The following is a 144,179-nucleotide window of genomic DNA, read 5'->3' as shown; positions in this document are numbered from 1 at the left end:
TGGGAAGACATGGACTGATTTTTTTAGAAAAATCATCCATGGATCAGAGTGATGTATGAACTGGAGAGGGGAGAGACAAGAGGCAAAGAAGCCAGCAAACAGAAAGATGCAATAGTCAAGGCAGGATATAATAAGTACTTGTATTAGCAGAGTAGCACTTTGGATGGAGAGGAAAGGGCAGATTTTAACAATATTGTGAAGTAATAATTTGATAAAAACTATGGTATTTGTTAAGCGCTTACTATGTGTCAAGCACTGTTCTAAGCGCCAGGGTAGATACAAGGTAATCAGGTTGTCCCACATGAGGCTCACACTTTTAATCCCCATTTTGCAGATGAGGTAAATGAGGCACAGAGAAGTTAAGTGACTTTCCCAACGTCACACAGCAAACAAGTGACGGAGCCAGGATTAGAACCTATGTCCTCTGACTCCAAAACCTGGGCTCTTTCCACTAAGCCATGCTGCTTCTAGTAGAACTGACATTTGGTGACAGATAGATTAAATAATAGAGATGAGTCAAGGACAGTGCCAAGGTTATGAGCTTGTGAGACAGGGAGGTTAATTGTATTATCAACATGATGGGAAAGACAGTTGGAGGATAGGGTTTGGGTGGGAAATGAGGAGTTCTGTTTTTGACATGTTTAATTTGAGGAGCCAGCAGGACATACAGGTAGAGATGCACAGAAGGCAGAAGGAAATGGGAGACTGTAGAGAAGAAGAGAGTTCAGGGCTGGAGATGTAGAGTTGGGAATCATCTGCAAAGAGACAGTGGGTCAGTCGGGATGGGGTGGGTGGTGGGCGGAAGACAGGAAGTTTGCAGAGGGAGCAAAATGTCTGGAACGGCTGGCATGAGCAATGAGTATGGGAGTGAATTGGGAAGATGAAGTATTGTTGTCGGGCATAAGAGAGGGCCAGATGGAAGCAAGTTAGAATGAATTTAAAGTCAACAAGGACAAATAGATGTATGGATTTCCACCAGCGATGCTCGGCAGCTCAAGCACAGGAGCAGAGGAAGTGTACATAAGTGCCGTGGGGCTGGGATGAGAAACCCAGGGCTTAGGGGTTACTGACCTAAGGGCATAGGTGATGCAGAATGAAGGGTGAACAGGGTGGGAAAATGAGAATTTAGTCAGGAAGGCTTGTGGGAGGAGATGTTACTGTAGTAGGATGTAGATAAGCAGCACAGCCTAGTGGATAGAGCACGGGCCTGAGAGTCAAAAGGATGTGGGTTCTCATCTCAGCTCTGCCACTTGTCTGCTGCGTGACCTTGAGCGGGAGGGGAAAGGAGAGTTGGACTTAAAGAAAAATTATTGCCTCAATTATTGCCAGTTCATATCGAAACACAGCTCAAAGCAGGGCTGCTATTAAACCAGGGTGTCACCCTCCTATTTCTTTTGTAATTAAGGTGCTCCCTGGTAGTTGATAAAGGAAAATATGATAGCAAAACCTCCCTCATCTCACTGCAAGGTCCCCACTCATTCTGGGGAATAAAACTGTAGGACAAAAAGCCCATGGCATCTTGCTTACCTTGATTAGGAAGAAGGCCCAAGGATTCCCAGTATGCTCTATTCATTCAATTCATTCATTCAATCATATTTATTGAGCACTTACTGTGTGCAGAGTACTGTACTAAGCTCTTGGGAGAGTGTAATACAACAATAAACGGACACATTTCCTGCCCACAACGAGTCTGTTCTGGTAGTAGGCCCTGGATACCACTGTCCACTATCCTGCCAGCAAGAACCCTTCTCCCTCTTATACCCAATAGCTCTGCCCAGACCTGAACTACAAACCTTGGTTTGCCTCAATCTCCAGGAAATATTCTGGAGTCCTGGGGGATACAGTTCCACTTGAAAAAGGTCACTGGGGGAAATTTCAGGGAGAAACAAATTCGGTGATTTCCAAATTCTCTCCCCACTAATATCGCCTGTCCATCTGAACCCTCATCTTCCAGGGGCCCTTACTTAAAGATGCAGCAAACAGGGTCTTCCTCGGGTAGGACCAACTGCATCAAAGTCATGCCTACATGCTAGAAGAGTCCCATCCCGCCCAATGAGGAGCAGAAATAGCTCTAGGGCTTGGTCCGAGAATAGAGGGAGGGATTTAAGTGAGAGACTACCATATCAAAAACTGGTTCTGCTGGTTAACTTCTACAGTAAATTTTAAGCGCTTACTATGTACCAGGCCCTGTACGAAGTCCTGGGGAAGGTACAACCTAATCAGGTCAGATGTAATCCTTGTCCCATATGGCACTCACAACCTAAGGAGGAGGGAGCAGATTTTGTAGATATGGGAATTGAGGCACAGAAAAAGCTAAGCGATCTGTCCCTTGCAGGCAAGTGGCAGAACCGGGATTAGAACCCAGGTCTTCTGAAACCCAGGACCATGCTCTTGCCATAGGCCATGCTCCTTCTCCTAGAAATAGAAGAAAGTTCTATTTCTTCTATTACAAGGAGAGAGGCTTGCAAGTGGCTTTTAAAATTGCATTTCTGAATCTGGCTCAAATCATTCTGTAGAGATGAGTGTTTATTGGTTTTAGCAGGGAATGTGTCTACCAACTCTCTTATGCCGTACTCTTCCATGGTGTAGTGGATAGAGCATGGGCCTGGGAGTCAGAAAGTCTAAATAATGATAATAATAATATAATGATAGTAATAATAATAATTATGATATTTGTTAAGCGTTTACTATGTGCCAAGCTCGGTTCTAAGCACTGAGGTAGATAAAAGGTAATCAGATTGTCCTACGTGGGGCTCACAGTCTTAATCCCCATTTTACAGATTAGGTAACTGAGGCACAAAGAAGTGAAGTGATTTGCCCAAGGTTACATACCAGACAAGTGGCGAAGCTGGAATTAGAACCCATGTCCTCTGACTCTTAAACCCATGATTTTTCCACTAAGCCATGTTGCTTAATCCCAGCTCCACCACTTGTCTGCTGTGTGGCCTTGGGTAAGTCACTTCACTTCTCTGTGCCTCAGTTTCCTCACCCGTAAAATGGGTATTAAGACTGTGAACCCCATGTGGGAGTTGGACTGTGTCCAACCTGATTTGCTTGCATCCACCCCAGTGCTTAGTACAGTGCATGGCTCATAGCAAATGATTAACAAATACCATAATAATAATTATTATTAATACTACTGCTATTATTATTGTTGTTGTTTTGGTACTTGTTAAGCACTTACTATGTGACAAGCAGTGTTCTAAGGGCTGGGGTAGATACAAGCAAATCGGGTTGGACACAGTCCCAGTCCCACACGGGACTTACCCTCTTAATTCCCATTTTACAGGTGAGGTAACTGAGGCACAGAGACCTGAAGTGACTTGCCTAAGGTCATCCATCAGACAGGTGACAAGCAGCGCATAGAACCCAGGTCCTTCTGACTCTCAGGCCAGAGCTCTATCCACTACACCTTGTTGCTTTTCACTTATTACAGAGTTCTGCACACAATAAGTGCCCAATAAATGTGATTGATTGATTGACAAATTCATTTGAAAGGCCTCTATTTAAAGATCTCAGCATACTGCATGCCTTTTCAACAATACAGCATGGTAGTTCGTATTCAGTTTGGGGTTCACTATGAACTTGGATTTTAAAAATCAGTTGTTTCTTGAGTGTTCTATCATATACATTTCTCCAGTCAATGTCAGACTCCCTGACAACTCAGGTGACTGCTTCCATGTAAGCTTGTGTGGGTTATTTAGATGTTTTCATGTCTCTGTCATGTCATAGAGGGTAGATCAACTGAACCTGGGGAACCCAGTTGTCTGCTTATCTGAAATGAAGCCAGTCTGGAAATGTGAAGAAAGTCCAAATAGCTGAACCAAATTGGGCATTTGACTGTTTTAAGCACTTGGTCAGAGGCTACTTCATGGGGTTTGCTCATTGCGTTTCTATGATACTGACTTGGGCTGTTAATCAATAAGTGGCATTTACTGACCACTCACTGTGTGCAAAGCACTTTACTAAGCACTTGGGAGAGTACACTATAACAATATAGCAGAGTTGGGAGTCACATTCCCCGCCCAGAAGGAACTTACAGTCTAAAGGCTGCTCTGTACATATTTGAAACCACACTGAGCTGACTCTGCTGGAGGTTCACACAGTAAATGGAAACATTTCTTTATCCAATGGGTGCAGGGTGACCAGTTGTCCAGTCTTGACGGGTTTGGGTGAATTCATGCCCGGTGGGGAAGTGAAAAGCCTCAGTAGGTGCTCAATAAACAACAACCTTAAGGAAAGCATGAGAAGAGGGAAGAGGGTTTTAAAGTTCCCTCTGTCTTAGCCCACACCAAACAACCAGACAGTACCATCCAGCTTCAGATGACTAAGCTAATAATACTAATAATAATCATAATATTTGTTAAGTGTTTACTATGTGCTAAGCTCTGGAGTGGTTACAAGCAAATCAGTGAGGACACAGTCCTGTCCCACATGGGGCTCATAGTCTTAATCACCATTTTCCAGATTAGGTAACTGAGGTACAGAAGAGTGAAGTGACTTGCCCAAAGTCACTCAACAGACGAATGAGGGAGCAGGAATTAGAAGCCAGGTCCTTCTGACTCCCAGGCCCATGCTCTATCCACTGGGCATACTGCTTCTTTGAAACCAACGAAGTCCTCCCCCTTTCCCCAGACTTGGAATGGGAATTGTACCACCTCAAATAGCAAGCTCATGGGAGTATGGACTGGATAATCCTCAATCAATCAATCAATCAATCATATATTTTAAGTGCTTACTGAGTCAGCACTTAGAACAGTGCTCAGCAATTAGAACAGTGCTTGGTATATAGTAAGCGCTTAACAAATACCATCATTATTATTATTATTATTATTATTACTAACGGGGAATCTTATTATTATTATCTCCGCCTTTCCTCTGCCTTTTTTTTTTTACAGGGCTTTACACACAGAGGGTGTTCAGAAAATGAGGTGAGCTAGGGTTACTTGACTGCCTGATAACTGACTCAAATCCTCCTGAGCCAAGGTCACCTTGAATTTGGATCCACACCTCCCCAGACTGGCCACACCTCGTGCTTGGTGTTATCTACACTTTTGATAAGCCAGTTCCCCCATTCCAGTAGCTGGAGAAGCAATGAAAATGTCAACTGACACCCACCTTTCCCCCGACATATCGGTACAGTTTGTTTTTCCTCCCTGTGGACTATTCTACACTTGCCCTATTGGACTGCATTTTGTTTGTTTCTGTAATGGTGCCAGAGAAAGGGGCAGCAGTTATTTTGGAGTTTCCTCCTCCAGAGAAAACCGGACTCTATCTGTGGAGATGCTGGCCTCATTCCTCCAAAGTCCTTATTCATCATTTCTCTATGCTTTCATTTATTTTTATTGAACAAGGATAATTTCAATGGCTTAGTTTTTGATGGGCAGTTTTCATGGGGAGTGTTGCTATCCACATTCCTGGCATTACCCCAGATCTATAAGGAAGTTATTTTATTCCTCAATCTCTAATGCGATTAGATATCTGAACCCTATGGGAGTGGTATTTTCAGAGGTTTGGGGGAAAGTGTTGACTGAGCCTATACTCGCAAATTATGTAGGTAATTCAGACGTTTATGGGAATCACATTGAAATGTCTTTACTGCGTCAGATTAAATGTTCATCAGCCTCCCAAAATGGAAAGAGACTGCTTACACAAGCCGAATGATAGTTGTCTTTCTTGACATTCATCCTGTTTTGTCCCAGCATTTCTAACTCTTCATTTAAATCCCTCTCTTTCCCTCTAAATTTCCTATTGAGTTCTCAGGTATGAATTGTCCAAACTCCTCTTGCATCTTCTGATTTTTGTGACTGAGTGCTCACCCCATGCTCGTGAAGAAATATTTCTTTTTGAACCTGCCACTTTCAAACTCCAGCTCTGGGGTTGTGAGCTGTGGTGACCCACTCTTCCACATTTGTCCTTCATTTACCTTGTATGATTTTGTAAACACCAATCCTGTCCTTTTTCACTCTGCATCTTTTCAGCCTAAAAAGTCCTGAGAACTACTCTCTAATCATCTTGGTTCATTTTTATAATCTAGACATTCAAGACCTCCCCTTCAAACGAGTTTTGCCTGTATATCTAGATTATCAAAGCCAAAACGTAGGTTTGAACCCTGAATTAATTGGGCAATTAGGTTAAGGCCCATCAAAAGATGGGAGGTGGCTGTTCAGGGAGAGGAAGTAATGAAGGAAGAGCCGAAGAAATTTGTCGGTCCCACCTTCTCAACATCACTAAAATCCACCCTTTCCTCTCTACCCAAACATCTACCATGTTAATACAATCATTCACCCTATCCCACCTGGATTACTATATCAGCCTTCTTGCTGACCTCCCAGCCTCCTGTCTCTCCCCAATCCAGTCCATATTTCACTTTGCTGCCCAGATCATTTTTCTACAAAAACATTCAGCGTGGCGCAGTGGAAAGAGCACAGGCTTTGGAGTCAGGGCTCATGAGTTTGAATCCCAGCTCTGCCACTTGTCAGCTGTGTGACTGTGGGCGAGTCACTTAACTTCTCTGTGCCTCAGTTCCCTCATCTGTAAAATGGGGATTAAGACTGTGAGCCCCACGTGGGACAACCTGATTCTCCTGTGTCTCCCCCAGCGCTTAGAACAGTGCTCTGCACATAGTAAGCGCTTAACAAATACCAACATTATGTCACCCGCTCCTCAAAAAACTCCAGTAGATGCTCATCCACCACTGAATCAAAAAAAACCTCCTCACCATTGGCTTTAAAGCACTCCATCACTTGGACCTTACCTCGCTTCTCTCCTTCTACAACTCAGCCCCCACACTTTGCTCCTCTGGTTCTAACCTCCTCCCTGTGCCTCTATCTCGCCTATCTCCCCGCCGACCTCTCATCCACGGTCTGCCTCTGGCCTGAAACGTCCTCCCTCCTCAAATCCGACGATGACTCTCCCCACCTTCAAAGTCTTATTGAAGGCACATCTCCTCCAAGCGGCCTTCCCAGACTAGGTCTCAATTTTCCTCATGTCCCACTCCTTTCTGCATTGCTCTGACTTGTTCCCTTTACACTTTTCGACTCCCATCCCCAAATGATTTGCGTACACATCTCCTGGCCCAGTGAAAAGAGGCCAGGCTTGGGAGTCGGAGGTCACGGGTTCGAATTCCAGTTCCGCCACTTGTCAGCTGTGGGACTGTGGGCAAATCACTTCACTTCTCGGGGCCTCAGTGAACTCATCTGGAAAATGGGGATGAAGACTGTGAGCCTCATGTGGGATGATCTGATTACCCTATATCTACCCTAGCGCTTAGAACAGTGCTCGGCACATATTAAGCGCTTAACGAAAACCAACATTATTATTATTATTAATTTTATTTATTAGTATTGATGTCTGTCTGTTTCTCCCTCTCTAAACTCTAAGCTTGTTGTGGGAAGGAAATGTCACTGTTAATTGTTACATTGTTCTTTCCCAGTCAGTACACTGCACACAGGAAGCGCTCAATAAATACAACTGAATGAATGAATGAAAGCAATAGTAGGGATTATCCACTTGTGGAAAGGGATGGAGGTTTTTGAGGAGTCAGAGATATGGTCACAAGTCTCTAAGGAAATGATCTGGGCTGCAGATTGAAACATAGACTGGAGAGGAAAGGGGCTGGCCAACTTCACTGGAGAATCTTACTAATGCCATCGTCTCTACTACTACTCCACTTCCAAGCCTTATACCACTCACATGACTGAAGTGGGACCCAGGAGTTTACAATCCAGAGAACTTTGTAGGAAAAAAAAAGAACCAATAATCCATCATGATTGCCCTGAGGGCTTTTACACTGTGGGGATAATTATCCATCAGAATGTCTCTGGTGCCAAGACTCACCTTAAATTGCCTCAATCACACCATGATAGGTCTGCATCCGTAAAATCCAGGCTATTCAGATCATAATTTTTCATGGTGATTGGGATTCAATGGGCACCTGAAAGGAGAGAAATGGAGAAAATACTTTAAATGCTCGATACCATCAATAGACTGGAGTTCTGCCTGCCCACGGAGGTTCATCAAGATCCCGTATTACCCCTCAATGATATGGATGGTGTGAAGACTGACTTGACCAAACTCTCCAAAACCAATAGGATAAAGAAGAGCTTCATGGTGAGTCTGGTCTCCTTCTACTCATTCTATACAGATCTAAGCTAACTAAATTGGACACAGAAGCCCTCTGTTCCCATTCTTTAACTGCCTTCTGCTTCACCCTGATTTGCTCCCTTTCTTCATCCCCCCCTGTCAGCCCCCCAGAATTTATGTACATATCTGTAATTTTTTCATTAACATTAATGTTCACCTCCCATTCTAGACTTTAAGCTCATTGTGGGTGGGAAATGTTTCTGTTATATTGTTATACTGTACTCTCCCAAGTGCTTAGTACAGTGCTCTGTATATAGTAAACACTCAATAAATTTATTGATTGACTGACGGACACAGCGACTGTTCCATCCTCTTTATCATTTTAGTTGACCTTCTCTGAACCTTCTTTGGCTCTGTTACATGCTTCCTGAGATGGGGTGAACAGGACTGCTACAGAGAAGCAGTGTGGCTCAGTGGAAAGAGCCCAGGTTTAGGAGTCAGAGGTCATGGGTTCTAATCCCACTCTACCACCTGTCAGCTGTGTGACTTTGGGCAAGTCCCTTAAGTTCTCAGTGCCTCAGTTACCTCACAATTACCTCAGGATTAGAACCCACGTCCTCTGACTCACAGGCTCAGACTCTTTTCACTAGACCATGGATTTTACATACACAATCACATACAAGGACAAAATTCTATGCTGTCATGTTTAATATGATACAAGTATACATCTACATACATATGAACATCATCATTAACAGTACTGATAAAACTCTCTCTTCTGTCCAGAGTACTGTTCTCACAGTGAAGTATAAGTGACAATCCCCACCTGTCTAATGCCCAATTATATGTTATAATTAATAATATATGTATAATATCTCTTCCCACTCTATCTGCTTTTCTCCTTATGTGGTCTGTCAAGTAAAATCATTCATTCAATCATAATTATTGAGCATTTACCATGTGCAGAGCACTGTACTAAGCTCCTGGGAAAGTACAATACAATACACAGTGACATTTCCTGACCACAACTCAGCCTCTAATAGGGATTAGCAAATTAGGCAATTGCTAATTCAAAGGCTGGAAAGTAATTTAATCACAACTATACAGTGCTATAAAAGCATTAATACTGTTCACCTTCCCTGGGTTTCCCAAATTGGCTACCTACAAACTGAAGCTGCATGATTTTGTTTCAAAATACACAGTTACCTTAAAATGGTAAAGTATTTTTCAGGGCTCATTTATGAAAAGCTTGGTGTCAAGAAGCTAATTTGTTACCTTGGAGTGGTAACTGGCCTAAAATTGCTTTATTCATTTTGACTTATCATCATCATCAACCTCATCATCATCATCATCACCACCAAAGCTATTATTGAGTATTTGCTGAGTGCAGAGGACTGTATGTGGCCTAGTGAATAGAGCACGGGCCTGGGAGTCAGAAGGATCTGGGTTCTAATCCCAGCTCTGCCACTTGTCTGCTATGTAACCTTGGGCAAGTCACTTCAGCTCTCTGTGCCTCAGTTACCCCATCTGTAAAAGAGAGATTAAAACTGTGAGCCCCATTTAGGACAGGGACTGTGTCCAACTCGATTTGTTTGTACCTATCCCAGCACTTAGTACAGTGGCTGCACATAGTAAGCACTTAATACCACAATTGTTATCATTATTATTATAAGAGCTTGGGAGAGTACAATTCAACAGAGTTGGTAGACACGTTCCCTGCCCACAACAAGCTTACAGTCTAGAAAGGGAGATAGTCATTAATATAAATAAGTATAAATGAATGTGCACGTGCGTATGTGTGTATGTGCGTGTGTTTGTGTGGGTTCAATAATGACTATTAGCTTCTTTAGGTCACTGATTGATTAATAAAATTGGCCAGGTGTGTCTGGGTGATGGAAAGCAGCAAACCCAACCAGTAGTCTGTTTCTCACGGTGAGCTTGAAAAAATGCTCTTTCGCTCTAAACTGTAGATTGTAGGCTCTGAACTGTAACTCCTTGTGGGTAGGGGACTTGTCTACCAAATCTTTTGCATGTACTTTCCCTAGAACATCGTACAGTGCTTGGCACACAGTAAGCGCTCAATAAATACCGATCAATTTAGGGTATTTGCCAAAAATGATGCCTGCCATGTTTTTGGATTCTTCCTTTTAGGATTACTATCTTCCTGAAGTCTCTGCTCATGAAGAGCTTCTTCTTGTCCTGGGATCACCTGCCAGGCTCACCTGTCTTTCACTGTTGTCTCCCAGAAATTAACTGTGTCCACTCCATCAAATAAGGAGGGACCTCTCTGTGTCTTTGAAATACCAATTCTCTCCTTCCTGTATGTGATAATAGTAATCTTAATAATTATATTTGTTAAGCGCTTACTATGTGCCAGGCACTGTACAAAGTGCTGGAATGGATACAAGCAAATTGGGTTGGACACAGTCCCTGTCCCATATGGGGCTCGCAGTCTTGATCCCCATTTTACAGAAGAGGTAACTGAGGCCCAGAGAAGTTAAGTGACTTGCCCAAGATCACAAAGCAGACAGGCAGTGGAACTAGGATTAGAACCCAAGACCTTCTGACTCCCAGGCCCATGCTCTAACCACTATGCCATGATAATAGAAATAGTGTTTATTAAGCATCTACCATGTGCACGGGTTCCCGCTCTAGGAATCAACTAGCTGGGGGAGGCAACTAGTGACAGACAAATAAGGAAAGCTGAAACTGTGCAACCCAAAATGACATAAATGAAAAGGACAAAATGGAAATTTTTAAATGATCACAAAAGGAACAATTATGGTCCTGTGTCTAGAGGAGTAGAATTTGAGAGTCTTCCCGTCTTGGAGTCCAACAATCACAACAGCCTCAGCCACAGCTACTGTAGCCACCACCATGGCCTTTCCAATGCCCCAAATCGTATAGAGCTGCTGCTGCTTTTTTGTTTATTTGTAAACTCAGGGGTTAAGCACTTACTATGTGCCAGGCACTGTTCTAAGCACTGGGAAAGATACAAGTTAATCAGGTTGGACACAGGCCCTGTCCTCCATGAGACTCATAGTCTTAATCCCCCATTCAGGGTGGTTTAGTGGAAAGAGCCCAGGCTTGGGAGTCAGAGGACATGGGTTCTAGTCCCGGCTCTACCACTTGTCAGCTGTGTGACTTTGGGCAAATCACTTCACTTCTCTGTGCCTCAGTTACCTCATCTGTAAAATGGGGAATAAATCCGTGAGCCCCATAAGGGACAACCTGATTACCTTGTATCTTCTAGACTATGAGCCCGCTGTTGGATAAGGATTGTCTCTATCTGATGCCGAATTGTACTTTCCAAGTGCTTAGTACAGAGCTCTGCACACAGGAAGTGCTCAATAAATACGATCGAATGAACGAATGAATACCCCAGCGCTTTAGAACAGTGCTTGGCACATAGTAAGTGCCTAACAAATACCATCATCATCATAGCAGATGAGCAGCAGACCAGGGATTAGGGACCAGGTCCTTTTGACTCCCCGGCCTGTGGTCTTTCCACTAGGCCACGTTGCTTCTTAAGCAGTGTGATTCCTTACTGTTGGTGCAGGTGGGTCAGGGCTGAGGTTTCAGGGTGGCCTGGAGGAGATGCTGTAACTCAGCCGTCCAGTAGGTCGGGCTGGCCACCTGTGTCCTTCATTTCATCAGCTTTTTCTGCAGCTGCATGATCTACGGGAAAGAGCACAGGCCTGAGAGTCAGGAGACCCTAGTTCTAATCCTGAATCCACCACTTGTCTGCTCTGTGACCTTGACTAATCACTTCTCTGTGCCTCAATTTCCTCACATTTCCTTAAATAGTTAATAATAATAATTATGGTATTCATTAAGTGCTTCCTATATGCCAAGCACTGTTCTAATGTTAAGTGCTTACTATATGCCAAGCATTGTTCTAAGCGCAGGGGTAGATACAAGGTAATCGGGTTGTCCAATATGGGGCTCACAGTCAATCTCCATTTTACAGATTAGGTCACTGTGGCACAGAGAAGTTAAGTGACTTGCCTGAGGTCACACAGCAGTCAAGTGGCAGAGTCAGGATTAGAATAGAGGTTCCTCTGACTCCCAGGCCCTTGTTTTTTCCACTAGGCCATGCTGCTTCTCAAGAGAAAGACATTGGGAATGCTACTTCTGAAGACATCTACGAACACTGTTTTCGGTAAGGGAGGATGTTTCAGGGAAGGTACTTTTTCTTTCAATGAACAAAGTCGATCAGCTAAAAATACAAGATGGGAAAATTTTCCATTCAGAGGGTGGAGGCTTTAACCACCAATTTAACCACTAACTCTTTCCCACTTAGACTGTATGACCCATGTGGGATAGGGACTGTGTCTGATCAAATTGTATCTACCCCAGCACTTAGTACAGTGTTTGGGATATAGTAAGCATTTAGTAAATGCCACTGTTAGTATTATTATTATTAGCAGCTCCTGTGATATTCTATCTAATGTGTCTTGACCAGCATTCTCTACTGGGATGAGTAGCAGATGGATGGAGAAGTGTGGGCTAGTGGAAAGAGCACAGGGCTGGGAGTCCAAGGACCTGGGTTCTAATTCCAACTCTGCCAATTGTTTGCTATGTGACCATAAATACTTGCTCATCTCTTCACACTTAACGCTTAACATCTCTGTGCCTCAACTGTAAAATGGGGATTAAATACCTGTTTTCCCTCCTACTAAGGACGGAGCTCCAAGTGGAACAGGGACTGTATCCACCCTGATTAACTTGTATCTACCCCAGCACTTAGGGCTTAGAACAGTGCTTGTCACTAAGTATTTAAGACATATAATCATAGTGTTAATTTGATATTGATAGGCCACATCTGGGTGAGGTAGTGTTTGAATTATGTGTAATACTATACCTTAAATTGGTATAACACTTCTAGGGTTCCAAAGCACTTTCACATGAGTTATACCTCATTTTATCTTTGCAACAACCGTGTGAGACAGGGAGAGTAGGTATTCATACCTCTTTACGGTTGAGGATACTTAGGCACAGAGGTTATGTGACTTGTCCAAGGTCACAACAGAGGCCAGGGCAGAGTCAAAACTAGAAACCTGGTTTTCTGATTCCCACCCCCATGTTCTTTCCACCAGGTAATTCCTCTCTCCTCTTACTATATAAACAAATACGGCAAGAGTGAGATGGAGTGTGAGAAATAGAGAGGAAGATGCCATGCATACATTTGAAACCAAAGACCTTTCTTTAGTTTTTCGAGGCTATATTCCAGAATTGCCATCCCACTTTACCAATTCTTTTTTTTTACCTATTTGTTAAGTGTTTACTGTGTGCCAGGTCCTTTTCTAAGCAGTACAAGTGTGTTTGGTTGGACACAGCCCCTGTCCCACATCAGGCTAACAGCCTTAAACCCCCTTTTACAGATGCGATCACTGAGTGACAGAGACATTAAGTGACTTGCCCAAGGTCACACAGCAGTCAAGTGGCAGAGTCAGGATTAGAACCCAGGTTCCTCTGACTCCCAGACCCATGTTCTTTCCACTAGGCCATGCTGCTTCTCAAGACAACGACACTGGGAATGGTATTTCTGAAGACATCTATGAACACTGTTTTCAGAAGGGGAGGACGCCTTGGTGAAGATATTTTTTCTTTCAATGAACAAAGCCGATCAGCTGAAAATACAAGATGGGAAAATTTTCCATTCGGGGGTGGAGGCTTTAACCACCAATTGGGATTGTGGATGCTCAACTGAGATCAATACTTGTTACTGAACAACCACTTTGCTAACAGTTGAGGTGAAGCTGGGTCTCTTTCACAATCATTTGCAAAACCTTTACTCTGCAGGTTTCTCTGTTCACTTGAGAAACATTTATGCAAGTCACTGCTCTCCTCTGCATGTTTGCATGAGGTAATTAAAATGAGATAAAGTACTTTGGTTTGTCCTAATGCTGTATGTGATCATACGATTTGAATGTCAGTTTATAACTTGACCGAAGTCTATGTCACCATTATTAGAAATACATTGCTTTATGGATTCCAGTAGGCAGTGCCTAGTAGTAGCAGAAGTAATAAGAATAGTTTCTAGACTGTGAGCCTGTGGTAGGTTAGGGATTGTCTCTATTTGTGGCTGAATTCTACTTTCCAAGCACTTAGTACAGTGTCTGCACACAGTAAGTGCTCAATAAATATGATTGATTGAATGAATGAATACTAAAAGTCCTCATTTTCACACCCAAACCCAGTGGTTGCTGGGACTTTCCTATCACGGTAGACAACACCACCATCCTCCTGGTCTCATAAGCATATAATCTTGACATTATCCTCAATTCATCTCTTTCTTTCAAATCTGTGCATTAAATCTGAGTGCTTAATGAACACTTAATCAATCATATTTATTGACCACTTACTGGGTGCTGAGCACCGTATTAAGCACTTGGAAGAGTATAATAACAATGTAACAGGCACATTCCCTGCCCACAGTGGGCTTACAGTATATTAATTCATATCAATAAAACATAATTACTACTAATTATTAATAAATCAGTCATCAATTAGTAATAATTATGTTTTATTGATATGAATAAATAAAATTACAGGTATGTACATAAGTGTTGTGGGGCTGAGGGGAAGTGAATAAAGGCAGAAAATCAGTATGTGGCAGAAGGTAGTGGGAGAAAAGGAAATGAAGAACTTTTGGAGTAATAATAATAATAATAATAATAATGATATTTGTTAAGCTTTTAGTATGTGCCAGGCACTGTACTAAGCACTGGAGTGGATACAAGCCAATCAGGCTGGACACAGTCCCTGTCCCACAAAGGGCTCACAGTCTCAATCCTCAATTTGCATTTAAGGGAACTGAGGGCCAGAGAAGTGAAGCACCTTGCCCAAGGTCACACAGCAGTCAAGTGGCAGAGCTGGAATTAGAACCCATGGCCTTCTGACTCCCAGGCCCATGCCCCGTCCACTAAGCCACACTGTTTCTACCATAATTTAATGTGAATGTTAGATAACTTTAACATCCACAGTGTGGGAATATAAGGCATTTCAAAGGTCCTTGCTGTCTTTTAGCCCGAGACAGGTGGGTGGGAGCAGCCCTCCTGCCCCAACACAATCGTATGGAGGGCGATAGGCCGGGATGTTGTGGAAGAGCAGCGGTACACAATGTGCTACAATGCCACCCTTGGTCTGTTCTGGTATGATGGGACCTTGCAGAAAAACATGTTTTAAAAGTTGGTTTAAGGCAGGAAGAGAAGTGCTTTCAATGAGGTTTTGAAGGTGGGGTGAGTAATTCTCTGTTCGATATGAAGAGGGAAGGCGAGCTAGACCAGAGGCAGGATGTGGGAGAGAGGTCAGTAATGAGATAGACGAGATCGAGGTACAGTGACTAGGTCGGCATTAGAGGAACGAAGTGTGTGGGCTGAGTTGTAGTAGGAGAATGGTGAAGTGAGAGAGGAGGGGGCAAGGTGATTGAGTGCTTTAAAGCCAATGGTAAGGAGTTTCTGTTTGATGTGGAGGTGGATGGGCAATCACTGAAGGTTCTTGAGGACTGGAGAAACGTGAACTGAAGGTTTTTGTAGCAAAATTGATCTGGGCAGCAGAGTGAAGTGTGGATTAGGAGTAGGGAGAGAGAGGAGGCAGAGAGGTCAGCAAGGAGGCTGTTACAGTAACAAAGGCAGGATAGGATAAGTGCTTAGATTAAAAAGATATCAGTTTGGATGGAGACGAAAGGGTTGATTTTAGCAATGCTGTGAAGGCTGATGGGATTTAGTAATCGATTGAATATGTGGGTTGAATGAGAGAAAAGTCAAGGCTAACTCCAAGATTATGAGCTTGAGATACAGGAAGGATGGTGGTGCTGTCTACAGTGATGGAAAAGTAACGGGGAGTGCAGGGTGTGGGTGGGAAGATAAGGAGTTCTGTTTTGGACATGCTAAATTTGAGGTGATGGCAGGACATCCAAGTCAACATGCCGTGAATGCAGGAGGAAATACAAGACAGCAGGAAGGGAGAGAAATAAGGGCTGGAGTTCTAGACTCTGACTGTAGGCTGTGAGCTCATTATGGGCAGGGAATGTGTTTTTTGTTATACTCTCCCAAGGAATTAGTATAGTGCTTCTCACACAGAAAGTGCTCAATAAATACTATTGAATGAATGAATGAATGAATGAATGAGATGTAGATTTGGGAATCATCTGCATAGAGGTGGTAAAATTGAAGCCATGGGAGCAAATGAGTTCTCCAAGGGAGTGGGTGTAGATGAAGATTAGAAGGACACTCAGGACTGAATCTTGAGGGACACCCCCAGTTAGGGGGTGGGAGGCAGAGGAGGTGCCCATGAAAGAGAATGAGAATGAGAGGGCAGAGAGATAGGAGGAGAAGCAGGAGAGGACAGTGTCAGTGAAGCCGAGGTTGGATAATATTTCCAGGAGAAGGGGGTAGTCAACAGTGTCGAAGGCAGCTGAGAGATTGAGGAGGACTAGGATGGATTTGGCAAGAAGGATGCCATTTGTGACCTTTGAGAGTGTGGTTTCTGTAGAGTGAAGGGGAAGGAAGCCAGGTTGGATGGAGTCAAGGAGAGAAGTGAAAGAGAGGAACTTCAGACAGCTGGTTTAGACAGCTTTCTCAAGGAATTTGGAGAGGAATGGTAGAGAGGAGATGGAGTGATAATTGGAAGGAGCCATGGGGTCAAGGAAGGGGTGTTTTTTAGGCTTAGGGAGAAATGTGCATGTTTGAAAGCAGAGGGGAAGAAGTCACTGGAGAATGAACATTTGAAGATGGTGTCAGAGAGGGGAGAAGGGAGGGGTAAAGTGGTTTGATAAGGTGAGGTAGGGATTGTCTCTGTTGCTGAATTGTACTTTCCAAGCTGTTAATACAGTGCTGTGCATCCAGTAAGCGCTCAATAAATATGATCAAATGAATGAATAAAGTGTAAAGGAATGGGGTTAGATGAGCAGGTGTGGGGGGATAGATTTTGAGAGAAAGCAGGAGATCTCCTCTAGAGATACTACTGGGAAAGATGGGAGAGTTTAAGTAGATGCAGGAGGGGGGCGGGGCCGGAGAGGAGCAGGAGAGAATTTAGGGATATCATGCCTGATAGTTTCAATTTTCTTAATAAGGTAGGTGGCCAGGTCATTGGGGGCAAGGGATGGGGGAGGCGAGGGGACTGGGAATTTGAGGAGGGAGTTAAATGTCTGAGACAACTGGTGAGGGCAGTGAACACAGGTGTCAATAAGGTTGGAGACACAATTTTGCAGGGCAGAGGAAAGGTTAATAGTAATGATGGGACTTGTTAAGTGCTTACTATGTGCCAAGCACTGTTCTAGTTACTGGGATAGTTACAAGGCATTCAGGTTGGGCATAACCCTGTCCCACATGAGGCTCACAATCTTAATCCCCATTTTACCGATGAGGTAACTGAGGCACAGAGAAGTTAAGTGACTTGCCCAAAGTCACACAGTAAGCTCCTCATGGGCAGGGAGTGTGTTACACTGTACTTTCCCAAGAGCTTAGGACAGTGATCTGCACCCAGTAAGCACCCAATAAATGCCATTGCTTAATTGATTGGTAGTAATAGTATACATTAAGAGTTTATTGTGTAATGATGATGATGGTATTTGTTAAGTGCTTATTATGTGCCAAGCACTGTTCTAAGCACTGGGATAGATACAAGGCTATCAGGTTTTCCCCTGTGGGGCTCACAGTATTAATCTGCATTTGACAGATGAGGGAACTGAGGCCCAGAGAAGTAAAGTGACTTTCCCAACGTCACACAGCAGACAAGTGATGGAGGCGAGAATAGAACCCACGGCCTTTTGACTCCCAGGCCAGTGCTCTAGCCACTACACCATACTGCTTCTCCATAGTGTAGAGATAGCCACACTCACTGTAATCATAAAGATAAACCAAGGAGGTCAGATAAGACTTTGCAAGCAATTCAGCGGATGGGACAATGAGTCGACTTTACAGTTGGAAAATTTATTGTACTGGGTGAAATGATAGCCAATGAAAACCAGGACCTAAAAGGGGAACTACACTTTGCCTGCACCTAGGTAAAGTACTCAGGTAAGTGAAAACGTACATTTTCGATTCTTCAAATCTTCTAATGAAACAATCAAGCACATTTCCTGCAGTAGGTCAGTTTCCTAAAGCTACTCAGGATTGGAGTCTTGGTTCTGGGGAAGGGTGCAGTTCCTTGGAGCACTTTTCTTGGTGCCTAATTCCTATTAAGGAATGCTGTGCTTGCTCTGATAGAGCAGGAGCTCAGAAAAGCTTCCCAATTTCCTGTGCACTTATAAAATGAGGAAGAGTGCTTATGTGCTTAACCCTTGGTTTAACTATGGAATTTGATATTTACTTCTGTTTCTATCTTTACCAATTGTATGTTTGACAGTTTACATCTTTTTGTCAGAAGCAGGAGCTGTCTTTTACTTCTGTTCAAACAATGGTAATTATTGAGCACTTACTGTGTGCCGAGTACTCTATTAAGCACTTGGGAAAGTACAACAGAGTTGGTAGATGCAATTCCTGCCCATAGGGAGTTTATAATCTAACAGAGGGAGACAGACATAAAAAAGACTAAGGATAGTCAGTTGCATTTATTGAAAACTTATTGTTTGCAGAGCACTGTAATAAGCCTTGGGAAAGTACAATATAACAGGCATATTCCCTGCCCACTAGTTTACAGTTTAGATATGTACATAAGTACTGTGGGGCTGGGAGGGGGGATGAATAAAGGGAGCAAGTCAGGGTGATGTAGAAGGGTGCTGAAGAAAATGAAAATGGTGATAGGAGAAATAATCGAGTATGTTGTACGTTCTCAGCGCTGGGTCAAGCCCTCTCATTGACCTAGGTCAAAGGAAGGGAAATGACAGTGGTGAACCATGACACTAGAAGGGGAAGTCAGAAAGAAGCATGAGGTTTTACTAGCTGAAGAGTGCTAGAGGCACTAAGATCATTTGCCTGAAGGGAAGAGCCGGCCCTCTGGGCTCCCAACTGCCTAGTGCAGAACCTCTGCACACAGTAGGCACTCATTAATAAGCTACATTTAGTGATTTTGATATGAGGAACTGAACATAATGTGGAAAAGAGTTTTGATAATAATTATATTTGTCTAGTGCTTTCCTTGAGCTAAGTTCTGTTCTAAGTACTGGGGTAGATACAAGGTTAATCGGGTTGGATACCATCACTGTCCTTCATGGAGTTCACAGTCTAGGGAGCAGTGAATAGGCTTTAATCCCCATTTCATAGATGAGGGAATTGAGTCACAGAAGTTAAGTGACTTGCTCAAGGTCTCTCTTCCGATTAGGGTCAGGGTCAGGATTAGAATTAGGTCCTCTGTCTTCTAGGCCTATCCTCTTTCCACTAAGTCACATTCTTCTCAAGTTAGTAATACTGTCTCCCAAGCCTATAACCTTGGTTTTATCCTTGACCCCTCTCTCTTATTCAACCCACATATTCAATCTGTCACTAAATCCTATCAGTTCGACCTTCACAACCTCGCTAAAATCCACCCTTTCCTCTCCATCTGAACTGCTACCATGTTATTCCAAGCACTTACCCTTCCCTGCCTTGATTACTACTGTATCAGCCTCTTTGCTGACCTCTCTGCCTCCTATCTCTCTCCACTTCAGTTCATACTTGACTCTGCTGCCTGAATCATTTTTCTACAAAACCATTCAGGACACGTTTCCCCAGTCCTCAAGAACCTCCAGTGGTTGCCCATCCAACACCACATGAAAAGGAAACTCCTTATCCTCAGCTTTAAAGCTCCCAATCACCTTGTCCACTCCTACTTCAGCTCACTACTCTCCTACTACAAACCAGTCCTCACATTTCACTCCTCTAATGTCAACCTTCCCCCTGTACCTCAGTGTCGTCTATCTTGCGACCGACCTCTTGACCACGACCTGCCTCTGGCTTGGAACATCGTCCCTTTTCATAATTCGACAGACAATTATTCTCCCCACCTTTAAAACCTTATTGAAGGTACATCTTCTCCAAGAGGCCTATCCTGAAGAGGCCTTCTTCTCCCACTCCCTTTTGTGCTATCTTGACTTGCTCCTTTTTTTCATCCCTTTCCCAGTCCCACAGCACTTATGTATGCATCTGTCATTTTATTCATTTATATTAATGTCTGTCCCTCTGCACTGTAAACTCATTGTGAGCAGGGAATGTGCCTTTTATATTATACTCTCCTAAACACTTAGTACAGTGCTCTGCACACAGTAAGCACTCATTGAATACACTTGACTGACGATTGATTAATCCTAGCTTCCTGTGGACACCAAAAGACCATTAAAGTCATGCGTGGTCTGCTCTTAATCTCACCTGCACATACAACTTAAGATCTCTCAGTCAGTAGCATTTATATATAAAACCAAAAGACAACTCTCCTAACCAATCATTGTTAATTTTCTGGCAATCATGGCCAGTACAGACTTGAGTAATTACAGTTTTCTTTGGCTGTGCATTGTACATCTGTGGCAGGTAGTTCAACCAAATTGTGCTTTGTGCCATTACTTTGTCCCTTCTTTAACATTATTATTGTAATGAGGAGTTTAAAATTATTGCTATAACATTTAACAGTGGACTTGTTATTTCCCCCTTTTAACTTTAGTAATATTATAGCAAACAGTATTTTAAGGTAAGTGAAATTACTTTCACATACTGGTGCTCCTTTATTATATTTATTGTCCTTGATGCTATTTACAATATACCTGGTTCTTCAAAACACATGTTTTTACTTCACCTTTGAGATAGAATAATAATTATGGTACTTGTTAAGTGCTCACTGTGTGCCAAGCACTGCAGTGATAATTGGGTAGATACAAGATAATCAGGCTGGACACAGTCCCTGTTCTACTTGGGACTCATGGTCTAAGTAGAAGGGAATAGGATCTCTTCTTAATAATGATGGTATTGGCTAAGTGCTTACTATGTGCTGAGCACATTCTAAGCACTGGGGGACGTACAAGCAGTGTGGTTCAATGGAAAGAGCCCGGGCTTGGGAGTCAGAGGTCATGGGTTCCAATCCAGACTCTGCCACTTGTCAGCTGTGTGACTGTGGGCGAGTCACTTCACTTCTCTGTGCCTCAGTTACCTCATCTGTAAAATGGGGATTAAGACTGTGAGCCTCATGTGAGACAACCTGATTACCCTGCATCTACCCCATCACTTAGAACAGTGCTCTGCACATAGTAAGTGCTTAACAAATACCAACATTATTATTATACAAGGTTATCAGGTTACAAGGTTAACATAAATATATTATGGGTATGTACATAAGTGCTATGGGGCTGAAGGGGGAGACAAGAAAGGATAGAAATCCAAGCTCAAGGATGATACGGTAGGGAGTGGGAGAAGAGGAAATGAGGAGTTAGTTGGAGAAGGCCTAGGAAGAGATGTGCTATTAAAGTCTTTGAAAGTGGGGAGAGTGATCATCTTTTGAATATGAAGAGGGAGGGCATTCCAGGCGGGGCAAGATGTGGAGGTCGGCAGTGAGATAGATGAGATAGAGGTACAGTGGGTAGGTTGGTATTAAAAAAACAAAGTGTGCAGGCTGGGTTGTAGTAGGAAATCAGGGAGTCAGTAGATATACATGGTCTGAGCTGATGTCAGCTAAATTCATTCATTCATTCAAAAGTATTTATTGAGAGCTTACTATGTGCAGAGGACTGTACTTAGCGCTTGGAATGTACAATTTGGCGACAGATAGAGGCAATCCTGCCCAATAATGGCTCACAATCTTTCCTCTCAGAAATAAGAGTTTCAGTATGCATGTGTTTGCATGGTATGCATGGGCACCAATGATCCACATAAATGAGATTTTTCTATATATAATAATAATAATGTTGGTATTTGTTAAGTGCTTACTATGCACAGAGCACTGTTCTAAGCGCTGGGGTAGACACAAGGGAATCAGGTTGTCCCACGTGGGGCAAGACTCGGGAGAAGAAATGGCTAAAATCTAAACCTCTCCACTACCCTACATTTAAATTCAGGGATGATCAAATTACTTTTTAACATCAGAATGTCTGTGATTCTCCCTATAGCAAATTAAATAGACCACCTCTGTTTTCTCTTAGTTATGAGATCTCAGTTAAAAATGTTTCTCAAAAACAAGCATGAACCATTTTTAAGAAGCATAGAAATGTTTACTATAGTTAGCTCCATCTAGCCATAAAACCTTTGTTTTCTGACAGAAAAGTTGGTTTCCATTGAAAAGATTTGAGGTTTTTATCCTTTCTGAAAAGTCTCTACTTCCTGAATACTAGCTTAAAGAAACAGAACCTTTTCTCTCCTGTTCTTTTTTTCCTTAACACCTCCATTCTATTTGTCTCTTGGAAAATCATTATATTGTTTGCATCCAGATCCATTACAGTTCTGTTTCACTGAAAGCACTGATTCTACTATGTCCAGAATAGCTGAAAACTTTCTTAGTTGAATAGAAGAAAGAAATTAGACCCAAAGAGGCAGAAATGAGTCCCTTATTTTTTCTAACATAATCACTGCTCAACTACTGAATGGATTTTCAAAAGATGATTTGTGGAAAAACTTACTCCAAGATTGGGAGTTTTTACCACTTTTTTTTTGCAGATTAAAGTTTTTGATATATGAGATATAATCCTGAGAGACCAAATGATTTGAATAAAGAATGACAACCTGGCATAAGGCTTCCAACATTTTTTCCCCTTCTGGTTCTACTTAGAGTGCTAGATTTTTATAAACTTTTCTTCAGAATACAGTTTGGGCAATTTATAGACATACCATGGCTTATTTGGACGTTTGGGAATATCTAAAATGTTTAAAAATGTAAGACAGATAAAAGAGACCCTGTTGGAAAACACAAATATTCTAAGGTGTTTCAATTTCTCTTTAGTGTGCTCAGTCATTCCCGGGAATTACTGACTTTACACAAGCCAATCAGCAATGCCGTTTGCTGTAAGCACCCTGCGGGCAGTGATCATCCATACTAACTTTATTATACTCTACCAAGGGCTTAGTGCAGTGCTTTGCACAGAGTCAATGTTCCATAAATATTATGGATTGAGTGATTACTGGGTCGGACCAGTGGTCTATCCAATCCAGAATTCCATCTCTGTCAATGGCATTAGGAAGCTCAGAGGAATAAATTGGGTGTCTGCCTTAGCAATTATCTTAGTAACTATAAACGTACCATCTAAGTTTCTCAACTTTCCTTCCAAAAACCCATCATGATCCCCAAATGTTTCCCAAGCCTTCTTGAATTTATTACACAATCCAGGTCTCTTTTGAAAATTCATTTCATCTTGCAAGGGAAATTCCATTCTGAGTCACCTCTCAAGGGCAAACATAAAGGGCATATGTCCCTTATAATTGATATTTTCAAAGTGCTTTTACATGGCATTTGTTGAGCGCCTACTAGGTCTGACACCTACTAAGTGCTGAGGGAGGCACAAGTTAATCAGGTTGGACACAGTACATAATCCACATGGGGGTCACGGTAATAATAATAACGATAATGTTGGTATTTGCTAAGCGCTTACTATGTACAGAGCACTGTTCTAAGCTCTGGGGTAGATACAGGGTAATCAGGTTGTCCCACGTGAGGCTCACAGTCTTAATCCCCATTTTACAGATGAGGTAACTAAGGCACAGAAAAGTGAAGTGACTTGCCCACAGTGACACAGTTGACAAGTGACAGATCCGGGATTGGAACCCATGACCTCTGACTCCCAAGCCCAGGGTCTTTCCACTGAGACATGCTGCTTCTCAGTATTAATCCCCATTTTACAGATGAGGTAACTGAGGCACAGAGAAGTTAAGTGACTTGCCCAAGGTCACACAACAGACAAGCAGAGGAGTCAGGATTGGAACCCAGGTGATGTTGATGAATATGGTATTTCTGAAGTGCTTACTATGTCCCAGACACTCTACGAAGTGCTGGAGTAATTGCAACCAAATCAGGCTGGACATAGTCACTGCCCCACATGGGACTCACAGTCTTAACCCCATTTTACAGATGTGGTAGCTGAGGCACAGAGAAGTGAAGTGACTTGCCCAGGGTCACACAGCAGACAGTGGTGGAGGTGGGATTAGAACCCAAGTCCTTTTGACTCCCAGGCCAGTGCTCTACCCATTAGGCCATGTGGCTTACTTTGTGTCAAGGACTGTCCTAAAGTGCTGGGGCAGATAGAAAGTAATCAATCAGATTGGAGATAGTCCTTGTCCCACATGAGACTTTAGTAAGAGGGAGAACAGGTACTAAATCTCCATTTTACAGATGAGGAAACTGAAGAATAGAGAAGGTACATAACTTGACCAGAGTTACACAGGAGGCAAATGGCAGAGCCAGGATTAGAAACCAGGTTGTCTGACCTCTAGGTCCATGCCCTTTCCATTAGGCCACATTTCTTCCCTCTCTGCTGTGATAATAGTAATAATAATAATGGCATTTGTTAAGTGCTTACTATGTGCCGAGCACTGTTTTAAGCACTGGGGGAGATATAAAGTAATCAAATTGTCCCACGTGAGGCTCACAGTCTTAATCCCCATTTTACAGATAAGGTAACTGAGGCACAGAGAAGTGAAGTGACTTGCCCAAAGTCACACAGCTGACAAGTGATAGAGCTGGGATTAGAACTCACAACCTCTGACTCCCAAGCCAGGGTTCTTTCCACTGAGCCACGCTGCTTCCCAGAGTCATTATACCTCTCCATGACTCTGTAATGTAGCACCAAGAATAGCCTAATAAACTTTTAGAAAATGGATTTCTCCTGCCCTTACTTCTCCTTTCCACTGAACTCAGTGTCCAATGCAAGTTGCATGTGCCTTTCTTACATCTCTATGCTATCACTGTAGACCACTGTTAGGAATGACCCAGCTGAGATCAGGGCCAATAAGTGTAGGATCAAAATCAGAACTCAGAATACTGATTATCCCCCTATCTCTTCCTCAGGCAGACTCAGGGAGCTTGAGGCCTACAAGGGGCAGAAGTAGCCAATAAAAATGATTGCCAAAAAAGACGTCTTCACCTTCTCTTTTCTCCCGATCCTTTCCACCCTTGATTCTTTTCTGGTGCCCAAGAGAAGAAATCCAACGCAGCTTCCCAAGGGCTAATGTGAAGCAGTGTGGCCTAGTGTATAGAGCACAGGCCTGGGAGTCAGAAGGACCTGGGTTCTAATCCCTGCTCCACAACTTGTCTGCTGTGTGACCTTGGGCAAGTCACTTAACTTCTCTTTGCCTTAGTTCCCTTATCTGTAAAATGGGGATTAAGACTGTGAACCCCATTAGGTACAGGGACTTTGTCTAACCTGATTAGCTTTTTATCTTCCCTAGGACTCAGAACAGTGAATGGCACATAGTAAGCGCTTAATGAATACCACAATTGTTGTCATTATCATTATTCTCACGGTGACTTTATTATTATTATTTATCATTATTATTATCACACTGACTGCACTATCTGGGCATCCTGTATCATTATTATTAAGAACTAAACAACTCTTTCTATGAAATAATTTTCCAAACACTATTCAATTATTGTTCAAGACCCCAGGAAGATATCTGAAGAGTTAGCTCTATGCTGCTGCTTAATAAAGAAATAAAAATTACCTGTAACAACATTTTATTTAAATGCGAGTAGATTCATTTGGAAGGAAAAATTGATAAAAAATTGCCTATAAGTCATGTCAGCTAGAAAATGTCAAAAAAAAAAATACGTTTGAAGCTTTTGGTCTGCATCCATGAGGTCTTTTATTCTGACCTGCTCCCTCATCTTTGTTTCTTGATTAGATGGAGGTTGGATCTGCTAAAACTCGGGGAAGAGGAGGATTGAGAAATGATTTTCTTCAAATGCTACGTTATCATCATCACTGATATTTATTGAGTGCTTATTATGTGCGGAACACTACATGTAATAAGTAGTAGCAGTAGTAGTAGTATTGTACATTCATTCACTACTATTTATTGAGCACTTACTATGTGCAGAGCACTGTACTAAGCGCTTGGATTGCGCAATTTGGCAACAGTGCTCTGCACATAGTAAGCGCTCAATAAATACTGTTGAATGAAGTAGTAGCAATAGTTATAGAAATATTAGTATAAGTAGCAGCAGCAAATATTGAACATCTATTTGATGCAGTGCACAGTACTAGATACTTGGGAAGTGCACAATAATAACTGTGACATTTGTTAAGCACTCATTATGTGCCATGCACTGTACTAAGCGCTGGGGTGGATACAAGAAAATTGCAGTGGACGTGGTCCCTGAACCACATGGGGCTCACAGTCTTAATCCCTATTTTACAGATGAGGTCACTGAGGCACAGAGAAGTGAAGTGATTAGCCCAAGGTCACACAGCAGACAGGTGGTGGAGCTGGGATTAGAACCCAGGTCCTTCTGAGTCACAGGCCCGTGCTCCATCCCCTAGGCCATGCTACTTCTCTAACTAAGTGATGCATTCTCTGCCCACAAGCAGCTAGCACCCTTAAAGGGGGAGACCAACGTAAGCAAACTAGATTGGTCAAAAATAAATAAATAGAGCAGACATATTCCAGCTCCAAACCAAGTGCCACTTTTAGCCCCAAATCCTATACTGGTTAGGTTATAGGTTTTCCTACTGAGGGCAATTGAAATCAGTTAGGTCATTATCATGTGCCCTCATTACAAGCTAAAAATACTAGACAAGACTCTTTGTCAAAGAGAACCAGCATCTCTAAAACTCACCCACCTCATAGCTGGCAATATCTGAATGGATTTACACTCAATTATCCTATTACATGGGATATGTGCACCTAATGGATGCCACACACATAATAATAATAATAATGTTGGTATTTGCTAAGCGCTTACTATGTGCAGAGCCCTGTTCCAAGCGCTGGGGTAGATACAGTGTAATCAGGTTGTCCCTCGTGAGGCTCACACTCTTAATCCCCATTTTACATATGAGGTAACTGAGACACAGAGAAGTTAAGTGACTTGCCCACAGTCACATAGCTGACAAGTGGCAGAGCCAGGATTTGAACCCATGACCTCTGACTCCCAAGCCCATGCTCTTTCCACTGAGCCACGCTGCTTCTCTGTGTCATGTGCATGACCTTTTCTTTAGACACCAGAATTTTGTTCTATCCAGATAGAAAGAGCATCAGTTAGTGAGTAGTTATGTGGCCTAGTGGAAAGAGCAAAGGTCTGGGAGTCAGATGACTCCGTTGACCTCTCTCTGACCTTGGGGAAGTCAAAACTCCTCTGGGCCCCAGTTTTCTCATCTTTAAAATGGGGATTCAGTACCTGTTCTACCTCCGTGGTGGATTGGGGCTATGTCCAACCTGATTATCTTGTACCTACCCCAGCACTTAGTACTGTACTTTTTACATAGTGCTTGGAGAAGCAGCATAGCCTAGTGGAAAGAGCATGGTTCAGGGAGTCAGGTGATCTGGATTCTAATCCCAGATCCATCACTTGTCTGCTTTGTGTCCTTGGGCAAGTCACTTAACTTTTCTGGGTCTCAGTTACCTCATCTGTAGAAAGGGGATTAAGAAGGTGAGCCCCAAGTGGGACAAGGACTGTATCCAACCTGATTAGCTTGTATCTATCCCAGCATTTAGTACAGTGCCTGGCATATAGTAAATGCTTAGTAAGCACTATTAAAAAACCCCACCATTATTGAGGCATGTGTTTTAATTCTCCAATAGTATCCTATCCCAAACCATAGTGACATTATAGGCAGGGAACATAATTCTGTTAATTCTGTTGTATTTTATCTTTCCAAGCCTTAATATTCATTCAATAGTATTTATTGAGCGCTTACTATGTGCAGAGCACTCTACTAAGCGCTTGGAATGTACAAATCGGTAACGCATTGAGACAGTCCCTGCCCTTTGATGGGTTTACAGTCTAATCAGGGGAGACGGACAGACAAGAATTTATATTCTTCATATAGTAAGTGCTAAATAAATACAACTGATTGATTGATCGTGGAAGAACCTTGTGTACTTTAATCTTCTGAGAAAATGAACATTTTCTCCTTTGCCTTTCATTTTTAGGGGACAAGGTGCATTTTTTATTGTAGATCCAGAGATTGGGTTTTCTTGCTCTCTCCAAAAAAAAAATGGTTTTACTTAGTTTTGGACATTTGGCATATGGTTCCAAAGTCTAATTAAATAGATCGCCATAGGAAAGAATCATCCCAAACCTCAAACCTGGCTTGGTGCATCTGTGGGTCTGGGTGGGGTATGGTGAGGCATTCAGAGAACTTTCCGGATTGTGTGGTTCTGCGTCAGGACTCTGAATTCTTTAGCCGTTTGCTTCATTAGGATGCCCAGGATTGCTACATGTAGCAGGATGTTGCTAAAGGGCTGTCCTTCTCAGGGTGACAGAGGAACTACTAATTAACCACATATATCATGTCCAGGGGAAACTCCCTCACCCTCCAGTAGGTTCCCCCTGACCCCCCAAACCTCTCCAGGGTGGGGCCTCCAGAGCCAGAGTTGTCCTTAGCTGGATTCCATCCTCCAGGATTAGATTAATTTATTGAGCACTTTAAAGTGTGCAAAGCAGTGTATTAAGTGCTTGGAAGAGTACGATATAACAGTAAACAGACCTATTCCTTGCTCACAACAAGCTTACAGTCTAGATGGGGAGACAGACATTAATATGAGTGGCTAAATAACTAAATTACAGATACATTCCAGGACAGGGAATAAAAAATAGATAAGTAAATAAATTAGATACATTTGAAGACTGGGAATAACTTCCAGGACCGGGAAGGGGCCACACCACATGACCCAAGTCCTTTTTGTCTTGTCAAGTAGAGACCAGAGTATCCATCTTCTGATTGATTGCTCAGTCACTCAGCAGAGCCAAAGGATATCTAACATATCAGCATAGGCGGACACAGGAGGTGGACAAACAACCACTCACAGTCGCAGGCACAGGCAGAGACTTAGACACAGACTCAGAAATAGATGTCAGAGATCCGCTGTTCAGAGATGCACAGAGTCCTACAAAAACATGAAATCACAGACTCACAGAATGGCAGAGACCCTTGTAGCCACCGAGGCTGAGACCATCACATGCTCAGTTGATACAGATACAGTTTAGGGGACAAGGAGACACAAAGAAACACACCGAGTTACACTGGCTTATATTGTGGCGGATGCAACAGATGGACAGAATCAACCAGAGCCACTTACATATAGTCAGTCAACCAATCAATCATACTGATTGAGCACTTTACTGGGAGGTCATATAGATGACTCACACAAATGCATACAATGGGACACAAAAACACAAATAATAATAATTATGACATTTTTAAATTGCTTGTTGTGTGCCAGGCACTACACTAAACTCTGGGGTGGATACTAGCAAATTGGAGTGGGCATAGTCCCTGCCCCACTTAGGGCTAACACAGAGAGGTGTAAAATTGTCACAGGTGTAAAATTGTCACATAGTAACATAGTAAAATAGTCACAGACCCATATATAAACAAATACAACCAGAGGTGCAAGCAACTTGGCCTAGTGGAAAGAACACGGGACTGAGAATCCAAATCACCTGGGCTCTAATCCCAGTTCTGCCACGTGCCTGCTGTAAAACCCTGGGCAAGTCACTTAACTTCTCTAGGCCTCAATTTCCTCATCTATGAAATGAGGATTAAATACTAGTTCTACCCTCCCTCTTAGTCTGTGAGTTTCACTTGGGACAGGGTTTTTGTCCAACTTGATTATCTGTACTTTACTCAGGGCTTAGTGCCGTTTTTAACAAATACCATGATTGTTACAGGGATCGTTAGAGACATAGCTAAATGGCACTAAGACCACAGGCTCACTGAGACTTCAGTGACAGACCCAGACTCAGTAAGAGTCACACAGAATTACAATTCCAGGCCCAGTAGCTCACTTCCAGAGACGCAGACCAAGAGGTGCATATCTCATGTCAGAAGGAGAGGCAATAATCCAGGAGCCCAATTACTCACACCTGCTCCCTTTGGCTCCAGGGAGAAATCCCTTATTCTTCTGCTCCAGAGCCAACACCCCAGCCAGTTCCTGGGCAGCCAGTCAGCTAATCAAATTTATTTGAGTGCTTACTGTGTACAGAGCAATAACAATAATAATAATAATGGTATTTGTTAAGCGCTTACTATGTGCAAAGCACCGTTCTAAGTGCTGGGGAGGTTACAAGGTGATCAGGTTGTCCCGCATGGGGCTCACAGTCTTCATCCCCATTTTACAGATGGGTTAACTGAGAAGTTAAGTGACTTGCCCAAAGTCACACAGCTGACAAGTGGCTGAGCCGGGTTTTGAACCCATGACCTCTGACTCCCAAGGCCATGGTCTTTCCACTGAGCCACGCTGCATTAAGCACTTGGAGAGGCCCACATGCCTCTCCTCCTCCCACAGTTACTTGGTCCTCATCTCCAACCTTCTTTTGGTAGGAGGGGAAGACGAGGCTGAAGATCCCATTCAAGAAGTGGGAACATGGGGAGTGAATCCCAGCATTCCCAGCTTCCGGGAACAGAGAAAGGGGGGACCTTCTTCCATGTGCAATGGGACCCAGAAGCAGGTTAATTCTAGGTAACAAAATTAATAATAATTGTGGTACTTCTTAAACACTTACTATATTCCAAGAACTGCACTAAGTGATGGGCTAGACAGAGGATTATTAGGTCGTGCATGGGGCTCACGGTCTAAGGAGGGAGATAAGGTATTGAATCCCCATTTTGCAGATGAGGGAAATGAGGCCCAGAGAAGTGAAGTGACTTGTTCAAGGTCACACAGCAGGAAAATGGCAGAGTCGTGATTAGAACCCAGATTCTCTGATTTCTAGGCCTGGGTTTTTCCCACTAGGTATTGATGCTTCCCAAGTGGCTTCTATTAGCCCCCAGGATGTCAGAGATCTTCAGGCAGGTGGCAGAACTAAGCCAAAAGAAAGGTAATGTCTCAGGGATAATGTGTGACAATGAGTTTGTCCCTCACATGAATCAATTCAGCCAGATGTACACATAATAATGATAATGATATTTGTTGAGTGCTAATAATAATATTTGTTGAGTGCTTATTATGTGCCAAACACTGCATTAGATGTAAGATAATCAGGTCCCATGTGGGGCTCACAATCCAAGTAAAGAGGAGAAGAGATATTGAATCCCCATTTTTCATATGAGAGAACTGAAGCACAGAGAAGTTAAGTGACTTGCCCAAGATCTCACAGCAGACAAGCGGCAAAGCCGGAATTAGAAACCAGGTCTTCTGATTCCCAGAGCCTTGCTCTTTCCACTAGGCCAAGCTGCTTCTCACATGAGACACGAAGTCCCCATTGGGGACTCACAGACCCCAGCCCACTCATTCATTCATTCATTCCAACGTATTTATCGAGCGCTTGTGTGCAAAGCACTGTACTAAGCACTTGGGAAAGTACTATTCGGCAATCAACAGACACATTCCCTACCCATAACAAACTAACTCAGCGGGGCTGCCCAGAAACACCAGCACAAGTTTCCATTCATGTCAAGACGTGGCTTTTGCAATCCCCTTGTGTTGTTTAGAAAGTGTGTGATGCGAGCCCAGTTGCCTCGTGAGCACTTGCAGGCAGTCCCTTGACTTACGACACCCCTGGTTCCCGAAAACCATGTGTTAAGTTGAAATGTGTTTGATTGGAACCCACTTTCTCAGAGGACCGATGTAAATGGGGGATGTAGGTTCCTGAACCTTGATTAGATACCGTATACCCAGAAAAATTACCCACAATCATGTACACGATCGACGACAGATGAGTAGTACCGTTCTATTAATGTGTTTATGTGGTAAATAGCAATCGTTTTGACACAAAAATCATACGGAAAGTTCACACTATGGTGAGGAATACAGGATGGTATTGCAATACACAATGTGCATCACCTCTAGCTACAAATGGCCTAAAATAAATAGAGAAACTGAGAACTCTTTATTTTTAAATGAGTTCACTGGTGGGTCCGATTAAGGGCAGTTTCCAGGGAACTTTGAGGTGACATGGAAGGACTTAGGCTGGAGTCTGTTCTTTCGAAGGATTTAGGCTGAAGCCTTTTCTGGTGAATGTGTCAGTGTGTGTCAGCTTCTGCTTCACTGCTGTTGGCCCCCTCGATGGCTCATAGTATCCACAGTGGTGGGAAAGAGAGGGAAAGACAGGGAAAGGGGAGCAGGAGGAGCCAAGGAGGGAGCTGTTCAGCTGGCCACAGGGAAGGTCGGGATGGGTGATGGAAGTGACAAGGAGGTGGGGCAGGGAAAGGGTGGAAAAGGGGAGGGGGAAACAGACAGTAGGATGAGAGTAGGGAGGGAGAACAGTATAAGCCTAGCATCAGAAATTCAGATCCTATGTAGAAAACCCAAAATAGGGAGCAAATTCAGAGATATCAGAAATGCTGTTCATCATCATTTGGGCAGTCTTATCCTATCTTATCTTTGGGCAGACTTTCTAGGGACCTTGCTGCTCACTGGGCCGCAGTGTGGCCTGGTGGAAAGAGTAATAATAATAATAATGATGGTATTTGTTAAGGGCTTACTATGTGCCAAGCAGGCCTGGAAGTCAGAAGACCTGGGTTCTAATCCAGTTTCCGCCTTTTACCTGCTGTGTTACCTTAGGTGAATCACTTCTCTGGGCCTCAGTTCCCCTCATCTACCAAATGGGGAAGTCTATACCTGTGCTCCCACCTACTTAGAATGACAGCCCCATTCATTCAGTCATATTTATTGAGTGCTTACTGTGTGCTGAGCACTGTACTAAGCACTTGGAAAGTACAATTTGGCAACAGATAGAGACAATCCCTACCCAACAACAGGTTTACAGCCTAGAAGGGATCCCGATGATCTTGTATCTACTCCAGAGCTTAGTACAATGCTGGGCAAATAGTAAGTGCTTAACAAATAACCCAATCATTATTATTACTATTCACTAGATGCCAGGAGCATTAGAAAACTGTAACAGTATGACCAAACTATCCAGCTCAGAGCCCTCCCTGGGTTCGGGTCAGGCTTTTGTTGTGGAATTGTACTTTCCAAGCATTTAGTACAGTGCTCTGCACACAGTAAGTGCTCAATAAATACGAATGAATGAATGAATGAATGAATATGGGGCTCAGACAATCTTCCAGGGCTCCCCATACCTGTCATCTTCCTTTTCTTTCCTTTACTGAGCGTGGGTTTGGGTCAGGTGTCTACACTTTCTATCTTGGAAGAAAATAATTATTAACACTTACGAACATGTCTTTAAACTCTGTTATTTCCCTCTACCTTTTAGTATCTGTCACTCAAAATTTATTGTAAGTGCTTTGAGGGCTGGTTTTGTTGTTGAAGCAGCATGGCATAGTGGATAAAGCATGGGGCTGGGAGTTAGAAGGTCATGTGTTCTAATCCCCATTCTACCACTTGTCTGCTTTGTGACCTTGGATAAGTCCCTTTACTTCTCTATGCTTCCGTTAATTCATCTGTAAAATGGGGATTAAGACTATAAACCCCATGTGGGATAGGAACTGTGTCCAACCTCATTTGCTTGTATCCTCCCCAATGTTTAGAACAGTGTGTTGTAAATAGTAAGCACTTAACAAGTAGCATAATTATTGTCTACTAATATTACCATACTCCTCCAAGCACTTAGCAAAGAGAAAGCAATCAATAAATACTATGGCTTGATCAACATTATTATCAATTGTACTGATTAAATCTACTGCGAGAGAGCACTGTTTGTAAGGGAAAAGTAAGAAGTAAGAGGTGATCCTTGCTGTTGAGAAGCTGACAATACAAGGAAGACCAACCTATTTTTATAAATGGAAAGGTAATCATTAGTATGAGCATGAATCCGTAGTGAGTCCTAGCAGATAAGTGAAAAAAAAATAATGTTGAGGGATGAGGAAGTGCTCCTGTCGAAACTGAATCTTCACCCTGACATTTCAGAACTGATAATTACATCCCGGCTCTTCCCCTCGTCTGCTATGTGAACTTGACCAAGTCACTTATATTATCTGTGCCTCCAATTCTTCATCTATAAAATGGCAATTAAATACCCGCTCTTTCCCCCCTTAAATGCAAGTCTCTTATAGGAGGATTGTGACTGACCTGATTATCTTGCATCTGCCCCACTCTTAGCACTAGGCTTGGAACACAGTAAATGCTTAGCAAGCATCATAATGATTATCATTATTATTGGAATCTGTTTGTGCTTAAAGGAATTGCTGAAATAACAGATTTGCAAAGGAGGGGCGAGATGCTTGCGGGCATGGTGTGATTTGGGGGTATTAAGCAGGGAATTCTTCCTGGAGGAGGTGGTTTATAGAAGGACTTTGAAGAAAGTGAGGCCAATTCCAGAAGGTATTCCAGGTAAAGAACACAAAGGAGGGAAGAATGAAATTAATTCAGTTGCATGCTTCTGCTACTCCATGTTTAGAGAAGCAGCGTGGCTCAGTGGAAATAATAATAATGTTGGTATTTAAGTGCTTACTATGTGCAGAGCACTGTTCTAAGCGCTGGGGTAGACACAGGGGAATCAGGTGGTCCCACGTGGGGCTCACAATCTTAATCCCCATTTTACAGATGAGGTAACTGAGGCACAGAGAAGTTAAGTGACTTGCCCACAGTCACACAGCTGACAAGTGGCAGAGGTGGGATTCGAACTCATGACCCCGACTCCAAAGCCCATGCTCTTTCCACTGAGCCATGCTGCTTCTCAGGTTTAGGAGTCAGAGGTCATGGGTTCTAATCCCCGCTATGCCACTTATCAGCTGTGTGACTCTGGGCAAGTCGCTTCACTTCTCGGTGCCTCATTGACCTCATCTATAAAATGGGGATTAAGACTGTGAGCCCCACGTTGGACAACCTGATTACTCCGTATGTATCCCAGTGCTTAGAATGATGCTCTGCACATAGTAAGCACTTAACAAATACCAACATTATTATTATTATTATATTTACTTTCTCCCTGGGAAGACAGAGTTGGTAGAAACCAGAGGCACTTACCTCCTCTAGCAATGCTCCACCTTGTAGGCTGTGCACCTGGCCAAGCAGGAACTATTTAAAGTGGCCACCTCATTCTTTGCTCTGCTACATTTTGAAAAAATACTTGGATCAGAGCAGCCAAGCACTAAGTGTGTCTAAGACTGTTGGGTCCCTCTAGACTGTAAGATTGTGGTAGGCAGGGAATGTGTGTATTTATTGTTATAATGAACTCTCCCAAGCACTTAGTAAGGTGCTCTGCACACAGTAAGCACTCGGTAAATATGACTGAATTGAATAAATGAATGAATGGTTCAGTCTGGGCTAGTTGTCTGGGAGACCACGGGCAGGTCAGACCCCAAAACTATCTCCTGGGAGGAGTTGTAGCTCAGAGAACACTTGAATATTCTAACCCAAAGCTTTCTGCCTCCCTCTGTTCCAGAGCCAACCTCCAACTCTACAATGGGCCTGTCTGTGTACTCTATCTCCATTCCCTGCCCAGAATCCATCTCATCTCTGGCAGGGAAGGCGAGAGGGCTCCTGCCCTCCACCTTTCTTTTTGTCTCCTAATTTAAAGATCTCCAAAACAACAAGAACAAGTGCTGCTCATAACCTACCATACTTCTCCTTCCTTTCATGTTCATCATTGGTATTTACTAAGCACATATTATGTGCACAGCGCTATACTAAGTGTTTGGGAGAGTATGACAGAGTTTGGCAGATACATTCCCTGCCCATTCATTCATTCAGTCAGTCATATTTAGAGAAGCAGCATGGGGTAGTAGAGCACGGGCCTGGAAGTCAGAAGATCAAGGGTTCTAATCCTGGCTCTGCCACATGTCTGCTGTGTGACCTTGGGCAAGTCACTTAACACGTCACTGCCTCAGTTATCTCATCTGTAAAATGGGGATTAAGATCATGAGCCCCATGTGGGCCAGGAACTGTGTCAACCTGATTAACCTGTATCTACTTCAGCACTTAGACCAGTGCTTTACATGTAGTAAACACTTAAGTACCATAATTATTATTATTATTTTCTGAGCATTTACTATGTGCAAAGCCCTGTACTAAGCACTTGGGAGAACATAACAATAAACAGGCACATTCCCTGTAACAAGATTCCAGTCCTTCTCCTTGGAAGTACCAGAAATATCACCGTGGGCATCTTAATGATCTTCTGAAGAGGAATGCCGGGACCAGGAGGAAGAGAAGTACTGCTTTGTCCTGGCCTTAGAGACCTTGAAGATAAAAGCCCTTCACTTCTGAAATTCTGAATTTTCCTCACCGTAGAATTTATCTCCCTTAGAATTCTTTCTCTCTAGAATATGTCTTTTCTGGTGTACTTTCTCTCTTGCCTTTTTCAGGGCAGGCTCAATGCAGTCCTCTTCTTCCTTGCAGACTCTTAGAACAGGGAAGAGACTTGAAGGGTGGTATTTGACTAAGTTCTCAAAGAGGCCTGGGACATGTCCCTATCACAGAGTTGAGTCCTGAAGGAGCAGTGAGCTTCTGTAGTGTTTAAGATAAAATGACTGCTTTTCTGAGTAAGAAAACTGCTGCTTTTCTGCCAAAGGGAAGTAAAATCAAGGCTCCGTGGGGGTTAAGCAGATCATTTGGTACCACTCTGGAGGTCAAGCCATCGGGATTCTCCAGTGGTCCCTTTAACCTCCGGTCAGATTCCTGGAGGAGCAGGAAAGTGGGAAGAGGACGATGCTGACGTGGGGAGTCTCAGCTTCTCCTTTTCCGACATTATACGTTACAATATCATTGCTCACAGTGCTGACTAATGCCTAAAGCAGAAATAAAGGCAACATATAGAAACTGAGATTGTATGTGTGGGAACGGAGCTCTCTTTCAGAATCATCTGCCAGGTTTTTCTTTCAGAGCGAGAAATCCAGAGGGTCAAAATGTCTGGGGGAAATTAGGGGCAGGATGAAAAGGCTGTTGTCCATGACAACGCTCCAAAGTTGTCACTTGACTCTAACAAAATATTTGACTCCAACAGAGGCTTTACTGGCTTTCAAAAACCCCACTGTCCTTAGGGCAGGGTCCCAGTGTATCCAAAAAAAAATCTCCCTCACCCCTGAAATCCTAGATCTCACTTCAGATTTAACCCCTGAGGGCAAGGGAAGGAATTCTGCAAACCTGACTGTAAAACATCATCATTGCTTGTCACCACGAAAGGTGAGACTGGCCCAAAAGTCCACTTCCAGGGTGGGGTAAGGAGAATGGGTAGGCAGACAGACATACAGACAGGCTTCACCAATTTCATAACATGAGGAAAAAAAACCCAACAAAAACAATGATCTTCCCCATCTCCTCTATTGATTTGTAAACTTCTTGAGGAAAGACCAGGTGCTTTGCTACTGTTGGACTCACCTAAGCACTCCGTACAGTGCTCTCGACAGAGCATAGCCTCACTGAATAGCTGTGATTTAGTATCTATTTATTGTCTCTACAGAAAGGTATTATGTGTAAAAGTACCAAGGATATACCTGCCAACATTATAATAATTGTGGTAATAGTTAGGCTCTTACTCCATTCATTCATTCAATCGTATTTATTGAGCACTTACTATGTACAAGGCACTGTACTAAGCATTTGGGAAGTACAGTTAAGCAACAAATGGAGACAATCCCTGCTCACAATGGGCTCACAGTCTAGGAAGGGGGAGATAGACATTAAAACAAGTAAACAGGCATCAATAGCATTATTATAGATAAAAAGATTTATAGGTATATACATATTAATAAAAATAAATAGAACTATAATTATAAATATGTACATATATAAACTAGTGCTGTGGGGCACAGAGGGCGGGTAGAGCAAAGGGAGGGAGTTGGGGTGATGGGGAGGAGAGGGGGAGCAGAGGAAAAGGGGGCTTAGTCCAGGAAGGCCTCCTGGAGGAGGTGAGCTTTCACTGTGCTAAGCGCTGTACTAATTGCTGGGGTTAATACAAGATAATCAAGTGTCAAACAGGACCCACAATCTAAGCGGGAGGGCGAACAAGTATTGAATCCCCATTTTACAGACGAGAGAATCGAGGCATAGAGAATAAAGTGGCTTGCTCAAGCTCACACAGCAGGCAGGTGGCAGAGCCAAAATTAGAACCCAGGTCTTCTGACTCAGGCCTGTCCTCTTTCCATACTGCTTCACATCATGAAAAGTAGAAACAGCTTTTCCTCCCAGGAAATAGGAAATCCTAGTTTGGAGCTATAAACGCCTCCTGGCTAAGCTCTACATAAAGCCCCAAAGCTGCTCAGGCAATTCCACTAAGGCATCGGTCCCCAGTGGCTAGTTTGGCAGTCTCCACATAAAAAGTGCCCCATAAGTAGCATTGGTACTGATAGCAAAACAGCCTGGGACAGAAGCTCTCTAGAGGAGCCTCCCACTCTCGGATTCTGTTCTATATATCCCTTTCTGGTACTCTTGGTGATGAAGCTGCTTCTACTCACCTGTTAGGAATCAGGTGTGTCAGCACCTCTCTGAGGAATCTAAAGCTCGTTGCAATTCACAGTTCCCTTGCAGCACTGTCCAGGGGGAATGCTTTGCTCTCCAGCCCTTGTCAAATGGAAGAAACATTCACACACACTTTATTACGCTCAATTAAAATCCTAAATTTGGAGTCAGAAAGTAAATTGCCCTTGCACCTTTGGCCCCCACTGCCCTTCCGGCCCGGGGGTTAGGACTGGGGATTTTTTAGGTGCCATGTACGCAACTCGGTTGGTGGGCGGAGAGAGAGAGTTCCTCTTCCTCATCCCCAGCAAGGTAAACAGCCTCAACCCAATTATAAATGGAAACAAACGTGACCTCTGCCACTGAGAGTCACCGGGGCTGACAAGCAAAGGAGAACGATTATTGACTTCAGGGGACACTTGGAAAACAGAGCGGGCAGGATGAGTGGCAAGGCAAAATCAGTGGGGATCATCGGCGCGCCTTTCTCCAAGGGACAGGTAGGTGAACCTGCATTCACATTTCCTTTAAGGTGGATGGTCATTTGGGGACCTCTTTATTAAGCCTCAGAATTTTAACGTTACCACGCTGTTGGACTTAGATTCTTTGTTATCATTTATCTGGGCTTCTAAAGTATTGTTTGAGTCAAGTTTCAACTTCAGAGCCGTGCTTTACTTTTTGATGTTGGCCGCAGCCCCCTTTTGTTTGTGTCTCTGTTTTCTGCCTAAACTGTTTCATGTTTGAACCGCTGGCTCTCTCCTAGGATTCATGAACCATTTAGGTAAAGAAGTTTTATTTTGTTTGACAAACAGGTTTGTCATTTTTGCTCCCTACAAGGGTTCAGATTAGCACAGAGTAAGCGCTCAATAAATACAACTGAATAAATTAATGATTTTCTTGTTTAGGGATTTAATCAGTGCTTAAGAATCAATCAATCATATTTATGGAGTGCTCACTGTGTGCAGAGCACTTTCCAAAGCACTTAGAAGAGCACAGTATAACATTCCCCGCCCACAATGAGTTTACAGTCTAGGGGGTGGAAAAAACTGATGTATTTGGATTTTTCTTCCATTGTAGATCATTTAAAAATCCTGACTTGGTGGGTGAGTTTGAACAACCTCATTTGTCCTCTCTCTGGATTTTAGTGAAGCTGAATCCTGAAAGTTAGAATGGCTACCTAAAGGGAAAGATTCAGCAGGGTAGCTACCGTAATTCCTTTGGGAAAAGTCACTGTGGGGAGACTCGGCTAATTCAAATTACCTCACGAAAATGCAGCCTACTTACATAGAGCTTCTTCTAGGGGCAATCTGCAAACTCCTCATATTTCCTTAGCACTTCCAGGTGCCCCAGTAGGAAAGCAATTGAAGACAATTCCTGGAAGATTCCTTAAGCATAATTTTCCTGTCCAGTTGCTGTAGCCATATTCAGGTAGAGGGAAAGCCAGTTCACAGTCCTCTGGAGAAGCTGAAAGAAAGGCCATAGCTTGGTCTCACTGCTTGGTGATCTTTTTTCCATTTTTGGCTAGTTTTCTAATTTTGGTGTTCCTCTCCCCCATCTCTTGGAGTCCCCCTTTCCTGATTCAGTCGCCTGTCTGAGCTCTGTCTGCATCTTCTTGCTCTCCAGCTCTGCCTATTAGAAGTGTAGAACTGAGGTTTTCCTCTTGCCAAAGCAAAATTGGGTGTGGTCTCTCTGGCAGCCTGTGGGAACTCAGAAAGTACAGAGGACTGGAAGGGCAGCCGCTGACAAGGTGGCTAAATGGCCAGTGAAAAGAGATTCAGCTTTTCTTTGAGACCCTCCAGATGGCCCTGTCTTTCTAACAAGTGGGAAATGAGGGAAGATTCAGAGGGTCTCAGGATAGTCTCAAAATAAGGGACCCAGTTAGAACCTTACTCCTGAGTCACTTTATCTTTGGGTTTCTGCCAAGGGTGTAATTTTACATCGGGGACTTTGTGAATTAGCCTCACCCTGCCCAGTTCTACAAGGCTCCCTGAGAGCCCTGCCCTCTTCCTCCCCTACTTTCCCTCCATGCAGACATTCTACCCACCAAGGGTGGGGGAGGTGGATGATTCCAGACTGAACTCATATATAATAATCCTTGGGAAGATGGGTGCATACTTCCTAGTCTGGTCCCCACCCTGCAAAATAGTGGATAGCTCACTGACCCAGCAAATGAAAAGCTGAAGTCATGGGGAGCTGTTACAAGTGCTTTGCATATAGTAAGCGTTTAACAAATGCCAACATTATTATTAAATCAGAGTTCATGGTACAATTTATGGATCATCTGCACATCAGTTCTCAGATGTTTCTCATGTTATTATTCCCAAATATAGTGTCCCAGTCTATAGGGCATACGCACGAATGGGTGTTTAGAAAGGGACCATTCCCCCGAGTGCCCTCCGTTGCCACTGCTGGAGACAGTCAACTGGACTAGACTGGACTAGAGCTAAGACGGTAATGGAAATACTCACAGCCCTATAGACAAAAATGATTCAGGGAAAAACAGATTTTGGGACACGAGTAAGGGATCAACCACCATCCTCGTCCTGCTCAGCCTTAGTCCCTGATCGCCTGCCTATTGGCAAGGCTATCCAGGAAAAGGCTTAAACTCACTGTGGGCAGGGAACGTGTCTTTCAGCTTTGTCATATTGTTTTACCATAGCCTCCCAAGAGTTTAGTACATTGTTTGGCATAGAGTAAGCGCTTGACAAATATGATTGATTGATGACACTTTGGCTAGAGCAGGGGGATGCTTCCAACTGAATGAGAACAGCTAAGTGGTTAGTATAGTGCTCTGCACACAGTAAGTGCTCATTAAATGAGACAGACTAAATGAACTAGTAATTTAGCAGGCAACTAATTCCACTGAAGTGGTGGGGAGGGGTTCTCCACTTTATTGTGTGAGTCCCTGATAGTGATCCTTTGTCAATGGATCTAATGCTGGAATCAGTAAAGTGATAGATTGAAGATGGCTCCGAAGCTTGGACAAAAATGACATACAAAGAGGATATGAAATACATATGAAATAGATATGAAATAGAATAGCTGTGGTCCTTTGGGAAAGCTTTCAGGAAGTGGGGGTGGGCACCTATGACCAAATTGACCCGTTTTTAAAACAAAATGGTCCAGCCCTCATTAAGCACTTACTATGTGCCAGGCCCTATACTAAGCACTGGGGTTGGACACGGACCATACCCCATAATGGGCTCAAAGTCTTAATCCCCATTTTACAGATGAGGTTAACTGAAGCACAGAGAAGTTAAGTGATTTGCCCAAGGTCACACAGCAGACAAGTGGTAGAACCAGGGTTAGAACTCAGATCCTTCTGAGTCCCAGGCCCATGCTTTATCCAGTAAGCCATGCTGCTTCTTGAGCTCATTTCCCAAAACTGTCTGGAGAGCATCCCCATTCGCCTAGGAATAATGGCAGAGGTGGTATTTGTTAAGCACTTACTATGTGTCAAGCACAGTACTAAGTATATGCACTGGTGTAGATACAAGATAATCACATTCCATCAGGGGCTCACAGACTAAGTAGGAAGGAGAACTGGCACTGAATCCATTTTGCAAATAAGGGAACTGAGGTGGCAGAGCTGAGATTAAAACCTGGGTCCTCTGACTCCCAGGCCCACACTCTTTCCACTAGGCAACACTGCTTTCTAGTCAGAAAGAACTAGCCCCACATCTGAATGGCCAGGTAGATATGTTGAGGCCACCAAGCCCAGAGTCAGGGTAGGGGATGTGATCCGAGTGACTCAGGAGGAGGGATTAGGAAACTAACCGTCACGGATACAAACAGCTCCAGACGGGATGGTCTGTTCTTCAGCGGCCTTGTTTCTTTGAACTCTGTGTAGCCGGGGGACACAGACCGAAAGCAAACACTTTGAGCCGAATGTCACATTCTTTCCTATAGAGATATGACCTTGGTTCCATCACACTGGCTCTCTTTTCTTTGGCTGCTGGGAGGAGGCAGCATGGTCTAGTGGGAAGAGCACGGGACTGAGAGTCAGAAGACCCTGGTTCTAGCTCCAGCTTGATCACGAGTCTGCTGTGTGTTCTTGGGCAAATACACTTAATTTCTCTAGGCCTCAGTTCCCTCATTTGTAAAGTGGAGGTAAATTCCTTTTCTGCCTTCAGCTTAGAATGGGAGCCCTGTGGGGAATAGAACATACATTAGATTTGATTAACTTGAATATACCAATGCTTCAATCGATCACTTATTGAGCACTTACTGTATGCAGAGCACTGTACTAGTGCTTGGGAGAGTATAAAACAACAATAAGAAGACACATTCCCTGCCCATGATGACCTTACAGTCTAGAAGACAGAGTTGGTGAATGCGTTCCTTGCCTATAAGGAGCTCACAATCCAGTGGGGAAATCAGATAAGTACCTAAGTGCTGTGGGAGTGAGGGTGGGGTGAATAAGGGGTACAAATCCAAGTGCTAGGGTGACACTGGTGGGAGTGGAGAGGAAATAGGGCTTAATCAGGGAAAACCTTTTTGAATTGTGATTTTAATAAGGCTATGGAGGAGGTAAGAGTGATGTTCTGTCAGTGCGTGGCACTTGGTAAATATTTAATAAATACCATCATTAGTATCATTATTAAGGGGGTTGAGTTTCAGGTGACTGTGTAGTTTCTTCAGTCTCAAAAAGGGTGGAAGACATTTGTTGCTTTGACTAAAATATTCATACCTTAGGCCTCAGTTCCTGTAGACATCTGCAGAGCTGAATGTCTAGCTGAATACAAAGAGAAAAGTGGATAGCATTTTCCTCTAATAAAGCAGGCTGCATCTTTATGTACAATTACTTGCTCTCTGCTTACTCCATGAAGAATATTTTCTACAATATCAAGCATATGGAGTGCAAGTGTAGTTTTTGCTTGTTTAAAATGAAGAAAACAGGGTAATTCAATAGAGAATTGAGAACATGTAACTTCGGAAAAAACCCCAACTGTTTCCTTATCCAGTAGTACAAGCATAATAAGATTAAGATCACCCAGGGCTGGATTCCTACAGGGCCTTAATGCGCTGTAGTCCTTGAGTTTCAGATTAATCTGTGATCCTTTTTTTGGGCAGGGAACATATCTGCTAATTCTGTTGCATTGTACTCCCAAGCACTTAGTAAAGTGTTCCGCACATAGTAAGTGCTCAATAAATACCATTGATGTCAATGCTGATGATGACCCAGCGGCCCCCTGACCCGAGAGGGAATTGTGTCCACGTGACCTTACCGACATGGACACTGCTTGGGATGTCTATTCATTCACTCATTCATTGGTATTTATTGAGTGCTTACTGTGTGTAGAGCACTGTACTAAGCGCTTGGAATGTACAATTTGGCAACAGATAGAGACAATCTTAATGAAGATGGCTAGTGTGTCAGGAGGCCTGCTGCCCAGTGGCACTGTCGAAAGGAATGGGGGCAGGAAGGAGACGGGTGGCAATTATGGCACCAAGCGGAGCTCATTTCCGCCTCCTGGTGCTATTCTGGTATCGTCATGGCTCTGCCATCCTCCCAGCTGAGAGCCCAGCTCCAGGTACGAAGCAGCCCATGCGTTCCAGTTTTCTACTGGAGTCCCAACATAGCTGATCTTAAAGGGGTTGCTGACCCTTCAAGGGGCTCAATCCCAGTGATGGGCAGGCGAGAGGGTGGACGGGCCAAGAGGAGCTTGAACGTCCTGGACCAAGTATAAAAAGTATGCCTGAGGGATCCTCCCTGCTTCCTTTCCCCACCTCAGTTTCCCATACAATCTGTTGGATGATGGGGAAAGGATGAGGAGGGTGAGGAATAATAATAATAATAATTAATAATTATGGTATTTGTTAAATGCTTACTACGTGTTGAGCACTGCTCTAAGCTCTGGGGTAAATACAAGGTAATCAGATTGTCCCACGTGGGGCTCATATTTTTTATTCCCCATTTTTACAGATGAGGTAACTGAGGCACAGAGAAGTTAAGTGACTTGCCTGAGGTCACATAGCAGACAAGTGGCGGAGCTGGGATTAGAACCCATGACCTCTGACTCCCAAGCCCGTGCTCTTTCCACTGAGTCACACTGCTTCTCTGTGTGACTAGGCACTGGAGTAGCCACGAAGGTGAGCCAACAGTGGAGACCCTGGAACTGGCCAGTCTCAGCAAGGCAGTTGCCCCGGTCTACCGCCAAATTCTCCCCTTGTCGGGCCTGGAAGTTAGTTGGTTTGGACAGGGGTTACGGGAGGCTCAATTCCCCAGGGCTGAAATCATGGATTGCTGATTTAAAGCTCCCATTTCCTGCCATTGGTGCCTTCTCTTCCTGCTCTCTCTCCTTCGGGGCTGAGGCATGATCATTAGCACAGGCACTCCTCTTCCTCTTTAATAATAACAAAGGTAATTATGATACTTGTACAGTGCTTACTGCATGCCAGGCACTATACTAAGCATTGGGGTAGATACTAGATCATCGTGTTGGACAGTCCCTGTCTCATATGGGGCTCACAGTCTAATTCAGAGGGAGGACTCAATCCCCGTTTGATAGATAAGGGAGCTGAGGCACAGACGAGTCACTTAACTTGCCCCAGATATCACAGCAGACAACTGATGGAGCCAGAATTGGAATCCAAGTCCTCTGTCTCCCAGGCCTATGCCTTTTCCACTAGGCCACACTACTTGCTACACCCTAGCTTATGCTAGTACCTCTTGGGCTTGACAGTGGCTCATACCCCTTCCCATATTGCCTCTTCCTCCCCAGCTCATGGGAGCAGGTATTGCGGTCTTAGCTCGTGACCTCGTGGGAGTCCAGTGGAGCAGAAAGGTGGTGGGAGAGGAGGGAGAAAGAGTGAAAGGAAGGAGTGGAACTAGGAGATAACTCTATTGTCCAGTACTACATATAATGTCATCTGCTTTTTGTGCCCCATGAGGTTGAGCTTGGGTTTCTCTGACCTTATATACGATCCATTCGAGTAACTCTAAGCAGTTGAGCGATGTTAGAGACACATATGGCGCCTTCTATATTGAGGCCTACCAAGACCGAAGGGGCAGCGTGAATTCATCGATGATAACCGATCTTGTATTTTTTTTCCATCCAGCCACGAGGAGGAGTGGAAGAAGGGCCGCTTTATCTGAGAAATGCTGGTCTGATAGAGAAACTCGAAGCACAAGGTAATATTTCCACTGGCAAGGAAAATACCAGTGATAAGGCACGCAGTTCACCAAGAATGAAAACTTATCATGGAATCAATTTATACATTTTCAGTTCATATTAACAGTCCACCCAAGTATATGTAGATCAGTCTGGCCTGTAACTTGCAAGCCAGGTAGGGGTTGGTGTACAAGTCTATACGATGCCTACAATACACATTTAGAATACAACCTGTTCGGCCAAAATCCATAGTTTCATTACACGTCTTGGAGAGAACACACCAGCAGAATTAGGGAATGTTCTTCCGACAACGCAAGCCTGCCTGAATATAGTCGCCATGGTTTAGGAAGAAATGGTCATATGCAGCGGGAGTTACTAACATGAGGTTTCCTTACTCTGAGGTTCTGTGGAATAGTAGTCCCACATACAGGAGAACAGAGTGTTTTAATCATTATTATTTTGGTATTTAAGTGCTTACTATCTGCCAAGCACCGTTCTAAGCACTATACTCCCACTATCTGCCAAGTAGGTAAGATGCCCTTCCAAAAGGAACAGTCAAATCCCAGAAAGGTTGAATGACATTTTCCACAGCTGTACAAAAAGCCACTGGTCAAGCTAAAGCCTGAATTCTAATCTAGGGACTGCTACAACCCAGGTTCCGGTTCATATATGTTCCAGGAGATATAATCCATCAAAACCAGGCTTGTACCCTAATCTTTCCCTTCCAGAGCCCCAGGATTTGTGTGGATTTTCTCAAGGGCAACCATGGATGGGTTCCTTTTTATTCCTTCCTTCTCTGGTTTTCACTGTGTTGCAGTTTCCTTTAGTATTAGTCGTTCTTATACCTTCCACTGTCATGCTATGGCTTACTTTAATTTCATCGTCAATATTTTCTGAGTTCTTACTAAGAGCGAAGCACTACACTAAGACCTCTGGGGAGGACACCACCTGTTGTCCTGGAAGAAGTCTTGCTCTGCTTCGGACAGTATCATCAAAAGGCTAGAGGTCAACCCATTCCAGAGCTCCTGAGAGTAACCTGTGCCTTTGAATCCCCGATCCAGGTTGCGATGTGAAGGACTATGGGAATCTGGCCATTGTTGATGCTCCCAATGACAGTCCATTTCAAAATGTGAAGAACCCGCGCTCAGTGGGACAAACCAACCAGGGACTGGCCAGCATGGTGGCGGACGTGAAGAAGAGTGGCAGGGTCAGCGTGGTTCTCGGCGGGGATCACAGGTGAATCTGTCAGAGAGACAGCTGAACAAGCAACTAGTGAAACGAGAGAAGGCAGGACAATAAGAAACACCAGATTGATTTTTCTTTCATTCTTATTGTCCCTAGGAGTGTCTCCACTTCTCGGGAAATCCTTACATTGCCACTGGGGTAGCTCTGTCATCACAACTTTTACACTGTGATTAATACATACTACCAGAGTTCTAAAAGAGAATGGAGGGTGATTTATTTCAGCTTGGTTCAAATCCTAGCTTATTTCTCTCCTCTGAATTAAAAACTGACTCAATCGTATGGAAACATAAGTGGGAAAGGGGTAAATTGAAACAGAACCCAAAAACTGACTTTCCCACCTCCGAACAGATTAACCTAGATTTCAGGGTTCCATATTATCCAATCTCAATTTTGGAGGGTGAGTGGAGAGGAATGACTTAAGTGGACCCCAGGGATGAACCGAACACCATTTCAGCTGGGAATTTTAAGTCCCTCAACCCCAATTTTCCTCAGACCTGCTACCGAGTAGCAGAAATTGAGTGATTTGTTTCACCCCTTTTTCTTCCTCTCTTCAGGTAGAGAAATTGAGGGTCAGAATGAACCGGAATAACATACGGGAGAGGGATAACAGAAGGGCCTGGATAAACAACCATCGGCCCATTGATAAGTGGAAATGGATGTTATTACAAGGCCTTCTTTGGCGCACTGGTTTCCTGAAGGATGGGAGATATTTCAGTGCCTGCAAATGACATTAAGCTTTCTTAGTATTCAACCCTTCTTCACTCTACCCTCTTTCTTTCTCTTCTCTCCTTTCCTCATGTCCCCACCTTTTGGATCATCGCAGGATTCTGTAGCTTGATTCTCCCACTTATAGAAGAGGGAGAGGGAGGGAAAGAGAAGGCCATAGAATTGCTGATCTGGGTTATGTTCATTGTGTATGGGGTCTGAAGGGCAGGAAGGTGGGGGAGTGCAGAGAGAGAGAGAGAGGCGAGGAGGAAGAAGAGGAGGGTGGATACCTAATGTTGTTGCATGAGAACAGGACCTTCCAAAGCTCCTGCCTGAGGCTAACTGCCAAGGACCTGGGATGAGATGGAAGCCATAGACCCAATCGAGGTGGAAGCCATAGACCTGGTAAAGATAGTTGAAGATTGTAAGGGAAGCAGCTGTCTGCATTCATGCTATGAGTGGATAAAGACAGGGAGAAAATTACCACCTGCGGAATGTAACATTTTCCAAGAGAGGAAGAAGTCAGAGGTAGTGGAGGGAAAAAAAAGAATTAGTGAAGAAGGAGAAATAGAATTTCTACCCGTGTTGGTCTTGGAAGGGTATCCCTGGGCAATGGTGTCCTTTGCTAGGGCTGTGCAAACACATCCTTCTTTAAGAGTCTGCATTTGGAACAGTGCCCTTTGGGTATTTGGTATTCACCCCACCTTCAGCCCACAGCACGTAAGTACATAGCTGTAAATTATTTCTTTATATTAGTGTCTGCCCCGCCCTAAGCTATAAGTTCCTTGTGGTCAGACTGTCTCTACAAACTCCCTTGTATTTAATTCTCCCAAGTGCTTAGTACAGTACCCTACAGACAGTACATGCTCGATTAAATACCACTGATTGATAGATTGTTATGGCTTGATTCTGTGAAATCTTTAAAAAACCCCCACCAAAAAACAGATGATTAAAGCATGAATGTCTGACAGTGAATATTAAAGACAAGCTCTACATTTTCCAGGTGTTTTTTTTCTTTTTGACATCCCCCCCATTTATCAGTACAGTTTTGATTACACACTGGACGCTGCTCCATTTTGGAGGACATTTAGCAGTGACCTTTGATTTTCAAAGAAAAATAGAGCAATTTCCAAAGCATAAACATGCTGAGTGCTGTGTGTGTGTGTGTGTGTGTGTGTGTGTACATCAAGATGTTGCAACCTTTGTGTTTACACCAACTTTTCTGCTCTTGAAGCCTGGGGATTGGGAGCATCTCTGGCCACGCAAGGGTTCACCCTGATCTCTGCGTCATTTGGGTCGACGCCCACACTGACATCAACACTCCGGAGACATCCACTAGTGGTAACCTGCACGGGCAGCCAGTGGCTTTCCTCATGAAGGAGCTGAAGTCCAAGGTAGATGGGAGAGCTGGGATGTCAGCACGTGTGACATAGGAGGGAGGTTTGGGAGTGATGGGGAGATTTGGGCAAATTGTACAGTTCTGAGTCCTTCAGGACTAAAAATTATGCCTAAGCCATTTTATACCTTTTTAAAAAATTAAATTCTATTTTTTAACTCTATGCAATGTGAGTGTCTGGCAACTCAATGAGGGCATCAGATTTTGGATTTTATGGCTTCCTTGAATGGTGAGGGGGAGAAACCTAGCTGAACCCAATTTTTTTGTGTATTCTATTAGATCCCCGATGTTCCTGGATTCTCTTGGGTGACACCGTGCATATCAGCCAAGGACATTGTGTATATTGGATTGAGAGATGTGGATCCTGGTGAACAGTGAGTCTAATTCTTTTCTTTTCAAGAGGGCCTGCACTCATCTTTATCTTTGCATTTCCTAGGGAATGTTACATTGTACTCTCCCAAGCACTTTATATTGCTGTACACACAGTAAGCGCTCAATAAGTAAGATTGATGGATTGATCATTTTCCTGGATTTGCTGAAAATGATAGTCACCCTCAGCCCTGGCAGTTACTTAGTCTCCCAGAGTCCCATTTCTACGTAATTCCTGGTGAGTCCTTTGGGCATTAAACATCTTGACGATGGCGACTGTGGGAAGAACAGAACAGATCCTCAACAGTACGTTCTATAATGCATGGTTTACTGCACTTTCTGGATAGCTCGCCAATGAGGAATTTGATGACCTTCTTCTAATAATGGACAACTAGCTGACTACAAATTGATGGGGTTTTGGAAGACATGGTTCTGCACTTGTACATGCTGACAGCCAAGGCTCAATTACTAGAACACAAATTCCCGTGAATGCAGTTTTCTTTGGGAATACCACCCTGGGTTAAAGAACTTCCTGTATTGTGGTCAATGATAATCCTGGCCAGTTTACTCTATAGCCAAAATGGTATTTATTGAGCACTTACTAATGGCAGAGCTCTGTACTAAGCACTTGGGAGAGTACAATACAATGGAGTAAGGACAAATTTGTCATGGAGGGTAATCAACTCATGGTTCCAATAATTATACAGTGCTTTGCACATTGTAAGCTCTTAATAAATACCACCAGTTGATTTGATGCCAAGTTTGGAGACAGAATAATTGTGTACACCATTGGTCTGACCTATTAATAATAATAATGTTGGTATTTGTTAAGTGCTTACTATGTGCAGAGCACTGTTCTAAACACTGGGGTAGATACAGGGTAATCAGGTTGTTCCGGGTGAGGCTCACAGTTTTAATCCCCATTTTACAGATGAGGTAACTGAGGCACAGAGAAGTTAATTGACTTGCCCACAGTCACACAGCTGACAAGTGGCAGAGCCGGGATTCAAACCCATGACCTCTGACTCCAAAGCCCGTGCTCTTTCCACTGAGCCATGCTGCTTCTCAATCTTGCTTTTATGGAGAAGGGTTTTAGTGGCCTACCTTTGAGTCTCTTCCCTCCTCCTCCCTCTCCTCTAATTATAGGCAGCAGCAGTAGATTTTCAGATCCCTGGAACAGCTCAAATTCCCACTGGCTTCCTGTCCCCAGCCTTCCCCTTCCAGAAGTACATACAATTAGGCGAAAGAGGAGAACCTGGGATTTGTAGCTCTCAAAAGTGGCTCATTACACTACATTTCCAAAATCAGGGATGGGCAATGATATACAGGAGGCTTCTGAAGTCAGGATTGTCCTTCTGAGTTTTTACCAACTATCCCCATTTGTGTGGGCCAGTTGAAAGATGAGGTCTCAACAGTTTTAAGTTTCCCCATCTCCCAACTATTGTAATAATTCTCATTAAGAGCTATCTAGGTTTCCAAGATGGAGGCAGGGATGGCCCAAGAGACCGCCAAATTTTCAAGAGAAACACTGCCATAGATTGCTTTCTCTCTTCAGCCTTGGGCTGCATCTAAAAGGGAGTGCTTGGGGGATGGAAAGGGAGCGATTGTTCTTCCTCTTCCCTATTATCCCACCTATCCAGGAAGCCTTTACTGACTGCCACCTCCTCAGACCGCCGCCTTCAGTGGTATCTTTGGAGCACAGCAAACACTTATAGCACTACTAATCATTTTACAACCTCCACTTAATCATAGCCTAAAATTCTGTGCTTAGAAATCACCTTAAGTCCCGTCATTCACATATTCTAATTCAATCCAATTCCGCAATTCAAAACCAATCCTTTGACAACTTCAATTGTTGAAAAACGTTGTCCAGGTTTGGATTTAGAGGGGAATGTTAGGAGTTGGGGAGAAGTATCTATGACTGGTTTTGTTGAAGTTTTGGTCTGTGGACAACTGAACACTGAACCGTTGATTTGCCAGCAGTTGATCGTTGCGACTAAATTTTGGATGACTCAGAGTTTTTGATAGCCACAGATGAGCAGATATGCCACTACCTCTATCTTCAATATTAATTTTTGTTGGAGTAAAGCAGCTTGTCTCTTTAATATGACTAATAGGCAGAGCAAATGTGCTGCATGGACTGATTAATTTTGGATTAATGTTATTAAGGGCATTCATCTTCTGAGTATAAATCTTGGTTGCAGAATTAAATACCCAGTTTGTCATTTGTTCATGGCTTCCTAATGGGCCATTTTGCAGGTAATTTTTAAGGTAATGTGGCTAATAGCATTTTGCACAAATTTGGGAAGCCTAGACATAGCAATCCAACTTACGGTATATGATTTATTTTCACTCAACTAGTAATGGAGGAAGAAGCAGCATATCCACACAGTGGAAAAAGCACAAGAGTCCTGAGACCTGGATTCTAATCCTGGCTCCACCTCTTGTCTGCTATATGACCTTGGGCAAGTCACTTAACTTCTCTGTTTCTTATGTTTCTTCATCTGTAAAATGGAGATCAGTATCTCTTTTCCTTCCCCTTACACCATAAGCCCCATGTGGAATAGGGACCTTTTCTTCTTGGATTATATTGTGCTTGGTACCTACTAAGTGCTTAACAAATATTAAGCACTAATATTTGAAACTCATTTCTACTGTTTTGCAGCTGTATTGTGAAGAATCTGGGAATTAAATGCTATTCAATGAGTGAGGTGGATAAGCTTGGAATTGGCAAGGTTATGGAAGAAACACTTAGCTATTTGCTGGGAAGGTAAGTCAATACTACTTTTAAGAATTGCAGCTATCTCAGTGTTGATGTAAGTGTACGCAATATATCAAATACCATCTTTAAATGTATTAGCATCCTTGCTGAATATAAAAATCAAAAGAGGTAGCTGTGAATTCTGAAGGCCAACATTCAGAATTCAGAAGCAGTGTGGTCTAGGGGATAGATCATAGACCTGGGGCTTCTAGACTGTGGGAGGGAAGGCGTCTACCAACTCTCCCAAGCGCTTGGTATAATACTCTGCACACACTAAGCGATCAATTTATATGATGAGTCAGAAAGAGCTGGGTTCTAATCCTAGCTCTCCTGCTTGTCTGCTTGGGCAAGTCACCCCAGTGCCTACTAGTGGTAAATGTCCTCCTGTGACATCGGTCAGTGGAAGCAGCGTGGCTTGGTGGAAAAAGCCCGGGTTTGACAGTCAGAGGACTTGGGTTCTAATCCCAGCTCCGCCACATCAGCTCTGGACTTTGGGCAAATCACTTAACTTCTCTGTGCCTTAGTTAACTCATCTGTAAAATGGGGATTAAGACTGAGCCCCACGTGGGACAACCTGATTTCTTTTTATCTACCCCAGTGTTTACAACAGTGCTTGTCACATAGTAAGTGCTTAACAAATACTGTAAATATTATTATTATTAAGCAACTTTGCTGGAAAGAAGCAATGACCTGAGACACTGTGCCAACTTCATATTTTGAGTATGAGGGCAAAAAGGAGACTGGAAGATTAGAGGGGTGTGGGCGTGGGAGAGCCACCCTCTGGGTTCTTTGAGCCTTGACTGGAAACTTTCAGATCTTGTCAGAGCCCTGAGATGAGGCAGTCTCATCTCAAGCTCAGAAACTCATGGGGGCATTGATCCCCATCACTTCCCCGCAGCGAGTACCTTAGGATCTCTGAGCTACTTTCCTACTACACCCAGCCTGGACATTTTGCTCTACTAATGCCAACTTTCTCCCTGTACCTTGATCTCGTCATTCTTGTAGCCGACTTCTCGCCCATGTCCTCCCTCTGGCATGGAACACTCTCCCTCATCATACCCAGTGCTTAGAACATTGCTCTAGAACTTAGAACAATGCTTGGCAAGTACTATAATTACTATTATAATAGTATAATATTAGTATATTATAGTATAGTATAGTATATATTATAGTATATAGTATTACTATTATATTACTAAAACAGCTTAACAAGTACTATAATTACTATTACCTGACAATTACTCTCCCCGGCTTCAAAGCCTTATTTAAGGCACATCTCCTCAATGAGGTCTTCCCTGATAAGTTTTTTCCTTTTTTCCAACTCCCTTCAGTGTCGCCCTGACTTGCTTCCTTTATTTATCCCATCTCCCAGCCTCACGGCACTTATGTACATATCTATAATTTATTTACATTAATGACTGTCTCCCCCTCTAGACTGTAAGCTCCTTGTGGGCAGGAATGTTTCTGTTACATTGTTACATTGTACTCTCCCTAACACTTAGTACAGTGCTCTGCACACAGTGAATGTTAAATAAATACAATTGACTGAGTGACCACCAGCCACTATGTGAGAAAGATTTTACCTTGGTCCTCAGATGAAGTTCCAAGCAAGGGATGGGATCCCAATTCATTATTTTTTTTCCAGCAGCCCAACCTTGTCTGAATCCACTCAGTGTAAGCAATGTCCCTGCGTTCTGAATTTTTTACTTACCTCTTAAAGAAAGAAGAGACCAATTCACCTGAGCTTCGATGTTGATGGGCTGGACCCTTTTCACACACCGGCTACCGGCACACCTGTTCCTGGAGGTCTGTCTTACAGAGAAGGCCTCTACATCACAGAAGAAATTTATAAAACAGGTACAACACAGATCCGGGAAATGTTTAACCTGATAATAGACGATACCTCTTTCGGCTCCAATGGAAGAGTGTCATAAATTAGTTTACCAATTTGGGGTCTTTGGTTTTCCAGATAAACAGCTTGGAAATTGAATAGCAGTTTGGGAAAAGCATCCTGGAATGGCTTTTTATTTAATGGTTTTTCCATGCCTACTTTTGTTCCTAGTTCTCTGATGATGTCTTGCTGATCTGCTACTGCAACTATAGATGACTCAAGTTGTAGACATTTGGGGCCAAGTTTCTCTTCATTTTGAATTTAACTTGATTTCCCTAGAACCTAGAACTAGCAGATACTCAAGAAGTCATGTTGTTCAGAGGGCCTATCCATAAACCATTCATTACTGATATTGCTCACTCTGTTCTTAAAGACCCATGCTGTCAGGTGTATCACCTTTATGACCAGGAAGTTCTGATTTTATGGCTAATTTAACTCTCACACCATTTTAAAGTTATTCTTCTCATTCTGCTCATTGTGGTAGTCACTGATTGACACCTTACTAGTAAGCCTTTCATTACTTTGGAGAGAGTGCTATAAAAGACAGCTTTAAAAGGAGTAAGGAATCCGAGTTTAAAAATACCAAAAACACATTATTAATTTTCCTGTTTCTCTGCTCATGAAATCGCTTGAAGCATCTTGTTGCCACTGCTAAATCGGAGATCGGGGCTGATTGATATGAACCAGTAATATCATTTATGCCCTGATCCTCCCCTTATTTTTAAAAGGTCATGTTTGGTCTCTAAATTTTATTTGACAATGTCAACGGCATTGGGTAGCACTTCCTGGTCCTTATACGTACTTCTAATAAAACATCCAAGTGTGACGCTAAGTGTTTAACAAGAGTATATAACAGGAGATCTCTATTCAACTCGGATGGCATACAAAACTCCAGAATTTTCTGCTGTAGTTATCCCTAACCAACCTTACTTCTCTAGCATATAGGCACGTTTACTTTAGATTCCTGAAATAATAACCTTACTCTTGTTCTCTTGATTACATCCTGTATTTGATGGGCTACTTCTCAGTTGTCTGAAAGCCTCTTCGAACTTGATTTCTATCCCGTGGTTGGCAATCTCACCTAGCTGGTGTTATTTACATACAGGCTCTTTATTCCTTCCTCCGAGTTTTAGTTTAAAAAAAAACACCAAAACATTATTGCCATTTGTTTTTATAGGACTCCTGTCGGGACTAGACATAATGGAGGTCAATCCATCTCTTGGAAAGACACCCGAAGAAGTGAGCAAGACAGTCAACACTGCTGTCGCAGTAACCCTGTCTTGCTTTGGAGTGGCTCGGGAGGGTAATCATAGCTCGGCTGACTGCCCTCACCCCCAAAAAACAAATTGAAAACAAATATGCATGCACTCATGGTATTATGGACATACCACAAATATACATGCATACACACATACACAATTTCCTGCTGACTCCTGAATGTGAATCGTTCTTTTTATTTTCTGTTTAAAGAATTTGACAATTTTATCTCAAGCATATGCTGTAGTGGCCCCAAATAAGGCGATCCTTAAAGTTATCTTAAAAAACATATTTAAACTATCTCACTGAGTGTTTAAAAAAAAAAAAAAAAAGGAAGCAATCGGGAATAAAATCTCTTCCAACTGCAACTTTGTGCCCGGTGATGAGAAATGCTACTTTCATGAAATGTGTTTACAATTTCTCAATAAAAAGCATTTTCTCAGGATCTGTTTGCCCTATGGTACCAATAAAGCTCTCTTAACTTGCTAAAGGTTTTGCAATTGCATATGAGATGTGCGATTTTTTTGTCTACACACAATAAAAGAAGGTTTTCTTTATCTTTTTGTCGCATGGACTTACCCCTTCTTCCAGAGGGTGACTTTTACACCCAGTCATTACTGCCCCAACGGCCAAGATGGGAGGGTTCAATTACCTGCATGAAGGTGATTTTGTCACAAACTCATGACCAAGGCAGACAGTACTGGTACTTCTGGAGACTTTTTCACTGGTTGTGACCACCTGTATTTTTCCAATAGTGATTTTCATTTGAAAAACTGGATTCGTCTCTGACCTGGACAGGGTAAGACTACTTGATGCTAAGAACCAAACTGGCATTAATTAAGGAGGGAGCATGCAGAGGTGACCATTGCTTTTACAGCCACGAAGCACTTTGTCTTGAGCTAATTCCAGGATATGTTGTCAGTCTGCATGATTGCGTGATTAATGGACCACATTTTTGGCCTTCTGGTTCTCAGACTGGTGGGGCCCTCAGAGTTCAGATAGGCTGACAGAGAGACCACCAGGATTCAAAGTCACCCAATAAGCAGCTGGCACTTTGACAAACTTGAAGCAGAGTTCTGGGGGCAACTGTGCAGAAACTGTTGTTTAGGACAAAAATTCCCTGTCTAAATAAGCCCCGGGTACTTCTCCCTCATGCCAAATGGGATGAAGGACTAGTAGTAAATCCCCTTAGCCTTAGCAGGATAGTAGGTAAATACCCTTCAGTTATGAGTGATCAGGGGAAACATTTTTCTTGCTGTTAATGTCATCCTCTGAAGATACTGCTATTCCCTCCACAGCACTTTGCTTTGTACAAATTATATCTGCGACTATGGCAGATTTCACACTTTTAAAGGACAACACGGCTCAAGACAAAAGCAAAATAAAAAACAAATCTCTTCATACCAACATACCTTGAATGCTAATGGGGTTCTGGTTTGGGACGGGGGGTAATGGGGAGTTTGGGGTCCAATCTGTTGACTCTTGTACTGTATGTGTGTCTCTGTGTGAGCATGTCCTGCTGGGTCAACACAGTCTATGGGTGTAGAAGTGGAGGGTGTGTGTGTGTGTGTGTATATTTTATATATTTGCATGTCCTGCTCTGAGCCACCCTCCCTCCTGTTTACCAAGGACCTGGATTCTAATCCCAGCCCCACCACATTTCTGCTGTGTGACCTTGGGCAAGTTACTAATTTCTCTGGGGTTACCTCATCTGCAAAATGGGGATTAAGAGGTTGAGCCCCATGGGGGACAGGGACTCTGCCCCTCTTGATTAGCGTGTATCTACCCCAGCGCTTAGAACAGTGCTTGGCACATAGTAAGCACTTAACAAGTACCATAATTATAAAAGACTTGTCAAAAAACACCATACTAAACCATCTCTCGACTGTTTCTGCTAAATTGATATGGAACTAAACTGCACAGTATACATGGGACTTTGGGGAACCATTCTGAAGGTTACTTAAGCCCTTTATTGTTCTTTCGAAACTAGTCACTGCTTTTTATGAGTAAAACAAAATCATAAAGTATGTCAATAGGGCTTCTTTAATTAAATCAGTGTTGTTGTTTTTTAAACAATCAGTCCATCAACCACGAGTGCTTATTGTTCATTCATTCATTCAACTGTATTTATTGAGCTTACTGTGTGCAGGGCACTGTACTAAGTGCTTGGGAGAGTAAGCTAAATTTGAATACTTTACAAATTTTGATTGAGTCACTCTTTTCTTGTATTAACAAAACACAATGCATCACAAAATCCATACACCTTGCAAGGTAAGTTTTACATTATACAAATACAAAAGCAATTTTGATATTATAAAAACTATACTAGAACTGACCAGAAAAAATTTCCCCATCTTACATGGAGAAAAAGGAAAGAGAAAGGCGGCTTCAACATTATTTTACCAAAATGTCCGATTTCCCACAAAATGGCAATGAGGCTTCCAGCTGTTTAGTCCAGCCACCTTTCATCTGTGGAAAATCCTGAATAAATTCCAGCCTGTTTTCTTGAATAGTTGTCTCAGAAAATTCTCTCAGGGCACTTTGGGAGGATTCGTTTCCTCTGCAAGCTATTATTAAGGAGTACCAAATCTCATCAATCATTCCACTCAGTAAAAACAATAATTTCTTTTCCTAACATTATGTTCCATTACTTAGAATCTGAGCCCTAGAGGGCCTTTGGCTACTCAGGTGGACAGTGATCTCGGTTTGAGGAATGATTGTGTCATTAAAGTGGAATGCCAGGAATAATCCCTAGCTAGAAAAAGACCCGAAATGCCAGTTGGCTACTAAACACCACACTCCAAAGCACCTCTGATCAATTCTCTAGCCCCATTGCCTTCTCTTATCTCTTAGAGACAAATACAGAAAAGGAAAGGAGAACTTCAGAGGAACCAATTCAGCAAATCAAACGCAACAATTCTGAACCTTTGTTTTCCTCTTCTTCCAAAGAGCAAGTGCTCAGGTTGAGCAGGGTTTCCTCACTTGCCCAAGAAGAATCCACATGCCACCAAGGAGCCACCTGTTTTATTGGGTCACCGGCAAGGCCACGTTGACAGGGACCTGGCTGGGCTGAGGTGCCGGGGAACCACTGTTGATGGCCTGTGGAGGGACTGCAGCTGGTTCCATTTTGCTGATGTGTGTTATAAAACGCAGGCGGAGTTTTAGAGCAGGTCTTAAATTGCAAATAATTTTCTCTACCTAAAAAAATACAAGAGCATACAAACAGGAAAGGATCAGGCTGGTTTGTTATCCCCTATCCTAACGAACATCAAAAAAAACCATCTATTGCTCATCACTTAACAGCAACAAGCATGTGTCTGGAAAACATCAAAGAGGCTTTGGTGAAAAATGCTAAACATGTACCCTGAGTATTCTCAGATGGATGGGTGAAGAAGAAACAAAAAGAGTGAAAATTCATTCCATACTCTGAATAGCAACAGAAAGCTCTAAAATGTTTGTCTTTTCATATGTATCGTTGTTTAAAACTACAAACTTCATAAGGGTATGGGGAGGCCTTTTAACCCTCTACACAGTTTCTAGACTTCTGAGAACTCACTTATAATAATGTTTCTAAAAAGCTGTTTAAATAGGGCAAAAAAGAGAAAATGTTGTGGAATGGGAGTTTTTCATGCTTCTCAGTATATCAAATTAAATTGCAAACAACATTTCTTAACTTTTTAAAAACAATAAAACCCCAGCTTCAATCAATGGTCTTTACAGAATACTTTACTAAATGCTTGAGAGAGTTTGGGAGTGTTTTCAGGGAAAGGGAGTGGTGCGGTGTCAAAGACTACTTTAATTTATGACTCATAGTTTTCTTATATTGAAATTCTCCAAATTTTGTTTCCTTCTTTATTTCATGCAAAAAAATGTGGCATCAAAACCACTCAATGTCAACTTTTCCTACTAAAGAAAACCTTTTCCCTTCTATTCACCTTTTCTGAAACAAATCCCAGGAAAATTTGTTACTTACCTGATCTTTCACACTGTCTCCGGTAAACATGTATTTCATATGATACAAAAAATCACATATGGGATCCATGTAGTTGAGATGGGTGCTACACTGGTCAACGTTCAGAAGCATTTCGTAAAATGCCACTCCAATCTATTTAACACAAATATGATCAGATTAAATGTAATCTCTTCATTCTGAATTTCAACTGTTGATTTTTATAATAAGAATGATGGCATTTATTAAGTGCCTATCATGTGCCAAGTAGCATGCAGAGCACTGGGGTACTGGGGTAGACACAAAAATCACATAAAACATGGTCTTGTCCCACAAGAAGGTCAGAATTTAAGAGGGAGAACAGACAATTCATTCCCATTTTAGAGATGAGGAAGCAGATGCAGCTAGTTAGGTGACATGCCCAAGGTCACACAGGAGTGAGGCATATAGTAAATACTCAATAAACACCACTGATTGATTGACTGATTAATGAGGCAAAGCCAGGACTATGACTCAGCTCTTCTGACTCTCAGTTTCCTGGTTCCTTCCACTAGGCCATGTTGCCTTTCAGAATGCACCTCAGTCCCTTCCCTGAGGTTTAAAATTTAGAAACATAGAATAGACTCGTTTCAGTGTATGTTTCTCACATTAATAATGGGTAACTCTAATCAAATTTTTATATTTCCCCAAATAGTTATTTCACAGACAAATCTGTGCGTGAAGAATCCTCTTCCAAATGGAAACTGAATAATATTAGACCCTGTAGATCAGTGCTTTTCAATCATATTTCCGAGAACCTCCAAAAGCTTCCTGGTGGGACCAAGGGAAATAGCCGATAGATCCAGGACCGAAAAATGAACTAACATTTAGAGGTTCATGGCCAACTCAACAGTTAAAAAAAACAAACCCAATTACATATGGAAACCAATGCAGCAAGCCAATCACCAATCAATCATGTTTACTGAGCACTTTGTATGCAGAGCACTGTATAAAGAGCTTGGAAGAGTAGAGTATAACAGAGTTGGTAGACTCTGTTCCCTGCCCACGACAAGCTTACTGCTTAGAAGGAGAGAGAGGCATTAATGTAAATAAATTACAGAGAAGTAAATACATGCTGTGGGGCTGAGGGAGGGGTGAATAAAGAGTGCAAATCCACCTGCATGAGTGATACGGAAGGGATTGGAAAAAGAGGAAATGAGGGCTTAGGGAAAGCCTCTGGGAGGAGATGTACTTCTAATAAGGCTTTGTAGGAGAATGATCATCTGTCAGATATGAAGAGGGAGGACATTCCAGGCCCGAGGCAGGACATGGGCGAGAGGTTGGAGGTGAGATGGATGAGATCAAGATGCAGGGAGTAGGTTGGCATCAGAGAAGTGAAGTGTGGGAGCTGGGTTACAGTAAGCTATCAGGGAGGTGAGGTAAGGTTCAAGGGGGGAAAGGTGATTGAGTGCTTTAAAGCCTGTGGTAAGGAGTTTGGGAGTGAATGGACCACCACTGGGGGTTCTTGAGAAGTAGGGAGACATGGACTGATATATATATATATATTTTTTTGAAAAATGATTCATGAAACAGAGTGAAGTATGGACTGGAGTGGGGAGAGACAGGAGGCAAGGTGGAAGGTGGTCAGCAAGGAGGCAGATGCAGTAGTCTAGGCAGGATAGAATAAATTCTTGGATCGGAGAGTAGCGGTTTGAATGGAGAGCAAAGGGCAGATTTTAACAACATTGTGAAGGTTGGCAAGAAGGAGAAAATAATAATAATAATGTTGGTACTTGTTAAGGATTACTATGTGCAAAGCACTGTTCTAAGCGCTGGGGAAGATACAGGGTAATCAGGTTGTCCCACGTGAGGGTCACAGTTAATGCCCATTTTACAGATGAGGGAACAGGCACAGAGAAATTAAGTGACTTGCCCACAGTCACACAGCTGACAAGAGGCAGAGCTGGGATTCGAACCTATGACCTTTGACTCCGAGCCCAGGCTCTTTCCACTAAGCCACGCTGAGATCACTGGTGACCTTTGAGAGGGCAGTTTCCGTGAAGTAAAGAGGGTGGAAGCCAGGCTGGAGGGGATCGAGGAGACAACTGGAGGACAGGAAGTGGCAACTCGCTCAAGGGGTTTGGAAAGGAATGGTAAGAGGGAGATGATGAGGTAACTGGAGGGAGTCATGGAGTCAAGCGAAGGATTTTTAGAATAGGGAAGAAATGATAGCATGTTTGACAGCATTGGGGAAAAGGCCACCAGAGAGTGCACAGCTGACGATGGGGGTCGACAGGGAAGAAGGTGCAAAGGGATGGGGTCAGAGGTGCAGGTGGAGGGGTGGCTTTTGAGAAGAGGTAGGAGATCTCCCTTCGAGATACTGCTGGGATAGATGGGAGATGCGAAGAAGGGGCAGGGGAAGGGAAAGACCAGAGAGGAGCAGGGGACAGTTCAGGGAGATCCCATCTGATAGTTTCAATTTTCTCAATAAAGTATCTGAGTAGGTCATTAGGGGCAAGAGGTGAAGGAGGCAGGAGGAACAGCTTTTGAGGAATGAATTAAGCAGCTGGAACAGCTGGGGAGGGCAACAGGAAAGGGAGTCAATAGGAAAACAAACAATGAGTTTTTCTCTCTCCTCATTAAAGCAAATATTAAAGGATTTATTTAAGGGGTCTGGGCTTAATACTGGGTTAAGAAGCATCATTAGCAAACATGTTAACACTATGGGGGTGATACAGGAATGTTCCCCACAAATTTCTGAACTGGACTCAGTTGCACTCACCGCAACTCTATGACAAGATCTGAGACTTTCCGAACAGGGTAGGAAAGACACAACTGGCTTTCCGACCTCTTGGCTTTAGAAAATCTGTCCTCTCCAAGTCACCACTCCTATAAAATTCTTGTCCCCTTTTTGTCCCTGCTATCGAACTGAGAAACGGGAACTGATGAAATTTATACCACTCTATAAGTGCCACCCAGGCCTAGTATGATTTACATTTTCTCTTGACGGGAATACAAAAATAAGGCTATTGACAAAGTCACATTTTACCTCTATCATACACCGAGTCCTCTCTTGCTGAAATCTCTGTAAAAATGGTCCCACGAGGTGGTATACATAAAGCAGCTGGAATTCAGTCTTCACTATAGGCAACAGCACCTCGGCTAGGAATCTGGAATATTGACAGAAACTTCTAATTTGAAGCTTTGATTCGGTTTTCTTCTTCTCATTCCAAAGGGAACTTCTCTCCCTGCTCCACCCACCCTTCCACCCCCATGGAAAGAATAAAAAGTAACCCGGCCTGGAAAAATAGAAATCTATAGCATACACTGAGTGCTCACTGTGAGCCAAGCACTTCACTAAGTGCTTGGCAGAGTACAATGCAATAGCCTTTAGACATGGTCCCTGGCCACAGGGATTTACAGTCTAGAGGGGATGACAGACCTTAAAGTGAATTACAGATAGGGGAAATAGAAGGGCGGGAACATGTCTTCCCACTCTTATGTACTGGACTCTCCTAAGCACTTAGTATAGTGCTCTGCACACAGTAAGCACTCAATAAATATCATCGATAAATTGACTGAGTCAGAAGGCAGGGATGCACTGGCATATGCCCTGTGGGCGCTTGCCTGCTGACTCTTTAGGACAGGAGTTCCAGAGCAGCAAACTGTGAGGTAACTGAGCCAGTAAGCCAGCGGGAACCATATATATCGGACATATCTCAGACATGTATCAAACAGCAATTCCTTTGACTCAAGGTCCTGGTATACATACTTGGGGATGAGAGAGAGTTGCCCAATGCTCGAATGGTGCCATACGGCATGTGCCAAAGCTAAGGTGTAGCTACAGCTCATCTCCGAGTAGGACTGGTGACAGGCGGTAAAATCAAACAGCTGGAAAGGGTATCCAACCCATTCTGTCTCTGAAGTCAAGCTTGAGCTACTGAGCACACTCACAATTCGGTCATGAAGAACAATCCAGTATGGTTCCTGGAAACAAATAAACACAGAACTTTCGTAGTTCAAGCTAGGAGACAAAGTTCATTTCCTTTTCCAAACCCCTGTGCTTCACCTAGGGAAAAAAAAAATAATTCCTTTTAAGATCCTTCCATGTGAAATTTGCTTATCTGGATGCTAGTGTGGAAATAAGATGACGACTCTTATCTTGTTTGCCTGTCAAACACAGGCATTAATAATATGATCTTTATCTATCTACTACTGTATACATTTGTCAAGTTAGATCTTATCTTCCTCCACAGACTGTGAGCTCCTTGATGTTTGAGATCAGCAGACCTTCAACTCCTTCATGTACAAGCACCCTATACAGTGGTCTACACCACAGTTGGTGTTCAATAAATACAGTCGACCTGCATTTGTACAGAACTGGGAACGGCACAACACGTAGCTCAAGTGAAACGTTTCTTCCACAGGCTTTCATTTGTAAAGTAAGGCAACAACAGTCTTTGGGTTTTGATTCTGAAAAGGCTCTTCCTTAAAATCCTGAATTTTGATTAAGTACTTCAAAATAATAGTCTGTTTCTTCTAAAGTTTCTAGAGTGCATATTCTTTGTGCGTCCTTAATATACTATGCACAAGGATAGACTCCCACCGAGCAGGGAACTACACCCAACCCAGTACTTCCCTCCTGGACTTTCTACTTAGCCAGGATATCTTAGAAGCAATCCAGGAGCTTCTGATCATATGCCAAGAACACCAGAGAGAGACTGGAGGTCACATAATAGACATCGCTTGATTAGGTTAATATAAACCAGTACACTTTCATTCTATCCACTGCCCTCATTTATGGCTTTTATCTGCAAAACAAGAATAAATTAAATCATATTAGCTTACTGGTAAGGCTGTAATGAGCAATCCAATTGCATTCATCCAGGCGGTAATATTCTCCCTTGGCACCAATGGCTGACTGCAAATGAGAAAATGAGAGTTAAGAATAACTTTGAATGCCCACGGCATTCATATACATCCGAGCAATTGTTTATATTAAAAATAAAGATATCCCTCAATCTAAAGGGGCCCTAATCACAATGAAATGGCATCGGTGGAAAATGAATATTCACGAGCAACCACCTGGAGTGAATAAACTGCAGATTACTGATCTACTACAATAACCAGAGCTCTATGGCTGGAGATCAATTCTGGTTTTATTTCTTTGCCAGCAGTGTCTACTTGGGGGTGATCAGTCATGAGGTGGGGTGGCCATACTGGTCCTGAAGTCATACGAACACTACTTATGCCTCAGAGAAAGGAGTCACTACACTAGCAAGATGTCAGAATCTCTTATGAAGAATCCAAAACCTTAGATCTGGGATCAGCAGAGGAATCTCTCCTATACTGTCCAACTCAAAGGAAAAAGGATGTTTCCAAATTTCTAATATTGGCCTTTACTGGTAATAGTAATAACAATGCTGCCATCTGTTAGGTGTTTACTTACTTCAAACATTGTACTAAGCGCTGGGGTAGATATAAGGTAGTCAGGTTGGACACAGTCCCTGGCCCACATGGGACTCAGCCTAACTGGGACCAAGAATGGAATTTGAATCCCCATTTCCCAAATAGGAAACTGAGGCACAAAGAAGTTCAATGACTCGCTAAAGGGAACACAGCAGCAGGCAAATGGTGGAGGGAGAATTCGAACCCAGGTCTTCTGATTCCTGGGCCCGTGCTCTTTCCACTCGGCCACAATGTTTCCCAAAATAAAACAAAAAAAGTACATGCACTGGGATCTACAATGTGATTTTTTTTTAAAACTGTAGCTCAGAGGAAGGGAAAAAGTTTACTTCTCTCATTCCCCAACCCCAGAGATGCCTAGTAAAGAGACCATGCACCCTCTGAGCTGAAATAGACTCCTTTGTAAAATGAAAGGGCCTCTTAGTAAGCTCGTCGCAGGCAGGAAATGTGTCTATTACCATATTTTACTCTCACGAGTGCTTAGTACAGTGCTCTGCACATAGGAAGCACTCACTAGATATGACTAACTGAAAGGAGGAGGATCCACAGATCGAACCCCAATCTCTCATCTCTCGGAATTTAAAAACAAGGCTTTGCAGCACTTGGTGGCCTTTCCAACTCAGGACTGAAGGTGAAAAGTACACTTGGGAGAGTCTTGCTCTTTTCCTTCCTATGTAATATTATAGTTGCAGAGATTTTGTACATACTCCATTACTGGATCCCTCACATACCTCTTCAACACCACATTCAGAAGGGCATTGCCGACATCCTTGCCTGGGACGGTCAGGGCCATGAGCTCCACACAGGTGACGTGCAGGGCGTGGGCAGCGGGGTTGGGAAACTCATTGAACCGCCAGTCGCAGTTTGGAAATGGGCCAGGAGATTTGCCAGCCATAGGTGTTATCCATTAAGGCGAAAACCCGTTTCCATATGATTTGTGATGGCGTTTATTAAAAGTACCTAGAGAACTTAGACCACATTTTACAAGAATTTATGCGGCTCCCACTCCGACATTTGACAGAGGTTAAGTGATCGCTATGTGATGATGATGACATCAAACATAAAGTCAGATAGAGCTGACACATTCAGAGAAAAAGCAAGGAGGTGAAATCCAGCAAATCTTAAATGTATAGGGACAGATACTTGTGCATTAGTGGGAAATACAACTCTGCTCAAAAGGATATTGTCTACTAGTCGGCCAATAAGCCTGCAGTAGTAAGTGTCATCTGGGATCCAAGGACTCTCTTCTCGTGGGTTCATAGCATATTTGAGGTAAGTGTCACTGAGGCACCAGCCCTGTGGTCGGTTGTCTTTGAGTGAGCCGATGATGGCGTGGACAAGCTTCCGTTTGAGACTGGTGCGTTCTCTCAGGTGTAGCTCATAGTAGTGCAGAGTGTTGTACAAATAAGTTACTGGGCGGTCTGTCAAAACAAAAATCGAGTGAACACAACAACAAATTTAATTAGACGGCTCAGAAACCTTCTATGTGAGGGGAACTAAAAATTCAGCGAAGGGGTTCAAAAGGTCCAAATAGGATATGGAGCATGGTGAGAAAAAGAACACCTGTACGTGTTCCTTGCAGTGCCCTATTAATTCAGAATTCCAATAAAAGGCCTAGGATATTCTAGAGATAAAGATATTGTACCTAGTAAATATACTGACATCTGTTCACAAAGAGAAACCCTGTTGTGACTGTCCATTTATAGAACTTCAGGCCTGCTGCTACAATGTTAAACAAAATATTTACTCATGACTTGGAAATACTGAAACCTTTTTTATTAAGACAAATATGAGACCAAAAAGAAATGTTTAAAAACTAAAGCCACCAAATCTGCCTAACGGTGCCTGGTCTATAATGCTTGAGAAGCAAATGAAAGTGATTCTGCAGCTCACCGTGAAATTTATATAAGCCGCCCAGGTGATCCAGGAGAGTCTCCAATGATTTGGACACTGGAAGCAATTCCAAAAATCGGTGGATGACAATATCAAATACCGGGAGGAAACGAAGGCATACATTTCCAAAGTAGATAGGCAGGTAAGACGGCTGGATCTGCATGGGAGGATTGACCTGTTCTGCCAATCCTTCAAAATACAGCTTCTCAGGATATTTCTGTGAAAATCATGTAGACTGGGCTTCAGACAAAGATATTTATACCATCCACACTCACTATAAGCATCTGTCCCATGCAGGGGGTGGGAGCAGGGGGAGGATGAGACTCTGACTGCCAACTCCTGTGGGCATTCTAATGCTCCGGGGGGTTATGAAATTTTCAAATGGAGAATACACTACAAGTCTCAAGAATCTCAATTACCAAATGAAGGAGAGGGGAAATTCAACAGTACCTTGTGATAACTCATGTGTTTGGTGTGCCAGTCATTCTGCAACCAGTGTTCCGGCGAGTTCTCCTTCACAAAATCGCTTACTCGATTTCTAAAATCATTTGGCTTAAGTAATAGTAGCTGAATTATGAAGTAGCAAACTTGGGCTTCGTTTCCTTCATGACTGCGCATGGCCTTGAGTGAAATACAGTTGAGACACAAATGAGGACCTCCTCAGCAATAATAGTTAGGGGCCACAGAGAACCCACACTTTTGTCCCTCCCCCATCCTCCCATTGCAATAGGCTACGATGAACTAACTTGTAGTGCCTGGAACTGAGTTGGCCACGAGCTCTAAAGAGAAAGACAAGAGGGTATGGCAAGTATGAATGTTTAGGGGCACTGGACAGTCTGTACTTCAGTGTTCTACCCCTACCCTCCCATAATAATAGGCTACAGTGAGCACACTTGGAGTTTCTGGAACTGGACAGACAGCATATCTCTCCATATGCTGGTGTGCCCCACAGGGGAGTATAGGATGACCAGTTCCACCAGCCCCTAAACTTAAGAGAGGAAGAAGAGTCACTTGGGTTCCCTCCCTGAGGGGAAGGTAAAGACTTAGGCGAGCCAAGAATTGAAGAGGAAGAGGGACCAGGTACAGAGGGGGAAAAAAAAACAACTCTTGGTCATCTTGGAGGTGAGAGGTTAGCAAACTGTGTGCTTGGTGCCTGAGAGAGGACAGAGGGAGGGCCAGTGCTGCTGTGGACCCTGGATGGACATAGGGAGGGATCAGAGATACATTCAGGGAAACACGGAGGGTTCTGATCATGATGGGTGCGGCTGATGGGGGGACGGGCGGGAATAGTAGATCCAGCGAAAGGTGGTCTGAACTGGATTTGTTTTCACTGTGACCTTGTTAAGAGCTTTTTAAATGTCATGGAGCTCTCAGATCTAGGTAGGGAGCCTATGTTAGGGGCTGCGGAGACGTGGGCTGAGGGAACCCCAGTGCGGGACAGCCATCTCTGGGAGGTGGGTAGTAGGCTAGTCCCGACGACCCTTCTGCTTTGGGGGAGGTGACTGGGCTCAGCCTAAGGATGGTGGCAGCAATAGCGGAGCAGAGACCTGGGTAGACTGTGCCAAACTGCCACTTGAAGAATGTGAGAACTGGACATCTTTAGGAAGCCAACCACGGTCCAGGCGCTCCTATGGGCAGGGCATGTTTCTGCTAATTCTGTGGTATTGAACTCTCCCAAGCGCTCAGTACAGCACCCTGCACATAGTAAGAGCTCAATAAATACCATTGCTTGATGGAGTAAATGACTCCAGGGGCTCTTCCGGCCAGCACTTAGGGCTGCAAACCCCCAGCAATTTCACAAGATGCTCCAAGACCCAACGGTCTTACGAGATTCTGCTCATTATTTCTCTCAAAATTATTCACTTTCTCCATATTTGATCATGACTGCTATTCATACAACACCTACAGCCAGCTACTAAGATTCCCCTAAAGGCTCTCAGTACCAATCTGCTAGTTTTGGTAAACCAACAGACACCTTCCCGGCTCCCCAGTTCAGTTCTTATCACCACAGTATTTTTAAATTAAAGAGGAAATATTGTCCAAAAACATTGCAGGACAATTTTTACCAATCACGACAATGCAAATGCAACTACTAGTCTGTCTCCCCTGCCATTCCTCAACCACATTTCAACTACCTCCCTAAAAAAGATAATCCAGAATACGGGCTGGCTAGAACAGCAGTGGCTTGCGCCTTCCTTAACGTACATTTAATCACAACTGTGAAATGGCCTGTTGTTCAGAGCCAACGAGTTTAAAAATCAACGTATGTTTAAATGACGGTGGCAGTGACTGATTATAGACCACACACTAACTTTTCAGAATCGATACTGATTTAGGAACCAGCAACGAGACATTAAATTAGAAAGTGAATGAGCTTATTTTAGAGAGCTACTTACCAGACAGAGGATTAATCTATCCAGAGTAACGATGTTGTACTTCCACACCATGTCATTAAGAATCTCGATGCATTTGTTGAGCTGCTGACCTCCTGCGGATGTGGAAAACTCATAGACCAGGAAATCTGCAAAGGTTCTGACGTGAGCTACCAGGGCTCTGGCCCCGATTCTGTCCAGTACTCTAGTGAGTAGAAAGGGGGAAAAAAGTGCCATTACTGTACAAGTGCATAGCAGACGTAAGTTCAGAGTCACTGGATTGTAGTGGAGAGGCCATTCTGGCATTTTTACAGGACGTGAGCTCAAATCTTTCAAGCTTAAAAAGCTAGTTCAGATCCGTGGGATTTGAGAGGTTACGCTACTACCTGGAATGCCATGGATAGCTCTGGTTTTACAGATTTTAGCGCATAACCTAAGCCCAGAGAAGCAGCGTGGCCTAGTGGACAAAGCACGGGCCTGGGAGTCAGAAGGACATGGGTGCTAGTCCTGGTTCTTCCACCTGTCTGCTGTGTGTCCTTGGGCAAGTCACTTCTCTTCTCTATGCCTCCGTTACCTCATTTGTAAAATGGGGATTAAGACTGTGACAACATGATTACCTTGTATCAATCCCAGTGCTTAAAACAATGCCTGGCATGTAGTAAGCGTTTAACAAATACTGTTAAAAAAAAAAAGGCCTGAATCTATTGACCCATTAACATTTAGGAAAATCAAGTTCAAAACATTTTTACATCAAAATAGTAATACCTAATATGCCTAAGGAGGCTATATCCTCCTGATAGGATGCAATGTGATGCTCACCGGTAGCCAATCTGGTTGATATGATCCGTTTCCAAAAGCATCTTCCAGAGAAGGCAAAGGAAGAGAGGAGGGGAACCCTGCATAGAGAAGTGAGTGATGATGTCGTTTTCATTGGTCATAGATTTCCACTTCCTGTATTCCTCTTCCACGTTCTTTTTCAGGTTAAAACGGCTTTCTTGGGGAACGTTATTTTGCTTGAAGAATGCCTAGAGGAAAAAGAGAAAGGATATTATTTGAGCTGAAGAGGCGAAAATTGATTCTAACTTTAAAAGCCACTTTGGCTTTCAACAAGGTTTCTAAGAAAGAATCCATCACAGGTTGCTGACTGCTGAGATTTCTACCCACAGTATAATTAAAAGAGACTAGCTTTCAAATTTTTTTCCTGACATAACTGTTCAGATGGTTCAAAATGTATAAACTGAATTATAAAGTTTTTATATATCCTCCAGGGATTCTGCATACTTTAGCCAATTCTTTGTGGAGATTGTCAAATGAAAAGTGGCAGCAGGGTGGTTACAGTCTGCGGCCCCAACTACAGGTCTACAGAGCCCTAGGACTTCCCGACCTTCCCTACAGTCATGAGACCTGGACTACAGGCAGGTGCCGGCTCCTTAAGCGGTTCCACCAGTGTCGTTTACGGATCTGACGCAATAACACAAGAGGAGACAAGATCCCAAACAATGAGTTTGGGAACATAATCTGTCTCTTAGCATCAAAGCTATGGTCACCTTAACACAACTATGCTGCGACAGACGTACGAGGAATGTGGATTTCCCAAATAGCTGCTGTATGGAGAGCTGAAACCGTGAAACCAAAAGTGAGGAAAGCGGAAGAAGCCCTTAAAGAAGGGTCAAACAAAGCCTCAGACAAGGCTGCATCCTAGAAGAAAACAGTTGCTGAAGATAGATGTGCAGGGTGCACTGACACTGAGAAGGGAGTGGTTCTCTAAGCAAAAGACAGGAGGTAAAAGAGAAAAACAACCTTGTTGTGTGCCCAGTGTGACTGGGACTGTGGATCCTGAATTGGCTTATTCAGTCACATACCCACTAATAGGTGAATTTGAGCATCACCAGTGATTTCCTGAAGTACAAAGGACAACTACGTGTACTTAGTCATGTCAGTCTCACTTATGCTCTCTCTTCCCGAATCTCCCATACGCCTCATCGTCTCTTGGAAGTAGAGGAAGCCTCTAAATCTTGGTTCAAAATATACCCCAGAAATTGACTCAAAAATAAGACCCTAATTTGCATGTCATTCCTATTCATGTCAGTAGAAACCCTCCAAATCCCACCGCTTATCTTTTCTGTGCCAATCCTAGATTAGCCACGTTTAAAAAACCACTGGTTGGTTCCTGCTAAAGTGTATTTGGCCTCAACTCTGGGACTAATTACCAACTCCCTTTTCTAGAAGGGGAAAACTGAGGCCCAGGAAAGAACCAGGACCAAGGTCATTCAGTGAGCCTGCAGAGGGAATAAGGCTGAGAACCCAGGAAACCCAAATCCTTGACCATTTTCTTTCTGATAGACCCCGAACCTCTGCTCTGACCTGGGGCTTCCTGGCTAATGCCGCCCCCGCTCTCCTCCCACAAAGACCAGCTCTGCCTTCAAGGTGCAGTTTTCCATCACTCTTTCCAGCAGCTTCTGCTCCTTGTTGTTTGTGGGACCTGGGTTCCCCTCCAGGTTCCTGGGCATCAGGAGCCGGGGCTGCCGCCTGTCTCCCACCCATGCCGAGAAGGAGGGTGTGCTGCAGGGGAGGGAGGGAGGGAGGGATGGGGCCAAGCCTGGCATGTCTGGTCTGGGGTCTCGGTCCTTTCATTCAATTGTATTTATTGAGTGCTTACTGTGTGCAAGGCACTGCACTAAGCGCTTGGGAGCGTACAATTTAACAACAAGCCTACACATTCCTGCCTACATGAGATATCAGGCTAGAGTCCTATAACGCTGGAGGCCACTGCCATGACATTAGCATCCCAGCCCAGTTCTGAGAGGAACAGGTATCCTCTGCCAAAGTACCTGTGGAATTCTACAGGACAATTTCAAAATCTGTAACCATTAACCACTTCTTGGAAACAGACTGGCCAAACATTTAAAGCCAATGCCACTGAACTCCACAGTGCCTTTTAACAGCCCTACTGGTTTAGAAAAGTCATTAAGCAAAAAGACCTATTTCAATGCTTACGTAAATTGTTAAAACAATAGATAAGCTTCAAAAATATCCAAACTCAGTTTATCTTCTTTATCTTTATCTTATTTTATCTTTATCTTCGTTTTCTCCCATGTGAGGAGGAAAAGTCTTCCGGACTGCCCATGTAATGTAGCGTCACCAAAAACAATCCGTTACCACAGGAAGCAGCCTAGTCTACTGGAAAGAGCACGGTCCTGGAAACCGAGAGGACGTGGGTTCTAATCCTGGCTCGGCCACTTGTCTGCTGTGTGACCTTGGGCAAGTCACGTAACCTCTCTGAGCCTTGCTACTTCATCTATAAAATGGGGAATAAGACTGTGAGCCCCATATGGGATATGGACTGTGTCCAACTTTGCATCGACCCCAGCGCTTAGAACATTGCATCTATTAAGCGCTTAATAAATACCATTAGGGTACTGGTAAAACTCTGTGAGGGGACATGACAGGATTACCTGTAGTGGAGCTGGAAAGCAGCTTAGGGTGTGTAAAGCCCAATTGTGAGGAGTAAAACTCATGATGGTCTGCAGTATATCCTTGCACCACGTTCCTTGAATAGAATCCGAGCCTGTAAAGAAGTCTGAACAAAGCCACAAAGTCACAAAAGATGGCTTGAATGCTCCTCAGTAGTTGCTCCCTCAGCTTCTGGATAGAAAACCAAGTGGTGCATTAAATCAAACCAACTTTTTGTTGAGACACTTTATGGGTAAGGATATTGGTGGATAGACTGTAAACTCACTCAGGCATAGAGCTCCCTTTTTACTGCTTCACCTGGTTAATGGCTGCAGAAGAATTAGCCCAACATGCAAGTTTGGCTATTAGTAAAGACACATGGATGGGACTGGTGTAATTTCTTGCAGAACTGTGCAAATTCTTTTAAAAAAATTTCCAAGTGAGCATCATGGTGAGGTCAGATTACTTTTACCCCTCATTACTCTCATGCAGTAATCATTAACTAGTTCTTTAGTGGTCAGAACAAATTAACATCCTCCCAAAGAGGGCATTTCCTACTTAGAGAATGATTTTCACTCTAAGGAAGGAAATGGCCTCTCTAAATTCATACTAATGACCCAAATTAAAGGAACATCCAAGAATCTAATCTGCTACCTTGTTGACTAACTGACAAAAGAAGGGTTCTGGAGATCAACCAGACTTAAATGTTATCGAATCTGGAAAACGTTTTGAATTGCAACAGAAACACTTGAAAGCAACTCAGGTCAGTCTCCAGTGTTACTTCCATTAAATGAATATTATGCAAATTGATTTGCCACTTGCTTCCATCCTGTTCAAGCCTCTATTTTTCCAAGGCCAACAGCATCAGTTATCAGGGCCAACTGTAAAGAATGCACTTGGCAAGCCAAAAGTGAGAACACCTAGTCCTACAGAGACAGCAGGATAATCTTTTGAGAATTCTCAGATGATTTCAAGTTTTCTTTCGGGGCCAATTTCAATACCTGTTACATGAGTTGCTCTGGCTAAGGTTAAAATCAAGGCCCGATTGAGTTCTTCAGATTCGGCCGAAAGCACGGTTTTGGGGTCGCTGAGGAAACGGGTGAATTGGGGTTGTACCTCAGAGCTTCCAAGAGCTGTTATGAGTCGTAGAGCAGTACTCTCCACGCTGAAAGGGAAACCCGAAGATGAAGTTAAATTGACTGACATTGGAAAGTTGCATCTAGCTCCTTAGTTTAATACAAAAAAAATTAAAATACCTCTCCCGTACTTTGCTCAAATATTTTTATTTAAAGCGGCCATGTATTTTTGGTAGTTATTCTTCCTACTGCATAAACCAGTGGAGCAATGGGCTCTACTCAAAGTAGCTTTACCTGCCAGACTCCAGTGAAAGTGACCACATGCTCTAACAACCAGAATCTTTGGCATTTCAAATAATCACGTCTTGAACGGAGCTCGACACATAGTAAGCACTTTACAAGTAGCATTATTATTTTTTGCTAAGTATCCTATTTGGAAATAACATCAGTACAATTAGAGATAATTTTCTAAAGGCCTATTTTCCACAAGAATCAGAAGCAGAATTGTGCTTCTGAGAATGTGAAAGCCAAGGGAGAAATATTAGGACCCTCGCCATATTGTGTCAGCAACTGGGAGAGAGCGGATGGAACAGGGAGCCCGGGAAGAAACAATGGATTTGAAAATGAAATGAAAATTGGAGAAAATGGAGGGAAATGGAGGAAAGCTATGTGAGAGCTACAATAATAATAATAATAATGTTGGTATTTGTAAAGCGCTTACTATGTGCCAAGCACTGTTCTAAGCGCTGGGGTAGATACAGGGGAATCAGGTTGTCCCACATGAGGCTCACAGTTAATCCCCATTTTACAGATGAAGTAACAGGCACAGAGAAGTGAAGTGACTTGCCCACAGTCACACAGCTGACAAGTGGCAGAGCTGGGATTCGAACTCATGACCTCTGACTCCCAAGCCCGGGCTCTTTCCACTGAGCCACACTGCTTCTGCCCTTAGCCTAGTGGATAGAGCACAGGCCTGGGACTCAGAAGTAGCTTGATTTTAATCCTGACTCCGCCACTTGTATGCTGTGTGATCTTGGGCCAGTCACTTCACTTCTCTGAGCCTCAGGTACCTCATTTGTAAAACTGGGATTAATACCCTGAGTCTTATATGGGACAGTGACTGTGTCCAACATGATTATCTTGTATCTACCCCAGCGCTTACTATTCATTGAACTGTTCATTCAGTTGGCTCAGTGGAAAGAGCCCGGGTTTGGGAGTCAGAGGTCATGGGTTTGAATTCCAGCTCTGCTACTTGTCAGCTGACTGTGGGCAAGTCACACTTCACTTCTCTGGGCCTCTTCTGTCAAATGGGGATTAAGATTGTGAGCCTCATATGGGGCAACCTGATTACCCTATACCTACCCCAGCGCTTAGAACAGTACTCTGGACATAGTAAGCGCTTAACAAATACCAACATTATTATTATTATTGTATTTATTGAGCGCCTACTGTGTGCAGAGCACTGTACTAAGCACTTGGAAATTACAATTTGGCAACAGATAGAGATAATCCCTACCCAACAATGGGCTGACAGTCTACTACAGTACCTAGAATAATAATAATATTATTATGGTATTTGTTAAGCGCTTACTATGTGCAGAACACTGTTAAGTGGCTTGCCCAAGGTCACATAGCAGACAAGTGGCAGAGGTGGTGGAACACACACCCTCTGACTCCCAAGCCGGGCTCTTTCCATTTTAAGCCATGCTGCTTCTGCATATAAATAAGCATAGTAAGTGCTTAAATGCCATAAAAAAAAATTTCTCAGTACCAAAATTCATCACCCCTTCAAATCTACCACTAAACCGGGGCACAGTTAATTTAAAAGTCTGGTCTGACTAAAAATGAAATGATAATCTATGTATTGCTTAGACAATAATAGCAATAATAATAATTATAGTATTTGGTAAGTGATTATTCTGTGTCAAGCACTGTTCTAAGAGCCGAGGTAGATATAGATCAGACAAAGTCCTTGTGCCACAGGAGGTTCACAGTCTAAAAGGGAGGGAGAATAGATATGGAATCTCCATTTTACAGTTGAGGAAACTGAGGCACAGAGAAGTTAAGCGACTTGCCCAAGTTCACCCAACAGATATGTGGCAGACCTGGAAAAAGAACCCAGGTCCACTGTCTCTCAGGCCTTTGCTCCTTCCACTACATTATTTGGCTTCTAAACATATATTGGTTTACAATTCTATACATCCAGCTAATGGACAAGGATAGAACACTGGAAAACACCTGAAAGGGCCCTGAAAGGTAGAGAATCAAAATGCTCGAAGAAGAAACCAGAACAGGTAGCATATATTTAAAGCGGAGTGTAGTGATTTTACCAAGGACTTTATCCACTGGATTGAAAACTTCAACTTTAATCCAGTTTCCCGTATGCTCACCAAAGATGAAGCTGGTTCTGGTTAGTCTGGGGTACGGAAGCCAGAGAATGAAGTTGACTCAGGAGCTGAACTCTGTAGTGAGGTTGGATATGGTGCATGCGGTAGCTGAACATCTCCAGAAGGGTGTGGAGGATTCCCCAAGCGTGAGACTTGAACACAGTGGGCAAGAGCTGGCCTAGTAAATGAAGACAATTAGAATCCATTATCAATACTAAATGCCGGGGAGCTCTGTGAGCTTAAAGGATAGTTCTATTTTCAAGTTACCCTAGAATATTCACAAAAGGACAGTAGAAGAATTCCATTTCATTTTCAAAATTGCAAACAGATACGATTTTGGAAAATTCTTGTAGAATTATTAATATAACAATTTTTTCTCGAGATGCACAATATTAAAATGAAAATAAAATGATGAAATTCACATCTCCGAATACATAAGCATCAATAACTTAGGTGCTTTCACATTTTCCTGAAATCTCCCTTAAAAATGGAACTTCCTCTCACAACATATTAATCATCTATGTGCCAGGGGCATGAGGAGGATTCTCCATCTCCCGTCTTGTCTGGCAGAAGTAAAGGAGAAAGTGTTGTCTGCCCTGAACTCTGGTGCTTCACTGGACAAAGGTGCACTCAGATCACAGATCCCCATGCCAGTTCTAGGCCAGACTGAGGGCTCAAGTGCCTTTTTCCAGCTATGGTCCCCATTCCTGCACTAGGCCAGGAGTGACCCCAGTGTGTGAGGGTAGCGAGGTGCAGGAGAAAGACCAATTCCCTTGTCTGTACTCTCTTCATACCTATAGGCCCGGGATCAGGAAGGAGTCAAAGGGAAAACAAGGCAGGGGGATATTTTATATGCAAAAAGTCCATCCTTACTAATAAATCCTTTGATGCCCAAGGACTCTATTTCCATGTAAACCAATAGACGACTATAGGTTTCCACGAGAGCTGGAGCCAAGGCCAAACTAGATTTTGCATGGGCCAGTTTTATCACTCTTGTCGCTATACTGTGTATCAGGCTATGAAAAAGGGAAATAAAACAGAAGAATTAGATATCAAAATATGTAGAGTCCAAAAATAACAACTTTAGCCTATTTTATATAAATGCAATAATTATAATAATAATTGTGTTTGTTAAAAACTATGTGCCATAGACATACATATATATACACACACAGAGAAAGAGAGAGATCTAAAAGACACATAAAACAAACTTCAAATTAGTTCATAGCATGCATACCTTTAGATTTTTACAGTTCATTTAAATTGGACAGACGCACAGATAGAACTCCAATTTTTGTTGGGGAGGTGTGACGGGTCTACAGAAATTAGGGAAGTTAATGGGGAAGTCTTCTTGCAGACAACAAAACCTGCACTAACAATATGAAAGAACTAATGGGAAGAGGAGGCAGAATGCGAAAAATGACGACGAAGATGCAGAACTTGACAATGTGCTGGAAACGAAAGAAGTCAGAGATGAGTCAAAGAGGAATCTTTCCTGGCATCAGAGATGGAGGTTATTCTCCACAGTGAATGAAGGATCCAGGTAGCAAGCAGAAAAGATGAATAACGCTGCTTTTTCCCAATTTCATCTGAGCCGATGTGCTATCCAGCCACCAGATTTAGTCTGCAGTTGACAGTGTGAAAATTACTGAGCACCAAGTAAACTCATTTCAAGGAGATGCATTAAATTTTGGAGTACATCATTTTACACTTTAATATCCTTTGCTGGTGTAGTGCTGCATAACCTAGATGTGTAGTGCTTTACATTTTTAAAATGTCTTGAGAACAGCCTGAATTTCAAGACCAATTCTGGTATGATCCTTTCTCAGGCTAGCAACATGTATTTGAGTTTCAGGCAGTTAAATACCCCACCCTTATGGCTAATGAGGCAGAGCTAAGAACAGATCTCAAAACAGAATTCCTCATCACCCAAATTCTCCTCCCTCTGATATTCTCATCATTAGAGAAAACACCTCCACCCTACCTCGCAAGTCCATAACCATGGCATTATCACTCAACTCACCCTCCCATTCAACCTGCACAATAGCATCTACTGACTCCATTTGTGTTCTCCCCAGTGCTCAGGTCAGTGTTCTGCAATTCCTGGAATTGCTGAGGGCAGGGACTATGTCCACTGACTCTATATACTCTCCCAAGCACTCAATATAGAGCCCTCTCACATCCTGCCTCTGGCCTGGAATGCAATCCCTCCTCGTATCAGACCGACAGTTGCTCTCCCCACGTCAAAGCCTTACTGAAATCACATCTCCTCCAAGATGCCTTCCCTGACTAAGCCCTCCTCTCCTTCTCCCACTCCCTTCTGTATTGCCCTGACTTGCTCCCTTCATTCAACCCCCCTCCCAGCACGACACTTTATATATATGTATATACCTGAAATTTATTATGCTATATGCATATATGTATACTAATGTCTGCCTTCCCCTCTAGATTGTGAGCTCATTGTGGGCAGGGAATGTGTCTGTTTATTGTTATACTGTACTCTCCCAAGAGCTAAGTACAATGCTTTGCACACAGCAAACACTAAATATCTATGACTGACTGAATGAATGAGTGAATGAAGGAGGTACTCATTCAATGCTAGTGATGGCTGGCTGGAATGATTTGAGGTATCCCACCCTCCCACGTTAAAAACCTCGCTACATGGCATGAAGATGGTGAAATACCATTCTTGCTGTATCCTGACAAAAGGAGGCTGGTCCCACATCTGCATATTCTGACCAGGCGGGCACTTGGGTAACAGCCCAGGCCACACCGGGTGACCGATGATGGCCCACCCTGTGGCTATCAGACAGTCATTCTCACCATTTTCTCCACTATGATTCCAGGCAATAAATTTTGTTCTCTGTTTGCCCTGACTTTATCTCTCATCCTGCTAGGACAAACCCAGAGGCTCTAAAGCAAAGGCTCTCTTGTGGATGCGGTAGTGGGGTGTTTATTATTTCCCCTACCTGTCCTCCCCTCTGTCTACGGGCTTCACTGGGTACGCATTAAGCACCCTGATACTCATCCTGACCCATAGTGCCTATGTACATCTCTTTATATTCAACCCTTTCTCCGATCTATATTTGTATAATGTCTCTCCCCCTTGGTACACTGTTAGCTCCTTGTGAATGGGGATTAAGTCTACCAGCTTTGTTGCACTGTATTTTCCCAAGTGTTTAGAACCGTGCTCTGCACACAATAAGTGATCAATGAATACTACTGATTTAGTGCTACCTAATGTCACCTGTCCGTTCCACCTTCATGACATCACTAAAATCCACCCTTTCCTTTCCATTTAAACTGCTACTATGCTGATCCAGGCACTTATCATAACCCACCTAGACTAAATAAGAATAATTAATAATGGTGGCATTTGTTAAGCACAGAGAATAAAATTTACAGTGCCAAGCACTGTACTAAGCTCCGGGGGGGAGACAGGCAAATCGGGTTGGACAGAATTCCTGTCCCACATGGGGCTCAGTCTTAATCCCCATTTTACAGATGAGGTAACTGAGGCACAGAGAGGCAAAGTGACTTGCCCAGGGTCACACAGCAAACATGTGAAGGAGACACTTGGCAGACTACTCCATCGCCTCCTGTCTCTTCCAACTTGAGTCCATACTGCACTTGGTTGACTGGCTCATTTTTTTTTCTTTAAGTTCCATCCATATCGCCCCACTCCAAAACCTCCAAGAAAACCTCCATACAATTGACTTTAAAGTACTGAATCTGCTCGCCCCTTCCTACCTTACTGATATACTACAACCTAACCCACACACTTTGCTCCTCTAACACCAGCCTATTTACTATTCCTTGATCTTGTCTATCCCACCGAGACCTTTTGCTCACATTTGTGCATTTGTCCCCTGGCTCCAAATCCCTCCCCTTCATATCCAAGGGACCACAATTCTCCCCTCTTTCAAGGCTTTAAAATCACATCTCCTCTAAGAGGTCCTCCCGACTAAGCCCTCGTTTTCCCTACTCACCCTCCCTTCTGCCTTGCCTTTGCACTTGGAGTTCAATGCCCTCAGCAATTGATATTAGCCCCATTTTCAGTCCCACAGTCCTTTTGGATAAATCCTTGCATTTTGCCATTTCCCCTAACTCTTATGTTTAATCTGTCTCCTCACCTAAACTGTAAACTCCTTGTGGGGAGGGATTGTGTCTACCAACTGTACTGTATTGCATTCTCTGAAGCACTAAGGTACTCTGCACATAATAGGTGCTCAGTAGATACCACTCATGGACTGACTATTCTGAATTCTATATTCTGACCTTGGATTCTTGAAATCTGTCATTTAATTCCAACAAAAGACAATAAACTCCCCTCATCTAGATTGTAAGTGCCTTGTGAGCAGGGAATGTGTCTATTTATTCTTGCACTGTACTTTCCCAAGCGCGTAGTACAGTGCTGTGCATGCAGTAAGTGCTCAATAAATACAATTAAACGACTGAATGAAGTGATCTTTGAGACAGATATCAGGGTCACCACCAGCAGTAACAGGCCTTTTTTATGGTCTTTGTTAAGTATTTAGTACGCGCCAGGCAGAGTACTAAGTCGTGAGAGCCTTTTAGAGGTGCTAGAGAACACCAAACACACACACACACACACACACACACACACAAAAGCACAAAAAAATCTAAAAGCTGTGAAATAAAAATGGCAGTGGTTTGGGGATGTTAATATATGACCAATCAAATCCAAAGGCAATACCTCATTTTGGCATGAACTGTAAGCGAATCCAAGAGGTTCATTGGTAAAGGGGTAATAGATCCTGAAGCCATACAGCTAATCCCGGGGAGCGATATCCGCATGTTTCCGTTCCCATAAATAGTTTCTACAAGGACGCCCATTGGCAACGTGAAACATTCTGAATTGGTCGAGTACGCGTTACACAGCAGAGCAATCTTGTAGTCATTCATCTGTAACGTTTTATTGCATAGACTCTGTTGCAAGAACCTGCACATTTAAAAAACAGATGACAAGCAAGGCAGCATGTATGTACGTATCCTTTTCCTCTACTTCCCTTATCGGTGATAAATTATAATGTCTGCCTTCCCCTGTAGACGACAATCTCCCTGTGGTTAGGGACCTTGCCTACCAACTCTGTTGTACTGCACTTTCCCAAGAGCTTAATACAGTGCTTTGCCCCAGTAAGCCTCAATAAGTACTACTGATTGATAGACTGATGTGCACGGGTATTTCATATATAAGGCTTTAAAGTTAGAAATATTCAAGGACAAAATCTACTTCATCTGCCCCTAGTAATTCAAACCGGCTGGGGCCTCTAATTCTGGCCAGAGCCTGTGCTTGCTAAAAACGCAATTGAGCTGACTGCATTTTCTACTGAGCACAGCAGAGTGGCAAGCAATTCCACTTGGGAGGAGAATTTCCCCACACCTGTTTGCCTTACTTGGAAATTGGGAGGGAGGGCTGGTGGTAAGAACAGAGAGCAAGCCAAATTTGTAATCACTAGAAAATACGTGGCATCATTTTCATAATTAATTGTAGCTCTAATTATAATATAGGAGTGCTTACTAGTCATTGTAAACCTGTTACGCATTAAGAACAAAATAGATTTCCAGAAGTCTCTACTGATTTGGGGGCAATTTTTGACTATATATGGATTCCAACATTCCCTGCTCTCTTCGGTCTAGTAAACAGTCTCAATATCATATTTTTAAAGCAAAACTTACTCATGGTGAAGCTTTAAGGAGTGAGGAATGGGAATCTGTAGTTTGGAGTTGTCATTTTGGGCCTTTCTGTTTAGATGTATCCAAATACATGTCATGGCAAAAGCATGGGTTGACTGCGGCTTGTTAATATCAGGCACAGGAATGCACTAAATTGAAACAAATAATTTTTGTTACAAATATATTTGAGACTTCAAATTTAGAACTTCTGATGTTTTCCAATTTAAATTTACTAACAATGAAAATGAATTTTTTTAAAAAGCACATAAAACATAAGATCATTTCCAACATTTGGTGACTTAGAGCTTAGTACTGCCATCACAAAGCCCAATAACCATATATTTTAGAAAATACAATAAAAAAGGAGCAAGTCAAAAGCTAAAGTCAAAGAAACATGAACTCCAGGAGAGATATTTTCACCCTCCACAGTGCCAACCTCGTCAACTCAGTCAACTAAACAGTGAATTCCCTAAGTCTGTACATCCTCATCAAACAGCACAGGAGAGGTGTAAAACATTTCCACAGTAAAACTGAAGTCTGAATTTAAATCGCATAGTCAGTGGTTTGGAAAAGCCATTTTAAAACTGTAGCCGAAACACGGAATCAAAGAGCTGGAAGATTTAGAAAAGAAAACTCTATAATAAGTCATTATATGGAAAAGAGAGGGATCTTGAAGTTTATCTCTAACTATGAAGGACAATTATGAAGAGCACAACCATCACACTCTTTCAAGCATCCTTTTGTGTCACATTGGTCACAGAATAATGGGTTAGAGTGACCCCTGGTTTATCCCAGGAACTGCATTGTTATGTAGAAACCAGAGCATGCTAACCACACTCCCTATATCAGCTACATTTCCCATATTCATGGATATGACCTGAATTTAGAAATTTAGATTTTATTGGGGAAACTGGAGAAACTCTCCAAGTGTACATCCCAGGGGCAGAATTACCTGAAATAGCTTCTAGAATGATAAGTCAGTCCTCTGAAAACCCAGGTAAATTGCTCTGATGGATCTCTCAACCCTCTAGGATAAATCATTATTCCCAATCATAGAAGGGTGGGGAATACTGCCAAGTAATGTTCCTAGGTATCAACCAATGGTATTTCATTCATTCATTCATTCATTCAATAGTATTTATTGAGCGCTTACTATGTGCAGAGCACTGTACTAAGCGCTTGGGATGAACAAGTCGGCAACAGATACAGTCCCTGCCGTTTGACGGGCTTACAGTCTAATCGGGGGAGACGGACAGACAAGAACAATGGCACTAAACAGCGTCAAGGGGAAGAACATCTCGTAAAAACAATGGCAACTAAATAGAATCAAGGCGATGTACAATTCATTAACAAAATAAATAGGGTAACGAAAATATATACAGTTGAGCGGACGAGTACGGTGCTGTGGGGATGGGAAGGGAGAGGTGGAGGAGCAGAGGGAAAAGGGGAAAATGAGGCTTTAGCTGCGGAGAGGTAAAGGGGGGATGGCAGAAGGAGTAGAGGGGGAAGAGGAGCTCAGTCTGGGAACGCCTCTTGGAGGAGGTGATTTTTAAGTAAGGTTTTGAAGAGGGAAAGAGAATCAGTTTGGCGGAGGTGAGGAGGGAGGGCGTTCCAGGACAGCGGGAGGACGTGACCCGGGGGTCGACGGCGGGATAGGCGAGACCGAGGGACGGTGAGGAGGTGGGCGGAGAGGTAGGAAGGGGCAAGGTGATGGAGAGCCTTGAAGCCTAGAGTGAGGAGTTTTTGTTTGGAGCGGAGGTCGATAGGCAACCACTGGAGTTGTTTAAGAAGGGGAGTGACATGCCCAGAGCGTTTCTGCAGGAAGATGAGCCGGGCAGCGGAGTGAAGAATAGACTTGCCCAAGGTGACACAGAAGACGAATGGAAGAGCTGGGATTAGAACCCAGCTTCTGACTCGCAGGCCTGTGTTCTTTCCACTGTGCCACGTTGCTCCACAGTGAAGTACTTACAAAGCTTGTTTGGCAGTGCACAAATATACGGATGTAATGTGTAGAGAAGCAGTGTGGCTCAGGGAAAGAGCCCGGGCTTGGGAGTCCGAGGTCATGGGTTCGAATCCTGGCTCCACCGCTTGTCACCTATGTGACTTTGAGCAAGTCATTTAACTTCTTTGGGCCTCAGTTACTTCATCTGAAAATGGGGATGAAGACTGTGAGCCCCACATGGGACAACCTGATCACCTTGTATCCCCCCCAGCACTTAGAACAGTGATTTGCACAAAGTAAGCACTTAACAAATATCAACATTATTATTATTAGGGGTGAGGCACAAGGAAAGAGTTGGGCTTTAAAGATTATCTGGGTGAGAAAATTCATTAACCACAATTTATGTGAAGTAGGTAAAACTCACTTCTTTCTCTGGGTAGAGAAGGTCAAAGAGTTTCATGACAGGCAGGAAGTCAGCCAACGCATTTTTCTGAATACTTCCAGAAATGAACTGCAGTAGAACCCACATCAGATGGTCTCTGCCTTTAATGAGACCCCGACCTGCCAACTGAAAGAGACAAGATCAGGAAAAACTACATCCCTTAACTTGACATTCACACAACTCGTATCACTACTCTAATATCAAATACAATAAGGAAACCCTTTCCTTATGCCAAGGAACCTTCTAATAGGGACATAGTGTCAACTGTCATGATTCGTGGGTTACAGCTTGTTTAGAAAACTGTAACCACTATTCTCAATCAGGGAAAAGGGCAGGCTCACTATGTAAGAAAGTTTCCAATCAATGAAGATTTACTGTGCATCCACTAGCTAATTATTCAGAAGTTTCCACTCAGAAACTGAAGAAAAAATGTGTACTTGACCATGAAATTTGGTCTCTGGGTATTTACATGCTAAAAGATTGTACCTCCTATTATAATTTCCTCAAATGCCCAGTACAGAGCTCTGCGGAGTAATGAGTGAATATCACTTTTACATCTACTGCTATTCTCGGTCTGTACAACTTCCTAGGATATAAACTTCCACCTGAAAAAGGAGGTCTGTAGAATAGATTGAGAATATGGGAATATTATTCTCTGTCTCCCCAACCCTACTTATGGATTGCTCGTACTCAGGTGCCTGGCCGTGAGTCCACCCAAGCCAATAGTGGGATACGATCCCAGAGAAGAAAGCGTGAAATGCTCTTCATTAAGGAGCTTATTATGGTGACCATGTCAAGGTTCTCGGCGTGGGCCTGAGGAGAGGCTATGTCTCTCCCAAAAGGACTGTTGTATCTACATGGTTCAGACCTCATGAGCAAACTGTCCAGAGCCACCACAGACATCTTTTCCCTTCTGAAAAGATCTTTACCTAAGTGATAGAGGCTGAGTTGTCTTTAAAGAATGCCCAGATCTGGCATGCTCACCTGATTTGTACATTCCAAGCGCTTAGTACAATGCTCTGCACATAGTAAGCGCTCAATAAATACTATTGAATGAATGAATGTTGCATATTTTCACTGTCATTTTGGCTAGAATGCTTTTAGGGAACCATCAATGTGGAAGAAACCGTTTGCACCCGTGGTGCCTCAACGGGTGTTTGTGACAGGGTGACTTTTCCTTAATGCAAGAGTGCAGCCCTCCCGATATAGAACTAAATGTACTTACCTTTTGATGGAGTGATAAGACCATGTGAGGAAAACTTGCAAACTGGAAGAGCACAAAGAAAATGAGTTGACTGGAGAGGTGCTGCCACAGAAGCTGACTAGTCCCGCCATCGTCAAACTTCTCCTCCGTTTCCGAACGTTCCATGGCATAAACCACCAGATCCACCAACTGGTCTTCCAGCACCGGGCAGCGCTGTTTGTGCTGAAAGGCAGAGATTAGATACAGTATTCCAAAAGTCAAATCGTTCGCTTATGAATGATCAGCTGAAGAACAGCACTGTAAACTGAGGCTGGGAAGCATGAAATGAAGGTTGAAATTAAGAAGTTAAAAATAGACTGGTCTATTAAAGCTGCACTTTCTTACGTGTCCCAGAGGAGGACTTTCATTTTCCAAGCAATGTGTCAAATCCCTCCCGTAACACTATTTCTGATTAACCCTTGGGAGAAAGACTTCTAATAATTTAACTTGGGTAGATGCTATTTCTCAAAGTCTTCTGGAAGTTCTAATTTGTTGAGAACACACAGGTTCTGTTCATGTCTGTGAAGTAGCAACACTAATTTCACAATAAAAAAATAAAATGAATTCAGGGTTTACAGGAATTTTGTCGGTGCAGAAGAACAGGGAGGATGCTCACCTCCCCTGGTAAGAAAGGGGAGACTAAAAACTCTTTTTAGGAAAGTCACAGGGTTTATTAAGACAGTCCTGTTGGTATTCTTCTGGAAATACCACACAAATCCACAAGGAGACACTGGCCCGGGCTTAAAAGTCATTTCGGAAATAAATGCGGTGGGTCTGTTGGACACATACGTGACACAGTGCTCTGGAAGTTTGTTTTATTCTATTGCCATTTGGGTTGAAAATGGCAAAAAATGAGGAGTTCCCTCTTGGGCCCCATAACATAATACAGCTTTAATGACGACAACTAGTTTTCAAAACCAAAAAAGAAAAGGAACTGAGCTCACGTACCAAGAATGGAAATGCAGGGTCCCTTTCTAGAGGCAAAATGAGGTGTTTTTTGTTTTGTCAAATGGTGTTTTGAAAACACAATCATTAAAACAAACCTCAATAACCCCGATTGGTTTAATCATCCGAGATTCCCTCAAAAGATAAATAAATCCTTTGACTCAGCTGCCAAGCAGTGGAAAGGCTTATCAGTAAGTCCTCCAAATAAGACTGCTAAAAACACATCTTTTCCCTCAAACTTTACATCGGCTCTTATTTTCCTTTTGCCATGAAAAAGGGAGAGTGTCTCTGAATTAAGGAAAAATGCAAAAATGGGGACGGTAGTAGATAAAAGATATATGAATGGCACCCCCCTCTTTTGCATGCTCTTTGCCAGCTCAAAACTGTGGAAAGCTACAAATCTAGCTGCACTTTCTTAAAGCATGCAGAAACAGAACATCTAACTCAAACAGTAAGCACCAACTGCTTTTCATCTTTTCTTCCAAGAACACAATGCCATGATCACAGTTCAACCACAGTACAGGTTTACGGATAGCAAGAGGAACACCACCAGTTGAGACTACAGTACGTTTTCTCCCAAATGTAACTAACCATTATGAAGCAGAGCAAAGTGCAACAGACAACACTACAGGCTATTTCATAATTCGGCATGCAAGACTACTGTGTACAGGGCTTGAAATTCACTAGTTCTGCTAACAGCCAACAACCCCTCAAGGGTGTCGGGCAGTACAAATTTAGAGTGAAGTCAGAAGAAAATTGTGAAAAAGAAGTGAAGCCAGGATTTCCAGTAGGAATGTTCCACTATTAATGGATATTTGCTTCAATAATTGAGAAGCTGACCAATTGGCAATTAATCCCACCCAATCAATGAGCAAATTAAATAAAATTTGCTTGGAGCGCCAGAGTCTTACAGAGCTTCGCTTGGTGATTCTGTCAGCTGTAAAAATCAGGAAAATACTTACCTATTTCTCTGAGATGTTGTGATAACAAAATAGTTAAGGTGAGAGTAGGGTTATTATTACGGTGGATATTAGGATCATGACAAGAAAAATTAACCAGGAAATTCAAAGCTAAGGCTGACAGTTTTACACATTAGCCACTCTGAAAGACCATCTTAAAATGAAGGATGAAAAGTTACCTAATGCATTTCTACGGCACCTCAGGCATTATAGTCTAGAAGCAACCAAACATTTATCAGTATTAACTCTAAATTTCCCAGCTGTATTTGCTTCATCCAATATTGCAGCTCAAGAGACCCTAGATAATGGCATAGGTTCTTCTGAAAAACTACTGTTCAGAAACAGACAGGTTTGGGAGACCACACAGGAATGGATATGACCTAAGAGAGAACTGCAAATAGTATTCCTAAATGGATCTGAACAGTTACGTAACCCTAGGTATATCTTGTCACATTTATTGTCTCATCTCTACTAGGAAATGGAATAGTAATATCTTCTGCCTTCCTCTCTGAGCAATTAAAATGAATATGTAAAAACAAAAATACATAGATCCTGAGATAAATGTGCTATCATTAGTATAACTGATCTAGGTGGCTAGGATTGGGGATTTTTTTATTACTTCCTAGCAAATAAATTACAATTAAAAGATTTCTATAGCCAGTGATGTCCAATTTATAAAAAAAAAGTTATAGTCAGGTCTTCTTAGAATGAAGGATTACACGACCCAAAAGGAAATCTTTAGAGTTCAAGGTAATTTCATTTCATTGTTCAATAGTTCAAATTACATTTCAATGGTATATATTCCAGGAGACTAGCTCCAGTGTTTGAAAAATAGCACATAGTGCTATAAAAATATACTTGCATTGCTACAAGAATAACCTATGAGTGGGTTACTTGTTCTCAGATATTTCCTTGACTAGAACTGCCAATATTTTAGAGACGTGCTGACCTTGAAATTATGAAATTTAAAAAGAACCAATTTTTATCGACTCCTTTAATGATCTGTGGAATACTGTGTGAATAGCTGATTTCTGTCCAGTTCCTACAGGAAAAAGCAATATGGACAGCTCAGAAACAAGTTCAGTATAATTAATACAAGGCAAGAGATAAGAGAAACACAAGAAAATGTTAGGGTAGAGCACAATCCTACTTTGAGAAAGGGTGGGACTCAATTTTTAATTTCTTGATCCCTAACAATTTGGGAGATAAAGCATTTTACATTCTAGATCACAGGTCAAAGAAGAGCCCCAATCATATCTACGGCATTTTTTTTCTCTTTCACCTCTAACTCTTCCTACTAAAACAAGTACTGATGAATGAGTTAAGTTTGAAAAACAGATCCTATGGTAACAGTTATGTTGCTAATGTTCTGTCAGCATTTCCATTATAAACTTTATTTTTTATGGATTTATGTCTTAGTCATAAAAAGGTTTTAGGTTGAAACTTGCTATTGTAAATAATCAGCCTGGGTCAAAACTGGTTTATTCAAAACTTTCAGAAAAACTTTATGTTCTCTTCTAGTCTGAGAAGAGCAACCCTCCCAAAGAAAATATTAATTGTGGCTGATACGGATAATGTATCTAGGGAAAATCAGATGCTGCTGAAGTGAAAACAACATGGCCTAGGGGAAAGAGCACAGGCCTGGGAGTCAGAAGGATCTGAGTTCTAATCCCAGACTCTGCCAAATGTTTGCCGTTTGTCCTAGATCAAATCACTAAATTTCTCTGTGCTCCCGTTACCTCATCTGTAAAATGGGGATCACTACTGTGAGTCCTGTGTGGGAGAATGACTGTGTCCAACCTGATTAGCTTATATTTACCCCAGTGCTTAGGTCAGTGCTTGGCACACTGTTAACACTGAACAAATAAAACAGATCAAAAAAAAAGAAAAGAAACAAAAAGTACTTGAATCTACGAAGCTATAAAAATCTTCAGGCCTTGTGACTATGTTCTGAAGCCAAAATCAATATTCAGATGTGGAATGAAATTCCAGAGTCAAATGGGAATACTTACCTGAGGTCATATGCTCAACTGAGTTATTAGTAATTTGGTTTTCAAAATGTTAAAACATGATAAAATTATGCAATGAGATACCTGTTTTTCAGATATTGTGTTTTGAAAGATTTTAGTTACATGTGTACAAAAGCTTATCCGAATAAAAAACCTGAGTAGATTTTACAGAAAAAAACCAGAGTTAAAAAAAAAAAATAAAAAAATACTGCTACTAGGGTGAGATTTGGCATGCAAAGTTTCAACACTGAGCAAGTTTTATGGCCAAGCTATATGTCCTCCAAAATAGGGTTTTATAAATGGAAGCACTGGCACAACCTTCACTATAGTATTGCAAACAGCAACGCTATTTTATATATCCTAGACAATGGTGTCTTTTTTAAAAGAAAAAGTTGGTTTTCAATGGGTCTTTTTGTTTAAATATCTTGGGCTCAAAATGTTTTTAACATGAACAAGAAAAAAAAATTGAAAGCACTACTTTCAAAAGTCCTAGAAAAGGACTTGGGATTAGTATAAGAGCTCCTGGTTAGAGTGTTGGGCCATAGTGTTTCTTCCCCCTCTTGGTCAGGGGAGCTTTGACAGCAGAGCTCACTCTAGGAGGACACTTCTGGCAAAGTTCTAACACTGAAGCAGGTCACTCAGGTGGGGGTGGCGTGGGCCGTGAATGTGACTGAGTCAAACCTCAGTTTTCCAAAAAAAAAAAAAAAAAAAAGCCTTCAGGGTACCAATTTGGCCACTCCAGCTTTGAAAGCAGCATTTCTGCCTCAAAACCTCGGCATTAAAGCTTTTAAATGCTAAAGCAGTCTAAGTTTTCATATTTTGTTTTAAATCACCAGGAAAGATGTAAAAAAAAAAAAAAACCCACCCCAAGTCTTACCATCTCATAAAATAACAGCAGGCTAGCTAAACTCTAGCTTAGCCCTGGTCTTCAAAAAGGGAAGAGATGGACAAGGAGGGGGGAATATAACCAGTCGAAAATGACAGGATCATGAGTCTAACAGAGGAGTCTTTTTGGGGAAAAAAAAAAAGGAAAAAAAAGGGGGAAAAAACAACCACCGCAAAAAAAATCAGACCACCAAAAAAACTCTCATCCCAAGAAGGAATTTTTAGTGGTCCTGGTCTCAGCATGGTCCTGCCAATTTCAAGCCCCGACCATACACTTTGTTTCTAACTGGAATCAGTGGCTACAAAGCGGCCAGCGTATCGTTAGTCACAATACAACAGTAAGGTTGTGAACATACCTGAGCAATGTTCAAGGTCTAGAGCATTGGAGGATGGGCGGGACAAGACAGGACAGAACAAAAATAAAGGAAGAAAAAAAGAAAAGACAAAACAGTGACTATGAGGCCAGCCTCAAGGAGCCCAAAGTCAGACCAAGCCCTCCCACATGTAAAACTACTTCAAAACAAAATAAAACAAAAAAGAGAGAGACAAACAATAAGTGGGTTCTCTACTGCTGGAAAAAAAGTCAAAGGAAAGAAAGCAGGACCAACAAAAGACCTGAACAATTGAAAGAACAACAACAAAAAAATTTTTAAAAAAAGAAAGGATTCGGGTCAGTCATGTGTAGGTTTATCTGGCAAAGGAATACTTGAGGCTGGCCTTATAGGAAAAAAAAAAGCAATGCAAAAAAAAACCAACTTTAAAAATATCCACTTTTCAATTCAAAAATCTTTAAAGCAATATACAAATGGGAGGACCACAACAGTGTCCGTTAACCTAGTGTTAAAAAGAAATCTCCATCTAGCCCTAAACTGTTTTGCTCAGTTAGCTATAGCAAAGAAAAGAGAAAAGAATACACTGCAGACTCTATGCAGAATTGACTGAGTTGATGGTTAAGTACAGTACCTGCTTATTTAAACCTAGCATATTGCAGACCATATCCCTGGAGTAAGGCTGCTCCAGCACATATCTCAACAAAGCAGTCTGTGGTTCAAAGAGATCCTTCAAAGAAAAGAAAAAGAACAATTATTTTATGAGTAGCTTTAACTGTCACTTTTGCATGGGGTGGGACCTTTGCTTTTCCTCTCATTTTTCAGGAGAATTATACAGTCCTTGTCAGGAAGTCTTCAGTATTTATATTCTGCTACTCCCCCTCTCTGCAATTTATTTCAATAGCTGTCTTCCCCTGTATATAGTAAACTCACAGAGCGCAGGGGTCAGGTTTATCTATGTTACTGGGCTCTCCCAAGCGCTTAGTATACTGGTCTGCGCACAGTACAGTACTTAGTAAATATCCCTGACTGATGGGTTATTTAGCACCCATTACATACAGGGTACTGTACTAAAGTATTTATAAGTATAAAAATAAAAGAGTCTCTACCCTCGACCTTAAGCTGCTGGAAAAACATATGGATTTGGCAATCAAGAAGTCTGAGTGTTCTAATCTTAGCTCTATGTCTGTGAACCTCATTTTTAAAATCTTAAAATTTGAGGTAATTTCCATCTACACCTTTCGAAGTACAGGAATTCCTGCCAGAACTCAGCATTTTCAGAGTACAACCCCACAACATTTATGTACATATCTTTGAATTATAAACTATTTATTTCTATTAATGTCTGTCTCCCTTCCAGACTGTAAGCTTACTATGCGTAGGAAACATGTCCACAAACTGCTATATTTTACTCTTCCAAGCGCCTAGTACAGTGTTCTGCATGGATTAAGCACTCAAATACCACTGAGTGATTGATACAATTTAGACAAAACATGATGGAAGAATCAAGTAACGTAGTGATATAATGCAGCCGTTAACTGGTTCAAAATCATTGGAGCTTGCAGGAATGCTTGTCTTGGCAGCTTGTTTCAAAGCAGGATCAATGGATACCTCAGAAAGAAACTGTTATTTTTTAAGCGCTTACAATGAACCGTGTCCCAGTATATTTTATTAATGGTTATAAGTAATAGTAATTAAGCTACTTGTTAAGCTCTTATGATGTGCCAACTAATATACAAACTGCTGGGGTAGATACAAAATAATCCAGTTGAGCACATTTCCAGTCTCACATGGGGCTCTCGGTCTTTGGGAGAGAGAGAACAAATATTTATAAACGAGGAAACTAAGGCACAGAGAGGTTAAATGACTTGCTCAGTGGTATTTTTATAGTATTTGTTAAGCCACTAGGCCATAATGCTTCTTTAGCAATGCACCAGACACTGATCGCAACATTGCTATTATTATTTACTAGGAACTGAGCTTTAAGGTGTTGCACATTAGTTCCCAGAACTAGAGAAATGTCAGACACAAGCAACTTTCTATAATGGTACCTACGTACTACTTCAATTGTCTTCTAACCACCTTCCTCTTACCTTTGTATTTACCAATGAAATAATTATAACATGTATAAACACACTGGTTTACAGGAATGAAACTAGCATGTTGTAGTAAGTGAGTTTGTGACAAGGGAAATGAGACCGAGATAATGAAAGAGAGGGACAGGCAGAGGTAATGAAAGAGAAAGAGAGAAAGAAAGATGTGTAAGTGTGCATAGTTATCTTTCCGATTTGGAAAGAGGAAATTCACCTCACCTCCAATTCTCTCCTTGCCCCCCTCCAATCTGGCTTCCTTCCCCTTCACTCCACAGAAACCGCCCTCTCAAAGGTCACCAATGATCTTCTTTCCAAATCCAACAGCTCTACTCCACCCTAATCCTCCTCGGCCTCTCAGCTGCCTTCGACGCTGTGGACCACCCCCTTCTCCTGGAAAGGTTATCCAACCTAAGCTTCACTGACTGTGTCCTCTCCTGGTTCTCCTTTTATCTCTCTGGCCGTTCATTTTCAGTCTCCAGGGGAATACAATACAAAAATAAACAGTCAGAGACCCTGCTCATAATGAGTTTACAGTCTAGAGTGGGGGAGACAGACAACACAAATAAATAAAATGGCAGATATTTATATAAGTGCTGGGGGGCTGGGAGGGGAGAAGAGCAAAGAGAGCGAGTCAGGGTGACACATAAGGGAATGGGAGATGAGGAAAAGTGGGGCTTATTCTTAGGCTCTTCTTGGATGAGTTGTGCCTTCAGTAACGCTTAGAAGTGGGAGGTAGTAATTGGCTGTCAGATTTGAGGAGGGAGGATGTTCCAGGCCAGAGGCAGGATGTCGGTGAGGGGCTGGCAGTGAGACAAGCAAGACGGAGGCACAGTGAGAAGGTTAACATTAAATGAGCAAAGTGTGCGGGTTGGGTTGTAGATGGGGAGAAGCAAGGTGAGATAGGAGGGGGAAAGGTGGTGGAGTGCGTTAAATCCAATGGAGAGGAGTCTTTGTTAAATGGAGAAGTGGATGGGCAACCACTGGAGCTTTTTGAGGAGCGGGGTGTCATTCTCAACGTTTTTATAGAAAAGTGATTCGGACAGCAGAGTGAAGTATGGACTGGAGAGGGGAGAGACAGAAGGCTGGGAGGTCAGCAAGGAGGCCGATGCAGTAATCTAGGCATGTTAGGATGACTGACTGCACTATCACGGTACAGTTTGGATGGAGAGGTGGATTTTAGGTGATTTTGTGAAGGTGGGATCAACAGGATTTAGTGATGGATTGAATATGTGGGTTGAATGAGACAGAGAAGTCAAGGATAATGCCAAGGTTACAGGCTTGTGAGACAGAAAGGATAGTGGTGTTGTCTAGAGCAATGGGAATGCTAAGAGGAGGACAAGGTTTTGGTGGGAAGATAAGGAACTCTGTATGTAGATTTGGGTATCAACCACATAGAGGTGGTAGCTGAAGCCATGGGAGCAAATGGGTTCTCCACGGGAGTGGGTGTAGATGGAGAATAGAAGCAGACCCAGAACTGAACCTTGAAGGACCCCCAGAGTTAGAGGGTGGGAGGCAGAGGAGGAGCCCATGGAGAAGACTGAGAATGAACGGTCAGAGATATAAGAGGAGAGCCAGGAGAGGACAGCCAGTGAAGCCAAGGTTGGATAATGTTTCCAGGAGAAGTGAGTGGTCCACAGTGTTGAAGGCAGATGAGAGGTCGAGGAGGATTAGGATGGAGCAGAGGCCACTGGATTTGGTAAGAAGGAGATCACTGGTGATCTCTGAGGGAGCGGCGTCTGTGGAGTGAAGGGGATGGAAGTCAGACTGGAGGGTGGGGTGGGAGAGAATTGGAGGAAAAGAATTTGAGAAGGTGGGTGTAGACAACTCCCTCAAGGAGTTTGGAGAGGAACTGTAGGAGGGAGATGGGGTGATAACTGGAGGGAGCCATAGAGTTATGGGAGGGGTTTGTTTTTTTTAGGATTGGGGACACAAGGGCATGTTTGAAAGCAGTGGGGAAGAAACAGTCCTTGTCTGACCCGATAATCCAACTGCACATTATTCTTCTTTTCTCAGTCAATACTCAATGGTTGGTGCTTAAACCTACTCTTTAGCAGAACTATAACCCACATATTCTCTCAGCTAAAATAAAGGTCAGTGTGTGAACTGAAAACACATTTAGTTCCATTAAATCTGCTTTGGTAACAACTTACCTTATCATAGGGCAAAAGGCCTTTCAGAGGAAAACGAAGCGTTGTAGGATCCAGTTTCCACGAATTACAAATGGCCCCTGAGTTATTTACCACTGGCAGAAGACTACAGCGTCCTGTATATGTCACACAAAATGAAAGCAGGTAAACGAAGGAGGAAAAGCAGGGTGGATGCCAGGCCCTCTCCATCACGGGTCACGAAACTAACTCGGTAATTTCTCTTCAAACCTGAAAAATCTTCCATAAAGAGAAAACATGTTCAGTGTTCTGAAACAAAATATTCCCAACTGGCTGACTAGACAGTAGGCCTTGAAGCCATCTGGACCCTGAACAGGAAGGGACCTCCAAGACACTGCAACTGCCAAGGCCAGAGGTTACATCTAGACTGTGAGCCCGTTGATGGATAGGGATTGTCTCTACCTGTTGCCAAAGTGTACTTTCCAAGCACTCAGTACAGTGCTCTGCACACAGTAAGGGCTCGATAAATATGATTGAATGAATCAATCTCCCTGAAGCTCCAGGCTGAGGCAACCTTCCCAGAGGTCGAGGAGATGCACTCTGGTGCCAGGATTTTTTTTCGATTAGACTGTGATTTAAAAAGAAGATGGCAGAATTCTCAAGGTGAAGGATTAAAAAAAAAAGTCAAATTAAACCCCTCTTTGAAAACTGCAACAAGAAGTCACAGAGATAAAGGCTGGCACAAGCAAAAATGTACTATCAGAAAACTAGAACTTCTGGACTATTGGCAAAGTCTGCATATATGACTTAAGGAGGTGACGGGAGCTTTGCTTAATGGTTTGTTTTCAGAGAAAGCAGCTTTTGTAGAGGGGTAAAATAAAAGGAACACTTTCTTTTGTCCTTCAAAATGACCAGTTTAATCCAACTTGCTAAAATTCTCCCTTCCCCAAGAAGAATGAAATACAAAAAGATATGCTACAATTTATTTACTTATTTGGCAATGACGTGAATTTGGGAAATCAGTGTTTATGTATAAGCCTTATTAAAATCCCAGACGTATTTGTTTTCAAATTCACTTTCAAATTCATGTCTACTTATATAAGAATATCCCTTTTGCTCACCATTCCTCCTATGGGGACCAGTCAAACAGCACCAACCCAACCAAAATCAAAGCTAAACCAAAGCCAGTAAGCCCATCAGTGGAGACATGGCCCAAGCACTCCTGTTTCTGAGCCTGATCCAAGGGAAGTGTCAAAATATCTTGATATGATCCAGGGAATCCCTAAACCTAGGGAGAAGGAGAGCAGTTGTCCATACTCTGAGTGTTCAGACTCCATTTTGAGAAATACATTAGGCTTCAGATCTAGAAAGAAGGAGTTTCGGGTGAAAGTTTCAATCTAGATCAGCCCTAGATGATCCAGGCCAGTTCTAGACTATCTTGATGATTTGGAAAACTCTAAAACTTCTGTTCCCCTGGAAAAAACCTCCAAAAACTGGGAACCAACTATTATAGCAGATTATTTCTGGACAATTCAGGATGAATACAGACAAAAACAGCAGGTACTTTATTTAGTTCCAACTGAAACAACAGGACACCTTTTAGCCCAGGAAATGCCTGGATGAAGTAACCGTAGTAATTTTTGATCCATCCTAAGAACATTTATGAAAGGCACAAGGAGTTCTCTTACACTGCCACTTGGAATATCACTCAACAATTGGCTATTACAGAGCGGAGCTATGTTACCTTCTACTTTCATCTTACCACATATGGAGTTTATTCTTGCTGTGGGTCTGAAGGTATCCACAAAGTCTGATACTAGATTGCCTAGTAACTTTAAAAAAAAACATATAAATTAAAAACAAGGAAGATTTAATCCATTAGATCCGGTCTAAAAAGGCTTCTTCTAAAATACTACACCACCCAAGCATAGTTTGATTGACAGATTACGGTTATCTTGCAAAATATGTTTATGCAGCAAGAACATGTCTAGCACAGCATATCCATAATCACTACCGGGGCATGACAAATCCTCAAACCTCACTGCAAAACCAAGCAGCTATTGGCCAAAATGTCATATTCTCTTTCAAAGATGACTTCATATCATATGTTTACACGCTGCGTCTTTTTGCCTTGGGAACTTCAGTACCCAATTAGTTCTCATGCTCAACCACTGTAAGCTATAAACAAATGCCTCAATCGGAACATAGGAAAAGCTTGGTGCGGATAGCTGTTCTTTGAGTCCTGCACGGAATGAAAAGAGAGACTTCTCCTGTTTCCGTAGCCCAAACAAATCCAACTGGATCTCTGCTACTAGACTGAAAATCATTATTTTCATTAGTGTGGAAAATAACTCCACCAAGATTTTTCTGATTTTGCTTGTAGCTGCTTTAACCCGTTCTTCCTCTTTCCTTTGTCCCCTTTGCTCCTCCATGCATAGAAGGATGTAGCGGAAAGAGCTGTTTATTAGCTGGATCCATCATGTCACAGCTAAGACCGAAACACTACAAGAAACATTCCCAGAGGCCATAACATGAAATGAACGGAGGCAGGATGCTGGTGTCCCTATACCGGATGATTGCTTGGTCGAGGTTATTGCACTGGGTTCTCCTGCAAATATTTTGTTATAACTTGGGGGGAGATGCTGACGTTTTCTCTGCGTAAGCTCATTCAAAGGGTCTCCTTGATTTTCAGAGGCATGCAAAACACTGCACAAACTGTGCATAGCCTGGCACAGCCACCAGCATCTGACAGACCCATGTCTGTTTGATGGGGAACTGAGCCAACACTTATGGTGTGCTGATCATCGCTAGCTAATCTGAAGAACCATCTTAAAATGAAATCAGTATTCTACCTCTCACGACAGAAGGAACAAGGACACTGTACAATGAAGGAGCATTACTTGGCCATAGGGTTTTTGGGGGGGGGGGGTGCCTCGGCTGATTGGGAGCAGCAGCACAGCCTAATACAGCACAGGCCTGGGACTAGAAGGACCTGGGTTCTAATCCCAGCTCCATCGCTTGTCTGCCATGGGACCTTGGCTAAGCCGCTTCACTTCTCTGTGCCTCAGTTAGCTCATCTGTAAAATGGGGATTAAGACAGTGAGCCCCATGTGGGACAGTGACTGTGTCCCACCTGATTAGCCTGTAGCTACTCCAGAGTTTAAAACTGTGCCTGGAACATAGTAAGCACTTGAATACCATAAAAAAAGAATACTAATCCCTTAATGCTACACTAGAGGGTAAAGAGTAATAATAATAATAATGATGATGGCTATTTGTTAAGCGCTTACTATGTGCCAAGCACTGTTCGAAGCGCAAGGGGAAATACAAAGTTATCAGGTTGTCCCAGGTGGAGCTCACAGTCTTAATCCCCACTTTACAGATGATGGACGTGAAGGACAGAGAAGTTAAGTGACTTACCCAAAGTCACCCAGCTGACAAGTGACAGACCTGGGATTAGAATCCTCGAGGTCTGACTCCCAAGCCCGTGCTCTTTCCGCTAAACTATGCCGCTTCTCTGATGAGAACACATCTTGACTGCCATTCTGGTAATGCTAAACTGAACTAGACCCCTGTTATTTGTAAGGAAATTTATATGGGCGACTGAATAAAGAGGAAAGCTGGAAAATTCTCCTGTGAATTCACAATAGCTAAACTTGAGGCATGTACGGTAAGATGCTAAAGAAGAAACAACTGATGGAAAGAAATGAATGCCAACCGTGGTAAAGAATCCACAATACTAAAACTGAGCTAGGAGCTAAAACCTCCAAAAACTTTTACAGTGTAGTTTTTGCAAATAGGAAGTTTTTATTTTTTAATTGTTCTGTAAAATTACAGATTTGATTGAATTTCCTCTGTTACAGGCAGTAAAAAATATCAAGCTCACATATATCCATTAGAGGCCATAAATGTGCTCAAATGATTAAAGTCTAAGTACTGGTGTCAATTTCTTTGAACATCTGGAATGACATCTTCTAGTCTGGCTTTAGGAAAAAAACAAAAATTTGTTTTAAATGCAAAATTCTGGGGAGGAAGCTAAATTAAAACAAAATGGAAAAATTAAAAAGTACCTAAAATGAAGATCCTCATGAGATTTAGAACCAAAGATTTTAATATACACTGTAACTCAGTAAGAAAAACAAGGGAAAGCACAGTGGAGAAATGCTCATTAAAAAAAAAAAAATCAGACTGTCCCTTTTGTCTTTTCCAGCCTCTTTTCTTCTGCTCTGGACTGAGTATTAGAACACCTAGCTGCATGATTATGTTCACAAAATGTCTTAACCTCTAGAAATAAGACCAATAACTCATTCTTGAAAGACTGAAAAGCAAGGGGACTCATGAAAAATTTCAGTTTAAGTTTGTGCTGAACCCTATTCTCTGCTCTCTTTCCTGGTAAGTCTGGTAGTAGGGCAGTTGTGAAATAACCTTGTGATAGCTAAAATGCTATTTACTCCAAAGAGGCCAAGAGGAGAGGGTTGGATAAACATGGTGACACTTTCCAAATGTTTGGAGCAATCTGCTGTGTGTGATACAAACTGCTGCAAATGGTGAGCTGAGGACCAAATTATTTGCCTCATTTTTGTCTATAGACAAAAACGGACTTTCTTAGAAATGGGAGGGAAACAAATAAAAAGTAAATAGAAAAAACAGCCCTCTTGGGAAAACAAACCTTGAGTCAGTTAACTATCATTTACATAAATATGGCAAAGCCTGTATCTCTTACTCAAACTATCGATTTTGCACAGAAATAAAGGAGTTCATTTACAAAAATTAGCAAGTATAAAACTCACCCAGTGTGGGAGCTTTCCCTCAGGATATAATTTTCTGATCTCTGTAACTGCAAAGTAGGCAGGTAACAAACAGGCATTTCTTTCCAAAATATAGGCAATTACCTTTAAGAAATAAATGAACACAAATGTGAATTTAAGTGACTAGGAGAGAACAACAAACATAATGATGATACAAAATAAGAAGATATGGCATTAAATTGCAGCAGGAGATAAACAGGAACCAGTTTGGCCTAGTGGAACGAGGACAGGCCTGGGAGTCACAGGACCAGGATTCCAATCCCAGCTCTGCCACTCGTGCGACCTTAGGCAAGTCACTTAAATTCTCTGTGCCTCAGTTTCCTCATCTGTAAAATAAGGATTAAATCTTCTTCCTAGACAGTGAGCCCCATGTGGCACAGGGACTGTGTCCACGCTAATTTTCTTGTACCTACCCCAGGGCTTAGATCAGTCCATGACACATGGTAAATGCTTAACAATTACCATAATTATTAATAAGGAAAGGGAATTTTCCTCAAGAGGAGAATTTAATATTAGGTCTCTACTGAGAGCCCACTGGGTGCAATGCACTGTGCTAAGCACTTGGGAAAATGTAACAGAAACTTGAAGAATGATCTCTTCCCACAAGGAACACACCCTCCAATTGCTGAGGGGAAGCTTTGAAGGCAGGAACAAAACTAGATCATATCAAGTACGATGTTCCACAATTCTACGACCGAGACCCACGTCCACGTCATAGCTAAAGAAAACCCAAGTAATTTAACAATCTGCACCAGGGAAGTCATACACAAAATCAATTATATTTATTAAGCGCTTCCTGTGTGCAGAGCACTGTACTAAGTGCTTGGAAGAGTGCAACACAAGATAAGGGACACATTCCTTGCCCACAGTGAGCTTAGAGTTTAGAGGGGGAGACAGACATTAATATAAATTAATGAATTTTGATATGTATGCAAGTGCTGTGGAGGTGGGGGGTGCTGAATAAAGGGAGTAAGCCGGGGGATGCATAAGGGCGTGGAAAAAGAGGAAATGAGGGCTTAGTCAGGGAAGGCTTCTTAGAGGGACGTGCCTTCAATAAGGCTTTGGAGGTGGGGAGAGTAATTGTCGGATATGAAAAGGAAAGGCATTCCAGGCTAGAGGTAGGAGTGGGCGAAAGGTCGCTGGAAAAACAGATAAGATTGAAGTACAGTGAGTAGGTTGGCATTAGAGGAGCAAAGTGTGTGGGCTGGGATTTAGTGGGAGAGCACTGAGGCGAGGTAGGAGTGGGGCAAGGTGATAGAGCGTTTTACAGCTGATAGTAAGGGGTTTCAGTTTGATGTGGAGGTGGATGAGTAACTCATGGAGGTTCTTGAGGAGAGGGGAAACATGGACTGATCATTTTTGTAGAAAAATGTTCTCGGCAGCAGAGTAAAGTATGCTCTGGAGTGGGGAGGAACAGGAGGCAGGGAGTTCAGCAAGGAGGCTTATACAGTAATCAAGCTGGGATAGGATAAGTGCTTGGATTAATGTAGCAGTTTGAACGGAGAGGAAAAGGTGAATTTTAGCAATGTTATGGACGTTGAACCGACAAAAGTTTGTGATGACACAGAGCAAAAGGCTGCTAAACATAAGCACAATCCTTAATGATGCAGTGATATATATCGGGAGATAGAAACCTGCATCAAGAAGGCTAGCCCACCCTTTGGAAGACTGTCAGCGGGTGTCTAGAGTGTGGTGACAAGGCTCCAGTCAAAACTAAAGATCTACAGAATTGTAGTTTTATCCAACCTCCCCTGCGACTCTGAGACCTGGACTGTACATGGGCATCAAATCTGGCTCCTCGAGCATTTCCACGGGCCACTTCAATATCAAATAGCAGGACAAGATCATGAACAAAGAAGTTCTTGAACATATTAATCCAAATCTACTGAGTAGGACACAAAGAGAATGAGCAACAGCAGGGTACCCAAACAACTGCTGTATAGCGAGCTGAAAATGGGAAACCAAGAGCAAGGAGGACAGAAGAAGCATTTTAAGGACATGGTGAAACAAAGCCTCAGACAATGCAGCAACTCAGCTGACAACAGGGAGCCAATTGCAAAGAACAGACTTTTTGTACACAGAATGTGGCCTATAAGTCCCACAGATCCTGCGGTTGCCCTTTCAGCCACACATGCGTTCCCATACGATTTTTACATCAGTGGTGTCTTTAAACATGGAGACACTCATGCACACGTGGTACATCATTTACCTCTCTCGCTGCCAGAAGCTGCTGAACAACAGCTGAGCTCACTGTGTTGGGAATTGTTAAGATTTTTTCCAGAATGACTTTTAAGAGATCTCGTACACCCTGAAGAGAAAAGGACATCCTTAAAATAAATGTTCAAAAGAAATTTACACTCATTTTCATTTCAAACAGGATCATTTGCCCAAAGTTTGGATCTTGGAATTCAACTAAACTCGCAGGGTTACAATAGCCGATTTATTTGTTTTGAGGTTTGATGTGATAAGCTTCCTGTGTAGAAAAGTTCCAACTCTCGCCATAATGAACCACCCTACTTCTAGAGAAATGATTTGTCGATAGCATCTGAAGGTAAACTTCTAGCTCTTCTGTGAAGTTATAGCTCTGCATGGTCTCAGGAGTGCAGTCATTTTTCTTTTTCTCTTTCTTTCTCTCTCTCTCGCTCTCCCTCTCTCCAGAAATGGCTCAAATGCTAGTTGAAGGAGCAATGGATTCCCTGGTGTCGATTTGGACATGCTCCTCTTGGACGATGAGGAAACCAGAAACACGTGGTAGCCTATACGGCGAGGCCACTGCAGACTTGAAAACTCATTAAAGCATGGAATGATCTAAACTGAAAATACTGCCAACTCAACACACTGCCTGAAAGCCACTTAAGCCCAAACATACTTTTAAAAAGGAAACCTGCTTTCCTCAGACTCACTGCTTAAATCAAGTGAACCAGTAATCATTTCACAAAAGAAGACTTATGCATTTCAGATCCCTTAGGTACTATGACTCTATAATTCTAACAGATGGCATCAGATATTGGCAGTCATTACCAAGATTAGAAGTTCCCCAGGATCCATTCCAAGTGTAAAAGTTAATCATAACCTCACAAAGCATGGCTATATTAGTGGATTGCATGGCATCATATTACTGCTTTGTCCTCCTACTACACTGAATAAGCTCCTTCAAAAGCATTGTCAATGTGAAACTGTTTAAAACTTTGTGAAAGGTGAAGTTCTGAAGGATTTGAAAAATTAATTTTCAAAATGGGCAAGGATACTCAGCACGACTGCAAAGGTGGAAAATAATTTATGTGTATATTCTTTTACAAAGTATATACTTTTATGTACTGTGAATGTCCTGTGAAAAAATTTTAAACATTTCTAAAAGCAAAAATCATAACACACTACCTTGTAATCCACTCCTCCAATTATTTTCCGAACCAGTTTAAAGGTTAATGCCCAAAGCTGCGTTCTTTCCCACTCAAGCGTATCAGAGTTTATCAACGATTCACAAACCATCCTACGGAAAAGGAATTCCACAGGTTCACGTGAAAAGGAAGGAAGATAGGAAGCAGGCAATGCAACAGCAAAACTACAACAAACTCTATATCAGCCAATGAAGTTGATTAATTAAAATCACATTTTCTAAGGACCTTGGAATATGTTTTTATTGATAAGGCATAGTTAGTTGCAAAGTCACACTCAGTCAGACTTTGGGGCAAAATGGAAGCTATCATTAGCATTTCTACTGGAAATAAATCCAAGCTATTTTAGAACAACAGCCACTAAATACTTCCACCAACTCCATCAATCAATCAATGGCATTTATTGAGAGGTTACTGTGGGCAGAGGATAATCCAATAGAGTTGGTACAGACATGATCCTTGCCCACGAGGAGCTTACCGTCTGGAGAAGGAGACAGATATTCAAATCAGCTACAGATAGGAAGATATGGCGGCAAAGTGTTAACTTCAACTGAAGCTTCTGGAGGCACCCTTCGAATCGCCTGTTTCACCCACCCGTAACATACCTGGGTGGCAAAAGACCAGTCTCCACTGCCATTGCTAAACAGTCATAGAGAAAAGAAATTCTTTTGGGGCTGTGCTGGCTATGAATGAACCTGACGATCCACTGGACGCACTGCTCGTGAGACTCCTGGAAAAAGAAAATGTCACTGTCAGCCATTTGTCTCTTGTGGCGATGAATGTCACTGTGGGCTCGTCACCATTACCCGCAAAGCGTTAGCCAGCCGGTGAACTAGTGCTTCCGTTCTTCAGTTTATCGATTATAACAGTTTATCGAGGTATAACGCTATCATAACAGCTTTGTTTTGGGGATCTCATAGGGTCTGACCACACAAAGACTAATTTATCATGGTGTCGAGTATCTTCACTGTACAAGTGAGGAGGCTGTACAAGTGACAAGCTGCCCAAGGCAACCCTGAGGGTTAAGGAAAGAATTTGGATAAAAACACAAGTGTCTAGTACTAGAGTCCTACATTCAGACAGGGAGATAATATTACGCAGCTCCACTGAGTGTAGGGAAGATTACTAAAATTAGTAAAATAACTTGTTAGGCTTAGAAAGAGCTGTTTTACTTGAGTTGGGTTTTCTTTCCCTTATTCTTAAAGGAACTAGCCATTTTAGAAGAGCCTGGAGCACTTTAGTAATCTTCCCTTTTAGCCTGAGCCTTCCATCACTCAGAACTGTTGGAGCACGGTATTTTCTGATTAAGCTTGGAGTACCAATACGGAGTCAATAACCTAGAAATACTTCTTAGAAGGCTTCCTCAAAAACACACTGCTGAATGTACTTTAGGACTGTTTCCAACAAGTGCTCAACTGAGAACATTCCTCTCATGCTGAAAAAAGAGCTAAAGGAAATCTCACTACTGGAACCATCCAGAAAGTATCTATGGGATTCTTTGAGACAGCCGAGGTGGATCGTGATCACATTTTTTAAAAATGAGTCAATCCAAAGCTTCAATGCAGTCAATACCTAGATAAGCAGCATGACTTAGTGGAAAGAGCATGGGGTTGGGAGTCAGGGGTCGTGGCTTCTAATCCTGGCTGCGCCACTGATCAGCTGTGTGACTTGCGGCAAGTCACTTGACTTCCCTGTGCCTCAGTTACCTCATCTGTAAAATGGGGATTAAGACTGTGAGCCCCATGTGGGACAACCCGATTATCTTGTATCTACCCCCACACTTAGAACAGCACTCGGTATATATTAAGCGCCTAACAAAATTAGTTGGCTATCAAGCAGTGCTGGAACGACACTCAAAATATCCCCTGGGAAATCTAGAGAGTTTACGGAGGGGGGTACTTAGGAAACAAAAAAATCTTTAGTGCTGAAAGGGTCATTGGTTTCTAGGAGCCACTTAAGTGGGTGAAAGCAATATGCCACTCAAAATGCTCATCAACAGCCATGAGTGTGTCCTATGGGGATTTTCTTGGTCTGCAGAGAGGTCATTTACCAATTAATCAATGGTACCTATTAGGCATTTACTGGGTGTAGGACACTGTACTAAGCACTTGGGAAAATAGGCTATAATAGATTTGGTACACATGATCCCTGCCCTCAAGGAATTTATAATCTAGAAGGGGAGACGGACAGTGAAAATATAGGTATGGGAAACAGCTGAGTATTAGGATCTGTAGTTAAGTGGTATGGGGAAGTGGGGTGAGGAGCAAAATGCTTAAGGACACAATCCCAAGTGCATAGTGGGGTGAGGATCAAAATGCTTAAGGACACAATCCCAAGTGCATAGACAGTGCAGAAGTGAAGGAAAATACGATGGGAAGATGAGAAATCTACTTGGAGGAGATATGCTTTTAACAGGAATTTAGGAATGTAAAAAAGCAGTGTGGCCCAGTGTTAACAGCACTGGGCTGAGTTCTAATTCTGGCTCTGCCACTGGTCTGCTCTATAAGCTTGGTCAAGTCACTTCACTTCTAAGCTTGCAGTACCAGTATGGAGTCAGTAACCTAGAAATACTTCTTAAAAGGCTTCCTCAAAAACACTCACTTTGCCTCCGTTCCCTCATCTTCAAAATGGGAATTCAAAGCCTGTCTTCCCTCCTGTTTAGAATGGGAGCAGCAGTAGGATCTGAATATCTTGTACCTACACCAGGGCTTTGTAAATTGCTTGCACATAGTGTGCGCTTATATACTTCAATTATTAATTTTTATTTGGAAACGGGAAAAGTGGTGGTCTTTCAGATATGAAGAGAGAAGGAGTTCCAGGCAGGAGGGAAGACGTGAGCAAGAGGATGACAGCAACAGAGACAAGGCTGAGGTACCTATAGTGAGTAGACTAGAGTTAGAAGAAAAAAGTGTGCACGATGAGTTGTAGTAGGAAATTAGTGAGGTAAATTAAGAGGGGGACAGTTGAATGAGTGCCCTGAAGCCCGCAGCCTTGGCATTTAAACATGCCCATGTCTCCCCCATCCTAAAAAAACCCTCTCTCGACCCCACTTCCCCTTCCAGTTATCGCCCTATCTCCCTACTACCCTTCCTTTCCAAACTCCTAGTACGAGTCACCTACACTCGCTGCCTAGAATTCCTTACCTCCCATTCTCTCCTGGACCCCCTCCAATCTGGCTTCCGTCCTCTCCACTCTTCCGAGACTGCTCTCTCTAAGGTCATCCATGACCTCCTTCTTGCCAAATCCAATGGCTCCTACTTCATTCTAATCCTCCTTGACCTCTCAGCTGCCTTTGACACTGTTGACCATCCCCTCCTCCTTCACACCTTATCTCACCAAGGTTTCACGGACTCCGTCCTCTCCCAGTTCTCATTTCTCTGGCCGTTCATTCTCAGTCTCCTTCGCGGGCTCCTCCTCTCCCTCCCATCCTCTAACTGTTGGGGTTTCTCAAGGGTCAGTTCTTGGCCCTCTTCTGTTCTCCAACTACACTCACTCCCTCGGTGAACTCATTCGGTTTCAGGGCTTCAACTATCATCTCTATGCAGATGATACACAGATCTACATCTATGCCCCGTCCTCTCTCCCTCCCTTCAGGCTCATATCTCCTCCTGCCTCCAGGACGTCTCTACCTGGATGTCTGCCACCTAAAACTCGACATGGCCAAAACTGAGCTCCTCATCTCCCCTCCCAAGCCCTGTCCTCTTTCTGACTTCCCTATCACCGTGGATGGTACGACCATCCTTCCCGTCTCTCAAGCCCGCAACCTCGGTGTCATGTTTGACTCGGCTCTCTCGTTCACCCCACACATCCGATCCGTCACCAAGACCTACCGGTCTCACCTTTATAATATCGCCAAGATCCGCCCTTTCCACTCCACCCAAACGGCTACCTTACTGTTACAGGCTCTCGTAATATCCCGGCTAGACTACTGTGTCAGCCTTCTCTCTGATCTCCCTTCCTCCTGTCTCTCCCCTCTCCAGTCTATTCTTCACTCGGCAGCCCGGCTCATCTTCCTGCAGAAACGCTCTGGGCATGTCACTCCCCTTCTTAAAAACCTCCAGTGGTTGCCTATCGACCTCCGCACGAAACAAAAAGTTCTCACTCTAGGCTTCAAGGCTCTCCATCACCTTGCCCCCTCCTGCCTTCTCTCTTTCCACTGCCCATCCCGCACGCTCCGCTCCTCTGCCGCCCACCTCCTCACTGTCCCCAGTTCTCGCCTATCCCGCCGTCGACCCCTGGGCCATGTCCTCCCGCGGTCCTGGAACGCCCTCCCTCCTCACCTCCGCCAAACTAATTCTCTTCCCCTTTTCAAAACTCTACTGAGAGCTCGCCTCCTCCAAGAGGCCTTACCAGACTGAGCTCCCCTTTTTCCCTCTGCTCCCTCTGCTCCCCTTCTACCCCCACTTCACCTCTCCGCAGCTAAACCCTCTTTTCCCCCTCTCTCTGCTCCTCCCCCTCTCCCTTCCCCTCAGCACTGTACTTGTCCACTCAACTGTATATATTTTCATTACCTTATTTATTTTGTCAATGAGATGCACATCACCTTGATTCTATTTATTTGCTACTGTTTTAATGAGATGTTCATCCCCTCGATTCTATTTATCACTATTGTTTTTGTCTGTCTCCCCCGATTAGACTGTAAGCCCGTCAAAGGGCAGGGACTGTCTCTATCTGTTACCGTTTTGTACATTCCAAGTGCTTAGTACAGTGCTCTGCACATAGTAAGCGATCAATAAATACTATTGAATGAATGAATGAAATTTATCCTCAACTGATCTCTCACTCATAACTCATATTCAAACAATGACCGAATTCGGTAGGTTCAACCTTCACAATGTAATTAAAATCCTCCCTTTCCTCTCCATCCAAACTACTACCATGTTAATCTTAGCATTTATCTTATCCTGCCCTGATTACTGCATCAGCCTCCTTACTGACCTTCCTGTCTCCTGTCTCTCCCCACTCCAGTCCATACTCACTCTGCTGCCCGGATCATTTTTCTACAAACCGTTCAGTCCATGCTCCCCCACTGCTCAAGAATCTCTGCAACGAAGAGAAACCTTTCCACGGGCATTAAAACAGTTAATTACCTTGCCCCCTCCTACCTTATCTCCCTGATTTCTAACTACAACCTAGTTCACACACTTCACTCCTCTAATGCCAACTTACTTACTGTACTTCTGTCTTACGTATATCACTGAGGTCCTATTGCCCACATCCTGCCTCTGGTCTAGAACTCCCTCCCTCTTTCTATCCAACAAATGATCACTCTCTCCACTTTCAAAGCCTAAGAGCACATCCCCTCTAAGAGGCCTTCCCTGACTAAGCCCTCACTGCCTCTTCTCCCGCTCCCTTCTGTGTGGTCCCTGTACTTGGACTTGCACCCTTTATTCAACCCTCCCCTCAGCCCCATGGAACTTACGTGCCCATCCATAATTTATTTATTTTTATTAAAAATGTATCTCCCTCTAGATTGAAAGCTCACTATGGGCAGGAAATGCATCTACCAAATCTGTTATATAGTACTCCCAAGTGCTCAGTCCAGGGCTCTGCACACAGGAAGCACTCCTAAATATGACTAACTGACTGACTGATTGAAAGCCAATGGTAAGGAATTTCTCTTTGATATGGAGATGGATGGGCAACCACTGGAGACTTCTGAGGAGAGGGAATATGTCACCCCCCTCCTCAAAAATCTCCAGTGGTTGCCTATCAACCTTCACATGAAGCAAAAACTCCTCACTCTTGGCTTCAAAGCTGTCCATCCCCTTGCCCCCTCCTACCTCACCTCTCTTCTCTCCTCCTACAGCCCAACCCACACACTCCGCTCCTCTGCCGCTCACCTCCTCACTATGCCTCATTCTCATCTGTCCCATCGTCAAATGCTGGCCCATGTCCTCCCTCCTCACATCCACCAAACTAGTTCTCTTCCCCCTTTCAAAGACCTACTGAGAGCTCACCTCCTCCAGGAGGACTTCCCAAACTAAGCCCCTCTTTTCCTCTGCTCCTCCTCCCCTCTCCATCGCTGTGACTCCCTCCCTCTGCTCTACTCCCTTCCCCACCCCACAGCACTTGTGTATATTTGTATATATTTATTATTTTATATATTTTATTAACAATGTGTACATAGCCATAATTCTATTTATCTATTTTGATGCTACTGTTGCCTGTCTACTTGTTTTATTGTCTGACTCCCCGCTTCTAAACTGTGAGTCCGTTGCTGGGTAGGAATCGTCTCTGTTGCTGAATTGTACTTTCCAAGCGCTTAGTACAGTGCTCTGCACACAGTAAGCACTCAATAAATACAATTGAATGAATGAATGAATGTTTTTTGGGAAAAATGATCCAGGCAGCAGCGTGAAATAGAGACTGGAGTGGGGAGAGGGTGGAGGGCAGAAAGGCCAGTGAGAGGGCTTATGCCATATCTGAAGAAAAATATGACAAGTGCTTGGACCAGCATGGTAGCACTAAGGGGCAGATTCTGAAGATGTTGCAAAGATAAAAGTGACAGGATTTGGTTAATAATAATAATAATGATGATTATGGTATTTGTTAAGCAGTTACTATGTGCCAAGCACTGTTCTAAGCGCTGGAGTAGATACAAGGTAATCAGGTTGTCCCATGTGGGGCTCACAGTCAATCTCCATTTTACACGAGGGAACTGAGGCACAGAGAAGTGATATGACTTGCCCAAAGTCACACAGCTGATAAGTGATGGAGCCAGGATTAGAACCCACAACCTCTGATTCCCAAGCCCCTGCTCTTTCCAGTAAGCCATGCTGAATATGTGGGTTGAATTCATTCAGTCATTCAATCATATTTATTGAGCGCTTACTGTGCGCAGAACACTGTACTAAGTGCTTGGAAAGTACAATTCGGCAACAGATAGAGACAATCCCTACCCAACAACGGGCTCACGGTCTAAAAGGGGGAGACAGACAGCAAAACAAAACAAGTAGTCATGCATCAATACCGTCAAAATGAGAGATGAATACAGAATAATGACACGGTAAGATGTTTATAAGACAGGAAGAGTGGCAGTGTTGTCTACAGTGACCGGAAAGTTATGGTGAGGAGAATCAAGGAGTTCTGTTTTGGACATGTTAAATTTGAGATGTTGGCGGGACCTCCAAATTGAGATGTGCGACTGCAGAGACAGAAAGTCTGGGGCTGAAGATGTAGATTTGAGAGTCACCTGTGCAGAGAGGTTAAAGTTGTGAGGGCGAAAAACAGAAGGGATCTGAGACTTGAGGGACCCTCACAGCTAGAGGGTGGGAGGGAAAGGAGAAGCCAGCGAAAAAGATCAAGGAGCAGCCAAAGAGACAGAGGGAGAACCAGGAGAGTACAATGTCAGTGAGGCCAAGGCTGCATGTTTCTAGGACCAAGGGGATCCAGTTAGCCAATTGTACGTACTGAGCGCTTACTGTGCACAGAGTGCTGTAGTAAGCACTAGGCAGAGTACAATATAACAATAAACAGACACATACCCCGCCCATAACGAGCTTACAGTGTTGAGGGGAAGACAGACATTAATATAAATCACAGATATAATAATAATGTTGGTATTTGTTAAGCACTTACTTTGTGCAGAGCACTGTTCTAAGTGCTGGGGGAGATACAGGGTCATCAGGTTGCCCCACGTGAGGCTCACAGTTAATCCCCATTTTACAGATGAGGGAACTGAGGCACAGAGGAAGTGAAGTGACTTGCCCACAGTCACACAGCTGACAAGTGGCAGAGCTGAGATTCGAACCCATGACCTCTGACTCCCAAGCCCGGGCTCTTTCCACTGAGCCACGCTGCTTCTCTGATATGTACCTAAGTGCTGCTACGCAGGGGCGGGGGGCAGAGGGGATGATTAAGGGAGCAAGTCAGGGTGATGCAGAAGAAGTGGGAGACGAGGAAAGGAGGGTTTAGTCAGGGAAGGCCTCTTGGAGGAGATGTGCCTTCAATAAGTCTTTGAATGGGGGGAGAGTTCACAGTCAAAGCAGGTGAAAGGTCTGGAATAGGACAGAGTAGAGTCTGTTGGATTTGGCAAGAATGAGGCCATTGGTGACTTGGAGAGGGCAGTTTCTGAGGAATGGAGATAGCGGAAGACGGACTGTAGTGAGTCAAGGGGAGAATTGGAGTAGAGGAAATGGAGGCAGTGGATTCCTCCGCTCGCTTGAGGAATGAGGAAAGGAAGGGTAGGAGGGAGATGGAAGGTGCAGTGGGGTCAAGGAAGGGTTTTTCTTAGGCTATGTGATTCGTGGTCGTGTTTGAAAGCAGAGAGGAAGAAGCCAATGGAGAGTAAACGATTAAAGACGGTGGCCAGGGGAGGGGCAAATGTTCAAATAAGGTCAGAAGGGATGGAGTCAGAGTAGAGGGAACAGATTTTATGTTATCCCAGGTCAGTTAACCATGATCCAATTAACCTTGGTCATATTAACCTAACGTTAACCCACATATTAACCATGTGAGGTAAACTGAAGTTTACCCTATTAACCCAGGTTAAAATAGGCTGGGACAGATCAGCCTGTGCTATAAACCAGTTCAGATAAACCCTAAATTAGCCATGTCTGATTAGTTCTATGCTAGCCCAAGTCAAATTAACGCATGCCAGATTAGCCCAAGTAATATGAACCAAAGCCAGATTAACCCAAATCATACTGAACCAGGTCAGAGTTAAACAATTCAATATTAAACCAGTGACATCCAGATTATCTCTAGATCAACTAAGGTCATTTTTTCCTTAAATGAGCACAAGTCACCTTAGTGCTGGGTCCTGGCTAGTCATATTAGTCCACGGTCAGAGGTTACCCCTGGGTCAGGTTCAAGTCTAAGTCATGAGAATGATATTCCTGATCCAAAACTGTTCAAAATTCTGAATTATGTAGTGTCCTGGGAGAACTCCAAAAAAGAATCCACTGGTACTTGCACAAATAAAGCCCATCCAATCAAGTATGCTCAACTGTCTTGTGCCAGTAAATGAAGTGCCCGCTGTAGAAACGGCTAACCAAACTGATGAGCAATGGCAAACACAGAAAGTTAGGAATGTCATTTCAGAGATCTTAAATATTCTGATGGGCTATTTGCAGAGTAGCAGTCCAATAAAATCAACCTTCCTCTATGAAGGAAAGCCATATACTAGATTGTCAACTCTGTTCAGTCTATCATAGCTGATTATATGCTTATTGAATAACCCGCAGTGCAAAACCTGTATGAAGAAGTATGAACTACACATGGACACTCAATATCCGGAAGAGGGGTTACGTGCTGACATGGACAACAAAAGAAAATAACGGGGAGAAAGAATCCAACACGGATGAGGGAATCTGTTTCCCAAGATCATGAAAAGGCCTATTAAAAATTAGAAAAAAAAGTGTAATGTGCTTTTTTTCCTTTTTTTAAATCCTTTATATTGATAAGACCTGTAGGGAGGGCAAATTTCAAGATGGAAAGAGGGCAAGAGACTATTGGAGACAGAGGAGAGAGCTTTTTTTTTTCCTTTTTATGGCATTTGTTAAATGCTTACTCTGTGCCAGGCACTATTTTAAGCGCTGCAGTAGATACAAAGTAATCACATTGGACACAGTCCATGTCCTACATGGGGATCAGTCAGTCTCCATTTTACAGATGAAGTACCGGACACAGAGAAGTTAAGTAACTTGCCCAAGGTCGCAGAGGAGACAAGTGACAAAGCTGGGATTAGACTCCAGGTCCTTCTGACTTCTACGCTTGTGCTCTATCCACTAAGGCCACACTGCTTTTCGGCTTGCCTACTGTGTGACCTTGGACAAGTTACTTTACTTCTCTGTGCCTCAGTTACCTCATCTGTACAAGGAGGATTACGACTGTGAGCCCCATGTGGGACAAGGACTGCGAACAGCCTGATTAGCTTCTATCCACCCCAGCACTTAGTACAATGCCTATCACACAGTGTTTAAAACAGCATTCTGAGCATAGCAGCTCTTGATCTAAATGACTCTGTTTTTGTCTCAGGAAGTCCCCCATTTCAGGTGGGATGTAGATCACATCCGCAAATTCCAAATTCCGGGGGACAGGAGATTGCTTCTTACCCAAAACAGATAAGACCTGCTTGAAGAGTCTCTTTTGTCATTGAAGAAAACACACTTGTCCGAGTTCTTTTGTGATTGGCTACTTCTCCTATATGTTGTAAATAAAGGCACAGCCAAACAGGAGAGGGGGGCCGTCGTGTCACTCGTACCTCTCCGGAGGTGAAGGGGCACTCGGTCATATTCCTCCCTTTTCTGATCTATCCAGCACCGTCTCTGAGTGTTACTCTTCCTTGCTTGCGTCACCACCTTGGGTTCGAATCCTCACTTTTTTAGTTCCATTCTCTTTTTGAGTACACATAGTAAGCACATAAATACCATAAAAAAGCACGCAAATAGGTTTTTCTACTGAAAATAAGAGTTACGCGTTTCATCCAATGGAACTCCATGAACCAACCGATAGGATGGAAATTATTTCTTTTAGTTAGGAGTCTATATTCAAATTAAAAAGAAAATGCTTTACTTGTCTAGAAGCCACTGGCTTCTTGAAGCCGGGGATAACAAAGCAGAGAGCTGAGAGTGACAACAGGGAACGTGCCACTATTCTTATCATGATAATAATAATGTTGGTATTTGTTAAGCGCTTACTATGTGCAGAGCACTGTTCTAAGCACTGGGGTAGATACAGGGTAATCAGGTTGTCCCACCTGAGGCTCACAGTTAATCCCCATTTTACAGATGAAGTCACTGAGGCACAGAGAAGCCAAGTGACTCACCCACAGTCACAAAATTGACAAGTGGCAGAGCTGGGATAATCCACCTAGGTGGCAGACAGTGAGGGAAAAACCAGAAATTTGGGGGGTATAGAGATAGAGAACCTCTAGAGAAGTGCAACAAGATGTGAGGCAACGAGCAGCAAGGAATTGAGGAGCACAAACCGAAACCATGAAATGCACCCCCAGTACAAGCTGGTGCGGAGAGGTGGCTAGACATTTCGGGTAGATGGAGGAGCACATCTGCACGGCAGCACTCACCTGAGAAAGGCTTGCCCAGAACTGCCTAAAGGCCCCCAGGCAGCTGATGAGTTTCGTTTTCTCATCTTCGGGGGTGTCCATAAACATACTAGAGAAACAAAAACCACGATCTGAGGACAGTCCGACTCAATACCTGCAACTCTACCCAGGACAAACCGCATCCATATACTCTACCCACATAAATGTGGTCTAAAACTTTTTGATTTTCACCAAGTAAAAATAAATTAGGATCCTGACTGCACTTGAGAAATAAAGGGAAAAGAGTAGAGAGTCTGGTGTCGCACTCACCCAGGGAAAGCCTCTTCTATGACTTCTGTTTTCTGGAAAAAAAAAAAAAGGAGATAAAAGGCACTTGCTTTAGCCAAAGGTCTGGCATCCCATCGCTACCACCCTGATTTACTATTTTGTGGTTTTATGAGTGAAAGTGGAAAAGGCACAGAATTGGAAGAGGCATCGCCTTCCATCTTCATGAACACGGAGATCATGGAAGATAAGACGATGGTACCTTTCTTTTAACCATATTTATTGGGCGTTTCTGTGTACAGAGCACTGTACTAAGCACTTGGGACAGTACAATATAACAGATTTGCTAGACTTGTTCCCTGCCCTCAAGGACCTTACAGTCTAGAGACTTAAGGTCCCTCCCCAGAACAGCGTGAGAAGCAGCGTGGCGTAGTGGCAAGACCCCAGGCTTGGGAGTCAGAGGTCGTGAGTTCTAATTCCAGCTCCACCGCTTGTCAGCTGTGTGACTTTGGGCAAGTCACTTCACTTCTTGGTGCCTCAGTTACCTCATCCGCAAAATGGGGATGAAGATTGAGAGCCCCAAGTGGGACAACCTGATCACCTTGTACCTCTCCAGCGCTTAGAACAGAGCTTTGCACATAGTAAGCACTTAAATGCCATCGTTATTATTATTATTACTATTATTATTAACAGGACTTTGAGGTAAGGCAGAGGGATCAGAGCTTCAAGTGAATGAAGAGAGAAGGAGAGAGATGGGGAGAGGAAGGGAGAAGGAGAACGATGGTAACGAGAAGATGGGGCGGGAAAGGGAGAAGGAGATGGGGAGGAGATGCCGGTGAAGGAGACGGGGAGAGGAAGGGAAACGGCAATGGGGAGGTGAAGGAAGAAGGCGATGGGGAGAGGAAAGGGAAATGAGGAAGTGTAAGGGTACTGGGGTGATAGTGATAATTAGGCTAATTTTTAAGCACTCACTATGTGCCAAGCACTGTACTGCGTGCTGGGTAGATATAAGACAATCAGGTCCCATTTGGGGCTCAATCAATCAATCGATCAACTGCATTTACTGAGTACTTAGTGTGGACAGAGAATGGTGCCCATTCACCTCTTTATCATTAGCTTTAGAGCCCTCAATCACTTTTCCCCCTTCTACTTCCCCTTGCTGCTCTCTTAATACACCCCGGCCCACACACTTGACTCCTCTAATGCCAACCTCCTCACTGCACCTCCATCGGATAACCCACCATCAACCTCTCACCCACGTCCTGCCTCTGGTCTGGTTACGCCTTCCCTCTTCATAGCTGACAATTACTACCCACCCTTGGACACACCGCTTCAAAGCCTAACTGAAAGCACATCTCCTCCAATCAATGGCACAACTGAGTGCTTACTATGTGCAGAGCACTGTTCGAAGCGCTTGGGAGAGCACACTACAAGAGGATATGCACGTTCCCTGTCCATAATGAGTTTAGAGTCTAAAGGGACCCCCAAGAGATCTTTCCCGACTACTCTCATTTCCCTTTCTCCCACTCCCTTCTGCGTCGCCCTGTTTTGCCGCCTTCTTTCACCACCCGGCACCGGCTCCACGGCACTTATGCCCATAGCCATCGTTTAACTGATTCATACCTGTCTCCCCCTCTAATAATGTTGGCATTTGTTAAGCGCTTACTATGTGCAGAGCACTGTTCTAAGCGCTGGGGGGGATCCCGACTCTGCCACTTGTCAGCTGTGTGACTGTGGGCAACTCACTTCACTTCTCTGTGCCTCAGTTCCCTCATCTGTAAAATGGGGATGAAGACTGTGAGCCTCAGGAAGGACAACCTGATTACCCTGTATGTACCCCAGCGCTTAGAACCTGATCACCCTGGATCTCCCCTAGCGCTTAGAACAGCGCTCTGCACATAGTAAGCGCTTAACAAATACCAACGTTATTAGTAGATAATTAGATTATTAGATAATAATAACGTTGGTATTTGTCAAGCACCTACGTGTCAAGCCTAGCCCCTCGTGAGACACCCTGCTGACCTCATATGCATCCCAACGCTTAGAACAGTGCTTGGCACACAGTACGCGCTTAACAAATGCCACAATTATTATTATTAAAGTGAGGATGAATAATAATAATGATGTTGGCATTTGTTAAGCGCCTACTATGTGCCAAGCACTGAAACCTGGCAGCCCCTCGTGGGGCAACCTGATGACCTCGTATCCACCCCAGCGCTTAGCACATAGTAAGCGCTTAACAAACGCCATTCATTCATTCATTCAATAGTATTTCTTGAGCGCTTACTATGTGCAGAGCACTGGACTAAGCGCTTGGAATGGACAAATCGGTAACAGATAGAGACAGGCCCTGCCCTTTGACGGGCTTACAGTCTAATCGGGGGAGACAGACATCATTATTATTAAAGAAGTGAGGATGAATAATAATAATAATAACATTGGTATTTGTTAAGCGCCTACTGTGTGCCAAACATTGAGGCCCGGGAGCTCCACGTGGGACAACCTGATGTCCTCGTATGCACCCCGGCGCTTAGCACATAGTAAGCGCTTAACAAACGCCACCATTCTCATTATTAAAGTGAGGATGAATAATAATAATAACGTTGGTATTTAAGCACCTACTATGTGCCAAACACTGCGGCCTGGGAGCTCCACGTGGGACAACCTGATGACCTCGTATCCACCCCAGCGCTTAGCACATAGTAAGCACTTAACAAACGCCACCATTCTCATTATGAAAGTGAGAATGAATAATAATAATGTTGGTATTTAAGTGCCTACTATGTGCCAAACACTGAAGCCCGGGGGCTCCATGGAGGACAACCTGATGAGCTCATATCCACCCCAGCGCCTAGTACATAGTAAGCGCTTAACAAACGCCACCATTCTCATTATTAAAGTGAGGATGAATAATAATAACATTGGTATTTGTTAAGCGCCTACTATGTGCCAAACAATGAGACCCAGGAGCTCCATGGGGGACAACCTGATGATTTCGTAGCCACCCCAGCGCTTAGCACATAGTAAGCGCTTAACAAACACCAACATTATCATTATGAAAGTGAGAATGAATAATAATAATAATAATGTTGGTATTTAAGCGCCTACTATGTGCCAAACACTGAAGCCCAGGAGCTCCATGGGGGACAACCTGATGACCTTGTATCCACCCCAGCGCTTAGCACATAGTAAGCGCTTAACAAACGCCACCATTCTCATTATGAAAGTGAGAATGAATAATAATAATAATGTTGGTATTTAAGCGCCTACTATGTGCCAAACACTGAAGCCCGGGAGCTCCATCCATGGAGGACAACCTGATGAGCTCGTATCCATCCCAGCGCTTAGCACATAGTAAGCGCTTAGCAAACACCAACATTCTCATTATGAAAGTGAGAATGAATAATAATAATAATGTTGGTATTTAAGCGCCTACTACGTGCCAAACACTGAAGCCCGGGAGCTCCATGGAGGACAACCTGATGAGCTCGTATCCACCCCAGCGCTTAGCACATAGTAAGCGCTTAACAAACGCCACCATTCTCATTATGCAAGTGACGATGAATAATGATAATAACGTTGGTATTTAAGCGCCTACTATGTGCCAAACACTGAAGCCCGGGAGCTCCATGGGGAACAGCCTGATGAGCTCGTATGCACCCCAGCGCTTAGCACAGGGCGGGGCACATTGCATCGGAGAAGCAGCATGGCTCAGTGGAAAGAGCACGGGCTTTGGAGTCAGGGCTCATGAGTTCGAATCCCAGCTCTGCCACTTGTCGGCTGTGTGACTGTGGGCAAGTCACTTAACTTCTCTGTGCCTCAGTTCCCTCATCTGTAAAAATGGGGATGAAGACTGTGAGCCCCACGGGGGACAACCTGATTCCCCTGTGTCTACCCCAGCGCTTAGAACAGTGCTCGGCACATAGTAAGCGCTTAACAAATACCAACATTATTATTATTATTATTAAGAGCTTAAACAAAGCGAAAAAATCATGATGATGATGATGATGATGAAGGGTGCTGGGGCCTCACCACCACCTCCTCGAAAATGCTCTGCAGCTGCGTCTCCATGGGAACCATGGGGATCGCCATGGCAACGGGCGGGACAGGCCCGGCCGGGCCCCCGCCCCCTCCTCTTCCTTCTCTTCCTCCTCTTCTTCCTCCTCTTCTTCTTCCTCTTCTTCTTCCTCTTCTTCCTCCTGCTGCCGCCGCGTCAACGTCGCTGGGCCTCGGAGCCCGGGCCGCGCCTCGAGCCGCCCATGGGCGCCGGCCGCGAGGCCCCGGAAGGCGGACGCCCCCACGTGCCCGCCACTTCCGCTCCCCTCCCACTTCCGGGGAAGTGACGCACTTCCGGTGCCCGGGGAGGGGGGGGAGGAGGAAGAGGCGAGGCCGGCCCGCGCGCATGCGCACTCGCCCGGAGCCCTCTGCCGTCATTCATTCGTTCGTTCGTTCCTTTGCTCATTCATTCATTCATTCATCCATCCATCCAGTCGTTCGTTCGTTCACTCCCTAATAATAATAATAATCATGATGTTTGTTAAGCGCTTACTATGTGCATAGTACTGTTCATTCATTCATTCACTCACTCATTTATTCACTCACTCATTCATTCATTCACCCATTCACTCATTCATTCATTCGTTCGTTCGTTCACTCACATAATAATAATAATAATAATGGTATTTGTTAAGCACTTACTATGTGCATAGCACTGTTCATTCATTCATCCACTCACTCATTCTTTCACTCATTCATTCATTCACTCATTCATTCGTTCATTCATTCATTCATTCACTCATCATCATCATCATCATAATGGTATTTGTTATGCGCTTACTATGTGCAAAGCACTGTTCATTCATTCATGCACTCATTCATTCATTCACTCATTCATTCATTCATTCATCTACTCACTCATTCACTCATTCATTCATTCACTCACTCTTTCATTCATTCATTCAATCACATTTTCTGAGTGCTTACTGTGTGCAGAGCACTGTACGGACTTGGAATGTACAGTTCATCCATCCATCCATCCATCCATCCATCCATCCATCCATCCATCCATCCATCCATCCATCCATCCATCCATCCATCCATCCATCCATCCATCCATCCATCGTTTCGTATTTATTGAGCACTTACTGTGTGCAGAACCCTGTCCTAAGCGCTTGAAAATTACAATGCAGCAATAAAGAGACAGTCCTTGCACTTACTCTATACAGAGCACTGTACTAAGTGCTTGGGAGAGTACACTGAAACAACAAACAGACACACAACAATAATAATAGTGATTGTGGTGTTTGTCAAGTGCTTAGTATGTGTCAGATATTGCACCAAGTGTTGGGGTAGATGCAAGCAAATCGGTTGGACACAGTCCCTGTCCCACGTGGGGCTCACAGCCTCAGTCCCCCTTTTACAGATGAGGAAACTGAGGCACAGAGAAGTAAACAGACTTGCCCAGGGTCACGGAGCCGACAAGTGGCAGAGTCAAGATTAGAACCCATGACTTTCTGACTCCCAGGCCCATGCTCTAGCCACTACGCTCTGCTGCTTCTCATTTCCTGCCCACACTCCCGGCCCACAGTGAGCTCACAGTCTAGAAGGAGAGTCAGACATTAATATGCATATATAAATGAATGAAAAATGAATAAATTACAGATTCATTCATTCAATAGTATTTATTGAGCGCTTACTATGTGCAGAGCACTGTACTAAGCGCTTGGGATGAACAAGTCGGCAACAGATAGAGACAGTCCCTGCCATTTGACGGGCTTACAGTCTAATCGGGGGAGACGGACAGACAAGAACAATGGCACTAAACAGCGTCAAGGGGAAGAACATCTCGTAAAAACAATGGCAACTAAATAGAATCAAGGCGATGTACAATTCATTAACAAAATAAATAGGGTAACGAAAATATATACAGTTGAGCGGACGAGTACGGTGCTGTGGGGATGGGAAGGGAGAGGGGGAGGAGCAGAGGGAAAAGGGGAAAATGAGGCTTTAGCTGCGGAGAGGTAAAGGGGGGATGGCAGAGGGAGTAGAGGGGGAAGAGGAGCTCAGTCTGGGAAGGCCTCTTGGAGGAGGTGATTTTTAAGTAAGGTTTTGAAGAGGGAAAGAGAATCAGTTTGGCGGAGGTGAGGAGGGAGGGCGTTCCAGGACCGCGGGAGGACGTGACCCAGGGGTCGACGGCGGGATAGGCGAGACCAAGGGACGGTGAGGAGGTGGGCGGCGGAGGAGCGGAGCGTGCGGGGTGGGCGGTAGAAAGAGAGAAGGGAGGAGAGGTAGGAAGGGGCAAGGTGATGGAGAGCCTTGAAGCCTAGAGTGAGGAGTTTTTGTTTGGAGCAGATATATACAGATATTACACATATGTGCTGTGGGGCTGGGAGGAAGGATGAATAAAGGGAGGAAGTCAGGGCGACACAGAAGGGAGTGGGAGAAGAGGAGAGGAGGGCTTAGTCGGAGAAGGCTTCTTGGAGGAGGTTCATTCTTTCAATAGTATTTATTGAGCGCTTACTATGTGCAGAGCACTGTACTAAGCGCTTGGAATGTACAAATTGGCAACAGATAGAGACAGTCCCTGCCCATGGACGGGGTGTACCTTCAGTAAGGCTTTGAAGCAGGGGAGGGTAATTGTCGGATCTGAGGAGGGAGGACATTCCAGGCCAGAGGCAGGATGTGGACTAGGGGTTGGTGGTAAGACAGGCGAGTTCGAAGCACAGTTTGAAGATTAGGACGGGAGAAGCAAAGTGTGTGGGCCCGGCGGTAGAAGGAGAGAAGTGAGGTGAACTAAGAGGGGGCGAGGTGGTGGAAGGCTTTAAATCTACTGGAGAGGAGTTTTTGTTTGACGTAGAGGTGGATAGGCAACCACTGGTGTGTTTTGAGGAGCGGGGTGATGCGTCCTCAGTGTTTTTAGAGAAAAAAATGAATCTAAACCGTCACTAAGTCGTCAAATCTGCCTTTTCCTCTCCATCCCAACCACTACTAGCTTAATCCAAGCATCCTGCTTCGATTACTACATTAGCCTTCTTCCCGACCTTCCTGCCTCCTGTCTCTTCTCATTCCAGTCCAGACTTCACTCTGCTGCACAGATAGTTTTTCTACAAAGCCGCTGAGTCCACGTTCTCCACTCCTCAGGAAATTTCAGTGGTTCGTTCACTAGAGAAGCAGCGTGGCTCAGTGGAAAGAGCCCGGGCTTGGGAGTCAGAGGTCATGAGTTCGAATCCCGGCTCTGCCACCTGTCAGCTGTGTGACTGTGGGCAAGTCACTTCACTTCTCTGTGCCTCAGTTACCTCATCTGTAAAATGGGGATTAACTGTGATCCTCACGTGGGATAACCCGATTACCCTGTATCTACCCCAGCCCTTAGAAGAGTGCTGTGCACATAGTAAGCGCTTAACAAATACCAACATTATTATTTAGTTATTCATTCATTCGGTAGTATTTATTGCACGCTATGTGCAGAGCACCGTACTAAACGCTTGGAATGTATAATTCGGCAACAGATAAAGACAATCCCTGCCCAATAACGGGCTCACAGTCTAAATGGGAGATGCAAACAGGGGTTGCACTACCACCTCCGTAACACACAGAAACTCCTTTCCGTAGGCTTTAAATAATTTTCTTGTACCACCCTGGATTTCCTTCTACAACCCAGCCTGCACACTTACCCTCTCTAATGCCAACCTACCACTATATCTCAATCTCATCTATCTCAATCAATCAGTAGTATTTATTGAGCTCTTACTATGTGCAGAACACTGGACTAACGGCTTGGAAAGTACAAATTGGCAACAGATAGAGACAGTCCCTGCCCATGGACGGGGTGTACCTTCAGTAAGGCTTTGAAGCAGGGGAGAGTAATTGTCGGATCTGAGGAAGGAGGACATTCCAGGCCAGAGGCAGGATGTGGACTAGGGGTTGGTGGTAAGACAGGCGAGTTCGAAGCACAGTTTGAAGATTAGGACGGGAGGAGCAAAGTGTGTGGGCTGGGCGGTGGAAGGAGAGAAGTGAGTTACAATTGGGCAACAGACAGAGACAATCCCTGCCCGATGATGGGCTCACAGTCTAAACGGAGGAGACAGACAGCAAAGCAAAACAGAACAAAACAGAAACAAGACAACATCATCAAGATGAATAGAATCAAGGAGACATAAATTAACAATATATATTAACAAAATAAATAGGGCAATAAATAATATATACCATGAGCACACTTCTGAGGGGAGGGGAAGGGGGAAGGGCAGAAGGTGGGGAGGGAGGAGAGGGAGAGCAGAGGGAAAAGGGGGCTCAGTTGGGAAGGCCTCCTGGAGGAGGTGAGCTCTCATTCATTCATTCTTTCAATAGTATTTATTGAGCGCTTACTATGTGCAGAGCACTGTACTAAGTGCTTGGAAGGTACAAATCGGCAACAGATAGAGACAGTCCCTGCCCTCTGATGGGTTTACAGTCTAATCGGGGGGAGAGGAGTCTCCAGTAGAGTTAGTAGACACACAGTCCCTGCCCACAACGAGCTCCCAGTCTAGAGGAGAATTTCATTCTCTCACATCTCATATCTCGCCCCAACCTGTTGTTCACACCCCACCTTCGAAGCCTTATTAATAGCACATCTCCTCCAAGAGGCCTTTACTACTAAATCCTCATTTCCTCTTTCACTCCCTCTGTGTTGCCCTTGCTCTTGAATTTCATTCATTCATTCAATAGTATTTATTGAGCGCTTACTATGTGCAGAGCACTGTACTAAGCGCTTGGGATGAACAAGTCGGCAACAGATAGAGAAAGTCTCTGCCATTTGACGGGCTTACAGGCTAATCGGGGGAGATGGACAGACAAGAACAATGGCAATAAGTAGAGTCAAGGGGAAGAACATCTCGTAAAAACAATGGCAACTGAATAGAATCGAGGCGATGTACAATTCATTAACAAAATAAATAGGGTAATGAAAATATAGTTGAGCGGACGAGTACAGTGCTGTGGGGGTGGGAAGGGAGAGGTGGAGGAACAGAGGGAAAAGGGGAAAAAGAGGGTTTAGCTGCGGAGAGGTAAGGGGGGGGTGGCAGAGGGAGTAGAGGGAGAAGAGGAGCTCAGTCTGGGAAGGCCTCTTGGAGGAGGTGAGTTTTAAGTAGGGTTTTGAAGAGAGAAAGAGAATCAATAAATACTATTGAATGAATGAGTCAGAGGTCATGGGTTCGAATCCCAGCTCCGCCACTTGTCATCCGTCTGACTGTGGGCAAGTCACTTAACTTCTCTGGGCCTAAGTTCCCTCATCTGTCAAATGGGGATAAAGACTGTGAGCCTCACGTGGGACAACTTGATTACCCTGTATCTACCCCAGCGCTTAGAACAGTGCTCGGCACATAGTAAGCACTTAACAAATACCAGCATTATTATTACAATGTTGGTAGACATGATCCCTGCTCTTAAGGATTTTACAGGCTTAGCAGCATACAAGAAGCAGCTTAGAAGCATCACCTAGTGGATTTAGCACGGGACTGAGAGTCAGAAGGACCTGGGTTCTAATAGCAGCGTGGCTCAGTGGAAAGAACCTGGGCCTAGGAGTCAGAGGTCATGGGTTCGAATCCCGGCTCTGCCACTTGGCAGCTGTGTGACTCTGGGCAAGTCACTTAACTTCTCTGTGTCTCAGTTACCTCATCTGTAAAATGGGGATTAAGACTGTGAGCCTCACAGGGGACAACCTGATTACCCTGTATCTATCCCAACGCTTAGAACAGTGCTCTGCACACAGTAAGTGCTTAAAAAATACCAACATTATTATTATATCGGCTCCACCATTTGTCCGCTGTGTGACCTTGGGCAGGTCACTTAACTTCTCTGTGCCTCAGTTACCTCATCTGTGAAATGGGGATTAAGATTGGGAGCTCCATATGAGGCAGGGACTGTATCCAATCTGATTATCTTGCATCTAACCCAGGGCTTAGTCCAGTGCCTGGAACATAGTGAGCTTTTAACAAACTAATACTATAAAAATAAAAAAGAGTCTGCAGGACTCACCTCACAATGCTCTTTCCACTGGACTGACAATTGGGCGAAACACCCGTGAACTGATCAGTGTGAATAAGATAGGAGGGGAACTAAGGTGACCCATCACTTCTTGAGAGCTTCTTTCTAGTCAAATCACATTCTCGGGGGGATCCCAAGCAGAAGCTTTTTTCTGTAGTCGATGTCTATGATGACATAATCTTCCACAATTAAAAACGGATAAACCTCGGTTCTGTCAAGAAGTCCTCATGAATGAACCAAAGGGAAGGAATTGGTTATAGTGGGGATCACTCACGTTCTCTTTCACCCTTGACTATTACATTCCCACTGGGGCAGTCAGTGTAACCGACAAATAAGCAGCATGGCCTAGTGGATAGAGCACGGGCCTGGGAGTCAGAAGGTCATGGGTTCTAATCCCGGCTCTGCCACTCGCCTGCCGTATGACCTTGGGGAAGCCACTTCACTTCTCTGGGCTTCAGTTCCCTCATCTGGAAAATGGAGATAAAGAGTGTGGGATAGGGACTGTGTCCAACCCAATTACCTTGTATCTATCCCAGCGCTTAGAACAGTGCCTGGTACATAGTAAACATTTAACAAGTACCACAACCTTCTCAGGGTCGCACCTGGGGAATTTCCAGTCCTCTACCAGTCTCGACTAGGGGAGGGAGAGTCACGCAGAGGTCTACCCATTCTATTCCTAGCTTGGCCAGTGGCTAGCAAGTGGAAGGCAACCTGCTACAAGTCTAGATTCCTCTGTGCCGGGCAGCAACAGCATGGGGGAGAGTCGAGAGCGGAGACTCAACTTTACAGCGCGGAAGGAGGCAGTGGTAAACTACTTCTGTATTTTTACCAAGAGAACTCTACGGATCCCCAGCAGAACGATGGAAGATGGAGGTGGGGCGTTCTGGGAGCGATGTGTCCGTGGCGTCGCTATGGGTCGGGGATGACTTGACAGCATAAGACAAGACAAGAACCATAATTATTATTATTTTAGGGCTGCAAGGGTGTAGCACGTCGCGAGGTCCGCACAAGAATTTTACCTAGGAAGCTAATTTACAGCCAGTACGACCACAACCTATCACCGATGCTCATTCAAAGTAACAGCGACTAGCAGACCATAGCTAGACGACCAATCTCTGCCGCTCTCAGTAGGTTGTTCACGATTTCTCCTCAGCCGGTCAGCCTCTCATGATTCATTCAATAGTATTTATTGAGCGCTTACTATGTGCAGAGCACTGTACTAAGCGCTTGGAATGTACAATTCGACAACAGAGACAATCCCTGCCCACTGATGGGCTTATAGTCTAATCAGACGCCCCAAGCCGTTCTCCACTCAGAAACTTCATTATATTTATGTCTGTGTCTCCCCCTAGACTGGAAACTTGTTGTGGGCAGGGAGTGAGTCTTCCAGTTCTATTATTTTGCACTCTCCCAAGGGCTTAGTACAGTGCAGACCACTGCACACCAGAAGCGCTCAATAAATATGATGGATTGATTGATTGATCGAGGCCCTTGCCTTGATTGCCAACATTTCCTCAAGTGGTATTTATTGAGCACTTCCTGGGCTTTGCTCCAGCAGGATTTCCTCCATTTCTGGCTGCTACACATTTCCCCACCTTCCTACCCCAAGAGGAGGGAGGTTCGGGCCAGGTTTCGCTGTGGACAAAGCCACCAGTAGAGTGCAATATTTGAAGTAGAAATTACTGATGTAATGTCCCAATTAACCACTGGATGTCAATGTGACCAAACATTGAATAATCTAGGTGTGTGTTTCAATTAATCACATTTTAATCAATTATACTTATGGAGCAGTCTACTACGCTTTTGGGAGAGTACAGTATAGTAGAATTGCTAGACACAATCCCTGCCCACAGCAGGTTTCCAGTCTAGAGAGACAGTCATTAATATGGCTCAGTGGAAAGAATCCAGGCTTGGGAGTCAGAGGTCATGGGTTCAAATCCCGGCTCCGCCACTTGTCAGCTGGGTGGCTTGGGGCAAGTCACTTAACTTCTCTGTGCCTCAGTTACCTCATCTGTAAAATAGGAATTAAGACTGTGAGCCCCACGTGGGACAACCTGATCACCTTGTACCTCTCCAGCGCTTAGAACAGTGCTTTGCACATAGGAAGCGCTTACAAATGCCATCATCATCATTATTATTATAAATAAATAAAATACGAATACGTTCATAAGGGCCGTGAGGCTGAAGGAGGGGTGACTAAAAGGTGCATATGCAAGTGTAAGAGTCGATTAGACTGTAAGCCCATCAGAGGGCAGGGACTGTCTCTATCTGTTACTGATTTGTACATTCCAAGCATTTAGTACAGTGCTCTGCACATAGTAAGCGCTCAATAAATACTATTGAATGAATGAATGAATGAAAGAGTGATGCAGAAGGAGCGGGAGAAAAGGAAATCAGGGCTTAGTCAGAGAAGGCCCCTTAGAGGAGATGTACTTTTAATAAGCCTTTGAAAGGGGGGAGAGTGATCCTCTGTCGGATATGAAGAGGGAAGGGGTTCCAGGGCCGGGTCTTACCAAGGAGCATAATGGGTTTTCAAAGATGGGGCTGGATTATACATATACAAAATTGCCTCTTGTTTTTGAAAAAGACATTGCTGATGGAAAAATCACCCAGGAGTATGTCTTGACTGGTCTTATGCTGTCTGCTGTCGAGTCATCTCCAGCCCATAGTGATGCCATGGACACGTCTCTCCCAGAACCCCCTACGCCATCTGCAATCATTCTGGTAGTGTAGAGAAGCAGCGTGGCTCAGTGGAAAGAGCCCGGGCTTGGGAGTCAGAGGTCATGGGTTCGAATCCCAGCTCCGCCACTTGTCAGCTGTGTGACTGTGGGCAAGTCACTTAACTTCTCTGTGCCTCAGTTACCTCATCTGTAAAATGGGGATTAAGACTGTGAACCTCATGTGGAACAACCTGATGACCCTGTATCTATCCCAGCACTTAGAACAGTGCTCTGCCCACAGTAAGCACTTGACAAATACCAACATTAATTAATTAATTAGTGCTCTGCACACAGTAAGCGCTTAACAAATACCAACATTATTATTATTATTATTGTTATCCATAGAGTTTTCTTTGTAAAAATACAGAAATGGTTTACCATTTTCTCCTTCCCTGCAGAATTGAGTCTCCACCCTCGACTCTCTCCCATGCCTCTGCTGCCCAGTACAGAGGAGTTTTGACCTGTAGCAGATTGCCTTCTACACATAATAATGTTGGTATTTGTTAAGCGCTTACTATGTGCAGAGCACTGTTCTAAGCGCTGGGGTAGATTTACAAGGTCATCAGGTTGTCCCACGTGAGGCTCACATTCTTAATCCCCATTTTACAGATGAGGTAATTGAGACATAGAGAAGTTAAGTGACTTGCCCAAGGTCACACAGCTGGAAAGTGGCGGAGTCAGGATTCGAACCCACGCCCTCTGACTCCCAAGCCCGTGCTCTTTCCACTGAGCCACTCTGCTTCTCTTAGCCACTGGACAAGCTAGGAATGGAATGGACAGGCCTCTGCTTGACTCTCCCTCCTGTAATCGAGACTGGTAGAGTACTGGAAACTCTCTGGTGCGAGCCCGAGAGGGACATGAGTATGTATGTGACTCAAAAAATGAATGAATGGCTTAAAGTCTGGGCCACATTATATATACAAAATGTCACTGCTTACCATGCGATCTTATTGCACATTTTCAATGTTTGGTGTTATATGCTCCTTAGCTCCTTGTCTTTCATTCTTTGTGAAACTTTTGCTAAAAGCTACTCCTTTCTTGATCGTAGTATCCATAAACCATGCTGCTCAATTGTCTGCAGCTAAGTTGAAGGTTTCAGCTAGGAGGCAGCATTGTCTGAGACTTTGGTGGCTCAGTGGAAAGAGCATGGGCTTTGGAGTCAGGGCTCATGAGTTCGAATCCCAGCTCTGCCACTTGTCGGCTATGTGACTGTGGGCAAGTCACTTAACTTCTCTGTGCCTCAGTTCCCTCATCTGTAAAATGGGGATTAAGACTGTGAGCCCCACGAGGGACAACCTGATTCCCCTATGTCTACCCCAGCGCTTAGAACAGTGCTCGGCACATAGTAAGCGCTTAACAAATACCAACATTATTATTATTATTATTATTACTTTGTTTCACTGTTCCTTTCAAATGCTTCCTCCCCCTCCTTGCAGCAGATTTTCGCTCTCTACAGCTGTTGTTTGCATACCATACTGTTGCTCATTCTCCTGATGTGTTGCATATGTTAAGGTAGACATAACTGTAGTGCTAAGAGATTGACTAAATTCCATAACTTCAATATTTCAATCCTTCAGTCATATTTATTCAATCAGCCAATTGCATTTCTTGAGCACCTAATGTGCGCAGAGCTCTGTTCTAAGCAACTGAGAGAGTACAATATAACAATATTAGCCCACAGTGACCTTACAGGCTAGAGGTGGAGACAGATGCTCTGCACATGGTAAGCGCTCAATAAATACAATTAAGTGAATGAATAAAAGTGAATAAATTACAGATACATAAATGCTGTTGGGCTGAAGGAGGGGGTGAATAAAGATAGCAAATCAGAATGATGCAGAAGAGAGTGGGAGAAGAGGAAATGAAGATTTAGTAGGGAAGGCTTCCTGGAGGAGATGTGCCTGCCATAAGACTTTCACGGTGGGGAGGGTAATTGTCTGTCGGATATGAAGAAGGAGGGCATTCCAGGACAGAGGCACAGGACAAGGATGAGAGCTAGAAGAGATTGAGGTACACGAGTAGTTGGTATTAGAGGAAAGAAGTGTGTAAGCTGGATTGTAGTAGAACAGCGAGGTGAGATAGGAGAAGGCAAGCTGATTGAGTGTTTTAAAGCGAATAGTAAGGAGCTTCTGTTTGAGGTGGGTAGGCAAACACTGGAGGTTCGTGAGGAGTGGGGAAACACGGACTGAGACACAAGAGTGTTGGAAGGCAGAGGGGAAGGAGCCGTCAGAGAATGAGCAATAGAAGTAGTGATCAGGGAGGGAAGAAGAACGGGCACAGCAGTTAGTAGGTGAGGCAAAATGGGACTGCAGGTAGAGACAGAGGGGCTAGATTTTGAAACTAGGTGGAAGATCTCCTCTTGAGAGATGGCCGGGAAGGATAAGAGAGTATAAGAGAGACTGTGAGCTTCATGTGGGACGGGGACTATGTCCAGCCTGATTAACTTATATCTACCCCAGTGGTTAGTTCAGTGTCTGGCACACAGTAAGCACTGAACAAATACTATTGAAAAAAAAGACCAGCTCTCCCTTTCTTTCTTTCCCCCCTAACTACAACAAGCAGAGAAGCAGCGTGGCTCAGTGGAAAGAGCCCGGGCTTGGGAGTCAGAGGTCCTGGGTTCAAATCCCGGCTCTACCACTTGTCAGCTGTGTGACTGTGGGCAAGTCACTTAACTTCTCTGTGCCTCAGTTACCTCATCTGTAAAAATGGAGATTAAGACCGTGAGCCTCACGTGGGATAACCTGATTACCCTGTATCTCCCCCAGCGCTTAGAACAGTGCTCTGCACGTAGTAAGCGCTTAACAAATATCAACATTATTATTATTATTATGTCTATTGCTCATGGAAAATGTCAAATCTGTTTTTCACTGGATGTGGTGATAGGAGAAGAGAAGCAGTGAAGTTTATCTCACTCTCTAGTCTTTGAGTGGCGATGTAAGTCTGAAGATAAGGGATTGTCTGTGATGGTCTTTCAAGTGACAGCAGGATGAAGTGATTCAAGTGGAAGGTGATGGAGGAAGATCATCTTGAGGCTGTTGGGGTGACCGTACGATATTCAGTGGAACCTAACTTGGGAATTCTCCAATGAATATGGGTGTTCCAGCCCAGCAATTTACAAGTTAGGAGTAGAGAAAGTGTATTAAAATAGAAAACTATTCTTATTACTCAGTTAGGAGCAATATCATTTTTCAAATAGCTTGAGACGGCTTACTTTCAGGTATAATACCTAAAAATGTGTCTGTCTGCAAATGTCTTTGATATGAGTACCGTTAGCATTTCTTTGACAGCCAAATTAATGCAGAAAGACTGCAATGAAACATTTACCCTTCATGAAATGTCTCTGATAAATGCCATTAGTTCTAGTAAATAACTTTCAGAAGAGGACATGCCGATGAGGATGTGTAAAGAAAACCGGTGAAAATATTTTCTTTAATTCTAAATTGCATTCAGTTTTGTGTCTGCAATACAGTACTGTCTTTCCTCAACACCCTCCCACCGAAAAAATGATTCCATGCATGGTGTAATGGATAGAGTCAGAAGGTCATGAGTTCTAATCCCAGTTCTACCACCTGTCTGCTGTGTGGCCTTGGGCAAGTCACTTCACTTCTCTGGGCCTCAGTTACCTCATCTGTAAAATGGAGATTCAGACTGCAAACTCCATGTAGCACAGGGACTGTGTTGTTACATGCCAATTGACATGTGACTTCCTTTTCCATAACAAAGGACCAGTTCATGTCTGCTCGTGATTAGAAAAACATGTAGAATAGCGTGAGTTAGTGGTAGTTTATAGTAGTCAGGAACAGTTTGGCCAAAACAAAGAAGTTAATTACATAATACCAGCCAGTCCATTTTCTTCACATTGGAGCAGTTTCAGCTAGTTGGGAAGCAAATTCAAAATAATAACGTTGGGGCTGAAGATCAGGGGAAGTTTTGGCCTTCAGTGAGCATAAGGCAGGGAATGTCTCTTGTTTTTCTACTGAACTCTCCCAAGCACTTAATATTCATTCAATAGTATTTATTGAGCGCTTACTATGTGCAGAGCACTGTACTAAGCGCTTGGAATGAACAAGTCGGCAACAGATAGAGACAGTCCCTCCGTTTGACGGGCTTACGGTCTAATCGGGGGAGACGGACAGACGAGAACAATGGCAATAAATAGAGTCAAGGGGAAGAACATCTCGTAAAAACAATGGCAGCTAAATAGAATCAAGGCGATGTACATTTCATTAACAAAATAAATAGGGTAATGGAAATATATACAGTTGAGCGGACAAGTACAGTGCTGAGGGGATGGGAAGGGAGAGGGGGCGGAGCAGAGGGAAAGGGGGAAAAGAGGGTTTAGCTGCGGAGAGGTGAAGGGGGGGGTGGTTAGAGGGAGTAGAGGGAGAAGAGGAGCTCAGTCTGGGAAGGCCTCTTGGAGGAGGTGAGTTTTAAGTAGGGTTTTGAAGAGGGAAAGAGAATCAGTTTGGCGGAGGTGAGGAGGGAGGGCGTTCCAGGACCGCGGAGGACGTGGCCCAGGGGTCGACGGCGGGATAGGCGAGACCGAGGGACAGTGAGGAGGTGGGCGGCGGAGGAGCGGAGCGTGCGGGGTGGGCGGTAGAAAGAGAGAAGGGAGGAGAGGTAGGAAGGGGCAAGGAGATGTAGAGCCTTGAAGCCTAGAGTGAGGAGTTTTTGTTTGGAGCGGAGGTTGATAGGCAACCACTGGAGTTGTTTAAGAAGGGGAGTGACATGCCCAGATCATTTCTGCAGGAAGATGAGTCGGGTAGCGGAGTGAAGAATAGACCGGAGCGGGGCGAGAGAGGAGGAAGGGAGGTCAGAGAGAAGGCTGACACGGTAGTCTAGCCGGGATATAACGAGAGCCCGTAGCAGTAAGGTAGCCGTTTGGGTGGAGAGGAAAGGGTGGATCTTGGCGATATTGTAAATACAGTGCTCTGCACACAGTAAGCACCCAATAAATAAGATCGAATGAATGAATAAGGGTTTCTCCAAAGAACAGATCTATTTTCATCACTAACATCATTATCAGTAGGGTTTACTGAATACCTACTTTGCGCATGGGCTTGTACTAAATGCTGGGGGGAGTATATAACTGAAGAAGCTCCTGTCTTTCAAACGTTTACAGTATAATGGGGGCCTTTACAGTCTCATGTTCTGACTCGTTTATGTAGCAGCAATATTAGTAGCATATATGGAGTACCCTCTTGATGCAGTGCAGTACTGTGTGATCTTGGGCAAGTCGCTTAACATTTCTGTGCTCAATTTCCTCAATTGTAAAATGGGGATTCACTCACTGTTTTCTCTCCTACTTAGACTGTGAGTCCCATGTAGGTCAGGGACTATACCTGACCTGATCAACTTGTATCCCAGTGTGCTTAGAATAATGATGGTATTTGTTAAGCACTTACTAGGTGCCAAGCACTGTTCTAAACGCTGGAGTGCTTGACACAAAATAAGCACTTAACAACTAACATAAAAAATTTTTGGCTGTGAAGTTAGTGTTCTTACCAATTGATCCAGGAGTTAGTCCCATTTCTAGATATTCAATTGCAAACTATAAGACCTGGGCTCACTTTCTGCACTGCCAACTTTTCTGGACTTCAAAGATTTCCAGAAGGCTACTTATTAAAAGGAAAGGGTCAGGCCGGAGGCTGGAAAATACTGGGAATTCTACCTATCAGGCTGACACTGACATTCATTCATTCAATAGTATTTATTGAGCACTTACTATGTGCAGAGCACTGTACTAAGCGCTTGGAATGTCCACTTTGGCAACAGATAAAACATCAGATAATAATACATTTGTGTGACATCAGAGTTCCTCATCTGGCCTCTGCAGAAGATTTAAGAAGGATTAATCCTGTTTTAATTTTTTCATGGCATTTGTTAATGATTTAATAATTATGGTATTTGTTAAGTACTTACTATGTGCCAAGCACCTTTCTAAGAACTGGGGTAGGTACAAGGGTAATAGGGTTGCCCCACATGGGGCTCACAGTCTTAGTTCCCATTATACAGATGAAGTAAATGAGGTGCAGAGCAGTGAAGTAACGTCCAAGGCCACCCATCAGACAAGTGGCAAAGTCAGGACTTGAACTCAGGTCTTTCTGACTCCCAGGCCCATGCTCTATCCACAAAGCCAGGTTCCTTTCACTTAGAGGTTTCTGAGTTGACTTCTTCCTTTAGTTGTAAGTTCTTTGTGGCTACAGATCATCAACAATTCCATATTTCCAAGTTCCAACTACAGCACAATGTATAGAGTAGGTCTACAGTAGAGAGCTCTGCACATAGTAAGCGCTCAATAAATACTATTGAATGAATGAATGAATGTTAGTAATGAATAAATCTACCTTCATTAGATTGTCAGATCTTTGAGAGCAGAGATCACGTCTATCAACTATTGCATTTGTACTCTTCCAAGTGCTTAGTATAGTGTTTTGCACACGGCATGACCTAGTGGATAAAGAATGGGTCTGGGAATCGGAAGGACCTGGGTTTTAATCCCAACTATACCACTTATCTGCTGCGTGACCTTGAGGCAAGTCACTTCACTCCTTTATGCCTCAGTTACCTCATCTGTACAATGAGGATTAAGACAGAGAGCCCCAGGTGGGACTTGGACTGTGTCCAATCTGATTAGCTTGCATCTACCCCAGTTCTTAGTGCGGTGCCTGGCACACAGTAAGCACTTAACAAATTCCACTAAGAAAAATAATAATAATAATAAATGGATTTATTTATTGGTCTCACTCCAGGGTAAAGTCCCTGCTCTTGAGATGTTTGCATTCTAAGAGCTTAGGCAATTAGGCTCTAGTTAGCGGTCGGTCTAAACCTGATCTACCCTCCTGGCTTCCAGAGAATCTCAGATCTCTGATATCAATCCAGGTCCCGATGGAAGTCGATACTGGTCAAATCTGCTTAGGGCAGAATCCCTTCACTCACCACCCAAAATAGAACTCTTGGGTTTCTCTGTGAAATTTTAAAATATGAATGCCTTAGTTTTATCCAAACAGTGATTGAAAATAGAAAGTAAAAAATGGAATGGGTGAATCCTATGGTTTTTGTGATTCTCTTGGGGGTCTGCAACCTTTTGTCTCCTCTTAATTGGGTGATTTGAACAGTTGCTCCCTGTTGTCTCCTGCTCTGTGAGTGACTTAGGCCTTGGCACAGTGGGAGAGATGTGATAGTGCTGGCACCAGGAAGGTTTTGTTAAGAAGCCTGTCGTTCCTCCATCCCCACCACGGCTCTGCCCTTGGTCTCTCCCTGGTCACTGCTGACAAGAACCCCACCTCCCTTTTGCTGTACATGTCTGGGGCCCCAACAGCCCCTCCTTCTCCAGGTAAACTTGTTTATAATAGTAGTAATAATAATTAAGGTATTCACTAAGCGCCTACTGTGTGCCAGGCACTGTACTAGGCACTGGGGTGGATACAAGCAAATTGGGTTGGGCACTGTCCCTGTCCCACGTGGGGCTGGTTGGACAATGTCCCTGTCCCATGTGGGGCTCACAGTCTCAGTCTCCATTTTACAGATGAGGTCACTGAGGCCTAGAGAAGTGAAGTGACTTGCGCAAGGTTGCCTGGCAAACAAGTGACTAAGCCGGGATTAGAACCCATGACCTTCTGACTCCCAGGCCCCTGCGCTAACCATTATGCCAATCTCTTGTCCTGCCAGCTGCTCTATATGCACAGGGAAACTCTCAGCCTCAGGCATTGGTTAGCCATTCAGCCCCTCCTTCTCCCTGACAAAATTTGCTTTGGGAAGCAGCGTGGCTCAGTGGAAAGAGCCTGGGCTTCGGAGTCAGCGATCATGGGTTCGAGTCCAGGCTCTGTCACCTGTCAGCTGTGTGACTGTGGGCAAGTCACTTAACTTCTCTGTGCCTCGGTTACCTCATCTGCAAAATGGGGATTAACTGTGAGCCTCACGTGGGACAACCTGATTACCCTGTATCTACCCCAGCTTTTAGAACAGTGCTCTGCACATAGTAAGCACTTAACAAATACCAACATTATTATTTGCTACTGGACAGTTATTCCTGACCCAACCCTGTGACCCTTCCTGACAAGGTTTGTACCCCGGATAGACCTGAGTGACTTATCAACCGACAAAGCAACCTGAGAGTCAGTGCTGAGCCCTGGGCATCCCCAAACATGCCTTCCACTCAGGGAGGATGGCCATGGGCAAATATCTGGATTGATCCCAGGGAATCTGGTTTTCAGCTGGCGTGTCCCATGTCCAGTACAAATGACCGATCACTCAACTAATGGTATTTATCGAACGCTTACCGTGTGTAGAGCACTGTACTAAGCTCTTGGGAGAGTCCAGTGTAACAATATAACAGAGTTGGTAGACGTGCCTGAGAAGCAGCATGGCCTAGTGGAAAGAGCACGGGCTTGGGAGTCAGGGGTCGTGGGTTCTAATCCCGGCTCCGCCATTTGTCAGCTGTGTGACTTTGGGCAAGTTCCTTCAATTCTCTGTGACTCAGTTACCTCATCTGTAAAATAGAGATTAAGACTGTGAGCCTCACCTGGGACACCCTGATTATCTTGCATCTCCCCCAGCACTTGGCACATAGTAAGTGCTTAACAAATACCATCATTATTATTATAATTATTATGGGGGGGAAAGCTTATTGAGAGCCTTAAAACCAAGCAGTTTCTGTTTGATTTGGGTGTGGCTATTGGAATAATGTCATTTGGAGCATTGTTGAAACTATGTCCAAATGTAGAGTGTTTCTTTGGTTTGGAGAATGCACACACACACACACACACACACACACACATACACACTCTCTTCTCTCTCTCTCTCCCTCTCTTTCTCTCTCTCTGTTTCTCTTCTTGCTATTGTGCTCTGCTCCCAGGTGCCTGTGAACATATAAACCACTTCTAAATCATGGAACGCGATGGCAGGCGCCGAGGCTAAGAAAGACTGGGTGCTTGAATGAAAAACATCCATTCATTCAATTATAATAATAATGCTGGTATTTGTTAAGCGCTTACTATGTGCCGAGCACTGTTCTAAGCGCTGGGGTAGACACAGGGGAATCAGGTTGTCCCACTGGGGGCTCACAATCTTAATCCCCATTTTACAGATGAGGTAACTGAGGCACCGAGAAGTTAAGTGACTTGCCCAAAGTCACACAGCTGACAAGTGGCCAAGCAGGGATTCGAACCCATGACCTCTGACTCCAAAGCCCATGCTCTTTCCACTGAGCCACGCTGCTTCTCTATATTTATTGAGGACCTACTGTGTGCAGAGCACTGTAATAAGCACTTGGAAAGTACAATTCAGCAACAAATAGAGACAATCCCCGCACACAATGGGCTCAGTCTAGAAGACGGACATAAAGACCATATCAGTAGCAGGAGACAGACCAGCTGAAAACTGGACTGCCCAGGATTAAAACTAGATGAATCACCGCTCAACTTTGGGGGTGTCTGTATCCTGGAGAAACTCTCCCAGGGCCACCCAAAACTGTTGGTAGGCTCAGGATATCTGACTTGTTCCTAAGATTCCACAGGCCCCTATGACTCCAGGCTCCTGATGCCCAAGCAACGTTAGGCCCTAGTCACATTACTAGATTTTCACGGAGGTACAGCTGCTGCTTTGGAAACATCATTGCCGCAATATGTGTGACAGCCACCCTACCCTCAACCCCGCATGCTCCGCTCCTCTGCCGCCCACCTCCTCACCGTCCCTCGGTCTCGCCTATCCCGCCGTCGACCCCTGGGTTACGTCCTCCCGCGGTCCTGGAATGCCCTCCCTCCTCACCTCCGCCAAACTGATTCTCTTTCCCTCTTCAAAACCCTACTTAAAAATCACCTCCTCCAAGAGGCCTTCCCAGACTGAGCTCCTCTTCCCCCTCTACTCCCTCTGCCATCCCCCCTTTACCTCTCCGCAGCTAAAGCCTCATTTTCCCCTTTTCCCTCTGCTCCTCCACCTCTCCCTTCCCATCCCCACAGCACTGTACTCGTCCGCTCAACTGTATATATTTTCGTTACCCTATTTATTTTGTTAATGAATTGTACATCGCCTTGATTCTATTTAGTTGCCATTGTTTTTATGAGATGTTCTTCCCCTTGACGCTGTTTATTGCCATTGTTCTCGTCTGTCCGTCTCCCCCGATTAGACTGTAAGCCCGTCAAACGGCAGGGACTGTCTCTATCTGTTGCCGACTTGTTCATCCCAAGCGCTTAGTACAGTGCTCTGCACATAGTAAGCGCTCAATAAATACTATTGAATGAATGAACTGGTGCCAGAGACCACTGTGGATATACAGGGCATTTGCTGTGCACACACACTTTGTGAGCCATTTCATAGGAGGCAGGAAGGACCAGATTTCATCCCCTGCAGTAACCCTCTGAAAAATGGTGCAGTCTTTCCTTCCATTCACCTAAAAGGGAACAGAGTTCATTAAGATTATAATAACAATAATGATGGTATTTGTTAAGTGCTTACTTTGTGTCAAGCATTGTACTAAGAGCTGGGGTGGATAGAAGCAAATCGAGTTGAACACAGTCCCTGTCCCATGTGGGACTCACGGTCTCAATCCACATTTTACAGATGAGGGAACTGAGGCATAGAGAAGTTGTGATTTGCCCAAGGTCATACAGCAGACAATTGGCAGAGAGAGGATCGGAACCCAGGTCCTCTGACTACCAGGCCTGCTCTCTTTCCACTACACCATACTGCTCCTCATGATTATGTTTCCTAGACTCTAAGCTTGTTGTGGAACGGGAACAAGACTACTAGTTCTGTTTTATTGTACTCTCCCAAGTGTTTCTTAGCACAATGCTCTGCACACGGTAAGTGCTGAATAAATACCATCGATCGATTATTTATTAGGCATATACTCAGTGATAAGCGTGGAGGTAGGTACCAATAAACATTTCAGACGAAGTACCTCACCTGCACAGAGTTGAAATCCCTGTAGGGGAGGAGAGACAAATAGAAAAAGATGGGCTTGTAAACAATTGGAGTAGAGTCAGCACGCTGCATTCTATTACAACAGTTGTAGGAAATTGGAGCATTATTTGATTAAAAACAGATCACAGAAATGTTGCTTTTCTCCCTCAGATCCTGACGTTCTGCCTGTAGTTTTCTGTCTCCCTTTCCAAACTGCTCAGCAAGGCACAAAGCAAAGAGCCTGAGAGAGTCCCTCACTCAATTTTCCAACCAGCGTAGTGTTATTTAGAAGTGTCTCTTCTGAAGATGTGATTAGGTAGCAGCAGATGATCAGTTCTTCACTGCTTCCCCGTTCCATCCATTTTAATGTGGATACTACATAAAAACGTTAGTTCTACATTAGTACTCTTCAATTAGGATGACTTAGTCTTTAATAAGTTTCATAAAGCTGGTATCTTTCTTTCAAAAAGTCTCCATCACCACTCTAAGGATCAAAAAACAAAGTTCAGTAGGCTTTTCTCCCGAATCAGCAACATGATTCAGGCCATATGTAGAATAGAAGTAAGTTAATCTTTAATCCTCCTTCTAGTACTGAAAGAAGACTTCATTCCTAGGCTGTGAGCTTTGGTTTTGTGCTAGAGGCATTTTGTTCATTTAGCCACTTGCCAGATGCTGAAAAACCAAGAGGAATTTCATGAAAGAGAAGGAAGAATTTGGCACAGATTGTTACTGGGACTTTTTTTAAAAATTGGAAACTGAGAAAGGAAACAATGAGCAGCGGAGTGGCTATTCTTTAACATTTACATTCTTTCTTTTTGCGCAACAAATACAGTTTACTCAAGGCTCAGCAAGATTACTCTCCCATTCAGATCCACATAGTTCAGATGAGCTGTTCTGCCTGAACAACATATGTGGTAAGTGATTCTATGACGTAATATTTCTGTATATAAGGACTTCCCTAAGGGGAAGTGGTAGGGTGGCAGGAGAAGAAATAGTTCTGCTTTGGGAAGGGAGTAATTTGGGATTTTAAATAGATAAGGAGACTATATTTAATGAATTTGTCCATTGTGAAGAATTGCAATTGGGCAAAAAGATTTGAATTTTCTCTTTAAAATCCTGGGATCTAAGTACAATCAGGGTGATGGCATAATTATCATCAGCTTGTGGTGGGGTAAGTAAGATCTTTTAAGGTCTTTTAAACCTTTCTTATAAACCGTGTAGTTGGGCTGTAAAGTGTTACTTGCAGTCAGTCAATCCTTGCAATCTTATTTTGCTCCGCATGGAGTAGGACCAAGGAGGAGTTTGACAATGTTGAACCCTCATCTAGAAGTGGAAGTTAAGCTTAGTAAAACTGGGAATTGCACTAATTGCAATAGGCATAAACCTTTTGTAATTGATAGAGAAATCCTACTTGGATAGAACTCTCACTTTGATTTTTAAATTGTACATCAGTACAGTAGAGCACCTAAATCTTTGAGTCTTTTCTCAGATAAGCGCTAAGCACAAACTAATGGTTTTAAGTCCCTAAACACAAATATTTCTTGCTTCAGTTCCTAAACTGAGAACCAGGGCTAGAATGTTTGTTTAATAGTTACAGGTATTATAGTTATTGCTATGCTCTACATTTGACTCATAGTAATTTCCAGTAATCTTGCCTAAGGGAATTTAGAAGCTCTTCTTTCTATATTTAATTCCATTTTTGTATTGATTCTGCTCTTAAGAAGTACATGCAGTTGAAAATTTTTTTAAAGAAATCTTTCATCAGAGAATTCTCTATAGCAATTTTACTGAAGCATCATTCATCACTGCACAAATTTAAATGGTGGGTGATTTAGAAGAGATAACCTTGTGTATGCTAGCATTCCCACAGATTTTTCAAAATAACTTGTAATTTCTAAAGTTTTTCAGCAGCATTTGCATAGGTTGGTCACGTTAGTCAGTGACTGCTTAGCAAATACACACGCGCCTAAACTCTAAGTTCACTACGGGCTGGAATGTTTCCACTAATTCTGCTGTATCGTACTCTCCCAAACACTTAGTACGGTCCTCTGCACATAATGAGCACTCAATAAATGCATTTGATTTATTGATTTCTCAAGCCTGCTTCTGCCTTCAAACTATTCGATATACAACCCCCATTCCGATTCCTCAAAGGAGGAATACCCCACCAGAAAATAATTTTCAAAGGAATATCTCTGGCTTCATGTGGATCTGCTTTGTTCATTCAGTTCTCAGTTATATAATTTGTACTGGGGAAAGGTGGATTCCTAAATAGCGCCTGTGTTTCCAGTTAATGGCTTCTGTTTTAAGCCCTGTCTCGGCCTCTCCGTTGCCTTCCTCTAATCTACTTTAATTTCAATAATAGTGTTTTGTGTGTAGAAATGTGCTGGTCTCAAAGAGAAATTGAATTTATAACCCATCATGTAATAATATTTTTGGTGAAGGCTTTTTCATGTATTACTTTGTCAATAGGATAATAATAATAATGTTGGTATTTGTTAAGCGCTTACTATGTGCCGAGCACTGTTCTAAGCACTGCAGTAGACACAGGGGAATCAGGTTGTCCCACGTGGGGCTCACAGTCTTAATCCCCATTTTACAGATGAGGGAACTGAGGCACCGAGAAGTTAAGTGACTTGCCCAAAGTCACACAGCTGGCAAGTGGCAGAGCTGGGAAAGGTTTAGTAGCCGGCCTTTCCGATTTCCACCATCCAAGGACCATTTTGGCCATTCCCTTATGGGAGAGTTCTCTTCCCAGCAAGAAAAAGAGGCTATAGGCTTTGAGCCCTGGTTGTAGAAAGGAAGATGGTAAAAATCAAGCTCGGTGAAGCACCCAGGTGTCTTTTCTCGGTGGATCAGGCAAGTCTGTCTGAAGCTGCCCAAGGTCAGCTGCTTCGGCCAGCATTCCTCCTTTTAATAACAGCTCCTCTCCTCATTGATGGCATCGTTCATCAATATAATAAGTTCTGTAGGGATTTTCTTCCTAATTATGCCTGATTATATCTATGGCTACATCTGACTGTATTTTGGATGTGATTCTTCCCCTGTGTTTAATTCCTACCTATGTAACCTTTCCCAGGCTTAGTATAGTACTTTACTCATACAGGAGGCACTTAGTAACTACTATTCTTATCTATACGATCATGCATATAATCATGCAAGATACATTCGTATGTATATATGTATGATTACATAGGACGAGAAGCAGCATGGCCTCGTTCAAAGTGCACTGAATTGGGAGTCAGAGGATCTGGGTTCTAATCTGTGTGAGCACGAGCAAGTGACTTAACATTTCTGTGCCTCAGTTTCCTCATCTGTAAAATGGGTATTTTAAATATCTGTTCTCCCTCCTCCTTAGACTGTGAGCCCCATGCGAGATAGGGACAGTGTCCAACCTGATCACCTTGTATCTACCCCAGTGTTTTGTGCAGTTCTTGGAACATAGTAATCACTTAAGAAATACCATTATTATATATGAATACCCCTGCTGGGCAGTCCTGACTCTTAATTTACTGGGATTTAGCTTTCACAGCATGGCATAGTGGATGGGGCACGGGCCTGGGAGTCAGAGGTTCATGGGTTCTAATTCTGGCTCCGCCACTTGTCTGCTGTGTGACCTTGGGCAAGTCACTTCACTTCTCTTGTCCTCATTTACCTCATCTTTAAAACAGAGATCGAGACTGTGAGCCCCACATGAGACAGGGACTGTGTCCAGCTCTATTTGTTTGTAACCACCCCAGTGCTTAGTACGGTGCCTGGCACATAGTAAGCACTTAACAAATACCACCATCATTATTCCCATTCCCCCCACATGCTGGAAAAACAAGGCTTTTTTTTTTAAGCCCTCAAGAGAAACAACTCATCTATTTTGTCAAGAAAATAATCATATTTATTGAGCATTTATTGTGTGCAGAGCACTGTACAAAGCACTTGAGCGCACACAATATAACAAAATAACAGACACATTCCCTGCCCACAACGAACTTTCATTCTACAGAGGGAGAACTGAATCATTCCCCAGAGTGGTGGTGAGAAGAGGAGAGAAAAGACAATGATGGTAGGGGACCCATCACAGTTATTCCTATTCCAGGTCAGGCCTAGATGTTACAACAGTTCCACTCGGGGGAAACAGGGGTTGTATTCTTAGCACAGCCAAGGCAAGGCCCAGAGAGTGAAGAGCAGTAATTCTTCTCCATCCACCCATCGCTTCACAAAACGCTGCTCCGAGCTCCCTCAATGGGTTTTTTTCACTCAGAGTTTTACTCAGGTCAAATTCATTTAAGTTTATTTTTGTTTCTTGGGCAAAGACACCAAAAATTATTATAAGCTAGGTTATATTGGAAATGGAAGTGTAGGTCTGGTGCAGATTTCAAGCATATGGAAAGTTAGGTCAAATGCATACTCTGGAGTGTTTCTTCAGCAAACCAGTTATTAGCACATTGGTTTTACAAATAGCTGTTTAGGGGGATGTTGGTTGGTCCATATCCTCTTTTAAGATCTGTGGTCAGTCTTTAAAATTGTGTTTTAACTTTGGGGTCCAATACTTCAGTGTATTGCCAGGCTGGATATTTGGACTATAAAATAGCTGTCAGATTTTCAGCTCTGTCCAATATGCCATGTCAATTTAAGGCAAAAAGGAAAAAAAAAATCTGTCTTTCAGCTAGGAACTAAACTTGTTTTTGTTGCTGTTTTCTCTGTTACATATCTAATATGTAAACTTAATTTATTAGGTCAAATTCATACTCCGCAGAGTTTCTTCACCAAACCAGTTGCTGGCACACTGGTTTCACAAACAGCTGTTTAGGGGGATGTTGGTTGATTCATATCCTTTTCTAAGATCTGTGGTCGGTCTTTAAAGTTAGGTTTTAACTTTGGGGTCCAATACTTCAGTGTATTGCCAGGATGGATATTCAGACTATAAAATAGCTGTCAGATTTTCAGCTCTGTCCAATATACCACGTCAATTTAAGGCAAAAGGAAAAAAAAATCTGGCTTTCAGCTAGGAGTTAGACTTGTTTTTGTTGCTGTTTTTGCTGTTACAGTTGGAAGTATTGAATAGAGGGCAGCCTACTCATGCCCAGTTATTTTCAGATAGTAAAGCTACAACAATTGTCTCCTTGGTAACTTCACAGGTCCGTAGAATGGAATTTAGATCTTTGTGTTGTTCCCTCCAGATAGAATGCATTTTAATGGATTCATCACAGATTTTTGAAAGGGGCATAAAGGTCATTCTGTACAAGTGTGTTTGCAACAACCAATATACTCAACTTACAGAACTCCAAAGTATAGTTATCCACAGTAGTTTTACAGTCCATGGGAGAGTTCCACAGATTATTATTAGGGGAGACATTTAATTTATAAGCTCCCTCTAGCTTATAAACTTGCTGTGGGCAGAAAATGTGTCTGTTATATTGTACTCTCCCAAGTGCTTACTGCAGTTATGTGCACATGGTAAGCACTCAATAAATATGATTCATTTGTAATTAGGGACTAACGTAGACAGTGGAGGTAATAATCATTGGTTGCATCTAGACAAGTGCTTAAAACAGTGTCTGGCACATAGTAAGCACTTAGCAAATACCATGACAAAAAAAAATAAGCTTTTAAAAACATGTGAATTTGCATACCTCTCCTAGACCAAATGGAGTTTTGTACTAATAGAAATTGCCTTTTAGGGAGGTAAATTGACATTGTCCATCGAAGGGAGAAGCTTGCTCCAAATACAATTTTTTCTCTGGCTTTGTCCAGAGTTCCCATAAACCAAATAGTAATAACAATAATAATTGTGGTATTTGTTAAGACCTTACTGTGTGCAAAGCACTGTACTAACTGCTTGTGAGCCCATTGTTGGGCAGGGATTCTCTCTGTCTCTGAATTGTACATTCCAAGCGCTTAGTACAGTGCTCTGCACATAGTAAGCGCTCAATAAATACGATTGAGTGAGTGAACTGCTTGGGTAGATACAAGATAATCAGGTCCCACAAACACTTCATAGTCTAAGTAGGAGGGAGAACAGGCAATTGGATTTTCATATATAATATGTAAATACAAAATCAGCCTATTATGTTGTGTCCTTGAAACAAAAATCATCTTCAAATATCTGTGAAATTTGAAAAATATCCAGGAACAAGGTTAGGGCCTCTTCAAGCACCATGGCCTAGTGGGAGGAGCATGGACCTGGGAGTGAGAGGTCCTAGTTTCTAATTCTGGCTCCTCCACTTGCCTGCTGCCTGACCTTCAGCAAGTCACTTAACTTCTCTGTGCCGCAGTTCCCTCATCTGGAAAATGGAGATTCAATACTTCTACCTCTTAAACTGTGAGCTCTTGGGGCCTAATTATCTTGTATCTACCCCAGTGCTTAGTACAGTGCTTAACACATCCTAATGCTTAATACCTTATTCTATTAAGACTGTGAGCCTGATGTGAGACAGGGGCTGGATCCCCTTGATTAACTTGTATCTGCCCCTGTGCTTAAAACAGTGCTTGACTCATAGTAAGTGCTCAACAAATACCATTATCATTGTTATTACTTGAGCATCCTAATAAAATCATTAAAAGCAGCAGCCACACTTTCCAGTAAGCAGTTTGTCATCCAGTGAAAATAATCAGGGAATAATTACTTAAACGTAGGTAGTTAAAGGACAACTGCTCTGCTGTA

At 43.4% G+C, this 144,179-nt stretch overlaps 3 protein-coding genes and 1 long non-coding RNA gene across 8 annotated transcripts in view; 2 read left to right on the top strand and 2 right to left on the bottom strand.

Annotated features, from left to right (window-relative positions):
* Positions 1-7,839: 7,839 nt before the first annotated feature.
* Positions 7,840-11,752, bottom strand: LOC114809088. Its single transcript, XR_003756845.2, has 2 exons — positions 11,634-11,752; positions 7,840-7,936 (listed from the first exon to the last, which is right to left on the bottom strand). It is a non-coding gene; the product is annotated as an uncharacterized LOC114809088 (long non-coding RNA).
* A 26,971-nt stretch (positions 11,753-38,723) lies between these two features.
* ARG1 (arginase 1) lies at positions 38,724-55,734 on the top strand. The gene is made up of 8 exons (XM_001505770.6): positions 38,724-38,938; positions 45,501-45,573; positions 46,615-46,789; positions 48,738-48,897; positions 49,179-49,273; positions 51,934-52,038; positions 53,750-53,886; positions 55,098-55,734. Exons 1-8 carry the CDS (start codon positions 38,882-38,884, stop codon positions 55,268-55,270), a joined length of 975 nt encoding a protein of 324 aa, XP_001505820.1. The 5' UTR covers positions 38,724-38,881; the 3' UTR covers positions 55,271-55,734.
* A 1,467-nt stretch (positions 55,735-57,201) lies between these two features.
* Positions 57,202-118,168, bottom strand: MED23 (mediator complex subunit 23). 3 transcript variants are annotated; one of them, XM_029050481.2, is made up of 30 exons: positions 117,909-118,168; positions 113,922-113,953; positions 113,634-113,721; positions 103,210-103,334; positions 102,588-102,699; positions 101,419-101,517; positions 99,192-99,293; positions 96,164-96,233; positions 94,447-94,559; positions 90,838-90,933; positions 90,231-90,248; positions 85,059-85,259; positions 83,816-83,959; positions 81,453-81,598; positions 80,470-80,715; positions 76,626-76,768; positions 75,756-75,930; positions 73,291-73,454; positions 72,292-72,416; positions 69,656-69,861; positions 68,861-69,041; positions 66,915-67,085; positions 66,465-66,681; positions 65,756-65,992; positions 65,303-65,468; positions 63,954-64,026; positions 62,878-63,092; positions 62,155-62,275; positions 59,151-59,282; positions 57,202-58,375 (listed from the first exon to the last, which is right to left on the bottom strand). In XM_029050481.2, the coding sequence occupies exons 1-30, from the start codon at positions 117,966-117,968 to the stop codon at positions 58,202-58,204; spliced, it is 4,152 nt and encodes a 1,383-aa protein (XP_028906314.1). In that variant the 5' UTR covers positions 117,969-118,168; the 3' UTR covers positions 57,202-58,201. The 3 variants fall into 3 exon arrangements, with proteins under 3 accessions (XP_028906314.1, XP_028906322.1, XP_028906331.1); XM_029050489.2 differs by having other exon boundaries at positions 117,915-118,168; XM_029050498.2 differs by lacking the exon at positions 90,231-90,248 and having other exon boundaries at positions 117,909-118,167.
* A 19,982-nt stretch (positions 118,169-138,150) lies between these two features.
* The window catches only part of ENPP3 (ectonucleotide pyrophosphatase/phosphodiesterase 3), a 115,709-nt gene continuing 109,680 nt past the window's right edge, over positions 138,151-144,179 (top strand). The window contains exon 1 of one of the 3 annotated variants that reach the window (XM_007671617.3): positions 138,151-138,435. The gene's annotated coding sequence lies outside the window, so the exon portion shown is untranslated. Of the gene's footprint in view, positions 138,436-138,524; positions 138,693-141,537; positions 141,579-144,179 lie in introns of those variants that run through there. The other 2 variants (XM_007671618.3, XM_029058362.2) reach the window with 2 other exon arrangements.

Source organism: Ornithorhynchus anatinus, chromosome 2 (assembly GCF_004115215.2).
Source record: "Ornithorhynchus anatinus isolate Pmale09 chromosome 2, mOrnAna1.pri.v4, whole genome shotgun sequence".
NCBI lineage: Eukaryota > Metazoa > Chordata > Mammalia > Monotremata > Ornithorhynchidae > Ornithorhynchus > Ornithorhynchus anatinus.
The sequence above is the reverse complement of the archived record's forward strand: the minus strand, read 5'-3'. Positions and strand labels throughout refer to the sequence as shown.

Excerpts from the sequence above, each read along its gene's own strand:
- ARG1 (XM_001505770.6), top strand. The coding sequence starts at position 38,882 with ATGAGTGGCAAGGCAAAATCAGTGGGGATCATCGGCGCGCCTTTCTCC. Across the intron at positions 48,898-49,178 it reads TGAAGGAGCTGAAGTCCAAG|ATCCCCGATGTTCCTGGATT; the intron begins GTAGATGGGAGA and ends GTATTCTATTAG. Across the intron at positions 52,039-53,749 it reads CTTAGCTATTTGCTGGGAAG|AAAGAAGAGACCAATTCACC; the intron begins GTAAGTCAATAC and ends TACCTCTTAAAG.
- MED23 (XM_029050481.2), bottom strand. The coding sequence starts at position 117,968 with ATGGCGATCCCCATGGTTCCCATGGAGACGCAGCTGCAGAGCATTTTC. Across the intron at positions 113,954-117,908 it reads GCATTTTCGAGGAGGTGGTG|AAAACAGAAGTCATAGAAGA; the intron begins GTGAGGCCCCAG and ends TTTTTTTTCCAG. Across the intron at positions 113,722-113,921 it reads ATAGAAGAGGCTTTCCCTGG|TATGTTTATGGACACCCCCG; the intron begins GTGAGTGCGACA and ends TTGTTTCTCTAG.